Source organism: Balaenoptera physalus, assembly GCF_965194825.1.
Source record: "Balaenoptera physalus genome assembly, chromosome: 4".
NCBI lineage: Eukaryota > Metazoa > Chordata > Mammalia > Artiodactyla > Balaenopteridae > Balaenoptera > Balaenoptera physalus.
In genome coordinates, this window is record NC_138891.1 from 5,619,327 (window position 1) to 5,763,505 (window position 144,179).

Here is a 144,179-nt window from a genome sequence, read left to right on the forward strand (position 1 = left end):
ATATTTTGAAAGGAGTCTTTTTTTCCAAGCAGTAGGTCTCAAGAGTGGGCTTAAAGTAATCAGTAACCGTGTTGTAACCAGACGTGTTATCATCCAGGCTTTGTTTCATTTATAGAGCACTATAAATGCAGCATAATTCTTAGGGGTCCTAGGATTTTAGGAATGGTAAGTGAGCACTGGCTTCAACTTAAAGTCTCCAGCTGCATTAGCCCCTAACGAGAGTCAGCCTGTCCTTTGAAAATTTGAAGCCAGGCATTGACTTGTCTCTAGCTATGAAAGTCCTAGATGGCATCTTCTTCCAATAGAAGCTTGTGTTGTCTCCATTGAAGATCTCTTGTTTAGTGTAGTCACATTTGTTAATTATCTTAGCTAGATCTGGAAAACTTGCTGCAGATTCTATATCAGCACCTGCTTCTTCACCTTGAACTTTTATGTTATGGAGATGGCTTCTTTCCTTAAACATCATGAACCAACCTCTGCTAGCTTCAAACTTTTCTTCTGCAGCTTCTTAATCTCTCTCAGCCTTCATAGAATTAAAGAGAGCTAGGGCCTTGCTCTGAATTAGGCTTTGGCTTAAGGAAATGTTGTGGCTGGTTTGATCTTCTAAACAGACCACTAAAACTTTCTCTGTATCAGCAATAAGGCTGTTTTGCTTTCTTATCATTATTGTGTTCACTGGAGTCACACTTTTAATTTCCTTCAAGAACTTTTTCTTTTCATTCACAACTTGGCTAACCGTTTGGTGCATGAAGTCTAGCTTTCAGGCAACCTGTGCTGTTGACATGCCTTCATCACTAAGCTTAACCATTTCTAGATTTGATGGAAAGTGAGAGATGTACTACTCTTCCTGTCACTTGAACACTTAGAGGCCACTGTAGGGTTATTAATCGGTCTAATTTTAATATTGTTGTGTCTCAGGGAATAGGGAGGTCAAGGAAAGGGAGAGAGATGGCGGAATGGCCATCAGTGGAACAGTCAGAACACACGCAACGTTTGATTAAGTTTTCTGTCTTACGTGGGCACAGTTCATGGCGCCCCAAAACAATTAGAATAGTAACATCGAAGATCACTGGTCACAGATCACCGTAACAAATATAGTAATCATGAAAAAGTTTGAAATATTGTGAGAATTACCAGAATGTGATACAGAGACACGAAGTGAGCAAATGCTTTTGGAAAAATAGTGCCAATAGACTTGCTTGATGCAGCATTGCCAGAAACCTTCAATTGTAAAAAACACAATATCTATGCAGCACCATAAAGCAAAGCTCAATTAAAGGAGGCATGCTTGTATATGAGAGCATAGAGCTAGAATAATTCAGCTGCTTAAGCATACTCTTTTGAGAGATAGCCATTTGTATACATTTTAGTTTGCCTTGGAAATTAATTTCATTGTCAGAAAAATAAAACAACTTAAACAAATTTCAATTTAAACTTTTTCTTGGCAAAGCAGTTAGGGAATCTACCCAATACAGGCATACCCAGGAAAGCTGGTGGTGTAGTTCAGATGCTTGAGAGCTAACAAGATGATGGTGTAGATTCTAATCTGAGTTTGAAGACCTGAGAATTGGCAGCGACAAGGGCAGATTAATTTCCTAGCTCCTGCAGACAGACAGAGAATGAACAAAACTTTTCTTTGTCTTTTAGTTCTACTCAGGTTCTCAAATGATTGGATGATGCCCACCCACATTGAGTATGGGACCTCTGCTTTACTCACTCCACCGATTCAAATGCTAATCTCTTCTGGAAACACCCTTGTAGACACACCCAGAAATAATGTTTAACAAGCTATCTGGGCATGCTGTAGCCCAGTCAAATTGACATATAAAATCAATCAACACAATGGTTGTTGTGGATTTTTGCTTGTTTGTTTCACACTTTAAATAACAACATTTATAAAAATACTATCTTGGTTTTGTACAATCATATGTAACTCTCCCTCTCCCAGAAATTAATATCAAGACAGACTTGCATATAATTTTACCTCTTCATTTTATCCTCTCAACCACCATCTAACATAGAAATCCCAGTCTATTTCTGGGTGAACTGAGACTCAGAAGATTTGTGACTTGCCCAAAGTCTCATATTAGGACAGAGAAGGAAGAAAGTAAGTGAGATTTTGCTATTGGGCTACTGTTCACATTGATGGTTTCTTTGGAAGTCCCAGCATGTGTTTACCAAGTGGCTGCACATTTAAAGACAGCACGTCCTTTCAAGCTGGTAGTGGGGGTAAAGCAAAATTTTCCACACTACTACACATTTATGCCAGCTGATAACTTACATTCTTTTTTTTTATTGAAACAATTATTCACTAAGGGTGGCGTAGGGGCTGGTGTGATCATGGCCAGGATAGGGAATGGAGGTGCTGGCCTTCCTGGCATCAATGAGAACTTACAGATCTTACACAGTAGGTGTGCAAATTTTGCCCAGACAGTTTATGGAGGAATTAAAATATCAGGGCCCTCATGTTCCACTGCAGGCAAAAACATAGTCAATAGGATGTGGACCTAAATTTGAGAATTAAAAAGAAACAAATAGTTAAAGATTTCTAAAGGTCTTGCAGTACATGGATATTAGGGTCAATTTACATGGTGTGCTATATACCAGTAAATATGTATTAAGGATATTACTGTGCAAATGCAGTGAGCTGTGAACTGTGAATCCTACTCTCTAAATCGATAAACAAATTTTTCATTTGGTGAATTTTTATTTTTAAAAAAGTGCCAAACTTACAATTTTCCACACCAATTTCTATTCTTGAGAATTTCCACTGACCCCATAGAAATGTCATGACACTGACACTTAAAACTAACAAATAGGAAATAACTTAATCCACGTCATGCCCAAACCTTCATATTATTTTGTATTGGAAAATAATACTTATTATATCCAGAGACACTTTGAATTTGGACCGAAAGCAGGAGCAGGAACTTTTGTCAGCATTTCTATGGAAAAATAGTTGAAGCACATCACCTGTGCTTTCACAGGTACAACAGCCTTGGCTAAGGGGATTATAAAGGCTCCCTGCTTCCCTTATCTTATGTCACTTGGTGACTTAAAACCAACACCATTTTGTTTTTGTCGTTCACCCTTCTGAGAGTCAGGTATTGAGACAGGGCAAAAGGTGGATTGTGTCTTCCCACAGTGTTTAGGGCTTCAGCTTGTCGAGCCCAAACAGTCAAGACCTGCCCGTGACTGCTCCATTGGAGTCATGTGTCTAGGGCCTCAGTTCTGTCTCTGGGCTAATTTCCTTCATTCTTTTCCACTTGCCCCGCCCACATGTGGTAAATTGAGCTTTCTCATAGTATGAGCATCTCAGGAGGGAAGGTTCTAGATGGGAAGACACAGTGTGAACATGCTTATCAAGCCTTTGCTTATATCACATTTATTAATGTCCCATTGACCAAAGCAAGTCACTTGGCCAAGTCCTGAGTCTGTGTGGAAGGGGGCTATACGAGGGGTGAGTGTGAGAGGCACGGTTCATTGAAGACTACCAATGGAACAGTCTATTTCAGTTTCATAACCTATGGTCTGGATGCCATATGTTGAATCTTAATGCCCAATGTGGTGTTATTAGGAGGTGAGGCCTTTGATAGGTGCTTCAGTCATAAGAGTGGAGCCCTCACGAATGGGATTAATGCTGTTATAAAAGAGACCCCACAGAGCTTCCTAAGTCCTTCTGCCATGTGAGAGCGCAGCAAGAAGTCAGCAGTCTGCAACCTGAAAGAGGGCCTTCACCAGAACCTGACAGTGCTGGCACCATGATCTTGGACTTCCAGCCTCCCAAACTGCTAGAAATAAATTTATGTTATTGATAAGCCCCCTCCCCCAATCTGTGGTATTTTGTTATAGCAGCCCAAACAGACTAAGACAGAAGAAGAAGTTAACTCTAATTTTTGGTTAGGATAGTGTCTTTTGGTCTATAAAAGCCATAGAATTGTTTTTTGAAAGTTAGTCTACTTGTTAGCCCAAATATATAAATTTGGACATTGCAGAACTGCTGTTATGGATGAAGAGAAGCAGGAATTGAGGGGGTCTATAGGTATGTCCCATGCTCTTCCTAAGGTACCTTGATAAATATGTTACCCTGATGTACCTTGATGAAACCCCCAGGGCTGGGGAGCAGGGCCAGATGATTTCTATTTTGTGCAATGTCAATTATTTAAACACACCTCAACATATTAATTATTTACCCCTGACTTATGCTCACTATCTTCTCCTTAAAGGGCTCCACATTTCTCTCCATACCCGAACTTTTATACTTTGCCTTTTACCTTATAATATTGGAATTCGTTAGAATACCCAGAAGATGTACTCCATTAAAAAAATGTTTTTTTCTACCTTTGGCTTTGGGCATTGTCTCCCATTTTTGCAGAATCTGCTCTCCTCCTTCCTGGTCAAAGAAACTCCCACCTTAAAAAAACCCCAAAAAACCAGAAACTCCCACCTTGTTGGACCTGATAGGACTATAAGCCAAGCAGGAGTTTAGAAAATGTGCATCCAATTTTATGCCATTTTAATATAAAAATCCAAGGAATCATTAATGATTGTTTAAGGGTAAATTTTGAGTCTTCCAGTTTTCACAGTATTGATTCTCAGCCATTTATATCAATAGCAGTGCCTTTAGAATTGAATGAGAAACCTCTCCACATCCAGTGTCCAGGACCTGAAGATTTCATATAATCTAGTTAAATAGTAGCACAGACTATGAGCCCCACTCCCTTCTTTTGACAACATGTACTTTGTATCCTGAAATGACAATCATATTTACTGAACTATCTATACACATTAAAAATTAATATAATTCTCAAATTCTAATATAAACTTAATATAAAAGGAATGTAAATTATAAATGAAATAATAGGGGTTTTGATATACAAATCCTGTGGCACTGCTAGTACTGTGGTACTAGAAAATAAATTAAGTAGCCAGCTGTTTCGACCTAATTGTAGAATTCCTGGAATGTGGCAGCTACAAATACTGATTAATACCAGAGTGTGTGCTGAAGTCCCAAATATCATGAAAAGCATTGCTGTTTGCCTGTAGTTTTCTGAAGTAACAAACTAACAACTCTACCTAAAATTCCTTACAAAACAAAGAAAGATTTTCACTCTATACACACAGTGGTTACATTTTTGGAACATTCAGCATACATTAAAACAGTGTCAGGGAATTCCCTGGCGGTCCAGTGGTTAGGACTCCATGCTTTCACTACTGAGGGCAGGGGTTCAATCCCTGGTTGGGGAACTAAGATCCCACAAGCCCCATGGCTTTGCCAAGAAAAAAAACAAAAACAAATAAAATAAAACTGTTAAAATACTATAAATTTTATGAAAACTTGCTGTTTTGGGGCTCAGATAAATACAAACAGTAGGCTTTTCACCTACTTGACTGTCTAGCGAGTAATTCTTTGAAAGTTGTGTATAATAAAGAACATTTCTTTTTGTGCCAGATGGTCTTAAGAATTGCAAGATGCCTTACAGATGGCCAGTAGGAACATGAAAAAATGCTCAACAGCACTAATTATTAGAGAAATGCAAATCAAAACTACAATGAGGTGTCACCTCACACCAGTCAGAATGGCCATCATTGAAAAGTCTACAAATAACAAAGGCTGGAGAGGGTGTGGAGAAAAGGGAACCCTCTTACACTGTTGGTGGGAATGTAAGTTGGTGTAGCCACTATAGAAAACAGTATGCAGGTTTTTCAGTAAACTAAAAATAGAATTACCATATAATCCAGCAATCCCACTCCTGGGCATGTACTTAGACAAAACTATAATTCAAAATTATATCCAATCTCCTGGGATAAACCATAATAGAAAATAATATTTAAAAAAAGAATGTATATATGTATAACTGAGTCACTTTGCTGTACAGCAGAGATTGGCACAGCATTGTAAATCAACTATACTTCAATTAAAAAAAAAAAGAATTGCAAAATGTCTATCATCCTATGCTTCTTCCCAGTAAATGCCTGTTAGCATGCATCAATCAACACAATTTTAAAGAATGTCCAATTTCCCCATAGAGAACAATACCACTGCACTGAGAGATACTTATCAAGTTAAAGTTTTGTCAGATCCAGGTCATTTTTTTCCAAGGGAGGCTAGGTCCAGCACAGGTAGACAGGACTCATTTTTTTGAACTGATCTCACAGATTGCTTTTGGATAGCCAAATTCCCTTATTATTTGGAATCATGTATATATTTTCTGAGCTTCCCCTTTCAGTGTTTAATCACACTCTGACAAGAATTCTTACTTACGTTTAGCCTAAATCTCCCTCACTTTAGCTAAAGCACAATTCCTCCTGTAGAACTAAAAATGATTGGTGACATCTTAAGAATGCATAACCATATTAGAAAATAGGTTCATCTCTTAGCTCTTAACCTCACCCCAAAAAAAATGTGAGTACATGATAGCAGGCCATCTTAGCAGTTGGCCATCTTTCAAGGTATTGCAAATCAAGATATATGTTACTTGAATTATGTACAAAAGCCATTTGTTATTTTAGTGTCACATGGTCTCTTTAATAGGTTTGTGTTTTCTAGCTCACTTTCTCGCTATTGAGAATGATACAAAGATGAATGGAGCTGAGCATTCCTGGGGCTGTGCCTCTTCTCAAGAATGATACAGGATGGCCAACTTCTTCTGTCACTCTAACCATTCTCACCTCAAAGATTTACGTAAGCATTCAGCTGTGGAGAAGGAGGAATTTGAAGATATAGGCAGAGTCCAGAGTCATTTGTCTACATAGAGGCACAGTGGTTTTCTCTCCTCTTTACAGTGGGGCAGTCTGTAATTCTACATTGGGTATGGCAAGAGGACATGGGTTTTGAATTGGTTCAATGAGTACCTTGGAGTGTAACCATGTCTTGCTGTGACTACGCAGATCATGCCAGCATCAAGGAGTTGTAGGATGTTCCTCCAGTGGAAGAAAGGGGTGCAGGCTTGGCCCAGAAGATGGAAGGAGGGCAGAAAAGATTTACCTAGAGTGATTGGAAGGATCTAGAACCACAGAATGGAAGTGCAAAACAACATGGCTGGCGCCAATTTTGGTGAACGATACTTTTTTTTTCATGATTGCATATCCCGAAGTTCACACCATTTATTTAGTTGGCTGTGCATAGATGGAGACATTGGTTTTCACATTTATAGCAGATTTTTGAGAAAACTCTGAGGGTCTTTACTTCAACAAAAATATTTCTGTTATATACCCTTCTTCACTGAACTATTCAACACGAATCTATTTTTATAGTGACATCCATGTACTATTTATTACAGAATATCATGCTTGTCAATAATTTCTTTGTTGAACAGTGATTCCTAAATAGGCCTAAATCACCTTCCCACGTCTTGTGGAAAGTCTAATACCATCCCTATTTTCCTGTTGAATTTCATGGTAATTTCTGTCTTTGATGTCCTGTGTTCAATAAATATCTGTTTTCTGTATCTCCATCGTACTGTTACTTCTTTATCGTCAACATGACATTGGCCCAAAGGAACCTGGCCTTTTTTTTTTTTTACTTAGAAACACACACACACACACACACAATTCACACTAGGTCATTCTGGATGTAACAGATTTTATTGAAAGTTTTGGGAGTAGAGAAGATTTATATTGCAGAAATACAAGTAATTTAAAACTGTGTATTTAAAACCTGTTTTTGAATATCCTTCAGACCTTCTTCCAAGTCGTTCTGCCATTCTCTCTTATGTCATTGACTCTCCTTTTAAAAAGTCAGAAGAGATCAAAACAGATTCTCATTTTCATACACAGAATGGTTCAGTTCACTCTAGAACTTACCCCTAAAACTCCTTTTTTGTACAGATCCGGTTATTCACACTAGATCTTTTCTTTATCTACTCCCTGTCCCTGCACCACACACACACGTGCACACGCACAAACACACACTATTACCACGCATATTAGCAAAGGGCATGAGGGCAGTGCATTTTATTTCATCATTGAAATATATTAGGCTACCAGCCCATCATCTAAGCAGAAATCAATTTTGGTCTAAACATCGTTTTTTATTATATCATAATTACTACTATTCATTGACTTAAAAGTGGAGAATTTTTGAAAATTGAACTAGACAATGTTCTTTCACTTGCAAATGACAGAAATTCCACTCAAACTACTTTAAACACAATAGAAATGTATTGATATTTTTCTGATGCCCATCATATTTTGACCCTATAAGCCCCCTGCCACATTTTCTTATTTCCAAAAAATTCCTAAAAAATTATTATTGCTCTTCTTGCTTTCCTCATCTACAAAATGAAAGTTTGGAATTTTTTTTTTTTTTTGGCTGCACTGCACAGCACGTGGAATCTTAGTTCCCTGACCAGGGATCGAACCAATGCCCCCTGCAGTGGAAGCATGGAGCCCTTACCACTGGACTGCCAGGGACTTCCCAAAAATGAAAGTTTGGATCCCCAAGATTCTTCCACTTCTTTCTGTGATACTATGATTGATACTCTCTACCTCCTCTTAACTATGGAGTGAAAGGCTGCACACTTTTAAGATTGTGTTTATTCTGTGGTAATGTAGTTAAGGGAAGTATTTGGAAGGGTCATAAGTAATTCTCAGCTTTCCTATAAAGACAGACCACAAAGACATCCAGCTATTCCTTCTCTGGTCTAGAGCAGAATTGGGCAAGTCCCGAGGCAGACCATGTACTTAGAAAGTCTTCATATCTGTCATTATGATGGTGACAATGGATCCCTCTCCTTTCCTTATTTAATTATCACATCATTCAAAACGCCAGGCATTTCCCCTTATTCATCACACTGAGGGCTATAAACGTCATGTAGACTCTGGTTTGTATTAATTATCATTTCCTTTATTTGTGTTAATTAGGTTAAACATCAGGGCTTAAAACAAACACAAACATTATTTTGGAAATGTTCTGTATTCCGTGACTAGGTTGAAATAATAAATCCTTTACACCTAACATCAAAGACAAAACTATTCATTACCCCTTTCCACTCCATTCTTCTATTTATTTGTCGATTCATTTATTTAATAAATACTGTTTAGTGTATACCCACTTATTTCCAAAAAGCATTTGAGGCCATTTAAAAGAGATACACATACTTGAAGAACACTTGAAATGATTAAATAAAAGTAAACTTTAAAAACATGTACAGAACTTGCATTGGGTTTGAAGAAAGCAATGTGGACAATATTTAATTGCTTACAAAGCTTTGGCTTTTTCATATGGGGTCTTCCTACTTTTCAGTTCAGTTAAACTGGGAGAATAGGTCTTTCTTTTCAGTTCTCATGATAGCAGGATGTATACCTATATTTTGTTGATAGTGTTTTACATGGCCTCATCTCCTGTGAATGCCAACATGCCATAAATATGAGATAAATCTTCCTCATTGGTCTTTTCCTCTTCCAGCTACTCTCTCAAATCAAGCAGCTCAAAAAAAGCAAAACCCCTTATGTCTGGCACCAAAAGATTGACCCCTCACTAATATTACTTTCTGACATTTCTAATGAATTTCTCTCCTATTTAAATCCTATTATGATTTCAGCTTTTATGAAGGTTAAAAATTCTCTTACATTAGGAGCTAATTTCTATAACATATAACATATTCTGGCATGGTATTCAAAACCAGATCAGCCCCTGGTAAGACACAGATTCTGACCAATCAAAACAGATCTCACTGTAATCAAGCAGTCAGACTGTATCAGAATGTTCCAGGCCCAGGGAATATCTGCTGTGCAACCACCATCCCGTCCCCTGCCACGTACTGGCTGTTTTATAGACATCAACCTTTTAGCTGAAAATTCTACTGTTGACGGAAAAAAAAAAAAAAGCACAACCTGAGAGTTGTGAGATACGTTTTATTTGGGGCCAAATGAGGACTATAGCCCAGGAGACAGCCTGTCAGATAGCTCTGAGGAACTGCTCCATAGAGGTAAGGGAGGACGTCATTATACATGTGATTTTAGTGAAGGGGCACATGTGAAATGAAGCACACATTTGGCAGAAGGTGGTTGCTAGTCACTCACGAAAAGCAGATGTCTCTGTTAACGATTTTAGTGCTTTTCTAGATATGAGAAGATGCAAGAAATTGGGCTCATCAAATCTTCTCCTGAAAATATCTGAAGACCTGCTCTGCCAGTTTTTCAGAGTACCTCCTTCCTGATCTCCATCCTGAACTCCTTTCAGGGGGTGTTGAAGGTCAGCAGCTGCAGTGGCTCATGACTTAATTCTTGTAGAACCACATGGTGAGCGACAATTTTTAGTTGGCACTACAAAGCTGGTATTATTTTAAAGCTGAAGAGAAGGAGGCTTGGGGAGAATAGGGGACTCACCAAGATTACACAGTTTATCAGTTATTAACTTTTGTTAGTTAACTTAAACATAACAGAAATTAATTTCATTCACAGGTTAAACATATTCAGAAGTAGGCAGTCCATGATTGTATGGAGCCTCCAGTAAGTCTTCATGGCCCTATGCTCTTTCTCTTCCTGCTCTGCCAAACTATGTACTTGACATGCATCCTCAAGTTCACCTCATTACCCAAAATGACTGCTGGAGTTGTGGAAATCACACCTATGTTTCACTGAGGAAGCAGAAGAAACCATGGGGCAGATAGAACAGGTGCATTGCAGCTATGTGTTTCCCTCTTAAGGACTTTTCTTGGAAGCCATCCACACAGAACAACTCTCTCAAGTGCCATTGGTCAATCATAGTAACATAGGAATGAGTACAATGGTGCTGGTGGGAGAGTGGGGGGGAAGAAAATATTTCTGTTTCTGAAGCAAAGTCAAGGGTGGATTTGGGTCAGGCCACTAATAATCTCTACCGAGCCCAGCTAGAAAGTGTCATAGTCAGGATCTTAACCCAGATATCACTCATTTCCCGCTCCTCCATATATGGTATAAGCACCCAGAGTTAAAAAACCAAAATTTACATCTATTTTTGTATATATCACATTTTCAGCATAATATGGGGAGTGAAACGTGTTTGTTAAATGGATGAATGAATGAATCCATGAGTCAAAGAAAAGAGAGAAAGAAGAATGAGTGGAGTTACACCCACTGGTCAGTCAGGTGGTGAATATTCCTATATACTACTGTTTTTATTTTATAAATAATTGAGATTGAGCTTAGGATGGATTGGTGAAATGAAAAAACTAACTCAATTCTCAAATTTGAATTTTGTGTTTGTCTTATTGTTAACAATTAGCACATGTCTAAAATAGTCAAGACATGAAAACAATCTAAATTTGTATCAACAGATGAATGGATAAAGAAGATGTGCCATATATGTGTGTGTGTGTATGTGTGTGTGTGTGTGTATATATACATATATATATATATATATATATATATGTATATATACACACACACACAATGAAATACTTCTCAGCCATAAAAAGGAATGAAATAATGCCATTTGCAGCAACATGGATGGACCTAGAAATTATCCTACTAAGTGAAGTAAGACAGACAGAGAAAGACAATACCATATGATTTTACTTATATGTGGAATCTAAAATGTGACACAAATGAACTTACCTACAAAACAGAAACAGACTCACAGACACAGAGAACAGACTTGTTGTCAAAGGGGAGAGACGGGGTGGGGGAGGGAAGGACTGGGAGTTTGGGATTAGCAGATGCCAACTATTATACAGAGAATGGATAAAAAACAGAGTCCTACTGTATAGCACAGGGAACAATATTCAACATCCTGTGATAAACTATAATGGAAAAAATATAAAAAAGAATGTATATATATATGTATATAACTTTATCATTTTGCTGTACAGCAAAAATTAATACAACCTTGTAAATCAACTATGCTTCAATAAAATAAATTAAAAAATAAAGCACATGTGTAAAAATTTTTGAAACACAGAAGGCACTAAATAGCTACCAGCTTCATCCATTCATATTCATTCTTTTATTTATTCATTTGTTTTTTAAAACATTATCTCACTTAAATGCAGAAACCTAGTTCTCCTTTTAATGACTGCACTTGATAAGTTTTTGATAGTCAAGTCTCATAATCTCTATTTTGAAGTACAAAATGAGATGGATAAGTAAAACAATTATCTGAATATTCCAGGAGCATTTTTGTCTCAATTGCTGCAAAAGCAATTATCGAGATAGTTCCCTTGATTTCCATTTCAAACATTGTGTTTGTCAATGAAATTAAATCAACCATTCAGCTCTTGATTATCCTGTATTCTCTTTTTAAGTTAAACACACACACACAAACACACACACTGCCACATAGTTAACCTACTCTGATTATTTTATGAACTTTTCATTGTCTAGTGAGTTCAGTTACTCTTAATGAAGATGCCAAATTTGGCCTCTTTAGCAAGTAATAATTAGATGTGTGGTGAATCTATTACTTCTTATTTGGGGCAAATTGCTTATGCGTGAGGGTACACCTAAATTCGGCACATAGGGGAGAAAGAAATAGACTATTTCAAACATACTCAGCTCTAAATTGCTTGCACTCGAAGCAAAGATTCCAGAATAAACCCAAACCTTCTTCACTTAGTTAAACCCATCAGAGTCAGGAATGCCATAAGACTGCCCACATGACTTTGATGCAGTAACATTATGCTGTGTCAAATATCGCTTAAAATAGATGAGCTGCTGATTAGGGCTTGGAAAGAATTTTATAACGTGGATTTTTATAAGTTATTAGGCCAGTTTTCAAGGTTCAGGTTGTTTCAAAATAATAACTAAAACTAAATGTGGAAAAACAAAGGTAGAAATGAATTACCAAAAGCAGCGCAATAGTATTTTCATTTCTGATAAAAAAATGTCACATGCTTCATTTTCTATTTGCTAGAAAAAAATGAAATGAAAATGAATAGAATACTTGTAGGTAATTCTGGATAACATGACATTCGCAGAAATCATATAAGTTTTAGGAAATATGTAAGAGAAGTGAGATTCACTTCCAAAATGCAGAGCCATCTCATCTTAAAATGATAACAAGAAGAGAAAGCTAGTTAATGCCTCCATCTCACTGCTCCTCTTATAGTTGTGTTGTTATCTTCTTATTCCTGGGACCACAGTTGTAGGATATTTTCATCCTCTTCTTTCCTTGCTTCATTTAACAACAGCTGGCAGTAGATGCCTATTTCGGTTACCTGGGCCTGTCAGCCTGTATCAGTCACTGGTGCCAGCACTCAAAGACATTCACTTAACCAGACATCACATCAGCCAGTCGTTCAAAATAAGGGGTCTTTCCCATTTAGAAGAAATCAGCTCTCGAGAAAACTGGCTGTTCAAAAAACAACACCTTGTCCCTTACACACACACACACACACACACACACACACACACCCCTCCTTTTCAGCTGCTTCTGTTGCTCTTGGACTCAAGGTTAAATAGCAGTGTTGGAGGAGTGAAAGAAGATAATAAATTCATCAGATGAGAAATGACTCATAAGAAGGCTGCATGTAGTATTAAGGGGTGTAGTTGAAACTGGTAAATGGAGAGCATCTCTGGTGACCATCTTTAGAAAGCTTGGGTCCTAATGACCAGAGCACTGATGGTTGTGGGTTAGATGCTTTGTCACAATCCAAAACCAGCAGCCTGCATAGATACCCATTCTCAGCATTTGAGCACTGTGAAGAGTGCCATGCGCACACCTAGGTCTCTTGTCCTAAAGGCAGACAAATCAGAAATTAGGCTTGAAGGGACTCACTGGGGGTGGACATTTGAAAATAATAATTATTCATTATTTCATCTCACTTGAAGACAGAAAATGTAGCTTAGTCGTCAAAAATTACTATATTGGCTAAAATGAAGAAGTCCATAACTCCCTTAATATGATAAATGTGAAAAACTCATCCTAGCTATGTGTGAAAATCACACTGATACCAGAATTTCCTAAAATATACCATGCTATCAGAGCAAGTTTTGAGATGCCAGTTAAAATAGAGTTGCCCCTTGAACAACAGGGGTCTGAACTGTGTGGGTCCACTTATAGTAGGATGTTTTTTCAGTAAATGTACAGTCAGCCGTCCTATCTGTGGGTTCCACATCAGAGGATTGGCGGTTGGTCGAATCCCTCCAATGCAGAATCAGAGGATGTAGAATTCGCAGGTAGGGAGGACCATGGGACTTGAGCACCTGCAGATTCTGGTATCTGGGGCAGGTCCTGGAACTAATCCCCCTGCTGATACCGAGGGGCAATTGTATTACTTTCCAATTAAAAATCAATACATATTAATTATGAAGTGTTGAAAAACACAGAAAAGCATAAAGGGAAAAAAAATCACAATTTTTCTTTAGTCTAGAAAACCCATTTAAACATCTTGGGCCATTTTTTTTCAGATGTCTTTCTCTATCTTTGCCTCTCTCACATTTCTTCCTAATCAAATGCTATCCCTTGCTTCTTTTTCATGCAACATTATGAACTTTTATGTATATTACCAACCATTCTTTGAAATCATGATAGTAAGTGGTGGTAGTCATTCTATCTTGAAGGATGGAAACCACTTAATTAATTATATCTCACCTTTGGATGATATTGAAGATTAAATTCCCTAGGAAGCCAACCTTGAGGCAGAGATTGGCATTCAGGAAGTTAGTTAGGGAACGCTCTCTGGATACACATTAGTGTGGGAAGGACCTGAGGCAGGTCTGGGCAGAGTAAGAAGTTGGTCCATGATGCAATCATAGAAAAGACCCCAGATAACCCCACAGAGTTCTGTGAAGTTGACATTGTACCTTCATAATTATTCCAAGGTTAGACAAAGGGGCCAGGCCTTTTTATCCCTATTTCATCCGATGCAGACTACCCACCAAGTTGGTGAGACCTTGGGTGAAGCAGCTCTCTTCAGTTAAGGGCGATTAGATAGCATCTGTTATAGCCAACTTTAGGAAACTCATGTTATTATGTCCAGATAGCTAACGTATTTTTATTAGATGTTTTGTGATAGACCGAACCCAGTCTGTCAGCCAGCTGTACTCCTAACAACTGGGGAGATAAGAGGCATCCGAATGACCCATCCCAACTTCTAAGTCCATCTCTTGCTTTGCTCGAATACACTTCTTCGTTCAAATTCTGGAAGCCACTTTTTCAGGATTATGGTGGTCTCGTCTTCTTGCAGTAAATTTATAAGAGAAAGATTAGGGGGATAAATGATAGTTACTGCCATTGAAGCTGGTCTCCCCAAACTGATATTCATTATTTCCCTCCTCTATTAAACGTTCCGGCTTCCTCTTGCCCTTACCTACCCTCTCTGCTGGTTTGATTCAGAGCCTGCCTCCTAAAGTATCTAGGTCTCTTGTCACTGTGCCCATCTCAGTTCTACTGTGTTGCTCTTGTCCATTTACTATCAAATTTGGGCAGGGAGTGCCAAGAGTTGCCTAAGGAGATCGTCTGGATGATGAACATATACAGCCATGCTCCCATTGTGCACGAGCAGCCCTACTTCCTCTTGTCGATTAGGGTCAGTTACTCCTGTTACTTCCTACTGACCCCTTAGCACCTTAAGGAGCCTGAAGTACGAGGTGGCAGCCATACCTTAAATTTCCATAGGACCCTTTCTGTGCCCCCTGGTGGAAGAAGGACCATTTGGGAACTAAGATCTGTAAACTCCAGAGCCTGCATTTGTGGAGATGGGAAGAAAAAAATTTCTGAGGTGGATTACTCAAAGTGATGGTTAGAGAAGCTGCCCCTATTTTCACCCTTTGGTTTATGGACACCGCATTCTACTTTTGGGAGCAAAGCATGATATAATACATATTAACTTAGAGTTTATTCTGAATAAAATATCACCCTGACAAGGTATTGTCTTTAAACTGTTGTCTTAGCCATACCTTCTGCATGGGGTTAGAAAAGGAGACATCTATGGGAAAAAGTAAAGAAGCAAGATTGCACAGGAGGAGGTTATTAGCTGCAGTATCATCACAACAAAGTCTTAACAAAGACATCAGAGGATCCCATAGGGAGGCTGTAAAACTGAGATAGTCTTTCAGTGTTGGTTCAAAGAGGGGCAAAGAGGTTGGGTCTTTATACCCACACATCAACCAGCCAGTGGATGTAGGCTGCCTCAGAGAAGGTCTTGGGCAAGGACTCTCTTCAGATGGGGGCAATTCTTGGAGACAGCTGACAGCTGAGGGCTGACAGCTGGCAGTTCTCTAAGAAACTGGGAGAATAGGTCCTTCTGCCCTACATAGATCATCTGGGTGGTATAGCACAGTGTCTATAACATATAACTAAGCCATGTCCAACTTTGATAAATATTTTGATAGATATTCATAGATAGATAACCTAGTGTTATGACCTTTATATGGCTTTTCTTTGCTAGTTTTCCATTTTCATTAAAGAAAACCTCTATTACCCCTTTATAAATGAAATATTGCCTTCAAAAGACATTCTTATATTTAGACTCTTTCCTTCAATTAGGTGTTTGAATTATCAAACTCCAGATGCGTCCTACCTGCCTCTACTTGGAATGACTATGCATTTTGATTGGCTCCTATCCTTGAAGAAAACAAATTCCTGAATAAGTAAGAATGAATACTGTTTCAAAAAAATTGCTTCTAGTACCTGTGTTTGGTTTGAGACTATGACCCTGGTTCTTGATTTACCAGTTGCTGACCAAAGTGTGTGGTTGGTTATCTGCTTCTATCTTGCATGCCTTTTTCCATTGCCTCATCTTGATGTCAGACATTGGTAGACTTGTTGATTTCATACTTTTAATATTGGTTTTTACTGTATTCTACTCTGACCCGGTAGCACTCAGCGTTCTCCAGAGAAACAGAACCAATAGGAAATATGTGTATGTGCCCTAAAAAGTGATGGAAAGACAACATTCAGTTTCTTCTTTGAGGGTAATTCTCATCTTTCTGCTTTCTCTGCTTTCCCAGATATTAGAATGACTGCCACAGACCTAAATTGTCCTGTAATTCCCAGATGTCCCTTGTCTCTTTGTTCATATGTGCTTTTTATCTCTAAGAAAATGTGTGTACATAAGTTCACTTTTTGCAAATAACCTATGAAACAAAAAGGTGTCTAAATTATATATAAGCTGAAAATGCAACTGAAATAAGTTTAAAAATGAGTACAAAATAAATGTTATCAATACTATATATACATATATATATAGAGAGAGAAAGGATATAGATATAAATAAGAATATATATATAAATATAAGAATAGATAGATAGATAGATACACACACACACACAGATATAGTATAAGGAATTGGCCCATGTGATTATGGAGGCTGTGAAATCCCAAGATCTGATCTGCAGTGGGCAAGCTGGAGACCCAGGAAATTTAATGACATAGTTCCAGTCTGAGTCTGATGTCCTAGCTCAAAACAGTTAGTCAGAGAAAAGTTGCCTCTTGCTCAGTGTTTTGTTCTATTAAGGTCTTAAACTGATGGGATGAGGGCCACCCACATTACAGAGAGGGCAATCTGCTTTACTTAGTCTAGCAATTCAAATGTTAATCTCATCCAAAACACCCTCACAGACATACTCAGAATAACGTTTGATCAAATGTCTGGGCACTCCATGGCCCAGTCAAGCAGACAGATAAAACTATTATAGACCTATATCTTTCAGGTTTTTCTCCAATAAATGTTGTTCTTATCTTAATATGAGCTTAAAATGATCTGAAGAAAAGAACTCTATCATGATGGATTCATTGCTTGTACTCAGGCAAGGTACCCTCTTCCCCCATTTTCAGCATATTTTTAGACTCAGTCAAAAACTGAAGCAAAAACTATTAGAACATGGCAAAAAGAAACTCTTATGTTGTATCTGCCTCATGCTTTCTTCACAATTCAACCAGGGAAACCAAGATCATGAAGAGACCAGAAGAGAAATTAGCTCTTTTATCAATCTCTTTTCATCTAATTTGACTTTTTCTTAATAGTCTGTGGATTCTGAAATTGCTTTTTGTATGATGGACACACATTATTATATATGATATTATATATCATATTATTATAAATGTGTAATCTATTTCTAAATTCCAGAAAGAGCATATATATACATATATATTTACATATTCCATATAATATATAATATATACTTTTTTGCAGTCAAGGCCTACATATGCAACTGTTTACTCAATATCTCATTGGGATATCTTAATGAACCACAAACTCAGTGTATTTCAATCTGAAAGCATCTCCTCCTTCATACTGGCGTTCTCTAAAACTGACCTTAGTGTTTTCATCACTTGGTTCTAATTTTGTTCTCTATTAGTAAATCTCAGTATCTACTGAGTTCTACTAATCTGCAGATTCAGTAATTTTCTTCTACTATATTTCTAATGTTTTCTGTTTTACTTAGTTCTGATCTTCAGGAATTTAACCTTCCTTGGTCTTCTATACCTATCATTTTAATTATAATACAATAAATTTTACATTTGTGAAAAATGGTTCATTACCATTTTGTTTTCTATTATTTTCCCTGATCTGCAACACATCACTGATGATATTTTAATTTGTATTTATTTTGTCATCTTCCATATTGTAACTTGCAGCTCTGTCATGTTTGGATTTTTTCACAATTTTCATATCTTGTGGTCTTGAAATATCTTCTTTAATTATTTCCATCTTTTTCTTGAGCCATTTGTCTAGAAATATTATATTTTCAGAAAATTTTCTGAGAAATGCAGAAAATTTATTTGAATGCATCCTCTTTTCCCTGGCTAAGTCTTCTTGAAGGGTGTAGTTCTTATTTATATCTTGCATATGTTCCTTTCCCTCTTCTTACCCCATTTTTTTCTTCCCCATTTCTGCAGCCAGAAAGTCTGTGTGATTTAAGATTCCATGTAATTCCCATCATGAGATAGAATTTCACCCAATAAATGTTTTACCTATTTCCTTCTTTTTAATTTTTTCATTTTTTATTCTCTTGTCCATACTGAAATAAACTTAAAAATAAATTACTCTGAGACTTTCAGAGATCCAAAAACGACAAAATTTCTATCACTAATGAATACAAATTATCCTCTTAGTTATTTTAGTTACAATGATTAATCCATCTCTTTTGCAGAAATAACCTTGAAGCTGAAATGTATAATGGAAGACTTTCCTTCAAATCATAACTTTAAAATGGTCACATCAGTGCAATCATGATTATAGCAAAAAAACTCATTGTGTCAGTGAAGACCATGATTTCCAGCAGCTGGGCTGTGCTTGCAAAAAGTGATCTCATATCTCTTTGGAACATATGAGGTACTGTGTGCTTTGGTTTGTAATTGCAGGTGTAAATAGCAATCTGGACTTGCAGTTTGGCATCTGAACATGCAATTTGCTATTTAACGATTCTGCTTGTGTTTGTGTGTTCAGGTGCAGTAGTAAATGTGCTGCAAGAGGCAGGCACTCTGAGCCTCACCATGTCTTCTCAGTCCAGTAGATGCAGACTGCAATTCAGGGAATATGGGAAACCAGCAAGGCCAACAAATCTCTATTATCAAATTTACTTCTGTTGATTATTTACAGGTCAAACGTTATGCATCTGTATATTAAAGCTATTTGTAGCTCAGTTTTAGTAACTTATTTTTCAAGGTGTTGTTAAAAGTTAGTAAGGAGTTTCCTCAAGAAACTGAAAAAGGGTTACCATATGATACTGCAATTCCACTTCTGGGCAAGTATCTGGAGAAAAGCATAATTAGAAAAGATACATGCACCTCAATGTTCATAACAGCACTGTTTACAATAGCCAAGACATGGAAACAACCTCAATGTCCATCAACAGATGAATGGATAAAGAAGATGTGGTACATATATACAATGGAATAGTACTCAGCCCTAAAAAACAATAAAATAATGCCATCTGCAGCAACATGGATGGACCTAGAGATTATCATACTAAGTGAAGTAAGCCAGACAAAGACAAATATCATATGATAGTGCTTATATGTAGAATCTAAAAAAAAAAAAAATGATAAAGGTGAACTTATATACAAAACAGAAATAGACACACAGACATAGAAAAAAAACTTATTACCAAAAAAGAAAGTGGGGGAAGAGATAAATTAAGAGTTTGGAATTAACATATACACATACTATATATAAAATAGATAACAAACAAGGACCTACTATATACCACAGGGAACTATACTCAATATTTTGTAATAACCTATAAGGCAGTGGTCCCCAACCCTTTTGGCACCAGGGACCAGTTTCGTGGAAGACAATTTTTCCACGGACTGGTCAGGGGGGGTAGTTTCAGGATGATTCAAGCAAATTACATTTATTGTGCACTTTATTTCTCTTATTATTACATTGCAATATATAATGAAATAATTATACAACTCACGATAATGCTGACAGGAGGCGGAGCTCAGGCAGTAATGTGAGCGATGGGGTGCAGCTGTAAATACAGATGAAGCTTCACTCGCTCGCCTGACGCTCACCTACTGTGCTGTGTGGCCCGGTTCCTAACAGGTCACAGAGTGGTACCGGTCCGTGGCCTGGGGGTTGGGGACCCCTGATATAAAGGAAAAGAATCTGAAAAAGAATATATATGTATAACTGAATCACTTTGCTGTACCTGAAACTAACACAACATTGTAAATCAACTATACTTCAATAAAAAAAAGACTGGTAAATTTAAAAAAAAGTTAATCTGTTGCATTTAAACTGGTTCACTTTAATAAAAAGCAGTTTGAGTTTAATCCACATTTGTCAGAACAAAAATGTAGTTTTCTCAAAAAAAAAGTGAGAAATAATTAAAATAGTGTTCATCTATCTAAAGACACGTCAGAGAGCAAAGCAAACTGGGAAATAATTATTTTACAGATAAAGGGATCTGTAAGATTTATATTGTTGTGAATAAACTAAATTATATATAATATACACACATATACGGAAACTGATAAAGAGAAAAGTTAGGTGTAAAGGAGTAAGTGGAAAGTAAGCCTTTTTGTACATATAACATTCTAAGAAGGCATAGAGAATTGATACCTTTGAAACATAAGAATCTGACAGATAATAAACACTCTATACAAGTTTTAAAAATCAACTTTCTGTTTTAGAATATGTTTAAATCTATAGAAAAATTACACAGAAAGTACAAAATTGTCATACACCCTACACCAAGTTTCTTCTATTATTAACATCTTATAATAGGATGCTCTATTTGTCACAATTAATGAACCACTGTTGGCATAATAATAACTAAAGTGCATACTTTATTTAGGTTTGCTTAGTTTTTACATATGTCATTTTTGTGTTCCAGGGTCTCATCCAAGATACCACATTATATTTAGTTGTCATGTCTCCTTAGGCTCCTCTTGGCTGTGACAGCTTCTCAGATTTACATTGTTTTTGATGACCTTGAAAGTTTTAAGGAGTGCTGGTCAGGTATTTTGTGGAAGTTTCCTCAATTGGGATTTTTCTGGTGTTTTCTCATGTCTAGACTGAATTGATGGGTTTTTGGAAGGAAGACCACAGAGGTTGTCTATTCTAATCACATCATGCCAAGGTACATGCAATTTACATGACATCACCTCTGATATTAACCTTGGTCCCCTGACTGAGATAGTGTTCACTGGTTTTCTCCACTGTAAATTACTCTTCTTTCTTGTTTTCCACACTGTACTTTCTGGAAGTCACTATGTGCAGCTCACACTCAAAGAGTGAGGAGTTATGTGCCAATACCTTGTGAGTGGAGTATCTACATGAATTACTTGGAATTCTTTTGTGAGGGAGATTAGTCCATTATTCATTATTTACTCCATCAGTTATTTATATAGTATGGTCTCCTAGATATTTACTTTATACTTTGTGTTATAACCCAATACTACTTTATTTCTTTCTTTATTTTTGCTTAAATTGCTCAAACTTTTGCTGTTGGGAACTCCATCAGTTGACTCTTTTGTCCCTTTGACATACCTCAGTATTGTGTATTTTTTTGGTTTTATTTGGCTCTTTCTTTCCTTCACTACCAAATGCTTTAGGCTCATCTTCAGTATTTCCTGCTTAGTCCTAGACTCAGCCACTTCTGTAAGGATCCTTGGTTCCTTTTATTTTAGAATGATATTAGAAACCAAGACCTAGGTACTAGGCATGCACATTTCTAACCAGGTGTCATTACTTCTAGACTCTCTCAGCTGACGGAGAAGGAAACATATGTTTGTATATACTAGCCCATATATATGCCTATAACTATGGATATGTTAAATCTCTAACCAGTTTACCTATATTATGCTAGGCAGGAATTCACACAGGTGTCTTCTTCCCTATGCCATTACCACATAGATCACTGTGGCCTCCTCCCCTTGGTTATCCGTAATCTCACACTCCAACAGTGGGGAACTTGCGTCCTACCATCCACCATCCATTTACTTAATTTTTTAATTCCAGTGTACATGTCAAGTGATTTCAGAATCATTTACCTGTATCCCCATGGGAAACAACTTTATTAACTAGAGTACAGTGACTATGTACATTTTACTTTTGTTTGTAAGACTCCATTTCCAAAGTTACTTAGGTCAACACCTTTCCCCCACTCCCTTTAGTGAGATTATTTCATATATTTGTAATACAGTTATATTCCTTTGACATATTCTGCATTCTATAATGGGATATCTGAACCTCCTAAATTGTTTATTTTTAATTTATATACATTAAGCATCATTCTTTAAAGTTCTGTGAGTTTGACAAATTCAGTGTCACGCATCCACTATTACAGTATCATATAGAATAGTTTCACCTGCTTCAAAAAATCCCTATGCTTAACCTATTCACGCCCTCCTAATCTGAGCTGCTAATCTGTTTACTGCCTCTATAGTCTTGCTCTTTGAAGAATGTCATATAGTTGAAATCATAAATCTGTTGTTTTTTCAGATGGACTTCTTTCATTTAGAAAGATCACTTAACATGCATCCATATCTTTGTGTCACCAGATAGCTCATTCCTTTTTATTGCTGAAGAGTATTCTGTTCTGTGGATGTACTACAGTTTGCTTATCCAGTCATCTACTGAGTAACATCTTGGTTGCTTACCTTTTTGGGAAATTATAGAAAGCTGCTATAAATATTTGCATACAAGTATTTGTGTAGACATAAGTTTTCAAATCAATATTGTAAATACCTATAAGAATGATTGCTATGATAATGTTTGTAAGAAACTGCCAAACTGACCACCAACAATGAATGTGAGTTTGTGTTGCTTCACTTCCTCATCAAAAATTGATATTAGTTTGCATTGACATATCTTCAAGTTCAATGACTCTTTCCTTAGTTGTGTCCAGTCTAGTGATAAACCTATCAGAGGCATTTTTCATTTCTGTTACAGTCCTTTTGGTTTTTATCATTTACCTTTTATTCTTTCTTAGGGTTTCCATCTCCCTATGTTACCCTTACATATCTGTCTACTTTCTAACTTAGAGTCTTTACCATATCAATAATAGTTATTTAAAATTTCCTGTCTAATAATTCTAACATCTGTCACATGAGTCTGGTTCTGACCATTGCTTTGCCATTTCAGACTGTGGTTTGTTTTCCTTTTATCATGACTTGTAATTTTCTCACTGAAAGCCAGACATGTTGTTTGGGGTAATAGGAACTGATCTAATGATGTAAATAAGCCTTTAGCATGAGGATTTATGTTGACCTAGCTAGGATGGGGCTGGGTTTAATGTTTGTGTAGCTATATGTGCTGAGGATTCAAATTCCTCTAGTGTCCTTGTGTTTTTCTCTTCTCATGACTCCAGGCTTCCTTAAGTACTCCTCCTCATGGAGAATAGTGTCTTGCAGCTCTTTTAAGCTGTAATCCACTGCTTTATACTGAAGTCCTGGGATGTGGTGGTAAAGTGCTGGAGCAGGAAGTGTTCTATAATTGTCTAAATAAATCTCAGTGTTTTAGTAGTTCTGTGACTTGGGGCTGTGATCTTCATAAATGTTTCTCCATTGGCAGAACTCTTTCTTCCCCTGCCCCCCTCGACCTCTCTCTGGCTATAGTATTCCTGAATTTGTTCCCTTGAAGCCTGACCCTTGCTGACTATTTTTGCCCTCTTTCAGTGAAATAGAAGGGCTAGAAGGGCTGCAATGGGAGAGATTCCCTTCTGCCAGCTGGGATAAAGTTCTCACAAATTCTACCCCTAGAGACTAAGCCTTTGTTATAGAGAAAGCTCTGGTCATGTTTCACAGTGATTTCTCTACTCCTCCCCTTGGCAGAGACGCAAGGGAATCTTTCTTTGATCTTCATGGTGAGAATCTAGTGAGGTTTCAACAGGTGCACCGTAAAAGTGTGGGAGATCCCCTACGACAGTGACCTCAGGAATTTCTGACTTCACTCTCATGCTAGTTCACACTCCATCTCCAGCAATTCATCAAAATTACCATTTAAACATTCTTACCAGTTTTTTTCTCCAGTAGCTTCTGTTTCAGGTAAGCAGCTCTCAGGTGCTCTATCGCCCTGATGGGCCTATCTTGTAGATTTGGGGGTGATGGTTTGCCCTGAAACTTGAGTTCTCTAGTGGGTCCAAGAATAGTCACTTATTTTCAGCATGCCAAATTTTTCTTGTTGTAAGGATTAAAGTGACAACTTCCAAGTTCTTTACAGGTCAGAGTTAAAACTGGAAGTCACCCATGTGTTAGTTTTTGATGCTGAGTTCTGAAATTTTAAACCTTCCCAGTGAATTCTAGGGAAGATCAAACACTAAGAACTGTGATAACTTATGGTGATTTTAGAGTATATATTAAAATGGGTTTAGCAACAAGGTTAAATTGAATTTAGTAAGTGATATTACTCAAGAATCAGTAAGAAAGAAATCATATTGAACCAAAATGTCTATTAAAACTGATCTGGAGAATTCTCTTGATAACTCATTTAACTTTAGCTCTTGTGAGAAGGGTCTTTGACTTGCTTGTTTTTAGGATAATTTAGTAAAATATATATATTTGTTCTCTTTATTAGCAATTCTACCAGACCTAGCTGTTAGTTCACTTTATTGCCAGTCATCGGTGGTCCATTGGTTCTAATTCTGTATTAAAAAATATAAGCAAAATGCCTAATGAGGAAATAAGCAGTATCATAAAACTTAGTTTATAATCCTGGATATGCAGATTGATAAACACATAGCAGGAACTTTGACTATTTAAATAAGAAAGTTCTGCATTAAACAAAGATTTCACTTAAAGTCACCTTGCCTGAACTGGCTCTATATTTAAATGGATCACATTCATTAGTTGAATTTTTATACCCATTTAATTAGATACAGATCTTAATTTGGGGTCTGAGAGTATATGAACTTATCAAAATTGTATTCAAAATGTTGTGATGATGTGCAATTTTTCTAGAGAGAACTTCTATAGTTTTTATTCATTCTCAAGGAAGTCTGTGGGATAATATTTAAGAATCATTATGTAGAGTTAAGTACTTAACTCTGTGACCCTAATTTCTGAATTACAATCTTAGAAATAACATCAATGACAAAGTACATCTCTCAGAATCCTAACATTCTTATGACAAAACACATCTATCAAAATATTTTCATGCTTTCAGAAGAGGGCTTTAAACATAACCTTTAAAAATCCCAGAATTATTACTTACAAAGGTATTTTTATAACTGAACATATCATCAACCCAGGAGAAAGGACTCTGTTCTATTTCTCTTTTGATATGATATTTCTAATTAATCAAAATTAATTCCTATATAAGGCAGTTACCAAATACCATATTTCAAAATTCTTTACCTGACAGTGGTATTCAGCAATAGGTGATCTCATTTCCACAAACTCAGTAAGTATTTAGATGTGTTTCCTTCTACCACTTTGTTACTGGCTCTGATTTTAAGTAAAGGACAATTTTCATATTTCAATTAGCTACTCCTCAGAAAAGCTAAGGCTCTGAGAGACTTCGTGGTATACCACTCTCCCAGAGAAAGGATATTGTAGTTTGGAATGAGGAAGAAAATGTTTTGATTCTGGTTCCATTGCTTTGTAAATGAGTAGCCTTGAGGAAGTCATTTCATATTATAAAAACTCATTTTCTTCATTTGTAAAATGGGGGTGATTTTCCATTCTGAGTTTTTGAGTTATTGTGAATGTAACAAAAGTACATGTATACTTATGTACATGTGGAATATATATTTATATATAATATGCATTATATATTATCAATTTATCTAAAGGTTACCTTCTGAATAAAAAAGTGCTAGAGTCATTGCAATAAACTCACTTCTATTGATGTAGAAAACTGCTTACATAAATAAATGTTTTTTAAAAAAGGAACAGTACAAGTCAACACTTAAGCTTTATCAAAGTTTCTTCATGTTTTTTCCAAACTTTACTGAGATATAACTGATATGTGATATTGTGTAAGTTTAAGGTGCACAACGTGACAATTTGATATATGTATATATTGTGAAACGTTTTCCGCAACAAAAAGTTAGCACATCCTTCACTTCACATAATTACCTTTTGTTGTTATTGTTGTTATGGTGAGAGCATTTAAGATCCACTCTCTTAGCAACTTTGAAATATACAATACAAATATTGTTAACTGTAGTCACCATGCTGTATTAGATCCCTAGAACTTATTCCTCTTATAACTGGAAGTTTGTACCCCTTAACCTTCGTGGTTTGAATTTTCTTACCTCAGTCAAAATTCTTTGAGAGGTAGATTGCAAGCTAAAGGCTATCTTGTTATCAATATTCAGAACTTACTTAATTTTAGCAATGGAATGAGTCATTAACTATTTCCAGTATTTCCCAGTTGAGCTTTTGTTTCTAACAATAAAAATGTGACTTCAGTGGTGTTTGAAGAAATTAACACCTTGACATAGAAAGACACGCTATGGGTCCTGTTCATACTTTCATGGTCACAGGGGTTTCCTAAAACCCAGACTAATTTGAGCTCAAATGCCTGCATTTACGAAATAGTTGGACATGATAGAGAACCTCATTTTTGAGATTTAGGGTTCTGAATTCTGGTTGCCCATTGGAATCATTTGGGAGGTTTTGAAAGTCCTGATAACCAGGTCAAAAGCTAGAAAATTTAAATCCAAACCTCTGGCAGTGGTACACAGGCATCAGTAGGTTTTGGAGCTCCAACGTGACTCCAATGTGCAGCGAACTTTGAGAACCATTGTACTAAATCAGAGACATAAACCAGTCATTACCTAACCAACTGGAAACACTGCTTCAAGGTCCTTTCTAACCTTGTCCAGCTCTCTGCTTTCATACCCAGCAACCTAACCAACAGCACAGAACGATTAGCTTAAACAAGTACCCAAGGAACGACAATCTTGTAAAACATATCTGACTCTCCTTTTCTTAATTTACCCTTTTAACTTTCCCTTCTGATATTATATTGTTTTCTGGGGGGAATTTGTTTTATTTCTTTTTAAACCTGTGTTGGCAGAATAACTTGAACAAAAAGCTTATCTTGCATGTTTGAATAACTATGTTTGGTATTGAGTACAGAATTTTCTTTAACTTTCTTTACCTTTTTTTTTTCTTAACATCTGCTCTATAGGACACTATAAGCACTGTTAATCAATAATATCTCTTTCTAGCTAATAGTACAATAAACAGCAAAAATCACATACCTTAAGACAGACAGTATTAGTGGTGCCAGAGCCTATGCAATCCTCTTACTATCTTACCATCCCATGATCCATTATAGTCAAGCATTGAGGAATGACAGACTTTGAGAAGTATCTCTTCTTCCTTCAAGCTGGTCTAACTCTCAGAAGCCATTGTAGACAAGCACACAGCAGGAACTGCCTCACACAGGAAGCACGTATGGATGTTGGCAATGGAGTTGAGAGCTCATCATTATCTCATCACTGGGTCAGATGCAGAGATTGACAAGACCAGTAACTTATGTTTGGTTCACTTACCCCACATTGAGAGCAAATGCATGTTCCTCTCCATTAGAAGGGAGAGATGATAAACCACCACCATTTTCTTTTCTTTTTAAATCCAGAGTGGTATAATGGCTATAACAGAATCGGTTGCTTTGAAAGTAATGGGGTGAGGCTGTCCACACCATTACTTTCATCTCTGGTTTCTCACCAGTTCCATCCAAGGGACATTGTAACTGAGTTCAGTGATTCACACACTCTGTATTCGCAAGTTTACAGAGTTTTGGGATTCTTCCCCTTTCAGTCCAAACTCACCAGACACACTCTAGGGAAGTAAGGGCTGGATTTCAGCAGTTTTCAGAGAGAAATTCCTATCAGAGCTTACGTGTGTTCACTCTGATATTACACACTCTTTGTGCCTTTGCTGAAAAATCCCCGTTTCACAAACAACTGTCTATTAGACAGGGTGGGTGAGAGCTGCTTCTTGGGAAATGGCTTTCCTATGGTGCTGGTGGGTCACTCATTATGGCTGAGACTTAATTACCACTTCACGAAAAATGCCATCAATGGAAAGAAAAAAAAAACAACGCTACTAGTTTGATTTAATCAGGAATGGGTCTGAAGAATGCAAATAAGGAGGATAGTGTCTAATTATTTTTCCATTTTTATCTCCATTAAAGCACATTAATTCTAAAAAATTATTTTCAAAGATGAAAGCTGATTTTCAAATTGGGATATGGAATATGCATGGGCTTTTTCTTTTCTCAGGAACATATCTTTAAGGGGGTCATCATATTGTGGGGAGACAGAGGTTCATGTTTTTATCGAACTTAGATGTATACCTAGATCTAATTCTATCTATATTTAAAGACCAAATATAATATGACAAGATAAAATGCTTACAGTCATTTACCCATTTAGAGAAAAATTCTTCCATGGGGCAAACTTTTCACAGATGGAGACGTTGAAGCTGAATCTGGCCTCTGTACCCCAACACCGAATTAAATCTCAGAGACAGAGTTTTGGATAAAGAAGAAAAGAATAGATTTATTGCTTTGCCACACAAAGGGGGCCACAGCAGGCCCTCAAAACTGTGTGTCCTGACCTGGAGGGGGTAGTGAGGGGTTTTATAGTAATGATTCAAAGAGGAAGGCATGGTAAGCTCATGGACATTCTTCTGATAGGTTGGTGGGGAGGTAAGTGGGAGTCAACATCATTAACCTTCTGGTTCCAACCTGTCCGAGGTCTATATGCCTGTGGGCAGCATACAGTTAACTTCTCCCACCTGGTGGGGGTTTCAGTATCTGTGAAACAGCTCAAAGATATTGTGACGTGTATCCCTTGAGGGGGAACCAGGACCCTGCCCCAAGGCTGCACTGTTGTGTCTTGACTGTTCCTCTCTTGTCTCTGCATCCCCTCCCTTCCCTGATTAGCAACTCTTTGAACCTGCCTGTTGGAACTCAGGGAAGGTCATGGAGGCTGAATAAAGCCTATTTCCTGTAATCAAGAAATGGGGGACACAAAAAAGGTATTTGTGCCCAGGAGCCACACAGGGTCCTGCTCAGTTTCAACATTATGAGAGGTGGCAGAGAACCCTGACTCAGGAAGGATATGAGAAGAAGTGTCACTCCCAGTCACTTCTGATTGGCCAGATTTGGAAGGCAAAATTTTGCAGGAGAAAGAGGAGAAAATGTTGACTGCCCCAGAGCTTACTCCAAAGTGACTTGAAAACTTACTTAGGTCTATTCAGTGAAAATCCATAAACAATTACTATAGAATCTTCCTATTTTGACTTATTTTTAATTCATCAATACTTAAAAAAATCTTTTTATTCATGTTTGCACATCCTCAGAATCTAAGAGATAAGCTTTGGGACAATCAGCATTTCCCTTTCTTTTGATTCTAAGACTATCTTAGCAAACATAAACCAATAACAAAAATAAATAAATAAATAAAAACATGAGAGAAGCAAGGGAAAAGCCGTTCTCACAGCGTATCAGATAAAAACAGTTTATTATCACTGTAAGTCTAGAGGATAGAAATAGAGGACCTTGAAACAGTCTTTTCAAAAGGTGCTTAAAAGGTTAGGAGAAAACATTAATACTGTCAACCCACTCAACAGACAAAGCCAGCTGAGTCAGGATTTCTCTCCTTCCTTGGATTTTGAAAAAGATCTCAGAAAACTTCTTCTTCTATAGTCTTCAAACTTTTCATCACCTGGAATTCATATTTTTGAAAGAATTAATTGACCAAATTACATTCAATGATAAGTAATAATAATTCATTGTGATGATTAATTTTATGTGCCAGCTTGGCTAGGTCACAGTAACCAGATAGTTGGTCAAACACTAGTCTGGACAATCCCGACTAATACATTCTTTTTATTATTTTTGTTTGTCAAATGACATAAAGAATTATTATTCATCGGAGATATACATGTTAGGAAGTGGAGAGAATGTATTTCACCAACTTTTACATTCGTTTGAAAAGGAAAAAATAAACGCGTAAGTTATGTAGAGTGAAAAATGAGAACTCAAGGACATAATAAAATTTTGAAAAGTAATAGCTAAATGGTTTTAAATAATACATATTTTGGTCCAGGAGAGAATCAGAGAGAAGGAGAAGAGGAAGAGAGAAGAGAGCTGTCAGGAGATGGTAGAAAGTTTAGCCAAAATATTATCATCATTCATAAACTGTTTGGTATGGAGGATTAAAGGACTAGATGTCAAATCATGTTCAGATGGTGGGAAGCTGATAGAGGTACGGGATTTCCCTCCAGTATGGGGGGCACAGTGGAGATGGGGACCATTTCTTGCAGCTCTCAGTAAGTCAGAGGGATTCAAGCTGATCTTTGCCTTCTAACCAACATAGAATGATCACACTTACCTTTTAGAATAAATGTAAATCCAGCTAGAAAAAGGATGATTAGCTGGATGGGCATTTTTATTTCAGACATAAAGACCATTTCTATTAGGCTTTTGAAACATGGCATAACCCTAGAAACTTAGAGAGAACAGATTGGGAACCATGTGTCCAGTCCTGCATTTCTCATCTTACTGATGAGGAAATGGAGGCTCTAGAGAAGGTTAATGTCTTTGACGAGACTGAATTATGAAGTCCCTGAAAAATACTGAGATTGATTATCAGGTTTCAGTCTGTTTTTTAGATTTTAGGATTTTTTTTCTAATTCATTCAGTCTTTTGATTGATTTTTTCTAATTCATTCAGTCTTTTGATTTAAATCTTTATAGAGATTTAATACTCTTTCCTAAGGGAAGTTTCAGTTTCTGAGAAGTGGATGCAGGTATACAAGTTCCAGATTTTACTTGCTCCCAACTTCCCCATTCACTTTATAATTGCCTGGGATATGTTTAAAATGGAAGATTTTTTTTTTTTTTTTTTTTTGCATCACAGCGGGGCTTTCCAGGGATCTTAGTACCCCAACCAGGGATCGAACCTGTGCCCCCTGCAGTGGAAGTGTGGAGTCCTAACCACTGGACCACCAGGGAAGTCCCTCTATTTTGTTTTAAAGTAAGCCCCTGACAGTACATGAGTCAAATCATGTTTGTGGCTAGTGTAGACTCCACACTACTGCCACCTGCCACATCAGATAGGATGGAGGTTGGCTCTACCTTTGTCTGCCTCTCCTTTCTGGTCCACGTGGGAATCGCTAACCATGAAACAAATTCTTGGTAAGGAAGTCTGAGGGTGGACTACGCATTGAACCTTGTGGCTGAAAGGAGTGTGCGATGTGTCTCTAAGATCAAAAGCGAAAAAGTTAATTATCTCAAAATTCTTTCTCTTCTTCTCTCCTCTTGAAAAACAACACTAAGGCAATGCACACATTTGGGAATTAGAGGCCAGCATGTGACTAAGACAATGGTTTAATCATGCAGGGAAGGATGGCCAGGACATTTATTTTTGTTCAATGAACTGAGATAATTTTACCCCTCTTTCTAGATGTCTCAGAAAAAGTTATTTTAGGGCCATTCAAAAATGGAACGCCTTGAGCAGTCACCTTTTATTTTAAGGACCTACAGGGAATGTTTGAGTCATTCTAATTTCACAGAAATTTTCCTGAAAGGGGAGGAATGCGTCTCTTTGCTGTTCGTGCCCTTGGCCTTAAATGTCCTGAGTGGATGGGGGAATTTGACAGCCTTTGTTCTAAAGTTAGCCCTCATTCTCTATTTCAGACTCAGTAGGAGGAGGACTGAACTTTGTAATTAATACTCAGGAAATTAGCGATCAGCAATGGCAGAGAGACAAAACAGGCACGCGGACACATCACAGCTGCCCCTGACAGGCAAAGGTCAGGGGGGCTCACGACAGCAGAGATCCCGACAGCAGGATCAGTACCTCTTTTTAGCTGGTTTTCATCCTTGTAAACGCACTTATTCAGTGTCCCAGAAGTGTAAAAGCAGGCCTCATTTTTGCCTCTGTGCCTCTGGCTATTTCCCTAGGAATTTTTTTTTTTTTTTTTTTTTAAGGGGCTGGTTGTTTCTGCTGCATGTAGATGTACTTGGATAAACCAAAGGTAGGCTCTTCATCAGAATCCAAGAATATTTTTCCTTCTCCTCTTGCATAGAAATAAGAGTAGTATCTGAGAAACAGCTTTGGTTCCAGCAGGCTTTAAGAGGGCAGGCTGTTTATTTCTGTAATAAGGGGCCATTGAAACATGAGAATTGAACCTTTCTTAAAAGGGCAAGCTGTTTATTTGAAGGGTCCTGAACAAGAGTCGGCAGGTATCCCAGGGACCACTTCTGAAGAACTTACATCTGTTGGGGAGAACAATAAACTCTTGATTGATTCCATTATCTGCAGAAGTGACAAAGAGTGTTCACAGAATTATAAATTCTAAAGGAATTGTTTCTGCATAATCATGGTTATAAAGGCTTTTATTAGTATAAGCACGTATATTTGATTATTTATGTGCGAGTGTGTGCGTATATGTATACTTAGGGCAAACAAGTCAGTGTGCGTCATTTGCTCAGTTTTAGCTACTTCTTGGAGACCCTGGAATCTGACCCAATCCTACCTTTTTTTCAATAAACATTCAGCAAACATTCTTGCCCTCAAGCACGGTGTGAGGCGCAGGAACCATCTTTGGACCAAAGGCAATGTATGACTTCCATGGGATCTTTTATTTCTCTATCATTCTGTTACCTTTTTGTTTTTTAAATTTTTATTTTATATTGGACCGTAGTGGATTAAAAATGTGTTAGTTTCACGTGTACAGCAGAGTGATTCAGTTATACGTATACATGTATCTACTCTTTTTCAAATTTTTTTCCCATTTAGGTTATTACAGAGTATTGAGCAGAGTTCCCTGTGCTATACAGTAGGTCCTTGTTGGTTATCTATTTTAAATATAGCAGTGTGTACATGTCAATCCCAAACTCCCAATCTACCCATCCCCCCAACACACCTTTCCCCATGGTAGCCATAAGTTTGTTCTCTGTGTCTGTGAGTCTGTTTCTGTTTTGTAACCCTTTTATTATAGTGGCCATGGTCTTTGCGTTATTTCCCAGGCCAAGTGTTCTTGGTCTTGAATGAAACCTTATCTGCCTCTGGGTGCTTTGATCATTCAAACTGTTTCCAGTTCATGACCTTTCTCTGTTTTCCTATTTTATCTTACCTTATATCTGGGCTGGCATCCTCATTTCTGTCACCTCCTGGCCCCTGTAAGCATTTGAGTTTGCAATGCTCTTCCCTGGGCTTACTCTTTATTATCTTTAGGAGAGGACAAAGAACCTTGTTCTTAATACAGACATAGACATACTTCATTGTATTGTGCTTTGAAGACATTGTGTTTTTTACAAATTGAAGGTGTGTGGCAACCCTGCATTTTCTGATGATTGTTAGCATTTTTAGCATTAAAGTATTTTTTAATTAAGGTATGTACATTGTCTTTGTAGATGTAATGTTCTTGCACACTTAATAGACTACAGCATAGTGTAAACATAACTTTATATGCACTGGGAAACCAAAAATATATGTGTGACTTACTTTTTTGTGATATTCAATTTATTGCATTATTTGCAATATTCATTTCTTGCTCTGGAACCAAACCCACGATATCTCCGAGGTGTGCCTGTAATTCACCAGTAACACATTCCTTAAGAGAGGCTGAAAGTGGTATCTTTAATTCTGTATTCTTGGGAAAGTCCTTTAACTTCTCTGGTTCTTATTTTCTTTTTCTCTCAAGTGAGAGAGTTGGGCTGGATAAGTGATGCTCAAATTTTAGGCTGCATAAACCCCACCTAAATAATTTGTTAAACATGTGCATTCCTAGGCCTTTCTGAATCTTAAAGTTTTAAATTATATATTTCTCAACATGAACATATGAATCATTATTTGAGCTTGTCCATCAGGTAATTTTTGTTGAGATGGTATAAGGACCATACTTTGAGAAATAATGTTCTAGATTATTTCTATTTTTTAAAGACAGCTCCCACATCTTATTCCATCTGACCTGTTTTTTTATAATGTGGAGTTGCTCCACCTCCCACCGAGAGGTGGGGTTTGTAACCTCCCCTTGAATCTGGGTGAGATGTGACTATGCTGTGTAACTTTCGGTACTAGATTACAAAAGATGATATAGCTTCTACCTGGTACCATTGGGAGAATTGCTTTTGGAATCTAACTGCTGCACAAATGAGGACACCACAACTAGACTATACCAAAAGGCCATTGGAAGATCCTATGCAGGTATTTTAGCCAAAAATCCCAGCTAAACTCTTGGCTGACAGCTGGAACCAATTTGCCAGCCAGGTGAATGAGTCACCTTAGAAGTGGGTCCTTGGAAGAGAGGTGTCATTTTAATCTCCCCCACCTACCTACTTCTTTTAGACAAGAAGCTATTTTGGACTTTGGGGTCTGGCTCCATTTGAGCTGAGAAGATATTACCAAGTTATATGGATCCCAGAAAACAAGGAGTAATGATATAAGGAATCAAGAAACTGTGGAAAGCTTGTATAGGTAAAGAAGTTCAGATAAGAATGAGGACTAAAGGAAAGATTTAAATTGTGAGCAGGAACCCAGCATAACAAGTAGGGGAGGCATATTGAGATTTAGCAATTCTTAGAGCAGTTAGGTGTAAGAGTCAAACTCTTAGCAGAGTCAGGCTTGGTCTGGACTGACTGTATTACTAATGAATTCTTGGCTCAGTCCTGGTCTCAGTGGATCCAATAGTTCCCAGACTCTGATTAGAGTTGGAAGCAGTTGCAACCTCAAGTGAAAGTGTGACCTTTGGAAAATGTGACCCGGGACCTGGGTTCTGATGTTACCATTCTACTAGTGGCACCAATGTTCTCTAACAATTTATTCTGATTACCAACATTCTCATTACACAGAATTTATTTAGTTATTATTTAGGGTCTGTTGACTTCAAACTATTATGAAGAAACAAGTACAATAAAACTGCTATTCCATTAAAATAATGGAACTATTAAAACAAACAAAAAACCCCAAAACAGACAAACAAACAAACAAAAAAAAGAAGTGGGTCCTTGGTCCCAATGGAACCATCCATCTGATGCACTGCTGAACCCCACCCAAACAATAGGCTTTTGAGTTAAATAAGTAATTGTTGTTATTGTAGGTCACTAAGTTTGGAGGTGGTTTGTTACTCAGTAACAGATATTTCAAACAGTTTCTACAATTTATAATCTAGTTTGGCCAAGTGTAACAATCAGATCAGGTGTCTTGAAACTAGACAGACCTGGCTTACACAGTGTCTCCAGAATTAGTTACTGGGTCACTGTGGTCAAGTCCCTAACACTCTCTGAAGCTCAGAGACTTGATTTACAAAATGACAGGAATATATTATCACCTATTACTTGGGGCAGTTTTGAGAATTACATGGCCTTCAGAGCCAGGCAATCCAAGGGTGTCTCCTAGGCTGCAGCTGCCAAAACCGAGGCAACAGACGTATGTCAAAGATGCTCTCCAGGAGATACTGGCACCGTGGGGTGTGGCTATGGGAAAGACAAGGATGGTGCCTCCTGGTTTGGGGGAAAGATGGCACCTGCTGAGGAAAGATGTCTTCCACTGCCTTTTGTGAGTAGTGGTAGTGTGAAATGTTGCCAGCAGTGCCTCTGTCCCTGGAGATCATCCCAACAGGTCCCTGCCTCTCCAACAGATGCTTTTTTTTTTTTTCATGTGCTTTGTTTCTTTTTTATTTTTTTTTACTTTTTATTGGAGTATAGCTGATTTACAATGTTGTGTTAGTTTCAGGTGTAGAGCAAAGTGAATCAGCTATACATATACATATATCCAGTCTTTTTTAGATTCTTTTCCCATATCAGTCATTACAGAGTATTGAGTAGAGTTCCCTGTGCTCTACAGTAGGTCCTTCTTAGTTATCTATTTTATATATAGTAGTCTGTATATGTCAATCCAGCAGATCCTTTAAGATTAGCACCTGCATCTCCTTTACATATAGTCTCAGTGCTTTTCAAACTGCTGTGTCCAGGCTCGGCCCTGGGGCAAGTGAGTCTGCATGCAAACCTTTTGATAGGTGTTTCTCAGTTTGCTACAGCCCTCTGGGCCTTGTGGAAGCAAGGCCCCTTGGTTCTCAAAGACAGATGTTTGGGGGGTTTGTCTCTCAGGTGAAAGTGTTAAAAGTTGGGGTGCCTGGTAGGGGGTATGAACCCTTCCCTCCTCAGAGAGAAGCTCTGGGTTTGTGAGCTCCTTCCTGATTGTGGGTTGCTGTGCCAGTGGTGGGATTTATAGCAAGGCTGTGTCTTAGCCTCTCCTACTGGTCTCAGTGTGACCCTTTTCTCCTTTGCTGAAGTAAAGGAGTTGCTCAGCTAGCTTTCAGGTCCTTTTCAGAGGGGATGGTTCTATATATGGCTGTAAATCCAGTGTGTCCTTGGGAGGAGGTGAGTTCAGGATCTTCCTATGTTGCCATCTTGGACATCTACTCTACTTTGTTTTCTTTTTCCTCCTTTTCCTGCTTTCTTTTGGATTAACTGATTTTTTTTAAAAATGACTTCCGTTAATTCTCTTTTTTGTTGGCCTTTTAGCTAGAATTCTTTATATTGTTGTTTTAATAGTCACTTTAGGATTCATAGTGTGCATTTTCGTTGTAGCCTACTTTCAAGTGATAATATATTACTGCACATCTAGTAAAGCAAACTTACAGTTCATTTTTTTCCTTCTTGACCTATGTGCTAGGATTGTCATAAAATTTTCTTGTGCATATATGATCAACCCCAAAGTACATTGTTACATGCCAACTAAAATACGTGGCAGAAATTTTAGAATTTCAGAATCACAATTATACAACTGTAATGTAATACAGTTGACCCTTGACCAACATGGGTTTGAACTGTATGGCCCACTTATATGCAGATATCTTTCACTAAATACTTACTACAGTACTACAATGCATGTTGAACCTGCTGATGCAGAAATGGAGGTCGGACTGTAAACTTATATCTGGATTTTTGACTCTGCAGTGGGTCAGCACCCCAACCCGCCCTGTTGTTCAAAGGTCAACTCTATTGGTTTTGGGCAAGAGGCATCCAATAAATGCTAAAATCTTTGGGTGAAAGGTATTGAAAAACAATATTCGTCTTTTAGTGCTGTATACCTGTACACTCTTTATTACTTATAAAAGGGAAAAAGTTCATTTATAAGGAAAGATGTGGTATCTAAACTCAGATACAGAACTTAGAATCACCGTTTATGGAGCAAACAGATATTATGTGCTGCCAGTGGAATGCAATGGAGAGTAAATAATCACATCTATGTGACATTCTTGCCAAAAGTGTTTCTCCTGGATCTAATCATGAGGAAATGGTCATACAAACCCTAATTGTGTGTATATGTCAATCTGAAATTCCCAATTTATCCTTCCCCCTTTGGTAACCATAAATGTATTTTCTATGTCTGTGAGTCTGTTTCTGTTTTGTAAATAAGATCATTTGTATCATATACACACTACTATATTTAAAATAGATAATGGAGAAGGTCCTGCTGTAGAGCACAGGGAACTCTGCTCAATATTCTGTAATAACCTAAATGGGAAAAGGATTTGAAAAAGAATAGATATATAGATATATGTACAACTGAATCACTTTGCTGTACACCTGAAACTAATACAACATTGTAAATCAACTATAGTCCAATATAAAATAAAAATTTAAAAAACCCTAATTGTGGGGTATTTTATAAGACAACTGAGAAAGGGAGAGAGAGAGAGAGAAAGAGAGATGAATTGATAGGGAAGTGATAAAGCAAATGTGCCAAAATGTTGACAATTGTTGAATCTAAATGAATGGTATACAAGTGTTTAATGTATGGCTATTCCTTCAACTTCTCTAAGTTTGAAATTCTTTTCAAAATTTAGGGGTTTCTTTTGGAGGGGTAAGAGGCTACTTCTGATTACATCCTTGGAAGAATGTTCTTAACTCTGAATGTTACCTAGCATGATACATCTTGTAGTAGATAAAGGGCTGAGCTTGCTTGTTTAAGGGTATATCATTGTAACGAAGTGGAATCTGCATAAAAACTACATAAAACAATCAACCAACAATTTTATAGGTTTTCAATTTGGGTCTCACTGACTGCACAGAAACCATGTTCAAATATATAGATTTTAATTAGTGACATCCACTGGAAGTCATTATATATTCATTTTGAACTCAATTTTATTATCTGGGTTAATGTCTACTTCACAAGACTTTTGTGACAATTAAATGAAGAAATACGTATAAAGCACCTAGTGAAGTGCCTAACACATAGTAGGCACTTAATCAATAGTAGTTTCCTTTCCCCCTCACATTTTAGGTACAGGTATAGGTTCATGCGGGCACAGCACTCTCCCTGGGCACTGCAGTATTCATTGATCACCCTGAAGCCTGATTCACTCCTTCACCTAACAGGAAGTTCTAATCTAGTTCCCTGACTCCGCTTGGTTCATTATATGGACCATGGACACATATGTCAATAGCACAATAGATTGAAATGTTTTTGAAGTTTATCCATCTCTGTCATCTTCATGGTGCATAGATCAGTGTCTTTTAGTTAGTAAGAGCTCAATAAATATTTTGGACTAAAAGGATTGTGAAATCTGGCAAAGCATCTTAACATCCTACCTTTCCCAACACTAGCAGATCTTTACTTGGAATGCCTGAAACTGCCATGAATTTTTACTCTATACTGAACATCTAAAGAAGCCTGGAAAATCTTCTGACCTCAAGCATAGACCATGAAGGAAATGAAAAGGAAAGCAAAGCAATGAAACGCATTTATCAATACACTTGTCATCTTTTTCTGTGCCTTAATTAAAATTAATACCTGTTTTGGGCTAAATTTAGGCTTATTTTTTCCTGTTTTCTCTTTGATGAAGAAAGATATGCTCATGGATGTTCAAATATAAGTTTTCATTTCTTTTCTCCCAGTCTATTTTGGAGACCATTTTTCATGTTTTGAAACTTTGCCAGAGTAAACAATTACCACCTGTAATTTAGCACTGTGTATATGGAAGTGTTACCAAGTTTAGGCATTACCAGGTTAGGCAAAAATGAATGAACCAAAAAAGAGAGAAGATAAAATGAAAATGGAAAATTACTCTTTAGAGATTTTACAGAGTAAGAATAAGAGCACACAGCACCCTATGGAAGAAGTCTCCAACTTCAGGCTTAAGTTGTTTAAGAAGCTAATATACAAACAAAAACATAAATCCCATGGAAGGGAAGTAAAAATCTTAATATATATTCAGTCCTTTTTTGAGACTGAATTTTTAGCCATGGAAGCACTTCCAAAAATGATTGTAGAACTAGATTGAAGGCACAGCTGTAGTAACTGCATTCCAACCAGCTTTTCTATATATTGTTGCTCTAAGAAGCTGCAATAAACATTATAATACCACATGGAATTCAAACATGGCTTTATCTTTCTGAGCAGAGGGGGAAATCCTGAGCACATTTAGACCTGGTCTTAAGTTCTGAAATGAATGTGGAAATAGCAGCAATGCCTAAGGGACTTTTTTTCTGCCATTACTGGTACAAGATCAAAAGTAATAGTGATGAAAAAAACAACTAATCCTATGATGCCAATGTGGGAATAAGAGTGCCAAGGATGGCCTTCACAGACTGCCAAAGGCAACACTCAACTTGACTTATATTTTCATCCCACCAAGGATTCAGGGCTGTATCAAGTGAGGTTCAATACCGTGATGTATTGACTTAGTGACAACAAACTTGAATAGGAGGAATTTGTACCTAATGAGAGCTCGTAGCAGTGAATTATTATCTCCTTCAGTGGACCTGGGTTATCAGTTCAATCTCACCACTCTTTTTCTGCATTACATTGTCCTGTTCAACAGAGGAATTTAGCTGTACGTGGTGTACACAACCACCTTAGGAGTCCACTTGGCCTGCAGCCTGCTACCTTGTATTTCTCAGACTGCTACTGTTCTATTTTTCTTTTTCTGATTAAAATGCAAATACCCTAGGAAGGAAATAATGGTTTAAGGAAGTTAAGTCATTTATTATTCAGTGTGAAGGTGTTTGAGTTTCTTTTTGATAGAATAGAGAAGATATTGATAGACAAATATATTTGGGAGTTAGGAATTAAGAAAGTAGTATAAGATAAAGAGAGGTGCAAATGCCAAAGTGATGCCGAGATACCACTGAGGAAGTGAGAACACATACAGTTTATGTCACGAGTTTTCCAACATTTGCCTCTTTTTTCTAAAATGCATTCTGATCCTTGGTTCAATATATAACATGGGAACTACCACCAAGGATTTATTCTCGGCCTTCATAAAAATTAGATATTTTTAAAAAAAACCCTTTACTTCCAAAGAATAGGTTTCTAGCTCAACCTGGGTCCATCGACACCTTGTAGGCAAGGATTTTGTCTTAATCATTTTTGCATTCTCAGGGGACGCAGAGTTCAGGAAATCTTGGTAAAATGAATGAATGAACAAACCTCAGTCAACTGTTATTTGTCACCAGGTTTCAGTGCTAGTTCTCGTGATCCATATTTCCAAGAAAGATTTTTCTTTCATTGCATGTCAATTGCCAGAACAGACACTTCTTACCTTGACCTCACTTCACAGTGGCTGCATCCCCACACCCAACCCCCAACATGCTCAGCTCCACGAATAAGGGCATGACCCACAATTCTTTCAGACTGATTTTTTGACAGCTATTCAGAGGCATAATGTCACACAAAAAAATCACAATACAGCCCAGGGAGGGGTCATGCTAGCTATTTCGCACTCCACATTATAAAATTTAGTTAAGTTTAATTTGTGAGTAAATAGCTTTCTGATGCATGTGAACATTTCATGCATAAATCCCTTTTCATGTCTTGCCAAATATTGAGTTTTTGTACTTTAACATGAAGTTTTCCTGAGATCTGCCTTGTGAATGTAAATTTGGAACTGATGTGAGCTGTGAGAAGAAACCAAGGAAAACAAGCTGTCATCTTGCAAACAAAATCCTTCAGTGATTTATGTGTTTGGCTTCGACTTTGGATTATTATTACTAAAATATCTGAGCTACAATGGGATAGCTGAACCATAATGTCTTATCAGAGACCTTTAAGTTATTAACCAGACTTCTAGCTAATTTGCCAAATAACAAAATATTATCTGGGAAAAGTGGGCAAAGGTGGTGGGGGAATCTTTGAATTACTAAGTCATGTTTTAGTAAAGGATGATGATACAAATATATTGATTAAAGAGGTTAATTTTGTAAACTTAACTTGAAATTCAGGAATATAGTTATCCTCTGGTCCCTGTGTATAAGTTTGAATGGTCATCTGGATTTCTGTCAAGTATATTCAAGAGCAAAGATAATCATGTTTTTAAAGTGAGAATTACTTCAAAGATATTATTTTCTATATGTCTCTTGAATGATGTTCTGGTGATATGTGTACTATCATTCCCATTTTACTGTATGTATCATTATGTATACTGTATGTATACATTATATCATTATGTATCTTCCAGTATTTGAACATGGATATTTTAAAATTGGTCCAACTATTTGACTAAGGAAAAGACATTGAATATGAACTGTAATAGTAAAAAAAGAATCCTATGATCAAGAACAACCACACACATTTATGCAGCTGTCACTATTTGCAGGGCAGAATGTTAGCTCTGGAAAACAGACTGTATAATAGGGTCTATTCACCCCCTGTATTGGCTTACACAATTAAAAAAGGTGACTTGGAGATCTTGGGAATACAAATCCTGTAATAAAACTACTAAAAATTCAGAGGACAAATATATGAGCAAGCTCTTCTTAAAGAATATGCATAGCTTGAAAATAGCCAAAGTTGTCATTAATATGTTTTCCCATTCATTTGCTCATCTTATAGAGATATACCAGGGATAGGAAAAACTGTCCTACCCTTCAGTAGTAGAAAAGTAGAGCTTTCTCTTGGGTAGAAAAGACACATACATAAAAGAGATTAATGAAACAAGAAAGCACAGGTACCAAATAAATATTATGAAATGCAACACAAGATTTCATGATGGCTTGGGTAGTAAGAAAGAATGGAAAGAAAGAACAGAAAGAAGTCCTTCAAAGAAGAACTTGAGCTAAGATCTTGGAGAGTGGTTGCTTTTTTTATAGTAGAGAGAACAGAAAAACATTATAATAGGGGTAACTAGTTCAGAGACAGGCGTATGGATGACATCATTTCAAAAAAATCAGCCTAGCTTGAAAAAATGTGCTAAAGGAGAGTTGTGTAATTTACAAATAAAAATTTGAAATAAAGCTTTCTATAAACATGCAGATGAATTTAGACACGAAATAGATCAAATTTACAATTTCCTTACTGATTCTTTGTCTGAATGATTTATCCATTGCTGAGAGTGAAGTACTAAAAGCTCCAACTATTAACGTATTGCTGTTTATTTCTCCTTTTAGCTCTGTTAGGTTTTGCTTTATATATTTAGGTGCTCCAATATTGGGAGCATAAATATTTACCAGTGTTATATCTTCTTGATGGATTGACCCCTTTATCATTATATAAAGACCTTCTTTGTCTCTTTTTACAATTTTTAGTTTAAAGTCTATTTTGTCTAATATAACTATAGCTACCCCTGCTTTTTTGTTGTTACCTAACTTAAAATATCTTTTTCCATCCTTCACTCTCAGTTTATGTATTTCTTTAAGTCTAGAGTGAGTCTCTGTAGGCAACATAGCCTTAGATCCTGTTGTTGTTGTTTAAGCTATTCAGTCATTTTATGCCTTTGATTAGAGAATTTAATCTGTTTATTGTAAAGTAATTGTTGCTAGGTAAAGACTTACTATTGTCATTTTGTTCATTGCTTTCTGTGTTTTGGTAGATTCGTTGTTTCTTATTTCTTACCCTGTTGTCTTTTTTTTTCTTTTAACATCAGTATGCTTTAAGTTCTTCATCATGTTCACTTGTGTGATTGTTACAGTTCCCTTGTGGTTACCATGAGGCTTACATAATCTTAAAATTAGAACATCCTGTTTTAAGCCGATAACAACTTAACTTTAATAGAATTCCTAAACTACACTTTTATTTCTCCTCCCTCTCCCATTTTAGGTTATTGTTGTTACAATTTACATGTTTTTAATATTATGCAACTAATAAGAGATTATTGAATTTACTGTTATTATTACTACATTCATTTTTCTCAACTTTTAAACTATAGTGGTAAGTGAACTATGCACCACCACTACCATATACAGAATCTAACTTCAATTATATATTTACCATTCCCAGTGAGTTTTATGCTACCTTTTTAATGTTTTCATGATGCTAATTAGTGTTCTTTACTTCCACTCAAAGAAATCCCTTTAAAATTTCCCATAAGGTGGGGCTAGAGGTAATGAATTTCCTCAGCCTTTGTTTTTCAGAAAAGTTTTTATTCTTCCTGTATTTCTGAAGGACAGCTTCACCAGGTATAGAATTCTTGATTGACTTTTTTTTTTCTTTCAGTATTTGTATATGTCCTTTTATTCTCTCCTGGCTTGGAAAGTTTCTGTTGAGAAATCAACCAATAATCTTATGTGGATTCCCTTGTATGTAACTTCTCTCCTTTCTCTTACTGTTTTAAAAATTCTTTTTCTTTGACTTTTGATAATGTACTTATAGTATGTCTCAGTTCTAGACCTATTTGAGGTCTTTTGGCATCATGATCTGGAGGTCAATTTCTCTTCCTAGGTTTGAGAAGTTTTCAGCCATTATTGATTTAAATATACTTTTGGTCCCTTGCTCTCTCTCTTCTTCTGGAATTTACATAATGTAAATTTGGTTTCTTTTCATTGTGTCCTAGTAGACTTTTTTCACTATTTTTTTATTCTTTATTCTTTTTGCTCCTCTAACTAGATAATTTCGAATGTCCTATCTTCCAGGTCACTGATACTTTTTACTGCATTGTTGAGTCTGCTTTTGAAAAATCTCTGTTGAATTATTCAGTTCAATTTTTGTATTTTTCAACTCTAGGGTTTATGTTTACTTAAAAAATTGTTTCTATTTCTGTGTGGAACTTCTCATTTTGTTCATGCATTGTTTTCCTAATTTTAATTTGTTGTCTATCTGTATGCTTTTATAGTTCACTAAACTTTCTCAGAATTATTATTTTAAACTCTTTGACAGTTTATACATCTCCATTTCTTTAAGGTTAGTTATTGGAACCTTATTAGTTTCCTTTGGTGGCATAATATTTACCTGATTTTTCATTATCCATGATTCCTTTCATTGGTATCTGTACATTTGAGTAATCAGGCTCCTCTTCCAGACTTTATAGGTTTGCTTTGGCAGAGACAGTTCTTCACCAGATGGCTTGGTTTGGGATTCTTGGTGTGTCGGCTGGCTGGTAATGTCCTTGGGCAGTTAGGACCTGGTATTATCTTCTATTCTGGGGCAAGGCAACTGTTCTAGATCTAAGGTCAGGGATGGGAGCTGTGCCACCAGCTGAGAACAGCTGAATAGGATTACTGGCTTGGTTCCCTACACAAGTGAGGCTGTAGGATTGTCTGCACAGTTGCCTGGATTCTCTGGTCAGGCTTAGTAGATGCTTGGGACTGGGTACTATTTGCAATAGTAGATGGGGCTATGAATTGGCTTCCTTACCCTGGCAGGGCAGCATAATGGGGTCCAGGACCTGTACAGCTTGTTGTTTGACCACTTTCATCAGACAAGAGTGTGCACTGAATTCCCTGGTCAGGTGAGTCTACCAGTTTTGCTGTGCAGCTGGAGAAAACTACAAGCTGTACTCTCTGTTCCACTGCCACTGTAAGCAGGGCTTTTGGATGAGGTATACAGCTCCCTGTGTGCTTTAGTTAGGGTCCCTCGTCAGGTAGGCTGAAGGTTGTGTTCAGCAATTTGTGAATCTAAAATTTAGTGTCCTTGCGCAGGTGCAGTAGAAAATGTAGCTCTAAAGATGATAAAGTTCTTGTGGTCTTAACTCAAGCCAACTTGTGCTCCAATTTCCCTGGTCAAACTGGGCCACTGGCTTTGTACTGTAGACTATCAACTCTGCCTGTTCATCTCTTGGCTTGAGTGTTGTTGGCTTCCAAAGCTTCCAGGTATTCTTACCAGCCCTTCCTGTCAGATAGTACAGGGAGACTCTCTCCAGGGCAGGCAGAGCTGTGTCTCAGTTCCCTTGCCTAGGCAGGATGGAGAGAGGTTACTCCAGGACTCTCCCAGTGTTTCCCAAAGAGGCTTTCTGGTCTGGAGGGGCCACAGCTACTCTCAGCCTAAGCTGTGAATCAATCTCTCTGTCTGGAAATAGCAGGGGAACACACCATGCCTGGTACTTGCTCTATTGCGGGGGTGATCAGCTCTGCTTTCCCACCTCTTGACTCAAGAGTTGCTGGTTATACAGTTTCCAGGTGTTCTTGCCAGCCCTATGGTCTGGTGGAGCCCAGGAGCCACAGTAGGTGGGGCTATGTACTAGCTTACTTGCCTGGGTAGGACAAGGAGGGGCCACTCCACACAACTCCTAAGTTTTTTCCAGCAGACTTTCCAGCTGGGAGGAGCTGGGAGCTACCCACAGCCTTGGTTTGAATATATCCCCCTGCCTGGTTATGGCCAGGGAACCCTCCATGCCCAGTACAGGCTTTGCTCTCGGGGAGTTCAGCTCTGCCTGCCCACCCCTCAGCTCCATTGTTGCTGGGCTATATACAGCTTCCAGGGGCTCCTGCCAGCCCTGCTGGCCAGGCGAGCTGTGAGACACTCTCCCCAGCAGGTGGGGCTATGACTCAGCTCCTTGTCTGGTTGTGGGCACACCAGGCTCTAGAGCTGGCAAAACTCCTCATATAAGGATGTTTGTTATTGAAGAGGGGAAAATTTCTGCCCTTCACCTCTTAGACATTTGGCTGGCCAAATAATTAAAATAACATAAGACATTTTTTTTATAGGAGTATAATTGCTTTACAATGTTGTGTTAGTTTTCACTGTACAATGAAGTGAATCAGCTATGTGTATACTTATATCCCCTCCCTCTTGGACCTCCCTTCCACTACACCCCCCCATCCCACCCATCTAGGTCATCACAGAGCACCGACCTGAGCTCCCTGTGCTATACAGCAGGTTCCCACTAGCTATGTATTTTACACAAGGTAGTGTATTTATATCAATCCTAGGATTGACAAAAGACATATTAACAGGAGAAAAAATTCAAATACATATGTATGAGGAATCTGCATAAACATGGGAATTCTTAAGACAATCATGCAAAATGAGTCATTCAGGACTAAGGAGAAGGGGGCAAGTATGTGACTTCAGAGTGAAGCAAGCAATTCACAGGAAGATGAAAAGTGAGCAGATGTTTGGTAAACAAATATTTGCTGGGCTACACAGAAACAATGGGACACAGAGAGGAATGTTAACTAACAGACTTTGCTAGGTTCCTCCCTGTTCATATTATACTGTAATTCATATTATACAGTAGATATCTCTGGTGATTTTTCTTTTTCCTAGAATTTGTCCTCTATCTAAATTCTTTTAGGCAGTTAAGAGGAAAGTAAAAAGAAAAAAATGTTTTCTGAGTATTCTGTTCCTTCCTCATGCCAAAGAGACACATGGATGGGGGCAGAATTTGCTTCCCTACAACCCAAATCAGGTAGCTCTGCACACCAAGTTCCCTGGTCAGAGCATACCACAAACTCTGTTCTGCAGATAAGCAAAGCGGTCCATTGGGATAACGACTTGAACAGGGATGGTCAAGATGCATGTGCTTGTTGTTACAAGTCCCTCCCGCCTTCTCTCTGACCACAGTCAGATTCCCAGTGGTTGAGTCTTGCAGATTCCTCTGCAACCTCTGGTGGGGGGGTGTACAAAATCAGATTAGAGGCTCCCACAAGGTGACCCACAATGCTGGGGTGGCTGGTTGTCCTTCTTGGGCTCTATTTTCCCACTGGAGGAACATAGGACTCAGGGGACACCTCTCAATGTGGTGCTGTATTGGCCTGGGGGAGGGGCAATGTGGTCAATGTTTAGCCACTTTTCTTACCTACTGACACAGTCTCTCTTGGTCTCTGTGGTGCATGGGGGTGCTTCAGCCTCACCACCATGTTCCAGGATCCTCTCAGTGATGTCTTCTTCATCAGTAGCTATTAGTTGCTCTTCTTGTGAGGGGGAGCAAAGTCAGGAGTGACTTATGTTGCCATCATGGTGACTTCACTCTGGGGGTCTGATCTTAGAAACAGATGTCCAAGAAGAGAAAGGCACCAAGGAATTGCCAGGAGGTTGGACTTGGATTCTTGCTGGGTCAATGTCCTTAGCAGCTTTCTTAAAAGTGATTGTCGGGACTTCCCTGGCGGCCCAGTGGTTAAAACTTCGCCTTCCAATGCAGGGGGTGCGGGTTCGATCCCTGGTCGGGGAGCTAAGAGCCCACATGCCTCACGGCCAAAATAAAAAAAAAACAAAACATAAAACAGAAGGAATATTGTAACAAATTCAATAAAGACTTAAAAAAATGGTCCAAAAAAAAAAAAAAAAAGTGATTGTCTCCCGTCACCTTTACTGAATGATGTGATAAGATGATCTTTCAGTCTCATCTATGCCATGGAAGAAACTTGGCTCCATCTATTTCAGGACCATAGGGGTTAACTATCCAGCCCGAGGGAGAAGGCCAATTAGGCCACAAGACTTCCCTCTGGTACCTTCCATCTATCACATGTGGATATCTTTTCCTAATAATTCAGGAGTTAAAAAAACAAACAAACAAAAGAATGAATATAACAAAACAGATACAGACTCACAGATAAAGAGAACAAACTAGTGGTTACCAGTTGGCAGAGGGATGTGGGGAGGGGCAAGTTAGGGAAAGGGGATTAAGAGGTACAAATTACTATGTAGAAAATAAATATGATTTCCAAGATATATTGTACAACACAGGGCATATAGTTAACATTTTGTCATAACTTCAAATGGAGTATAATCTATGAAAAAATTGAATCACTGTTGGACACTTGAAGCTAATTTAAATCAACTATGCTTTAATAATATATCTATGTCTATATCTATCTGCTCAAAAAGAAAAAATATTTGGATGAAATTCATTAATTCAGCAAATATTTACTGAGGCCCTACTGTTTGCCTAACCCAAAATTACACACTGTAAATACAATGGTGAAGAAAGTGGATACAATCTGAGCCCCAGGAGTTTATAGACAAGTAGAATTTAAAAACTTCTCTATCTTGTAAAATTTCTCTTAATACGTCTCATGTTATTGACTTGTCATTGCCTCGTGCCCCATCACACTTCAGTTTGCCCTAAATAGTGATTGTGGTCTACATTTCATAAAGTATAGGTCTGAGCACCTGTCTTTCCTAATTAAAACTTTCAGTAGCTCCCTGTATCTTGTTGATTGAAGAATAATCCCAGCCAGGTCTCAACGTCATATTCCTAACTTGCCTTTCTAGGCATCTCTCTCTGGATAGTGAATTTCCAGGCATATCATATAGACTGTGGGTCCTATGAGGAAAAGAATGAAATCACATACTCATTTATTTTTGCCATCCTATTTGTTTGGTGACTAACTGCTTCCTATTTTCTCTGTATACTCTGGTTTCTAATCTAATTCCGATTCCTCCAACTGGAATTCTTCTTTCACTGAGTAGTTAAGTTTTGTCTCAAATATCAGCTCCTTTATAAAACATGTGCTAAATCCTATCTCAAACCGAAAGTAGTAGTTCTCTCATCTAAATCCCCATAATAGTTCTGTGTATTGCTATGTACTTCAGCATCAGTTTCAAACGTTTGCCTTTTGAGGATTTATAAAATAATTAGTAACAATGAATAGCACAGTGGGTCAAGGCAAATAATCTAACTGTGTTAGGCAGAGATTGGCAAAAGAAACAAACTCCATAAATGCTTTCATACATGCTTGATAACAATTTTATTTTCCTGACATTTTTAGCTATCTATAGTTGACAAAGAACAAAAATTATTGGTGGTTCTGGTGTAATTTGAGCCTAATTCTGAGGCACATGATCAGATTAAATACCCCATGGGTTTAGTGACAGATTAGCATGAGCTTCAGAATCACTCAACTGAAATGACTGATGAGAAAATATTATGCAGGAACACTCCTTTACAGTAGTCCAGAAAAACACACTGTTCAAATGTAAATATGTTATCTATTATCTACACTGGAGCTTCTACTGGAAAGGACAAAGTAAAACTAATTTTCTCCCTCACTCCCTCCCTTCCTCCCTCCCTTTATTCATCATTAGTAAGTGTTAGTCTTTGTTAAGAAATGCGAGGAAAACATGACCCCCAAGAACAGCACAATCCAGTGAGGAAAATGGAGAACTATAGTATAGAAAACTTCCATACGTCCTCCTGGAAGACTTTTTATTCCTCTCCTCATGGTTCACCCTCCCCAATCTATGTCATCTCTGTGCTCCTCTAGGATAGGAATTGACATAATTTTCAAATGGAATTGTGATGTGCTTTAACGCACATCACCGCAGCTAATACGTGGACATGCTACTTTCTTTTCTGTTCTTTGTCCTTAGTATTTAACACAAAGTTGGTCTTGATAAAGGATAAAATATTTGTTGAATACATAAATGAATTAACAAAAGCATGAAAATATGAGGTTTTAGAAAAAGAGTTACAAACTTCCAGCTATAAAATGAATAAATCGTGGGGATATAACGTACACACAGGGAGTAGAGTCAACAATATCGTAACACCTTTATGTGGTGACGGATGGTAACTGGTCTCATTGCTGTGATCATTTCATAATGTTATGTAAAAATATCAGACAGCTATGTTGTACACCTGAAACTCATACATTATTGTATGTTAATTGTAACTCAGTTAAAAACAAACAAGCAAACAAACAAACAAACCCAAGAAATACTTGGGTTGGTGCAAAAGTCCTGGGGGTGGGGTGCGTAGAAGCATGATCCATGAGAGAGAACTTTGTCTCTTCAGTGCCTAAAAGATGGTTCATTTATAGTTGGCCCTTGAAAAAGGATTGGAACGTTGGGAAGAGTATCAAAGAACATGAATTTTAAATCTAGTCCTACCACCATGTTACTGGACTATCAGATTAAAACCTCTGGTTTGTCTACCTACAAACTCCTCTAGAATTTGTATTTAGTTTATAAAGCTAAATAAGATTATACAGATAAAGATACTTTCTCAGTAAAATTACTACTGGAATGAATACATTCATGAACTGCTACAAGTCACATTGTGTTTATAGAGATTTAGCTGTGGATAAGTTGGAGACTTTGGTAATAGCCTATTGGGCTAAAGAGAGCGATTGGAAGTCTGAGCTGGCTGGGTGAGTTATTTCTTCCCTTGGTTTCTATTATGCACCTGGCTTTGAGTCATAGTTGAATACAGTTTCTCAAATAATTGGAATCCACATGACCCTGAACCAAATCTCCTTCCCAAACTGAAGATATTTTAGAACACATTATAAAGAACAAGAAATCTGTTGTTTTAAAAATGATGAGACAAGACATATTTTAAAAGAGTTCTTACATTCTTGAAGGAGGAAAATATTGCCTTATCATTTAATTAAGAGCTTGGAGATTAGTTATCCGTTGGTGGTTCTTAGCTAAACTCCACCACTTAGCTGAAAAGACATTGCCTGAAAATAACTGTCTCAAACAAAATATGCAAATCCTGATTGCTGTAAAAAATTTTGTAAAGAAGCTTTCTTTCCCTTAACTTTTTATTTTATGAGATTTTTAGAATTGCAGAAGAGTTGCAAAAATAGTACAGAGAGTTCCCTTACCCCTGTCATCCTGGCTCTCTTTTTTTTTTTAATATTTTAATTTTATTGGAGTATAGTTGATTTACCATGTTGTGGTAGTTTCAGGTGTACAGCAAAGTGATTCTGGCTCTCCAAATGTTAACATTTTATATAACTCTACTATAATTATCCCACCTAGGAAGTTATCATTGTCATATTAACTATGTCATTATTAACTAAACCATAGACCTTTTTTTCACATTTCATCCTGTTCCAGGATCTAATCCAGGATCTCACATTGCATTTAATTTTCATGTCTCCTTTTTCTCCTCCAGTGATGATAGTTCCTCAGTTTTTCCTTGTCTTTCATGACCTGGAGGCTTTTGAAGAGTACTGAATGGTTATTCTGTAGAATGTCCATTGTAGGTTTGTCTGATATTTTGTCATGACTATATTGGATTTATGCAGTGATGTGCTTTTCTCAATGTATTGTATCAAGGGTACCTTAGATCAAAATGTTTTGCTGCTGATAATGTTAACCTTTATCCTTAAAGTGGTGTCTTCCAGTTTCTCCACTGTAAAGTTACTATTTTTCCCTTTGCAATTTATAAATAATTTAGAGTAGATGCTTTGAGACTATGAAAATATCCTATTCCCCTTAAACTCTGTACACTAATTTCAACATCTATCAGTGGTTCCTGCCTGCAGGAACCTGCCCAAATTTTACTGGGTATTCTAATGAGAACGTTCTATTTTCATCATTGTTTCTACATTTGTTTATTTATTTGTTTGTTTTATCATTATGGACTCAAGGATATTTATTTTATTCTTAGGATTATATTGCAATATTATCATTTATTTGCTAAAATTGTTCCAGCTAAAGCCACTAGGTGTTTTGATTTTTGTTGTTGTTATTTTAAATAAAATATATTCTTCAGAATAGCTTTAGATTTACAGGAAAACTTTAAAAAATATATGGAGTTCTCACATGACCTCAGTTTTCCCTATTATTAACATCCTACATTAGTATAATGCATTTGTTACAATTAATGAATCAATATTGATAAATTATCCTTAACTAACACCTATAGTTTATTCGGATTTCTTTAGTTTTTACCTAATGTCCTTTTTCTGTTCCCGGATCCCATTCAGGATACCATAGTATATTTATTTGTTGGGTCTTCTTAGGCTCTTTGTGGCTGTGACAGTTTCTTAGACTTTCTTTGGTTTTGATGACCTTGACAATTTTTGAGGAGTAGTTATCAGACATTTTGTATGATGCCCTTCTATTGAAAGTTGCTGTGTTTTTTCATAATTAAAATATAGTTACGAGATTCGGGGAGAGGTAAAGTGCCATTTTTATCACATCACATCAAGAATAAATATCAATACAGCACAATTTTTCAGTGGTGATGTTAACCCTGATTGGCTGGCTGAGGTTGTGTTTGTCAAGTTTCTCCACTGTAAATCTACCCCCATTTTATATTCTACCTTCCCATACTTTATTTTTTGGATGGAAGTCCTATGCTCATGGCACACACTTAAGGAGTGGGGAGTTAGCCCCTTCTTTTGACAGCAGGGTATTTATATAAGTTATTTGGAATTCTGTGTGGGAGATTTATCAAATCTTCCACATTATTTATTCAAGTAGTATTTATATCATTATAGAATCATGTGTATTTATTCTATATTTCATGTTATGTTATAATACTGCCTTATTGTGTTCAAACTGTTTTGGCTTTGGCCATTGGAGCTGGGAAAGAAATGAAACTAAGAGTTGGCTCTTGTGTCCCTTTGATGTATTCTCTCTGGGTAGTTTATCTGTCTTTATTTTGGAACTTCCTGACTTTCTAGCACTATAGGATGCTCTATAGTCAACTTATATATTTCCTGTCTCAGTCCTAGAATCAGTCATTTCTCCAAGAAGCTGTGCTGGTTCCTTTAGAAGAGACCATAATCTGGTTTAGATGTGCTCATTGCTACTGGAATGTCATTGCTTTTAGGCGCTTTCATCTAACAGAGTGAGAACATATATCTCTATAGTAAGCCATGTATATGCACATAAATATTTCCATACGTAGCCATGTGTACCAACTTTAAGCTAAACATAAATGCATGGGAATGTCTTGAACTCTAATCCATTACTACATGGACCATTTTAGCTTCCACCACTTGCGATAACTTCACCCTCCTATAGGGAGAAATATTGTTCCCAACATCCCCCATCCATTTACTTAACTATTCAATTCCAGAATAGGTCAGAGTGGTTAATCCATACCCCCACTGGAAACAACTGTATCAACAAGAGTGCCGTGCTAATGTCCAGTACTTTTTGCCTTTAGTTTTACAGACTTCACTAGTTTCCAAAAGTACTTGGGTACTTTTGCCCCCACACCTTTCAGTAAGGTCGTTTCATACATTTTTTAAATTGAGGTATAATTCACATATAACAATATATTAGTTTCAGGTGTACAACATAATGATTCAGTATTTGTATCTATTGAGAAATTATCACTACAGTAAGTCTAGTTAATATCTGTTACCATTTAGTTAACATATATTTTAGCTACAGTTAAGTTCTCTTGTCACAGCCATCATTTCTCCTGGATCCCCTGAACTCCTAAATGATTGTTTAAAAATTTTGAATACATTAATATTAATTTTTAGGCTAAAATGTTCTGTGGGTTTTGACAAATGCATAATGTCAGGTAGGCACCATTACACACCATACACAATATTTTTTCACTGCCTGAAAAATTCCCTGTAATTCATGCTTCATCCCTTTCCTCTCCCCCTGGTAACCATTGGTCTCCATACCATCTCCATAGTTTTACCTTTCCCAGAATGTCATGTAATTGAAATTATACAGTATGTAGATTTTTAAAGGTTGGCTTCTTTTATTTAGCAATATACATTTAAGTTTCTTCCATATCTTTTTGTGGCTTGACAGTTCATTTCTTTCTATCACTGAATAATACTCTATTGTATTTATGTATCAGCTAGTTATCATTAGTCTATTGAAAGGCATTTTGGTTGCTTCCAGTTTGGGTAATTAGTAGTAAAACTACTATGAACATTCACATACAGGCTTTTGTGTGGACAAAAAGTTTAAAATTGGTTGGTTAAATACAGTAGTGCCCACTTATCTGTGGGGGATATGCTCCAAGACTCCCAGTGGATGCCTGAAACTTCGCATGGTACCGAACCCTATATATACTTATGCTTTTTCCTATACCTACATACATACTTATGATAAAGTTTACTTTATAAATCAGTAAGAGAAGAGCTGAATTGCCAGTATCACTACTCTTGTAATAATGGCTTTGGGGCCATTATTAAGTAAAATAAGTCTCACTCTCAAACACTGTAATACCACGACTGTTGATCTGATAACCGAGAAGGCTGCTAAGTGACTAATGGGTGGGTAGCATATACAGCACTGTTATGCTAGACAAAGGGATAATTCATATACTGGGCAGGATGGAGCAGGACCATGCAAATTTTCATCATGCTACTTAGAACAGGGTGCCATTTAAAACTTACGAATTTTTTACTCCTGGAATCTTCCATTTAATATTTTTGGACCATGGTTGTCTGCAGGTAACTGAAACTGTGGACATGGAAACCATGGATAAGGGGTCGGGGGCTACTGTACTCGGAGTGGGATTGATCTATTGTCCAGCAAGATTATGTTTACTTTGTAAGAAACTGCCAAATTATCTTCCACCATGGCTGAACCATTTTGTACTCCTACAGGCAATGAATATGTATTCCTGTTGCACTGCATTCTCACCAAAATTTGGTATTGTCAGGTTGTTGTTGTTTTTTTTTTTAAAAATTTTAGCCTGTCTAGTAGGTGTGGAGCAGGATCTCATTATTGTTTTAATTTGCAATTCCCTAGTGATAAATGAGGTGGACATCTTTCCACATGTGTATTTTCCATATGTTGATTTTCTGTTCAGATCATTTGCACATTTTTTTATTGGGTTCTGTTTTACTGTCTCATTGTAAGTGTTCTTTGTAGATTTTGGACCAAACGTTTTATCAGATACATATTTTGCAAATATTTTCTCTAAATCTCTGGCTTGTCTTTATTCTCTTACCAGTTTCCTGAGAGGATACAAGCCTTTAATTTTAATGAAGTGCAACATCAATTTTTCTGTTCTGAATTGTGCTTTAGGTGTTGTATCTAAAAACTCATTGTGAAACACAAGGGCACTTAGATTTTCTCTTATGTTTTCTTTTAGAAATTTATAGTTTTATATTTATACATTAATTTTTGTGAAAGATGTAAGATCTGTATCTTAATTCACATTTTTGCTTATGAAGATGCAAATTATTCCAGCACTGTTTGTTGAAAAAAACTATACTTTCTCCATTTAATTGCCTTGCTTCTTTGTAAAAGACTAGTTAACTATATTTGTGTGGGTCTATTTCTGGGCTCTCTATTTTGTTCCATTGATCTATATGTCTGTTATTTCACCAATAATATATTGTCTTGATTACTCTAGCTTAATAGCAAGTCTTGAAGTCAATTAGTGTCAGTCCTCTAACTTTATTCTTCTTCAATATCACATTGATTATTTGGAGTATTTTTCCTGTCCATATAAATTTTAGAATCAGTTTGTTGACATCTACAAAATAGCTTGCTGGGATTTTGATTGGGATTACACAGATCAAGTTGGGAAAAATTGACATCTTAAAAATGTTAAGCCCTCCAATCAATGAACACAGAATATTCTCTATTTATTTAGACATTCTTTTATTTATTTCAACAGAGTTTTGCAGTTTTATACATGATTATCTGGTACATATTTTGTTAGGTTTACACTTATGTTATTTTTGGTACTATTGTAAGTAATACTTTACTTTTAAATTTCAAATTCCAATTGCTAGTTGCTAACGTTTAGGAAAGCAATTGACTTTTGCATCTTAACCTTGTGTCCTGAAACCTTTCTATCATTGCTTATTAGTTCCAGAAATAAGTTTGTTGATTCTTTGGGCTTTTCTACATAGATGATCATGTCAACTGTGAGCAGACAATTTTAATTCTTCTTTCCCAATCTGTATACCTTCTATTTCCTTTTCTTATCTTATTGCACTAGCTAGAACTTCTAGCACAATGCTGAATAGTAGTGGTGTCCCACTACCTTGTTCCCAACCTTAAGGGAAAATGATCTAGTTCTCACCAGTAAGTGTAATGTTAACTCTAAGTTTTTTGTAGATGTTCTTTATGAAGTTGAGGAAGTTCTTCTTTAGAAGCTTATGGGATTTTTTAAAAATTTATTTTAATTTATTTAATAATGGGTAAAATGTTATCCCTGAAAAAAACAACAACAACACAACTATACAGAGTTTCTCGGAAGAACATTAGTAGAAAGTTACTCCATTCTCATGAGAATAAAAGGAAAAGAGTTTTAGTAATCAAGACAATATGGTACTGGCACAAAAACAGAAACAAAAATCAATGGAACAAGATAGAAAGCCCAGAGATAAACCCACGCACCTATGGTCAACTAATCTATGACAAAGGAGGCAAAGATATACAATGGAGAAAAGACAGTCTCTTCAATAAGTGGTGCTGGGAACACTGGACAGCTACATGTAAAAGAATGAAATTAGAATACTCCCTCACACCATACAAAAAAATAAACTCAAAATAGATTAGAGACCTAAATATAAGACTGGACACTATAAAACTCTTAGAGGAAAACATAGGAAGAACACTCTTTGACATAAATCACAGCAAGATCTTTTTTGATCCACCTCCTAGAGTAATGGAAATAAAAACAAAAATAAACAAATGGGACCTAATGAAACTTCAAAGCTTTTGCACAGCAAAGGAAACCATAAACAAGACGAAAAGACAACCCTCAGAATGGGAGAAAATATTTGCAAACGAATCAACGGACAAAGGATTAATCTCCAAAATATATAAACAGCTCATTCAGCTCAATATTAAAGAAACAAACACCCCAATCCAAAAATGGGCAGAAGACCTAAATAGACATTTCTCCAAAGAAGACATACAGGCGGCCACGAAGCACATGAAAAGATGCTCAATATCACTAATTATTAGAGAAATGCAAATCCAAACTACAATGAGGTATCACCTCACACCAGTTAGAATGGGCATCATCAGAAAATCTACAAACAACAAATGCTGGAGAGGGTGTGGAGAAAAGGGAACCCTCTTGCACTGTTGGTGGGAATGTAAATTGATACAGCCACTATGGAGAACAGTATGGAGGCTCCTTAAAAAACTAAAAATAGAATTACCATATGACCCAGCAATCCCACTACGGGGCATATACCCAGAGAAAACCGTAATTCAAAAAGACACATGCACCCGAATGTTCATTGCAGCACTATTTACAATAGCCAGGTCATGGAAGCAACCTAAATGCCCATCAACAGACGAATGGATAAAGAAGATGTGGTACATATATACAATGGAATATTACTCAGCCATAAAAAGGAACGAAATTGAGTCATTTGTTGAGACGTGGATGGATCTAGAGACTGTCATACAGAGTGAAGTAAGTCAGAAAGAGAAAAACAAATATCGTATATTAATGCATGTATGTGGAACCTAGAAAAATGGTACAGATGAGCCGGTTTGCAGGGCAGAAGTTGAGACACAGATGTAGAGAACGGACACATGGACACCAAGGGGGGAAAACTGCGGTGGGGTGGGGATGGTGGTGTGCTGAATTGGGCAATTGGGATTGACATGTATACACTGATGTGTATAAAATTGATGCCTAATAAGAACCTGCAGTATAAAAAAACAAACAAACAAAACAACTAATACTAAACTTTCATTGGGTTATTTGTATGGAAATATGTTAAGATAAATGTTTCAGACATTACATGAAATTTCTAAAAATCTTATACGTTCTGGTATAATGTTATAAGTCATAATCCTAGTTATTACTTTAAAATGTATATCTCAGAAATAACTAATTTTCTTGCCAACTGCATTATTATGAACTTTCATCAAATCTTTAACTGTGGTCATTTTTAAGTCTTTTGTCATTTACAGACAGTTCTGGGTGTACTCTGATGCTTTTGCAAATATGTTCCTATAAAAGGGTTTCATCTTCAAGAAACTCATGGAAAAGACTCTGACAAGTACAGGTTTCTGGTAACTGACTGTACTGCTGAACTGAATGAATAAGCATTTTCAGAACTCTAATGAAAAACTGATGAACTCATAAAAGTGCTAACAAAAGATCAAGATGAAAAAAAAATTAATTACATGGGACTGAGTGAACTGATGAGGATGAGTATAATTTTTGTGACTTTCTGTCTGAAATAAAAAAAAAAAAATCCCACAAGGACTCAGAGGCAAAGAATATACAAATCAATTTTCACTGCAAAGTAAAGGAGCTGTTACAGTGGAGGATTACTGGACTGAATGTCAATATTATGACAGAGTATGAGTGTGTTTCGTGTTTGGTAATTGCAATCATTGCTGCTTTTGTTGTGGTCATCCATGTACAATGCTTGGTGTCAGTCTATTTATCTCTTGTAAAAATAAAATACAGTGTGTGTGAAAAAAAAAATAGGAACATTTTGGGAATATGGTAGAGTAGGAAGTACCTGGAATCTGGCATACCATGGTAGACAACAATTACACTGGCAGAATTTGTCTGATGTAACTATTTTGGAATGCAAGTCTATTGAAGGCTTGCAACTCCCAGGGGAAGCCTTGGGTAATAAATTATGGTCAATTTTCATCAAAAAAAAAAAAAAAAAGGAAAAGAGTTTTAAAAAATGTATCTCTTAAAACCTAGCTCACTGACTTCTTTTTTCATAAACTTCTTTATGAAATGATGGACTGACGTGTTGACAGCTCCTCCAGTTACTGTTAGGTCAGAGCTCAATCACACCTATTACAGGCAAGTTTGGTCTTCACTTTTCTGGTAGCCCCAAAGGAGGCTCTCTTTTACCTTCTTTATTCTCCCTTGCAAAGTCCAAAACCTTTATATAGCATCTTGTAGGCCCAGGCATATTTCAGCACCATGCTTCTTAAATATACCTTCCTTCCCTTCCTTTCTTCTGAGTCCCCAGGATAGTGAAACTTTCTACACAAACCTGGTTTTAAATCTGTAATCACACTTACTATCTATGGGGCTATTTATTTTTCTGATCTTCAGTTTCCTAAGGGATGCTAATTCTCTTTTTGCCTTATTCTCTTTTATGTATTGCTAGCTTTGAATAATAAAGACAAAACTGATATGAAATATCTGATACACAGTAGACTTTCAATAAATGTTAGTTTTCCCCCCTCTATTTTAAATCATTTTAACATGGCTAAACTTAACCAGAAGTGTAATGATGGAAATTTTAGATTCTGTGGCAACTTTGTGGAGAAATTATTTTTAAGATATTTCATTTCTCATCATTCATTGACAAATTCACTCAAGTAGATATGAGTATCTTTTGTATAAAAGTACGATATTTATTCTTAAAATAAGGTCATATTGGGGTTTCCCTGGTGGCACAGTGGTTGAGAATCTGTCCGCCAATGCAGGGGACATGGGTTCGAGCCCTGGTCTGGGAAGATCCCACATGCCGCAGAGCAACTAGGCCCGTGAGCCACAACTGCTGAGCCTGCGCGTCTGGAGCCTGTGCCCTGCAACAAGAGAGGCCGCGACAGTGAAAGGCCCGCGCACCGCGATGAAGAGTGGTCCCCGCTTGCCATAACTGGAGAAAAGCCTTCGCACAGAAAAACAAAGACCCAACACAGCCAAAAATAAATAAATAAATAAATAAATAATAATAATTAAAAAAAAGGTCATATTATTGCTCTGAAAACATATACAGAAATAACTGTAATACAGCTTTACAAATGAATACGAAAACAATGAGGGCAGTGTATGGGACAGAAAATTTTTCACAGAGAGATTGAACCACAGGAAAACAAAACTGTCCTTTTGAACTTGAATATAAACACATTATGTATTGATGTATAGGTCTTTCAAATCGCCTTAAAGAGATTGGCTCCCAGGTCAGTGGCACTAAAAGCAATACTAATGAATGTGTATGCAAGGCTGAAAAGAGAATGTCTTATCAGCTATGGAAATGAGGGGCATGAAAATTCAGAGAGGTTATTGGCAGAGACCCTGAAATCTCTGCCCAAAGAGAGCTATTGAAAACATGGATTTCTCCTGTGACTTCCTACTGTGGAGAAGGATGAATCTGGCTGAGTTGTCATGGTGACATTCATGAGTCGACATTGAACTCATGCCTGTGTTAACACCCGGTTCTGGTTCTAATCTCACACCGGGTAGATCACCTTCTGATTGTAAGCTGGCTCCCCAGGTATCCTGCCTACAGGGATAACATGTGCTGAACTGGAGAGTTGAATAAGAAGTTTCCTTCAAGGGAAAAAAAGGAGATTTTGGCGTTCAAAGTTTATTCATTAGTATTATGAGTTGTCTAATCTGCATCTGTTCTTTTAAGAGGGAAAGATGGTCTTGAAATGCCAAGAAATGAGACTTTTAATCTCTCAAAGTCGAGGAATTGTTTATCAAAATTCACTGAAGTAAAGCTATTCTTTGAGGTCTTATGGATGATTTTCTTGAAGAACTGGACCAGGAGGCAATGTTTTTCAGACAGAAGGAGTTGATGAACACTGTGAAACATTTTCAGGGTGTTTGGCATAACTGGGGAAAGAGTGTGAGAGTTTAATTGTACTGAGGTGGGGTAGGGAAGGAGGAGTCGGGAAGTGGAACACTGAAACAAAAGAGCTTGGAAAGGTAGATTAGGGCCAGAGAATAATTGTACTTGCCTGTCAGGCAAAGACCTATGGGCAATAAGGAGATTTTCTAAGGCATCTTATGCTGAGGAATGATACAAGCAATGTTTCAGCTATCTATTGCTAGAAAATAACAGCATTAAAGTATATTGGCTTTAACTGTTCACAGTAGCCAAGACATAGAAACAACCTAAATATCCATCAACATATGAATGGATAAAGAAGATGTGGTACATATATACAATGGAATGTTAGTCAGCCATAAAAATAATGAAATAATGTCATTTGCAGCAACATGGATGGACCTAGAAATTATCATACTGAGAGAAGTAAGTCAGAAAGAGAAAGCAAATACCATATGATATCACTTATATGTGGAATCTAAAATATGACACAAATGAACTTATCTACAAAGCAGAAAGAGACTCATAGACATAGAGAACAGACTTGTGGTTGCCAAGGGGGAGTGAGGCCAGGGGAGCGATGGATTGGGAGTTTGGGATTAGCAGAGGTAAACTATTATATATAGGATGGATAAACAACAAAGTCCTACTGTATAGCACAGGGAACTATGTTCAATATCCTGTGATAAACCATAATGGAAAAGAATAGGAAAAAGAATGCCTATATGTATAACTGAATCACTTTGCTATACAGCAGAAATTAACACGACATTTTAAACCAACTATACTTCAATAAAATAAATTTTTAAAAATGTATTGGCTTTAAACAACAATCATAAATACTGGGAGAAGTGATTCATTGGGGCCATCAAAGTCTACCATATGACCAATCCTCTGGTTTGGAACGAATCTGTTGTCAGAATGGGGAATGTACTCTGAGAATGGGATACAAATTAAGAGACAAGTGGCATAGGCAGGAATCTGCATAAAAATTCTAAGTCTGCACTGACAACTATAGTCCTCAGAGAATCTTACAAGATGAGGAGGGCAATAATAGGAGTATATTTCTTTAGACCCACAGTAACCAAGTCTATCCCTTCTTCTATCCCTTAGAAGAGAATCAGAATTCCAAAGAGAGCTGGATAAAATTGAATAATACATTTTATCATTTTTCCAACATTTTCTTGGTTTTGTTTATGGTTGGTGTGTTACTTTGCTTTACCTTTCCACATTCTTGTTCCTCTTCATAGTCTAACTCACTAAGCTGTCCTCCTCACTGCCATCTAAGCCAAGAGAGTACATATTGATCTCAAGTCTGAGAAAGTCTTTAAAGGTAGACAGGAGGTATGAAGAATGATCACAATGGTATTTTCTTCAACACTTTCACAGCCAGTGTTTTCTGTGAATCTTCCTTAGTAATCAATCACTAGCCTAGGTGAAAAGAAATTTATAGTCCTCTAAAGCTTTATGTAAAGTGTGTCTTATGAAGTGAGCAGAAAGTGCTTGAGATTTAACAAATTCAAACCCAGCTCTGCTTATAAGTAGCTTGGTGATTTGTGGTCAGTTACTGAACCTCTCTGGCTAAGTAGTAGCTCTCTTTATCCACAGAATGAATGCATTGGACTTGATGATATTTTAAATCTCTTCCAGCTCTTGTATTATATCTTTTATAAGCATTGACACTCCTTGGAAACTTAAGTAATATCTTTCCCATATGTTCATTTCATGTATTTTGATTCATTTTACTTCTAAAATAAGGTACTTGTCTTGTTGGTATTAGAATCAACAAAATCCAGATTTCACAGGTGAATCGAGCCAGAAACTAGAAATCAGGAAGAACTGAAAATCTCATAAGATGCTCAGATAAATGTTAAAGATGTTGTGGTTACCCACAATCAGGGAAGCTTTTGGATGAACACCCAAGGGGCCAATACTTACAGGATTTGGAATTTCTGCTATTATCCCCCCCAAATTTTTCCGTAATAATTCTGTTGTATTAAAAAATGGTAACACTGCATTTGATCATCTATGGTACTTACAGAGGTTAGTTGTTTTAGAAGTTTAAAATTTATCTTATTGATATTCACATATTTAGGAAAAACAATAATAAGAGATTTTAATATAAGTGTGGATAGAACCAAGTTTTGATATGCATGAAACATAAGGTGTGACAGGGATTTATGTATTCACACATCCATTCCTTTATTCATCACAATTCTTTGAATGTTTACTATGTGCCAGGTAATATGGTAATTGCAATGAATAGAAAGATAAGTCTTTGCCTTCACAGTATTAACGTTTTAGGAGATGGTATAGCAATTACAAAATAATATGATAAGTATAACAGGTATTATGGGACAAATAGAGAGCACCTAACTGGGAAATCATATGTTAGGAGAGCTTCCCGGAGAAGCTACATACTAGTTGAAGCAAATAGTGGGTAATAGAGTGGATATCATACAAAATAGAGGGGAAATCACACAAAAGTTCAAAGACCAGGGAGATGATGCTAGGGAATTGGACAGATTTCAACCTAAGCTGAATATAGAGTATAGTGTGGCAAGTGATGGAGAATTAGGCTGGAGGTCTCAGCAAGAGAAACCCTGAATGATACGGTTAGCCATGAGAAGGGCATCTAATTTTATTCTAAAGGCAATGAAAAGCAGTTAGACTATCTAGATGGTCATTGAAATGCTTTAGAACATTTACTTTGGCTGACGTATAGAGTGTAGAATGGAAATGGGACATTACTTGAAAGAGTCACAGGCAACATACTTAGAAAGGATGGGATATAGTAAGTTGGTGTGGTTGGATATAGGGTTGTGACAAGGGGCGTTCAAGACAAGTGAAAGAATGTGAATCATAAAAGCCACCAGGACTTGGTGATGGATTTAAGGTGGAGAGAAATAGAAAGTTATCAGGTTTGACGCCCAATTTCCCATCTTGATTACCCAGGTTGGTGGTAGCTGGGTGAGCTATGAATCCCAGAAAAAGGAGCAAACTGGGACTGAGAGATGAGAAGAGGAATCAGTTTTAGAAGCACCATCTCTTTGGAGTCCCTGTGATCTCTGAGTAGAAATGTCAAGGAGGCAGTTGGATGGGGTAGTTTTAGGACTCAGGAGAGGCATTCAAGCTGAAGGAACAAAGCAATGGGTCACCAATGAAAACACAATAATGATAAGGAAGTGAATGCTTATTCAGAACTTTCTATGTTTTAATGACCTTAATTATTTAAAGTACTTTATTCATCTTAATTCTATGAATACTCAAAATAACCCATTGATGTAGATACTATTGGTATTCCCATTTTATAGATGAGAGAGAAAAGGCATGGAGAATGACAGATCCAGTATTGAATCCCAAAAACCTGACCCAAGAGTCCGTGCCCTTAACCACCAAGGTAATTGAAGTCACAGTAGGATGGATATATGACCCAAGGAAAATATGTAGAGTGACAATAGAAGCAGCCTCAGAGAGGATCTGGGGCTCTCCAATATCACCAATATTTCAGAGAGTGGATGAAAAGAAAAATATGCAAAAGAGACTTAAAAAGAAGAAGGTGAAGAGAGAGGGTAAGATAGTATTATCATAATGCAAAGGGAAAAGCATATTCTGAGTCATAAGGAATAATGAGTGCTACCAAATTCTGCTGAGAAGTCTGTGAAGATTAGCCTTAAAATGTGCTCCTTGGGCTTGAAACATCATGAGCCCAAGTGGAAAAGTCTCATATGTCATGCTGAAGTGTTTGGCTCTTGTTCTGTGGTCTAGTGATCGTCTGCCTGGGTTTTGTGCATCAGAATTCCCCTGGATCCTTTTTAGGTATGCAGATGCCTGTGTCTCCAACTCAGACCCAAAGATCTAGAAAATTTTGAGGTTGAAAGGAGCATACGCACACTCTGAAAGCTCTGCAGGAGGTTTTGATGCCCATCCAAAGTTCATAGTCAGCGCTCTTAGTCACTGGGGAGTCACATGGGGGCAGTGATATTGATACATCCATGTTTTAGAAAGATTTCTTTGATGGTTGGGCACCAGCGTGGGTTGGGGGTGGGGGAAATAGGGGCCAAACAGCTAAGAGATCTAGACAGTCCAATATTTTGGATAAACTCCTAAACCTGGACTGAGAGTTGTAGCTACTCTTTGAATTTCTCATACTTCTTACTTTCTTGAGGCAGAGTCTACCACAGATACCTGGTCCCTGAAACACTGTGGTATTTGCAACACGAGAGGGCTTTTCATGGTGAGTTTTCAATGCCTTAGTTTGGCAGATATGAAGTTCAATAAGAAACCAGCAAGTCTGGGACATAGTTGGAATCAAAGGGCTTCCCTACACTATGTTGTTCAGTTTGAAATACGCAATTTTTTTTCTATTGCTTAGAAAAAATGCTTTAATACATTTATAATTCTAAAAACATAGGGGGAGGGGTTCCAATGGAAAGCGTGGTGTTTACTTATTTATTTCAAAGAATTACAAAGAAGAGAGGGAAAAAGGCATTGTTTTCCTTCCTGTCTGCTGCTTTTTAAAAAGCCTTAACTGAGTACAGCTGTGATATGGCACAGACAAACAGGAAATGAGTGTTTCAATAATTCTACATTTCCAAAGCACTCTTAAATGCCGTGGCGAAAATACCAACAACAATGCCTTTTGAGATGAATTGTGAAGGCATTGGATTTAACTCACCCCACTATTTCAGAAGACCCCACTTTCAAAAAGATTCTGAAAAATCACTTTTCTCTAAGCTGTCAGGATACAATGAGCATAAAAATAAAAAGTGAAAAAAAAAAAAAAAAAAGGAGAAAAGTGAGTGTACAGAATAGAACAAAAGGCTGTTGTTCCAAGCAAAATTTTTCTACCCTGTGTTGTGACTGCCAAGTACAATTTCACATTTTTTGATTTAGGAGCAATCTTCTCTAGATCATTTCTTCAGCAGGAATGTGACCAGTGATGAAGTGCTTAGGCTTTTGGACCAGGTTCTTAAGCACTTTGCAATGATGCAGTTCGAGAAAAGATTTTTTTTAAGACTTTCAATGTCAACAAATTTTAAAGTTAATAGCAGCCCTATGTTACACACACCCTTTCCCACCACCTCCCCTAATTCCTCCCATGATTTATTTGGATTCCTGACAGATAACTCTGACCCAGTGGCCTTGTTGCTGGCAGCATAAGAAAATACTTGCTTTAGATCATTTGACTACAGTGTTCTTGGTCATAGATTCTTGGGTTTGGGTGAGTTGCAAAGTGCGCTCAAAATAGCAATGATTGTGTGTCCTATTTTGAAAAACAGGCTTCCTTGAGAAAACAAAATTATGACCATTTTCATCTTGTTAAGAATGAGGAAATTCATCAGTCATTTAGTTCAGTTTGAAAAGCATTTATTGAGTACATAGAGAGTCTTAAGCACTATGCTCTATGTTGGTAACACAAAGATCTACCCCAAGTAGTCAACGGTTCAACGCAAGAGTCTGCAAACTTTTCTATATATGGTCAAGGTATCAATATTTTAGGTTTTGTGGGCCACATACAGTCTCTGACACACATTCTTCTTTCTTATCGTTTTACAACCATATAAATGTAAAATCCATGCTAAGATAACGGATCATGCAAAAGTAGATCCCTGATTTAATGGATAAATAAATAATACAAAAAAGGTGGTCTCACACATGCAAAAACAATAGTTTGGGCCATAAGAAATGGCTAATCGTTGACCATTTTTTGATGGCAATTTCATATGATCCAACCTATGTGTTAAGTCCGACCTACCACATAATTAAATTCTGGACAATTGTATACATTCTATAATGGTAAATATAAATGTATAGATGAAACAATGAATCAATGCTACCTGGGAGTATCTCATCAAAAAGATGAATTTTGATTTACATTTTTTAAAATAAATTTATTTACTGTTTATTTTTGGCTGCATTGCATCTTTGTTGCTGTGCCGGCTTTCTCGAGTTGTGGCGAGTGGGGGTTCCTCTTTGATGCAGTGCGTGGGCTTCTCAATGCGGTGGCTTCCCTTGTTGCGGAGCATGGGCTCCAGTAGTTGTGGCACACGGGCTCAGTAATTGTGGCTTGCGGGCTCTAGAGCACAGGCTCAGCAGTTGTGGCACACGGGCTTAGTTGCTCCGTGGCATATGGGATCTTCCCGGACCAGGGCTCAAACCCGTGTCCCCTGCATTGGCAGGCAGATTCTTAACCACTGCACCACCAGGGAAGTCCTTGATTTACATTTTGATAAGCAGATAAAGAAGAGATGGGAGGAGATGGAGAGAATCCAAATAGATAAAACAGACAAAGTTCAGACACCAAACCTTCACAGTGGGGCTGATGCACAAAGTGAATATGAAAGATATACTTGGATACAGTTGGGCCAGAGTGTTCAGAGCTTTATACAACTTGCTACGGAGTTTAGGCTGTCCTACAAGTGGCAGGAATTGAAGACTTAACCAGAGAAACTGCAATTCAATCTATGTTCTAGAGAGTTAACTTTTTTCAGTGCCAACTATTTCATGTGGCACCTGTGTACAAGCTGTAAAAGACATTCCTTTCTTAAATCACTTTCCTTCCATACATTGGAAACATTATCAATTATATTGATTCTGTTACAACAGAGCACTTTATCATCTGCTGGAAATTGCCATAATAAAATGTAAAAATCTTTGGGATTGACATATATACACTACTATATATAAAATAGATAAATAATGAGAATGTATTGTATAGCACAGGGAACTCTACTCAATGCTCTGCTGTGACCTAAATGGGAAGGAAATCCACAAAAAGAGGGGATATACGTGTATGTATAGCTGCACAGCAGAAACTAACACAACATTGTAAAGCAACTATACTCCAATAAAAATTAATTAAAAAAAAAGAAAAAGACAAACAACAACCAAAAGATGTCAAAATCTATGATGTCTGCTATGTAAATGGTGCTTGTAATGGGTGGCGGTTTTTTTTGTATGAATTATACATAAAGCAGCCATGTCTCTGGAAGCAGCATAAAGTTAATAGTTGGGAGGAGAAGAGTAACACTGAAGTAAATTAGAAAACTTTTTTAATAATCCAGATCCAGGCAAGAGGTGATAAAGCCTGGGAAGAGGAGGTGATGGATGTTACAAACATAGAAGCTCTATGAGGCATTGTGGGTAAAGATTAGGAAAGAGAAAAGGAATTTATACACAACTCTAAGAATTGTTTAAACAACTGGCCAAAGAACTTTGCCAAAGAACTTTGCCTTTAACTGTGGAAGGAAATGCATGAGCAGTGGCAGGTTTACAGAGAATTTGGGGAGTTAGATTTTGGAGACGGTAAGTGTGAAGTAAGTGTGAAACAAACAGGCAATTTCCAGTGTAAGTCTGGATCTCAAGAGAGGGGCTAACAGCATGCATGTGACTCCTTAGAGTGTAAAAATAGGAGAAAATCTGAAAGTAAAGAGAGGAATCTAGATAAGGAAACAAAATCAGCAGAGAAGAAAATATACAAAGTTTGAAGCAAAATTTCAAAGGAAAGTCAAATGCAAGTGTTATCATAGTTTCAAAAAGGAGGAGAAACATTTTCGAAGGTGTGAACATCAAAATGACACCCAGCCTTCCATAGGTAAGTCTGATGGCTAAGGAGTTAGAAAGTCAGCGGTTACCTTTGTAAGAGCAGTTTGAATGGTGTGGCGAAGAAAGAATTCAGATTTCTGGATGCTGAGGAGAGATGAAAAGTGAAGATTATCAGACAGTGAGTAAGTATCAAATATTCTGTCATTACCACTTCAGAAAGTCTGACTGTAGACTCAAGGAGAGATCAATGAAGGTCAATGTGGAAAGCTCTTTTTGGGGGGATCAGGATAGGAGGGAAATAACAATAAGAGAAGATTGCATATTCAATAATTACATGCATGAATAATATATGAAAGACAAGTGAGAAAGAAAAAAGATAGCAAATGAACTTCCAAGTTTAAAGATCAACAGAAGAATGTGTAAAGGTACATAAGGGTACATGACTGATTGCCTGATGGCAGCCTGAATGAGAGGTGTTATGTATTTAGGTATTATTAGCACTTGACTCAGTTTCTCCATCTGAGTGTCTTTTAATGTTTTACCAGGAGGTAGGGATTTGGGGATAAGAGAAAAGAAGGATCAGATAACATTTTCTATAGGACTTGAAGATACTCGGAGGAGACTGAACAAATGGAAGCCCTGCTGCAATTTGACCTTTCTAAGCTACCTCCATAAGAGAAGAAAATAATAGCTCTGCTTCTTTTCAACTACCTTATCTTGGGTGTGAGGATGAAAGGCAAAGCTAGAAATAAAACCACTCATTCTAAATGTAAAAGCTCTTTCTCCACACATGAATTCTGGAACTCAATGTATTAAAGTTTAACATCTTTTTAAAATTTATTGTTGGTTTTCCTCTCCTTCCCTGTTCCTCCACATCCCCCCACTAACATTGTAGCCATAGGGAGGACCAATTTGGTATGTTTATTTATTTTTTAAAAATTTTATTGGAGTATAGTTGATTTACAATGTTGTATTAGTTTCAGGTGTATAATATAGTGATTCAGTTATACATATACATATATTCATTCTTTTTCAGATTCTTTTCCCATTTATACTATTACAGAATATTGAGTAGAGCTCCCTGTGCTATACAGCAGGTCCTTGTTGGTTATCTATTTTATATATAGTAGTATGTGTATGTTCATACCAAGCTCCTAATTTATCCCTCTCCCACCCCAATTTTGGTATGTTTAGATTTTCCAAGGCAGTGGATTTGTTATGAGGACAGGTGTGTGAGCACATTTCACTTCCATGATTAAATGGAACCAGTGTTTCTTCTGACCCCCAAGAACACAAGCTTTCTTTCTCTGAGATAGATCGATAAGAATAATCTTCTGTATTGAGTGGCACACCTGGCTACTCATCATCTGTGCACAGACAACAATCTCCCTCTGAATCTCAAAGTAGATGACCCCATACATTATTCCCAGCAAAGAGAGAGAGAGCTGAATCCCTTAGAGTTCACCTGGGCTCTGATTAGACACAGTGATACATTCAGGAGGAAGACACCAGAAACCAGATAGCATAGATCATCACAGACCTGTTGAGCACATCTTTAGAACTAAATGATGTAGTCTCTCAATCTTCCCAGACCATTGAAATGCTCTTTGCCCTTCTCTGTTGCTCAAAGAGCCTGGCAGGAACATAGAAAAGTCAAGGTATCCAGGGTGGAAATTTCTAAAATTTATCCTGAGAGGCAGGGTTGGAGAAGTGTTTCATTTGGGTGAAGAGATATGAAGGGTTGAAACTGCAGCTTGAAATTTCCAAAATCTATCTGCCTGACTGACGGTTGGAGCTGAGGTTCCCTGGGCTTTGGATTATCTGGTTTGAAGGTCATGAACAAGGAAACTGCGAAATTTATTAATGTGTAACTATGGCATGACCTCAAAAAAATATTGAACCTAAAAATTGAGTAGTGTTAGGAATTAAGCTTCAACATGGTCAAGATGTTTAAGGGGCATATGGTGATGGACTTGTTGATTTCAGCCGACACATTTTTTTTACCTTCGAAATTCTTAAATTTCTCATGAAGGTAAATACTTTCCAAATTTCCTACAAGTTGGGTGTATATGATATTGGAAAAAGTACCTTCATGGTTGTCTGCTTAGAAGGAATTGAGGCTGTTGCTTTGAGAGTCTGGAAGTGTCGTTCATGCTGTTGAGAGACGGTTTGTAAAATCTAAACTGGGATAACATTCTTGCTCTTATTTTTTTTTAACCTATTGCCAGGTTAACAACAAAATTTTTGCGATTTACAATAGGTCCAGAGGGTCCAAAATACGAATAAGCCTTCCTACTACATCTGATCCCTCCTTTACCTATGACTCTTCAAACCCTGGGTGTGTCTGTGGATGTGCTCAAGGCCTAATGATCTTCTTGCTTTGACATTTGCAGATTTTTAGAGAGCAACTCTTTTCTATAGGACTTCCCCAGGCTCCTCAAGCCCTTCCTCCTATCTGTCTTGGCTTCAATTAAACTGATTGCTCAATTGCAGTCCTACAAGAAGTCCAAAAGAAGGAGAAAGGTACAAATGAACAGATTTACAGAACAGAAACAGACTCTTGGACATAGAAGACAAACTTATGGCTTCCAAAGGGGAAAGGTGGGAGGAGGGATAAATTAGTAGGATTTTGGGATTAGCAGATACAAACTACTATATATAAAATAGATAAACAAGGTCCTACTGTATAGCACAGGGAACTGTATTCAATATCTTGTAATAAATTATAACAGAAAAGAATACAAAAAAGAATATATATATGTATTGTATATACATATAACTAAGTCACTTTGCTGTACACCTGAAACTACACAACATTGTAAATCGACTATACCTAAATTAAAAAAAAAGGAGAAAGGAAACAAAACTCTGTCAGATCTGGAACAAGGTTTGGTAAGGGTAGAATTTGACAAGGGTCCGTTAAATTGAGCACCAGAGCTTATATTTGGACTTCCTTTCTTATCATGTGAAATGAACAGATTGGCTGTCCAATTGAGCTACAAGGGGCAGATCTGAACAAGGATTTTTGTGGACACAGATGAATGGGTAAGTGGCCTTACATTATGGCTAGCGATGTATCCATTAAGACCTCAACTCAAAAACTGTGCCATCCAGCTGCTAGTAGGATGGCAGGGAAACCAGGAAGAAGAAAACTAATGTGTCAAGAATCATAAGTTTTGACCTGCTAGACTTCACTGATGGGATTTGAGGGGCAGCAACACATAGAAAGGCAACACTTTATGTTAGAAAGTGGCTTCGATGCTTGCGGGGGCTGTTCTCTGAAAAGAGGTTCTAAAATATTGTCATTGGGAAAAATCATCAAAATGAGAGAAGACATTTGAAATGATGGAACCTCAGCAAAGATGCAGTCTTGGCAATGAGCGCTGATGTTCCCCACTGACTTAAGTGTGCTTGTGCCCAAATGAGTCATGCCCGTGAACTTATGTAAATTATTTATTGAAACTCTCTCGCCCTCCCCCTTCAGTCACCCCTTGTCAGAGAAGGATGGATCTTCATAGAACTCTACCCTGAGCTTTCTGTCAGGGACATTTTAAATTACTCACACAAGGACGCCTATGCTTCTCCTAGTAGGAGCAACCAGAGCCTCAAGATGCCCCATGTAGATGAATGCCATGCGAACATCTGTTCCTCTGATAGGCACTGCCTCTGACCCACTCGTGGCCTTGACTGGACATTTGCTCAAGGAGACAGGAAGGCAGGCAGGGTTGCATCTGGGGCAGAAGCTACATGTTTCTGACTGTTTAGAGTGCAGCTCAGTTTCCTTTTCACTCTCATTCTCTCTGGTTCTAGCTCTCCCTCAGCTTAGAGTTTCAACCTGACACCATGTAAGAGATGGACACCACGACCAACTGATTTTCTCAGTGTATCTCTATCATGGATGTTTTAGGCAAACTGTGAAGATTTTTCTAATTTTTTTATTCCTTATGATCAGCATCAACTATATGATGCCCCTGTTTGGTGTAACACAGAGGAGTTTCTACACTGACAGCTCAAAGAAAGCAAATTAAAGAAAACCAACACATACACTTTGAAATTACTTACCGGTATTTTAAATATAAATTTTCATATTTTAAATGATAAAAATAATCTGTGAAACTTTACATTAAAAAGATCTGTATTACGAATTCCAAACAGAGCACAAAACAAAAAGGAACGACCACAAAATTCCAAATGTAATTAATATTAGAGTGCTATTTCTATGGGTTCAGCAAATCCTACTCTAGTTGCTAGTAAACGCTGTCTTCTTCAAAGCACTGGTCTCATTGATTGGTTTGTTCTTGGATCTTAAATTGTCAGTCTCAGCTTTGATGGCCATATTAAAATATTTTTGCTAGAAGAAACATCACACTTGCTTTCGCACATTTACTTGGTTCGGGTGTTGTCTTGTGTAAGGTCACTAGCTTATGTGCCTCCCAATAAAAAAACTCAATACATCCTGAAACAAGCTTAACCTTGAGGTTACTCTTCCTCTTATAATGGAAGTGGGTGATTGCACTGTATCTGTTCCAAATGTTTCTCCTTGCTTCCTGTTGACTTTCTATGAATCAAAGACTCAGCTTGACTAAGCAACTTGGCTTTTCAAACAGCCAAGTTTAACTATGAAACATTTCTTTATACTCAGTATTTTACATTATAAGCACAGGTTCCTTGTTTGAGGAGGTGAGAGCCACGTGGAATAAATATACTAAGAGATTCTCTTTCTCTCTCTCTCTCTCTCTCTCATTTTTCCTTCCACTTCTATCAATGTTAGAAATAATGAGTACAGAACAAAGTAGATGTTAGCAAATAACATGAATAATATTATTTACTTCATTTTTATTAGAGGTTAAAGAGTGAGGATAACAACAAATTAAATATACTGGAGGTGTTAAAGGCATTGCTGTGTTGTATACATATTATACAACTATGTATACTTGGAGTTGGAGAAACATCTTCTGTATAGTAAAAAAAAATTGGACAGAACTTTGAGGCAGATAGCAAATGTTAGATTTTCAATTCTAGTGTTAAGTAGTTTCACAGCCTTGGAAGACACTTTGCTCTTTTGAGTTTCAGTGTGTTTATATCTAAAAAAGAGATTAAAAATAACCTCCAAGTTGTCAGAAGCATTATATGAGAGAAACATGAACAGTGCCTGGCACATCATAAATTCTCAATGAACATTACACAACTAAAATTTCAGAAATATACTGTTGAAACATTTTCTGAAAAATCCCTTCAAATGCTGAAATGAATTTAAAAATACTAGCTAGCATGATAAATTTTATCAATTAGTCATCGTTCCCTGGGACCTCCAGTTTCTTCTCAGTATCAATAATGAACAGGAGAGAGGACTTAAAGAAGAAATAATTTGGATTGATGAATCGGACACATTTTTTAAAAAATTAACATTTATCTAGTGATGCTGTATCATTATTTCAAGTAATGTTTTAAAAAAGTTGCTGGAGTGGGCATGGAGAAAAGGGGGGCCTTCCCACACTGTTGGTAGGAATGTAAATTGGTGCAGCCACTATGGAGAACAGTATGGAGGTTCCTCAAAAAACTAAACATAGAGCTACCATACGATCCAGCAAACCCACTCCTGGGCATATATCCAGACAAAGTTATAATTTGAAAAGATACATGCACCCCTATGTTCATAGCAGCACTAGTCACAATAGCAAAGATATGGAAAAAACCTAAATGCCCCTTGAGAGATGAATGGTTAAAGAAGTGGTATATATAATATACGCAGTGGAATATTACTCAGCCATAACAAAGAATGAAATAATGCCATTTGTAGCAACATGGCTGAACCTAGAGATCACCATACTAAATGAAGTGAGTCAGATAGGAGAAAGACAAATATTATATGATACCACTTATATATGGAATCTAAAATACAATGCAAATGAACATACCTATGAAACAGAAACAGACTCACAGACATACAAACATACTGGTCATTGCCAAGGGGGAGGGGGACTGGGGGAGAGATAGATTGGGAGTTTGGGGTTAGCAGATGCAAACTATTATATATAGAACGGATAAACAACAAGGTCCTACTATATAGCACAGGGAACTATATTCAATATCCTGTGATAAACCATAGTGGAAAAGAATATGAAAAAGGATGTACATATATGTATAACTGAGTCACTTTGCAATGCAGCAGGAATTAAACACAACATTGTAAGTCAAGTATACTTCCATAAAAGTAAAAAAACGAATTTCCAAAAAAACCTCTATTTATTACTTCATTTAATTTTTATATCAATTCCAAAAGTGTGTGTGATTACTCCTTCTTTATAAACGAAGAAACAGAAGCTCCAAGACAACTCAGTTTTAAGAAAAATTTTGTTTCCCTTCAAGATCTTGTATGCTTCTTGTTTATTTATGATAATGAAAAAAATTGAACTGACTGGAATTTATTTTTCCTCTTAAGATTATCTTAAGAAATATACAGAGTGAGCACCTAAAGATGGACAAGACCTGGCTGACTGGATACAGGTGAAAACTGACACTATTGATAGATGCCCTTCAAACCTGTCCCTATCTTTTGCTGTGACCTGAAGATGTAATCAACTCCCTATGATGATCCTGGGCAGATAGTAAGGCTGGACATTCATGTCTAGAGATTTTATCTTTGCAGCAATAAGTTGCAGAAGAGTTTCATGTCTTCTTGACATCCTAATTATATAAGGTTAAATATTTACCCAAAGGTGTATATCACATTTAAAAAATTATTATTCTCTGTGAGATAAGCTGTTTTTTAATATATGGATAAGCTTCAAATTCCTGTCTAAATAATGACAAATGTGTAAGTCAATTCCCTCAATCCACTGAAAGCAGAACTGGATTGAGGCATGCCAAGTAAAACTTGTCAAAATGGTCCCTTATCTCTCACCATCTCTAGAGTTGTGTTAGTGAATTTAAATCCTGGAAATCTCCAGTTCTCTGTTTTGTTATCACTCTACATGGAAGGTTCCTCTTTCCAGGTTGGAGGAGTCATTAAATCCTCCCTGATCACTTCATGCTGCTGTCTCTTTCTTCTCGAAGAAGCCGGATGGCCAGCTCTTAGATTGTGAGAGACCACCAAGAAGACTGGTCACAGGTGTAGTAGGACCCCATCTGCTGTCTTGTGCAGGAAAAGGCAATTGCTTCTAAAGATTCCTGAATGTAATGCAGAGGAAGAGAGGGAGGAAGGGAAGTAGGTTGATTTTTAAATTAATATTAATAGATATAAACCTGAACAGCTGCTGTGACACTGCTACACTTCAGCCTTGTCTCCAAGGAAAGGAGTGGAAAGGGGCAACATCTAATGTTCCCTGGGAAGACATTTAAAAACAGTTTATACATAGAGAACAGACTTGTGGTTGCCAAGGGGAAGGGGGTGGGGGAAGGATGGAGTGGGAGTTTGGGGTGCAGATGCAAACTATTATATATAGAATGGATAAACAACAAGGTCCTTCTGTAGAGCACAGGGAACTATATTCAATACCCTGTGATAAACCATAATGGAAAAGAACCTGAAAAAATGAATGTATATATATGTATAACTGAATCACTTTGCTGTATGGCAGGAATTAACACAACATTGTAAACCAACTATACTTCAATAAAATAAATTAGAAAACAAACAAACAAACAAACAAAAAATTCTATGGTCCTTAAAGGGATGCTATCTCATCTGATTTGAAAAAAGAATGGATTAACATAATACCTCTTTGTCCAGTGCTTTTTGCTGGACTGTGGTTTCTTAATTATAATAATTGACACTTAAGCAAATTTACATAATTGTGAGGTACAACATTTTAAAAAGGGACAGAAAGATGTTCTATGGAATACCAACAGAGAAAAAGAATAATAATAATGATCAAGCCAGATAAAGGACAGTTGCAGCATTGCAGAATGGGGGAAGATCCCAGGAAACTAGGCTTGATTCCAACCTTGCCACTGCCTAACTGTGAGCACTTGAGCAAATCATTTAAGTTGTTTAACCTTCTAGACCAGTGCTGGCCAATCAATTAAAAGTCAGGCAACAAATACAAACCACATATGTATTCTTGAATGTTCTAGTAGCCACATTAAAAAATTTTTAAAAAGAATATGTGAAGTTAATTTTAAACCTACTTTACTTAACCAAATATACAAAATATTATCATGTAGACATGCAATTTCCAGATTATTAATGAGATATTTTACATTTTTTTTTCATTCTAAATCTGCAAATTTCAGTACGTATTTTACACTTCCAACACATTTCCATTCAGATCAACCCCATTTCAAGTGCTCATTAGTCACGTGTGTCTCATAGCTGCTGGACAATGCAATTTTAGACTCTCAGTGTCCTCATCTGTAAAATAAAGGAGATGAATAGGTCATCTTATCCATGCCTAAGAACATTTAATTCTGTGGTGCTGCCTTTTGCATAAAATGGCCTTATCTGCAATAACTTTGAGCATGGACTAGATGCTTCTTTCTTTCTAAAATCAAACATGTTACTTAAAATGCTGAGAATAAGTTTTGCCATGAAAACTGGAAAAATTTAATACCTCCCTCAAAACTTTTCTGTAGGACTTAAATAAATTGTGTATATCAAAGAACCTAACACGATAAATGCTCTCTCTCTATATATATATTTACATTTAGAATTAAAATATACTAAGTATGAAAGGCAAGAGAATGGAGAAGTCTTTGTCATGGAGCAAATCTGCAACCATGGAACATGGTATGTATTACACTTGCCAGTTCATGAAAATTGATATCTATTATTGGTTGTCCCACCCTCTTTTTCTGGAGTTTTCTTTCAGGACAGTTAATGGTCCAACTCTCAGTCTAGGTACAGTACCTGACTTTCCCTGAACAGGGAATGCTATGGGATGCAAACCAGCCCAGTCTGACCACCTACACCTTGAGTTTGAATTTGGGGAACAAATCTCCAGGAAGGAACATGGTGGAGGAGTGTCATCCCAATGGGACAGTCCAGAAGGGACTGTCCATTTTCTCCTCCTGCCCATTTCTCTGGACCATCACTGGATGCTGTCCTTCTTAGGTCTGGTTACTCAGCTTTCCTTTGATTCTATAAGAGTCCCTATAGCTTTCATATAAACTCCTCCTCTTTGATGAATACAGATATTTTCTGCCAAACACCCTGATTAAGCTAGGTCAAAAAATTATACTTTTAAGCTCCACAACCCCTTCTCATTTGGACACACCTCCAGTCCTAATATCAATTTCAACCCTTTGGACAGCTTCTTTCAATCTAACTGTGAGATAAACAGTCACTCACACTTGCTAAATTTCTGCTGGCAAGTTTCTGGTCTTCCAGGCTACAGTGTCCAAGATAGTAGCCACTCACTAGCCACATGTGGTTATTTAAATTTAAGTTAATTAAAATTTAATTAAAATTAAAGTTCAGGTTCTCATTTGCACCAGCCAAACTTCGAATGCTCAATAGCTACATATGACTAGTGGCTACTATATTGGGCAGCACAGAAATAGAAAGTTTTGATAATGTCAGACAGTTCTACTGGACAGCATGGGTCTAAGAACTTCCAGAACATTTGTTCAAAAAAATTCATTAACTGTTGAGATACTTCCGACTGAAGGCTATTAAGGAAAAACAAAATGAAGTGTATAGTAGGAAAAAAGAATCATTTTTAAAAATGGAGACTAAATGCATCTTGCACAAGAATAAAACAGAGTTCAACAAATGTGGAGCGGCATAGCACAAGGAGATCAGCTCGGTGCTTTGTGACCACCTACAGGGGTGAGAAAGGGAGGGTGGGAGGGAGACACAAGAGGGAGAGGATATGGGGATATATGTATACATATAGCTGATTCACTTTGTTATACTGCAGAAACTAACACAACATTGTAAAGCAATTATACTCCAATAAAGATGTTAAAAAAACAAACAAACAAACAAAAAATGTGGAGGAATAGTTTTAAGGCTTTGAGAAAGAGTGCCCGTGGAGATGAACAGATAATCCATATCTTAATTTTTCCTCTGGGGTTTAGGAGATCCTTTTCAAAGTCCTGCTCTTTTTAGGACATTGAATTATTACATTATAGAGTATTCATTTCCCAAGTATCACTAGTGACTCGCAAGTCATTCTCACTCATTTTCGAGCTAAGAGAGTTGTCCAGAGAGCATATGTCTCTTTCTGGGTCACACAGCTCATTTACCTCCAGAAACAATGCACGTCTCCTCAAGTCCCAATCTAAACAGCTGTTATCTGTTGGACAAGGTATATTCAGGACAACTACCTAAGAATCATTTCTGGAGCATTATTTTAACTAAAGATAGTCAAATCAGAGCCTTCCTGAACTCAGACTTCTTGGCCTCCTATGAAGCAGGAGGTGGTGCCATGGCCATATTACAGGTCAACATTATAGCCAGATATATCTGGGTTTCTCTAAGGACCAGGAAAAAGGAAGTCAGCTCTCTGGAGTCATATAACCAAACCTGACCCTGAACTGTCTAAATTTTATCCCCTGAAATTTGCAAGTCTCCATCTACTTTCTCAAGCAACTTGGGAAATTAAGTCATCGTTTGCAGGTGCATTTTGTTTGGATAAGGGTCTTCGTAGCTAAAATAATGTGTTGAATAAGAAGGAAAAAACGGTTTGTAGAATTTTTTGTGAAGTATATTGCAAGCCAGAACCAGAGAGAGCATTTCCTATTATTAAATGAAAGGTTTTATGTGAGGAAGAGAAAACTGTCAAGCATATAAACCTGCATTAAATTAGGTCAGTTTCCAAAGAGACATATTCATGCATATGTAAGTGAAAAATACACTTTTGTCCTTGGGGCCTAAATCTACCAGCTCTTGAGTTCTGGGACTTATTCTGGACGTTCTTAAGTTTTACATTTCCTTAAGTGGTTTAGTGTTGGCTTGGCCAAAGTCTCCCTTCCTGCCTGCCAAGTCTTCCTGTCTGTTACACATCTGATGGCTTCCTTCTGGGGTGCTAACTGTTGCTGTCTGACAAATGAATTAACAAATAGGACATCATCAGAGTGGTTCCTAGATAATTAATGTACATTTGACATTTCAGTGATTTTATGCATTGAAAGACATTTGCTTTTAATGGATACTCTTATTCTCAACTTTGTTTGGATTTTTTTCAGCTACTCTTTACAACCTTTTTGGAATAATAATCATGTTTCCTCTCCCAGGCTAAATCAAATTCCATGTATTTTGCTTAACTTCTTTCATGACTTTTTGTCTCCTTTCCCGATGTTCTCATTGATTCTAAACTGGATCACTTTAAGGTCCACTGGCCCATTCAGTTTAATACATCTTTTTACTTTCCCCCGAGTAGATTAAGCTGGCACTCTGCACTGAGAATGGTCAGTAATGCCACACAGTGGGGGTCACCCCTTCGAGAAGGCTGGAGATCTGAACTCTAAGAGAAAAATCATATTAGAGGGATAATTTACTTTCTGAGGAATGGTAGAACCAAACTTAAAACTATTTTTTATTGAGGTCTTCTGATTCTGTTCACCACTTCTTTGGAGCAAAAGCCAAGTAAAAACATCCTTAAAGTCAACCTAACACAAACAAAACCAAAAACTTATGTATTTCCATATCCACTCCCCTTTAACTCACCGATAAACATGTTCTGTTAGTTTCAGGTGCACAGCAAAGGGATTCAGTTATACATATACATGCATTCATTCTTTTTCAGATTCTTTTCTCATATAGGTTATCAGAGAATATTGAGTAGAGTTCCCTGTGCTATACAGTAGGTCCTTATTGGTTATCTATCTTATATATAGTAGTGTGTGTATGTTAAACCCAAGCTCCTGATTTATCTCTCCCCCATACAGATGAACTTATTTACAAAACAGAAATAGATTGCTTGGATTCTAATCCCAGCTGTTACTAACCTCTCTACTTTAGTTTCCTCATCTGTAAAATAGGAATAATAATAGTACATACCTTACAGGATGGTATTAGGATTGAAAAAGAAAATATAAAGAAAGAGCTTAGAAACATTAATTAAATATTTTATCATTATGAAACTTATTACAGTAGTAGTTTATTATGGTATGTGGGAAATCTATCCCTGGTAGCCTTGTCCTGCAGCCTAAAGTAATTGATGCAAGTTTTTTTTATCTTCCAAGGCTCAAAGAGGCTAGAAGGAAGCAGATTCCTGCTAGTATTGGGTCTGGGAAGCCTAGCGAACTGGAATTCCATTTGCAACTATTATTTCCCTGGTTAAAGACAAGAAGGTGAATCAGGTGTTACTACAAGTTCAAACTCATGAGTGCATGCAAACCTATTTTTATTCCTTAGGATACTAGCTAAGCAGCCAAATCAAAGGCCCAGATAAAAGTGGTTTAAAAAGGTAAATTCATTTCTCTCTCTTGTAACACTCTGATCATCAGTCATCCAGGTCTGATATGGTCATGTTATTCAGCTCTCATTATCACAAGCACGTTCTGGCTGCAAAAAGAAGAGAAAAGGACAAAGGAAGACATAGCCATTTTCCTTGAGGGCATAAACAGAAAGTCAAACTCATTATTTCTATTTATAAACTTTTGGTCAGAATTTACATGGCCCCACCTATCTGCAAAGGGGTTTGGGAAATGTCTTTAGGTGGGAGGTGATGCTAAACCCACATCCCATTTAAGTTGAGGGTTCTGTTACTAAAGGTAGAAGAATGAGAGAATGGAAAGAAGAATAGATATGGATGGAGAACTAGTACCATCTTCCACAGCCCATCCTTCTATGCACTGAAGCTTCTTCAGGAATAGAATCCCTTGATCTTCCCCAAAGGAGTCAAAGGCCCATCGAGTTATTCCTTTCGACACAAGGTTTAAGATCTTGGGTTGTATGAAGTACTTTTTTTTCAATTCTTAGTGTGTCCTTTCATTGCCCTGCAACCTAAAAACTGAACTGTAAATATTTTACTTCAATCTTAAACCTTACTATGCCCAATTTAAAAGGATGGAGAATATCTATAATAAAAACTTTTCTTTGCAGAAGGTGTGGAGTGGGGAACACATCACAGTTGCTCTTCAGAAAAATTATATCTTGCTGGGCAATGACCGTGAACATTCTCAGTCCTGCCCATAGATTAAGTTCCTGGTCTAGCACATTTAGTAGTTGTTTGTTTGGAGATAATTTTCTTCTACAATTTGGGGTTTTTCCTCTGGGGAGTTTTTCTTGTATTTTGAACTCCACGGCCACCTCTGAAATGGGCATTGGAGAGAGCCCATTTAAAACCCTAAGGTTTCTTTAGGTATCAAACAGCCACAAGCTTTGAAGGTCAGGCTTGTAGTTTCTTAAATAGCAAAATACCTTCAATAACCTAGTAGGCTTCTAGTCTACTTGCCTTTGGTCAATCCTATGTGCCAGAAACATGACCAAAGACATAATGTAAGTATATATATTTGTTAAACTTGATAATTTTGCTCCTTTATTCCCTAGCCTCAATGGTCTGACCATCTCCATCATTTTCAGCTTAATAAGGGATCAGTGAATTGCTACTGAAATAATGGATGACATTTTTCATTGGATTCCCAAGAAGTAGAGCCTCAGACAAGTGTTCATGTGACAGTGATTGATTAGTAAGTGTGATCCAGGAAAAGCAATAAAGGAGTAGGAAGGTGGACTGGGATGTGAAGGATGGCAGGTAACGCCACTGGAGAGTGACATTGCCTCAACTACCCACGTAAGCTCTGGAGATGTTACAGTGGTAGAAATCACACCTTTAAAGTTGTTCTAATCGGGTAACAAGGGAGCTGGAGTATTTATTCTTCTGCACCCATTGGTCATGATTTTGGGGCTGCCCCAGGTTAAATAAAGGAACTCCTGGCTCTCACAGTTTGAGCCAAAGTAGTTCCAGCAGCACAAGGGCAGCCTGCCGAAAAAAGAGATGCTGGTTCCAGGGAGAGGAAGTAGTCTTGGAGCTGGTGTGTACTCAGATGGTACACCGTGATCACCTTGAACACTGGCAGAGTTCTAGCATGGTCTGCTTGGAATAGGGAGGCAACTTCCTTAATCTGATAATTAATTCAACGGGAAATAATGGGTAGACGCACAGTCTCACACGCTACCTGCACTACCTCTGGGGAGGCACCTCTTATAAATAGTATGCTGCGGATGGGATCCTGGAAAACTGGCAGAAGCCAGCAAAGAGTGAGAATTCTTACCAAAGTCAGCTCTCCTGGATTAGACGGGCAGAGGGAAGATGTGTAGAGATAACCCTGCAAAGATGCTTACCGAAGTATTGTGTATAATAGCATCTAATTGGTAATAACCGTGGGCTTCATTTCATTAGATAAATCTATCACCATATTATGCAAACATTAAGTTTTTTCAGAGAGTTATTTTTAATTTACATAATAAATATTTATATTTATATAGTCCCTCAAGTATAAAAATATAATATAGTTAAAAGCCTCCCACTTACCCTCATCCTCTATTAGCCCAAATCCCAAGTGCCCGACCCACAAAACACCAGCGATATACTTGTTTATCTTCCAGCGTTTTTAAAATGCCCATTCAATCATAAAAGCAGAGATTTCTATTTTTCTTCTTTTCGTACGCAATATGTGGCAGGCCATTTTCATCATCTTACACTGTGCTTTCATCACTTAATGATATGTCTTTAAGTTCTTTCCGGATAAATCCATGGAAGGATTCCTCATTTTTTTATTAATTTACAGATCAGAATTCTATTGTGTATTTAACCAGACTCCAGTTAATAAACCTTTGGGTTATTTTTATCTTTTGCTGTTACATAAAATGCTTCATAATCAACTTGTGTATACATTACATATATAGTTTTGCACCTGGGAAATAGATCTGTAGAATAATTCCCTAGGAATGTGATTGTTGGGTTGAGGGGAAGAAGCTTTTGAAGTGTCAGTAGATGCTGCCAGATTGCCTTCTACAAGGGATTGGATCAATTTAATTTCCCGCCAACCGTGTATGAGAATTTACTTTTCCCCATAGCTTACTACCAAAGTGAATTGTGAAACTTTTGTATTTCTCCCAATTCCGTAAGTGAAAATGGTATCTTGGTGTATGAATTATCTATTTCTATGTGACAAGTGCCCCTCCCCCCCAAAAAATATCTGACTTAAAATAACCATGATAGATTATGGCACATCATTCTGTGGGTTGGCTGGGCTGTTCTGCTGGTTTTTCCTAGGTTTATTCATTTGACTACATTCAGTTGGAGGTCTCCTGGGACCGGGCCTGCTGAGACAGCTCTGAAAGCTGGTCGTGTCTCTCCATGTGGTCTTTCATTCCCACGAAGGCCACGCTGGGCATTTTCACAGGGTGAAAGCAACATTCCAGGAGGTAATCCCAAACAGGCATCGCATTTTCTGATGTCCTCCTGGCAAGGCCATTCACATGACCCAGGCCAGGGTCCCTGTGGAGGGAACTTCACAAGAACATTAGCATCTGGAGGCATGATTCATTGAGGGGGCAGCTGTGGTAAGTCTACCACATTTAATGTGGTTTAAATTCGCATTTCTCTTATTGTAAATGAATTTGGGGAAATGGAACATCTTTTCACATGTTTAGCAGCAGTTTTTTCCCTTTTCTATTAAATGTCTAATATATCTTTAGCCAATCTTACTTCTCCATAGTTTTATTGGTCTTTTTCTTCTAGATTTTCAGGAATTTCCTATATAGTAGGGAGATTGGTCACTTTTCTATGGCGTGAGCTAGAGATATTTTACCTTTTTCAAAAACACAATGGCTTAAAAAAAATGGTCTATGGTGACATTGTACTGGTGGATCTTCATTTTATGTAGGCATTACACATTTTTTTACATTTTTGAGGAATTTTGTGTGATGCTACATCAGTACCTTTTATATTACCAATTATTGCATTAATTGGATTTTTCCAAACTAATTTTTTTAGACTTCCCTGTGGTATTTGGTTTTGATTTTTAATTGATCCATTATGATGTTTTTCTGGTTAATAGTCTTTATGTTAACATGGTTGTCTTTTCTACATTTTTATAAAGCATCTTTCTGCTATGCCAACTTTATTTTAATTGCTAGTTGTTAAATTAGGTTGATTTTCAGGTAGTTAGCTATTTGTTGGCATTTCCTGGAGTGTGGGGAGATGGCAGGGAGGCTGACAGAAGAGCCATCCTGACAATATCACTGATTCAGACTGTTTCCCGCATGTATGGTTTTTCTACGTGATTCATTGCATCCTTTTGGCAAATAAAAAAATACGACATGTGTATTTCAAAACAATCTTTCTCCAAAAGGAAATGTATTTTTTGGTACTTTCTGAGATCTATTGTTGCTTGGTCCTTTTACCACTACTTGGTTTTGTCTCTTCACCTATTCGTGTGTAACTGGCTTCTTTCTCAGCTGCCTTTTTTAGGCTTCACACACAGCATCTATGCTCCAAGTTTCACTGAAATGAAGTTTATGGGGATTTTTCTTTCATTTCCCCTTTTACATGTATTAAGTTTTGGCATGATGTTTCTTGCCATAAGGAAATTTATAATAGAAGTTTTAGTCTTACAGAAAATAATTTTGGAAAAACTCTTATTATATAAGTAAGCAACAACTACATTTCTGCAAAATTAAATAGGGAAGACTCCTGAAGATAGTTCTGAAAGAGCATGAACTGAGAAACTTCTGGAAAGAAAAGTGTTTTGGAATTCAACAGGCTTGGGTTCATATGGACCCTCATCTAATTACTAGCTGATTTCTATCAGAGGCAACTTACTATAAAATTCTAAGCTTCAGTTTCCTCATTTGTAACATGATACTAATAATGTTTCTTCAGCGTGTTCTTAGGAGGATTGAATGCGATATATTTTTAAGTGATATAGCCATAGATTATTCTTAACAGGTGTTAGTTCTCTTTTCTATCACATATTAAAAATAATTATTTGATATAGGCAGAGTAATAGAACAATGGCTGGGAATAAACAGCTTTAAAATCACCAAATATGTAGAAAAATTTGACATATTGTAGCCGGTTCTCAAAAGTTTCAGAGAAGAAGACTTTTACCTAAATAGTTGGAAAATGCTCATTATTGCTGAAAAACCTTACCTCCCACTTAAGAGCAAAATATGTTATGTGTTGATGGTTTATTTTATGTGTCAACTTGGCTAGGCTAGGTGAACAGTTAATTGGTCCCACACCTGTCTAGATGTTGCTGTGAAGGTATTTTTAGGTGTGATTAACATTTTGTTTTCTTCCCCCCCCAAGTTTAATTGAGAAATAATTGACATGTATCACTGTGAATTTAAGGTGTGCAGAATGATGGTTTGATTTAATATATTGTGAAATGATGATCACAGTAGGTTTCGTTAACATTTATCATCTCATATAGACACAATAAAGAAAAGAAAAAAAAATTCTCCTTGTGAGACACTTAGGATCTACTCACTTATCAACTTTCCAGTGTATCACACAGCAGTGTTAACTATCGTCACCGTGCTGTACATGACATCCCTGGTACTTTTTTATCTTATAACTGGAAGTTTGTAGCTTTTGACCAACTTTCTCCAATTTTCCCACCTCCTCTCCCCTGTCTCTGGGAACCACAAATCTGATCTCTTTTTCGATAAGTTTGGTGTTCTTTGTTTTTGTTTTTTAAGTCCATATAAGTAAGATCATACAGTATTTGTCTTTCTCTCTCTGACTTTTTTCACTTAACATAATGCCCTCAAAGTCCATCCATGTTGTCACAAATGGTATAACTTCCTCATTTTTTACGGCTGAACAGTATTCCATTGCGTGTGTGCGTGTGTGTGTATGTATGTGTATATATATCTCACAACTTCTTTATTCATTCATCCATCCATAGACACTTAGGTGGCTTTCCTGTCTTGGCTATATAAATAATGCTGCTATGAACATGGGGGTGCAGATATCTTTTCAAGTTAGTGTTTTCATTTCCCTTGGATATATTCCCAGAAGTGGAATTGCTGGATCTTAAGATAGTTCTATTTTTAATTTTTTGAGGAGCCTTCATATCGTTTTCCATAGTGGATACACCAATTTACATTCCCATGTGCTCTGCAAATGGAGAAAGCTGTGGGCTGTGCTCTCTTTTCGATTGTCACTCTAAGCAGAGCTGTTGGACAGGCTAGCAGCTTTCCACGTGCTTTGGTTAGGTCCTGTATTTGAGTAGGTTGAAGGCTGCATTCATCAATGAGCGGGAATGTAAATTAATTTTCCTTTCCAGGCACAGCAGGAGAAGCAGCTCGTAAGCCAGTAAAGCCCTTTGTTGTCTGAACTTAAGCTGCCTGTACCCCAAGTTCCCTGCCCAAATAGGGCTACTGGCTTTGCTCTGTAGACTATCAGTCTTGGCTTGAGCATTTTCATCTTATACAGCTTCCTGGTCAGATGCTGCCAGGAGACACTCTCCACAGCAGGTGGCGCTATTTCTCGGTTTCCTCACCTGGATGGTGTGGACGAGGAAAGTCCACTCTAGGCCTCACCCAATATTAAAAATAGGCCTTTCAGTGGGAGGGGTCAGGAGCTACCCCCTTCCTCAGCTATGAATTGATCCCCCTGCCTGAGTGTAACAGTGGAACCCTCCATGCCTGGTACTGAGTTTGCCCTGGGGGCGATCAACCCCGCCCACCTAGTTCTAGCCTTGCCAGAGAAACAGAACAGAATATATGTGTATATATATATTATATATATTATGTATATATATAATATATATATATTATATTATATATATATGGAGAGAGAGAGAGATTTTAAGGACTTGGCTCTTGGCTCATGTTACTGTGGGTAAATCTGAAACCCTCAGTACGTTAGGCAGGCTGGAAATTTTGGCAAGAGTCAATATTGAAAGGGTGCAGAATATACCACCTCAAAATATGCTTCTTTGGCACAATAATTATTTTGAACTGGTTATTTTTAAGAAACAGGCACAGGAAAAGCTCTGAGAACCAAGCAGAAGTTACCCTTCTGTAAGAGACATTAACATTTATAAGGGAAATCTTCTTTTTAAGGGCATCTATCTCTCTGTACCATGAAGAAGAGGATGACCAAATTTCTAGAAACTCTTATCAATCAAAAGGCAGGGACTTGAATCTGCATAACAACCACAGCCTTATTTACTGTGATTTGCCTGATAAATTCTCATAACTGGCCTTCTCCCCCACTCCAACACTTTCTTTGTCTTTAGCTGAAGATGATGTTTAAGGTGATGGAATGGGTCATTTGGGGGAGTTACTCAGTTTCCTAGATATCTCCCATGTATAAAGGATGCACACATGTGATTAAACTTTGTTTGTTTTTCTCCTGTGACTCTATCTGCCTCTTATTATGGGGAGGATCTCAGCTAAGAAACTAGAATGATAGAAGGAAAATTATTTTTCCTCCCCTACAATTTGGCGACCCATTATGGGACTTGCTAAGACACCATATTCACTCAGAGCCTGCAGGCGGGATCCTGGGAAACTGGCAGAAGCTGGCATAAGATAAGAATTCTTACCAAAGTCAGCTCTCCTGGATCTCCCTCTGTAGTGCTCAGTTGAGAGAGGAAGGTAAAAATTTAATCTTGTCTTTTCCTTTCCAAATGCAGATTGGAAGAAGAAAATATTTGTGTCAGCTAGTTCTGTGGGCATAGCTACACTGGTAAGGATTTGTCATGACTATTCTTGTTTTCTATTGATCTTTTTTCCTCCCAAAGATGGTCATTTTTTTTCTCCCTGTCTTTTGTGCTGTTCATTGTAAGGAGGAGAACTGCAGGCCAGATGAGGTTTTTCTTTTCCCTTATTCCATGCCTTGAGAGCTTGGCTTTGTGACCAGTGAGAATATTCTCTCTGGTCTCTGCCAGCCAGAAGATGCATGTGTTGGCGTGCATCTGGTAGACAGCCAAGTAGACTGTGGATTTGGGAAGCAGCATTCTCTTTGCCCCACCATGCCAGCTCTCAGGACAGTTTGTTGTAAGGGGTTTCAATCCATAGGGGGTTTTATTGTCTTGTTAGTGCTGGAAAAGTTCCATTCCACTAGCACCTGCCTGGTGCCACAGATTAGTGGTACCATAACTAGAGGTGCCTTGTGTTCTTGTGGGAAACCAGAAACACTGTTTTCTCATGTTCTCATGGAACTGGGGACACTATTTCCATGACACCATTCTTACTGCCTGTGACAATGAAAGTCTTTGCTCTTACAGGCTAACTTTGTGAGTGTACTTTCTGGATCTTGTGTAGGCTGCATCTTTTGGGATACCTCTTGCATCCATGGTTAAGCCATAAAAAGGCTTAGTGGTTTGAATCAATACTGAGATTAATATAAGATCCTACTCATCAATGGCCAGATGTTGGAACCTTTGAATTGGAAATACATCTATATTTGAAAAAAAATTTAGAGAATTCTCATCCTAAACAACTGTCTTACTTGTACCTATGGAAAGATTAAATTGAAAAGAAGACACAAAGGAGCATGGTAGCTAACCTTAGAGATTCTCTTAACAAGATGAAATTAGAAAGCCCTTTTTGTCTCCACTATAGTCTCTAAATGTAGAGAAGAGCTACTAAATCAGTGGCCGTTCACAACTCACAGGGACCCCCACTTACAGGGACCTTGACTGCTTCTAAAGAATGTTCTTTCTGCCCATGTTTGTACTATAGTTATCAGACAAGCCAGACAGTTCACTGGGGACCTCCCTCAAAGCGGAAACAGATGACTATAATTTCTCCCAGGCCTTCCTACAAATGATCAGAAAATGAATCACCTGAAAACCAATGTTCAGGACTGACTGAAGGAATAGTAGAGACTTTTCCCCTAAGGTGAATTGGTCTGAGGTTGAATTGTACAGTCAGAAAGAGGAGAGCATTCAAAGGTCTCTGCTGAATGCTTTATACAGATGTTATAAAGCCACACCTCATTAAACCCTGAAGCTCTAGAACATAGAAATCTTTTGATTTCCACTTTAGTTGAAAGTCTTCTCCTTGATATAAGTTGAAGATAATGTAGTTGGATGGGCAAGTCAGTCCCTTGATATCATTCAGGCTGCAATCCAATTACTTGAGGAATTAAAAGCAACTGTATTTTCTTACAAATCTTTACAAAATCGGAAATGTAGCTGTAGAAGTAAAGCCCACCTATCCTTATACCAATCCCAAACCCTTTCCTGTTCCTCTCAATACTCATAAAGTATCAGGACGTTGTAAACACAACTGCCTTGCACTTAAGAAAGGGAAGGAAACATTTAAATAGTAATTACTCTAGACCTCTGATTATTTGCAAATATACCCTAAAAACTCCGAGGAGAAAACTTGGATAATATTTTTGTGCCTTTTTGATATAGATTTTCTATTCCATTTTCTCTGGGACCTAAGAGTCACTTCTTTCAAATGTAAACTTTAGGGAAATGATTCTCACGAGAAAAATAAAAGAGCTTTTTGGGAATTGGGCTAATGAAAAATCTTGCGTCTTCTCAACAGTCATTAAGAAAAAAGCTTTGGCCATCTGTGTGGGTAAAATGCCAGAAACACAATTTGGACCCAACTGTTACATATATAAACTAGTGAGTTTTGTATTATTGTACCTGATTCATGGTTAAAACTTTGGAATGATACTTATAAGGTCTCTATTTGCATCTATCTGAATGACTGTCTGTGTCTATATTTGTATGTTATCTACATATGATATTTTTCTACTTTTGGATGGTATTGCCAAAATTAATTTGCAAAAAACTCTATGTAATTGGCTTAAAAACAAGCACTTATTAAATTAAGTATTTCTAAGCTCAGAAATATAGAAACTAACCCAAATATTTTTCAAGTTAATGTCATCTGAGATGATCTTTGATAAATAAAGCTTAAGTTTGTTGGTTTAATTTAAATAGACATTTCATAGTTACTAGCATTAAATATAATGCAGACACACAACTTTTATTCTATCTGGGTTTACTAGTCAGATAAATTCATGTTATTGAAGCTGAATCCAGTCTCTGTGCTCCGACACTGAATTAATTCTCAGAGACAGAGTTTTGGGTGAAGTGGAAAAGAATAGCTTTATTGCTTTGCCAGGCAAACGGGGCCACAGTGGGCTAATGCCCTCAAAACTTTGTGTCCTGACCTGGAGGGGATAGTGAGGAGTTTTATAGTAATGGGTCAAAGCGGGCGTGATAAGCTCGTGGACATTCTTCTGACTGGTCAGTGGTGAGGTAATTGGGAGTCAGCATCATCATCCTGGTTCCAACTGGTCTGGAGTCTACATGCTTGTGGGCAGCATACAGTTAACTTCTCCCACCTGGTAGGGGTTTCAGTGTCTGCAAAAGAGCTCAAAGATATTGTTATGTGTATCCCTTGAGGGGGAACCAGGACCCTGCCCCAAGGCTGCACTGTTGTTTCTTGACTGCTCCACCCTTGTCTCTGCATCCCCTCCCTTCCCTGATTAGCAACTGTTTGAACCTGCCCTTTGGAACTCAGGGAAGGTCCTGGAGGCTGAATGAAGCCTATTTCCTGTAACCAAGAAATGGGGGACACAGAAAGGCTTTTGTGCTTGGGAGCCCACAGGGTCCTGCTTGGTATCATTATCTCTGTTACAAAATTTGTCAGAGAGAAAGATAGCTTGGGATGATGGCTGACCTTGTCTAATATCTGATAAAGTTTTCATGAGTATTCTAAGCATAATTGTTGGAAGCAAGTGATTTAGACAGATATAAGTGGAATAAGGTTTTGTATGTAAACTTTTCAACAAATGATTATGTTTTATGGTATGTCTACTTAAAAAGTTTTCCAAATCTCTTCGATAACTTGAAACTTTAGAGTTTTGCTAAGTTAAGTTAAATTAAATGATGGAGATTCATTGGATATCTAGGTCATTACCAGCTAAGATAAAATAATGAAACATTATTGAACATAGGTTTATCTACTTTTGGCTTTTTATTATAGAGGAACTAAGGACATGTGGGTTTGTTAGTAAACATGTCCTGTGCCACACTGAAAGGTTGTACTATGATGAAGCATAGGTTTCTAGAAATTATGAAATATATCTACAAATTTCTAAGATAAAGAATGTTGGTGTAACAGTTCACAATTGCTTCTTAGTTTCCACTAGAAATTAAAGGTTTTAGGGATTAATAATTCTTTTTTATATTATTCAGGTATAGTTACTTACAATATTATATTAGTAAAGGTGTATAACATAGTGGTTTGATATTTTTATAGATTACATACCATAAAAATTATTGTATTATTATTGACTATATTCCCTTTGCTGTACATTACATACCTGTTATTTATTTTATAACTGGTAGTTTGTACCTCTTAATTCCCTTCATCTATTTTGCTTAAGGGTTAGTAATTCTAATTAGTATATGTAATTAAAACTACTAGAAATGATAAGTGAAGCAACTCTGCATGCAAGGAAAGCAGAATATGTTTGGGGGTAAGAAAAGGTATGAGACATGGAAATGTATTTTTGTTAAGTGAAATGAAAGTAATTTTGTCCTACAGTAAAACTAGTTATTTCAGAATCGAAAAGAGGAGAATAAAAGACAAACTAAATATGCTGGGGTCGGGGGGAGAGAGAAAGAAAGAGAGAGAGAGAGAGAGGGAGAGAGAATCTTTCCTGTGTGATCAAGTTGACAAAAAATGAATGAATTTATTATAAGTTTTTTAAATAAGCTTTAATATCAATAGTGTACTTATGTAAAACTAAAACTTGATTTTTAAAATATGCTACAATAACAAAGTTTTATTGGATCATTGCTCTGCTCTTGAAAAAGGATTATAAAAGGTTTTTCTTTACCTTTGAAGTAATCTGTCTAAAAAGCAAAATCTTTTTTTTTTATCTTTGTGTTGTATTTATTATCAGATCTTTGACAATTTAAGAAAACTGAGTCAATATTAAGAGCTAAATTTTTCTCACAACTATGTAACCTTTTGTATTTTCCTTTGAAAACTTATTGTCATTAAATATTGTTTTATAATGATGTGTGATCCTTTTTAGTGACGTGCCCAAAACTGTTGATATTTTTGACAAACTTCCAAAATCAAATTTTAAATAAATTCTGGTTGATACTGAATTAATTTGGGATTTTCCATAGGGCCCCTAGGACATCTCAAAAGATTTGTCCTCTCTTCTTATTAAAAAAAAATAAAGAGAGAGAGAGAGAGATTAACTAATTAGGCTTATTTGCTGTATTAAACTATATGGAAATCATTGTCAAATAAGAAGTAATACTAAGCTTTCTTTACATTGTATTTTTATTGGTATATATTATGTGTTCCAGAAATTGGATGGAATACCTAAAATTCATATACATCCTGGTATAATGTTATCAGTCATAATTCTATTTATTATCTTGAAATGTGTGTCACAGAAATAAGCAAATTTCTTTGTCAATTGCCTTGTAATAAACTCTAATCAGATTTTAACCATGGGCATTTTAAAGTGTTTTTGTTATTTACAGATGTTTTGTTTTATTCAGATGTTTTTGCAAAAGTGATTCATGTTCAGAGAGATTCATGGAAAGGACTGTGACAAGTACCCTAGAATACAGGTTTCTGAAAATTTTACGATCATAAAATTGGACTGGGCAAGAAACTTATAGCACGCTAAGGGAAAAACTGGATTCATAAAATTTCTAACAGAAGATCAAGATCAACAAGAATTAATTACATGGGATTGAATAAACTGATGAGCATGACTCTAATACATATGAGTTTTAATTTAAACCATTGCTGGTTCTTTCATGTTTTGTTTTTCCAGATTTAAGGAAACTTTCTCTTAAGCTATAACTGACAGCAATTTGGTAAAGTTTATCTTTGTGAACTAAGATAAAACATTTAATTTTTCTCCCTGCCTGATCCCTCCAGAATGTGGAAACGCTTAGTATTCTTATTTTGATGGCAATATAGTTATTTGCATAAGTCCAATAAGAATTTGTCCTCTTGTAACAGGACACATTTGGAAACACAGGTTATATTTCCAAGGCTTTGACTGGAATGTTGTATTTGAGAATGATGTGCATAGACTTAGATATGACCAGACAGTTTTAAGGAACTCAGGTTGACTTTCTGGATCCAATAAAGCCTCTTAGGAAAACAGCCTGATATCTTGCTTACAGGGTTCATGGCAGCCTTACTAGTTGAGTAAAGAAGGTCACTTCTTGGCAGGCCCAGGAAACTTGGGACATTTTGTGGACCTAAATAAGAGAGGAATTCACCCAAATCCATAAGTATTGTAGGCAAAATCAGATGGTAAGCCTTGGCTTGGCTTAGCTTCCTAGCTTTGAGCACTTTAAAAAATTCAGTCTGAGATTCCTTGTAAAAAGTTCCAGCAAAGCAGATTTGAAAGAGCCCATATGGGTCAATCCCAATCTTCCAATTTATCCCTCCCCCCGACCCACCCAACCCCACTCCGCCCACCCTGGTAACCATAACTTTATTTTCTACATCTGTAACTCTATTTCGGTTTTATAGATAAGTTCATGTGTAGCATTTCTAGATTCCACATTTATGTAATATCATATGATATTTGTCTTTCTCTGTCTGACTTACTTCACTTAGTATGACAATCTCTAGGTCCATCGAGGTTGCTGCAAATGGCACAGTTTCATTCCTTCTTATGGCTGAGTAATATTCCATTGTATATCTATACCACATCTTCTTTATCCATTCATCTGTTGATGGACATTTAGGTTGCTTCCATGTCTTGGCTATTGTAAATAGTGCTGCTATGAACACTGGGGTGCATGTATCTTTTCGAATTATGGTTTTCTCCAGATATATGCCCAGGAGTGGGATTGCTGAATCATATGGTAGCTCTATTTTTAGTTTTTTAGGGAACCTCTATACCATTTTCCATAGTGGCTCTACCAGTTTTCATTCCCACCAACAGTGTAGGAGTGTTCCCTTTTCTCCACACCCTCTCCAGCATTTACTGTTTGTAGATTTTTTGATGATGGCCATTCTGACTGGTGTGAGGTGATACCTCATTGTAGTTTTGATTTGCATTGCTCTAATAATTAGTGATGTTGAGCATCTTTTCATGTGCTTTTTAACCATCTGTATGTCTTCTTTGGAGAAATGTCTATTTAGATCTTCTACCCATTTTTTGGATTGGGTTTTTTTTTTCTTTTTTTTGATATTGAGCTGCATGAGCTGTTTGCGTATTTTGGAGGGTAATCCTTTGTCGACTGCTTCATCTGCAAATATTTTCTCCCATTCTGAGGGTTTTATTTTCATTTTATTTATGGTTTCCTACTACTATATATAAAATAGATAACTAATAAGGACTTACTCTATAGCACAGGGAACTCTACTCAATACTATGTAATGGCCTGTATGGGAAAAGAATCTAAAAAAGAGTGGATATATGTATTTGTATGACAGATTCACTTTGTTGTACACCTGAAACTAATACAACATTGTAAATCAATTATACCCCAATAAAAATTTTTTAAAAACAGCCTATATGGTTGATAGCTATTCTTGCTGTGCTTATGTAAATAACCAGGTCAAGTTTATTGAAACTAGACATAATTTGCAAACAAATTAGTTTATGTAAATAACCAGGTCAAGTTTATTGAAACTAGATATAATTTGCAAACAAATTTGGTAGAAATGGGGGTCATTGTAGAGAGAAAAATTGTGTTTACCCCTTTGTAGATATTAGATTCTCATGCTGTCTTTGAAGTTTTGTTTTCTACCTGTAAACTGGACTGGATACTGAATTCTAGTTTCCTTAAACATCTGGCTATGAATCTCCAAACTAACATTTCCTATTTTCTCCCATCCTTTTGTCTTGGAATCACTAAGAACAAAAACTGCCCTTTTCCCTGAAACCTTGCAAATTGAATGGGAGTGGCTTGATATAAACTTCAGAGATATCATCACATTAGCTCATTTTTAGACAATCCTCATGCCTGTTGCTATGTGGGCCACTCAGAAAGTTTACCTGAACACATGATAACGTCATCAGAGACATCAAAAGATGGTCTGATCCTAACATCTAGAAATATTTTGGACTGGCTGTCCTCAGGGCTCAGATTAGATGTATAGCCTGTCCCAACAATTAACTTTTCTCTTTCTTTTGTTTCCATGGAAATGCCTCTTATTAAATTCCTCATTGCTCACATCATAGAGGCCTAAATTGGAAAGCTCACCTGCAAGACTACCTCCTGAAATGAGAGACACACTGCTTAACTGGAATGACCTACTCTCAGGACTGAGAGGCTGGTTCAATGAGATATGGAGCATCTATCAACTTGGTTCTGGATTGTGAAAGTCTTTATTGAAAATTTCAAAGGTGGGAACTGAAAAGGAGCTAAATATACCACCCTAGAATATGTCTTTTTGGCATAAGGCTTATTTTGAGCTGGTTATTTTTAAGAAACAGCAAGCATAGGAAAAGCTCTGAAAATTGAGAAGTTACTCTTCTGTAAGAGACATTTACATATATAATGGGAATCTCCCTTTTTAAGGGTGTCTCCCTCTCTGTACCAGGAAGAGGAGGATGACCAAATCACTAGAATTTTATCAATAGAGAAGGTACTGTGTTAAGTTTGCATAAAAACTATACCCTCATTTGCTGTGCTTTGCTGGATATCCTCCTATAAGTGGCTAACCCGTCCCCAACATCTTTTGTCTTTAGCTGAAGATGGTATTTAAGGTGGTGGCTTGGGCCGTTTTAGAGAGCTATTCGGTTTTCTTAGGTATCTCTCATGTATGCAAGAGGAATACATGTTATTAAACTCCTGTTTGTTTTTCTCCTGTTAATCTGTCTTTTATTACTAGGGGCTCTCAGCCAAGAACCTAGAATGGTACAGGGAAAATTATTTTTCCTTCCCTACAATATTGCAGTTTTGAGTCTGAAAGCTGGAAAATTAGGCAGAATTTCTAGGTTACAGTCTGGAAGCAGAATGCCTTGTTTTTGGGGATCTAAGGCTTTGCTCTTAGGGCCTGATTGGATGAAGTCTGTGAACATCCTGGAGGATAATCTGCTTTACACAAAGTCTACAGATTTAAATGTTATTAGGGGGATGAAGTCACCAAGACAGCAACATAGATTGTTCGTGATTCACTTCCCTTCACAAGAAGAACAACTAACAACTATTCCTGAACGGCTGAGAGAATCCTAGAATACAAAGGCGAGGATGAAGCAAACCCTTGCACCACAGAGACAAAACAGATTGCGTTAAAAGAGTAAGAGAAGTGACTACACACTGACCACATTGCCCCACTCCAGGCCATGCAATCCATGCTGAGCGGTCTCCCATGAGGCTCTGGTTCTTCCAGTGGGCAAAGAGAGCCCAGGGAGACCACCAGCACCTCCAGCATTGTGTCACTCCAGGGAGCCCCTACTCTGGTCTTGCTTAACAGTAATGACAGGGGAATCTGTGGGCTCAACTACTGGAATCAGACTCTGATGCAGATGGGGAAGGGACTTGTAACAACCAGCACACGAATCTTGGCAAATCGAATTCATACCAGCAGTGCTCAAGTAGTAATAACAACCAGCAACTTTGTTCATCTAGAGAATCAAGTTGGTGGCACATTCTAACAAGGGAACTCACTGAGGTGCAGATCTGCCTGGCACTGGTCCTCAAACAGTTTTGCTGGCCCTAGAGCCTGGCTTCCCCATGCCATAGCCCCACTCACTGTGGAGAGAGTATCTACTTCCCCATGTGGCTAGAGGGGCTGGCCAGAGCACCAGGAAGCTGTATAGCCCAGCAACACTCAAGCTGAGAGCCTGGCAGGTGAAACTGATCACTCAGAAAGCAAAGCCAGTATTGGGTGTGGAGGGTTCCCCTACTGTGCTCAGGCAATGAGAAAGCCTGATTGAAGACAATTGACCTCTCCCTATCTTGCCCAAGCACATGAACTGAAACATAACTCCACCCACTTTGGCCAGGGGGACGCCACTACCAAAAGGGTTGGTAAGAGTGTCTGGAAGCTGTGTAACCAGCAATACTCCAACTGAGAGGTGGGTAGGCAGAGTTTGTCACCTCCAGAGCAAAACCAGTACTGGGTGTAGAGGGTTCCCTTGCTATGTCCAGGCAGGGGGACTGAGTCATAGCTCAAGCTGAGGGTAGCTGCAGCTCCTCCAACCAGAAGCCTGTTTGGGAAAAATCGGGAGAGACTTGGAGTGGCCCTTCCCCATCCAGCCAAGGCAAGGGAACTAAGACACAGCCCAACCTGTTGTGGAGAGTGTCTCTCAGCCCCATCTGACAGGAAGGAATGGAAAGAACACTGGAAGCTGTATTAATCAGCAACACTCAAGTGAAGAGGTGAGCAGGCAGGGTTGATGGTCTGAAGAGCAAAGCCAGTGGTCCTGCTCAGCCAAGAAACATGGGGTGCAAGGTGGCTTGAGTTATGACAACATCAAAAAGACTTTTATTAGCTTAGAGTTGCTTCCATCACTGCACACACACAGGGAAACTAATTTGTACCCCTGCTCATTGCTGAATGCAGCCTTCAGCCTGCTCGACCAGGATACTTAAACAAACCATGTAGGAAGTGGTGTAGCCTATCCAACAGCCCTGCTTACAGTGACACTTGAAAAGAGAGCACAGCCCATGGCTTTCCCCATTTGCAGAGTAAAACCAGTGACTTCGCCTGACCAGGAAATTCAGTGCACACTCTTGCTCGATATAGTTGGTCAAACACGAGCCATACAGGCCCAAGATCCCATTCTTCTGCCCTGCCAGGGCAGGGAAAATAATTCATAGTCCAATCTACTACTGAATAGAGTACTCAGCCCCAACCGTCTGAGACAGTGACCAGAGAGTCAAGGTAATCACAGAGCCCATCCTACAGCATCACTTGTGTAGGGAACCAAGCCAGCAGTCTCACTCAGCTGTTCTCAGCCGGTACACACCCCCCATCCCAGACCTCAGAGCTCAAATAGTTGCCTCACCCCAAAAGAGACCATAATAGGAGTCTCTACCTGCCTAGAACCCAAACTGAACTGAACCTGAAAGTCTGGGAGAAGAGACCATTTACTCAGCTGTGCAGATACCATCATAAGGAATCAGGATCACAAAAAATCAGATAAATATGACACTACCAAAGAACACCAGTAAAGAGCCAATAACCAACTCTAAAGTTAAAAAGATCTATGACCTGTCAGACAAAGAATTCAGAATAACCCTTTTAAGAAAGTTTAGACATAGACAACTAAATGAAATTAGGAAAATAATGCATGAACAAAATAAGTTCAACAAAGAAATGAACACCATCAAAATAACCCAAAGAGCAATTCTAAAGTTAAAAAACATAATAACTGAAATGAAGAATTCATTACACATTTTCAAAAGTAGACTCGACCATGCAGAAGGAACAGTGACCTGGAGGATAGGACGTTGCAAATTATGCAGTCAGAGGAGCAAAAATAAATTAAAAAGTGAAGAAAGCCTACAGGACTTATAGGGCACAATGAAAAGAAACAATATTAGTATTATGGGAATTCCAAAAGAAGAGAAACAGAAAGAGACAGAAAGTATGTTTAAAGCAATAATGGTTGAAAACTTCCTGAACCTGGGGAGAGAAATGAACATCCAGATCCATGAGGCCCAAAGGACAGCACATAGGTTGAATCTGAATAGGTCTACACTAAGACACATCATAATCAAATTGTCAAAAGTCTAGGACAAAGTAAGAAATGTCTTTTTCCATCCCTTCACTCTAAGTCTATGTGTGCCTTTAAGCCTAAAGTGAGTCTCCTGTAGCATATCATTGAATCCTTTTTGTTTTATCCATTCAGCCATCTGTGTCTTTTGATTGGAAAATTTTGTCCGTTTATGTTTAAAGTAATTATTTATAAGTAAGAACTTACTATTGTCATTCACCTATATGTGGAATCTAAAATAGAAGCAAACAAAAACCCCACATCAAATTCACAGCAAAAGAGATCAGATTTGAGGAAAGCTTTGGGGGAAGAGGCATTTGAAGGAAACTGGTTAAAAGGTACAAACTTTCAGTTATAAGATCAATAAGTACTAGGGTTATAATGTACAACATTGCATACAGTTAACGCTGCTGTATGATTTATAGGAAAAACGTTAATATTGTATCTATATGAGATGATGAATGTTACCTAAACCTATTGTGGTAATCATTTTACAATATATGTAAATCGAATGTTTATATCTTACACCTTAAACTATACAATAATGTAAGGCAATTATTTCTTAATAAAACTGCAAAAAATATGTTAAAAACATTAACCAAATGACATTTCCATCTGTGTATGCAACAGTCTGCCAACTGCAGTGTTTCTGGTGGAAGATGTTCCCTTTTAACTATGATCTAGGATGGAGTTCTGCTGTTTGTTGGCAAAGGGAGGACCATTCATCTAGGTCTAGCAGTTTTACTAAGAGTATTTGTTGTAAACAATGGTTCTTTCAAGAGGTGTGTGGCTGGATTACTGGCACTCCCAAGAAAATAATAGAGGACTAACTTTCTCATCTGCTCTAGAACCTGCCAAGTATGCATACAGCAACAGAAAAGCATTTCCTTTTCCATGGCTCTACCCTTGAGTAGGTGACCCCTCCAGTTAAAGTCTCATCATCTCAGATTGTCGATGAAAAACTTGGATGAGCATTAGAAATATGTGCGCAATAGTTTTGAAACTGTAGGTTATTGATAACCTCCCTGAGAAATTCTTATTCACAAAATCTATAGTGGAGGTTGACAACACACACACATTCTAAGAAAAGTATTCCCCCAATGAATCTGATCATCAGACAGATTTTAATAGCAATAATGTAGGAGCTGCAAGAAGCAAGTGATAGGACAAATAATAACAGATACCTAAATTCGTAAGGCTCTCAGCCTTGAAAACAGTCGTCTCTACCCAAGAGCCCCTCTGTTGGCAGATCTCTCCTTGTGCTGCCACCGAATTTCCAGATTGTCAAACTTGACAGGGAGAGATTCATGTCTAATTAGTCCTTGACTGTCTTCCAAAGCAGAAGATGACTACAACCCCAGCTCTAAACAGCAGACTATGTGTTCATTTCATTCATCCAGTATGTGACTAAGACAAGCGTTTCCATGGGGGCCCGGTGGGGAAGAAAAAAGCTTGGCTGCAAACTATAAAATTAATTCTCTTTGAGCCATGCAGCTCCCTGTCTGGGATATTTCACCCTTTGTCAGCCAGCTGAAATGATTTTGATATTCCCTTTTTGGCAATGATAATCCAGAAGGAAAGGAAGTTTTTTCTTTCCCTTTTTCATGATACTCTCCTTTGCGTGATTTTGTTCTCCCAGACAAGGGTAGACTGTCTTGACCATGCACAGAAACTCCCAACATCCTGCCAGCTGCTTGTAATTTTAGGACCTCTTAATCTCTAAAAATGTAATGTTTACAAATTCTATTGGCAGAGACAGTACTCTGGAATGTTCAGGGTGTATGTGTGTACCCTCTGCAGCTGGGTGTGAACCAGATGTAAAAAAGAATGTATTATCCCCTTTTGGTACAGGATGCAGACTCGGCCTGAGGTCAAACATGCAACTAGGAATAAATTTCTTTAGGTGTCACTTCTCTACTGTCCAAATACCCTGGGTTGATCCTGTAAGACCATATCCACCAATCCTGTAATCCCTTCCTGGCTAATCGCATTTTGGCAGGAGACCTTTATCAACTATTCATAAATCACACCTACAGACTTCAAGTCCTATTCTCTGAAGCCAATGCTCAACTGTGCACCTCTGTGATGGATGCGGTCCGGGGGAAAAACTAGGTGTTCAGCATTGTTAGTTGTCTGTGGGTTTGTGCTTTAGCCCCTCTGGCATAGTGCAAGGTTCAGAGAAGCAGTCAATAAATGTTCACTGAATGGAGGAACATGTTTGCATTCAGACCAAAGTCCTCTGGAAACAGTGCTTTAATCACGGAGAATAACTGGTTATTCTCGAGGTTTTCATCTGGCTCTAATTCTTTTTTTTTAATGTTTTAAATTTATTTATTTATTTATTTATTTTTTGGACTGCGTTGGGTCTTCATTGCTGCGTGCAGGCTTTCTCTAGTTGCGGCGAGCGGGGGCTACTCTTCGTTGTGTTGCGGTGGCTTCTCTTGTTGCAGAGCACAAGCTCTAGGCACATGGGCTTCAGTAGTTGCAGCCCGTGGGCTCAGTAGTTGTGGCACATGGGCCCTAGAGTGCATGGGCTTCAGTAGTTGTGACACGCAGGCTCAGTAGTTGTGGCTCATGGGCTCTAGAGCACAGGCTCAGTAGTTGTGGCGCACGGGCTTAGCTGCTCCATGGCATGTGGGATCTTCCCGGACCAGGGATTGAACCCGTGTCCCCTGCATTGGCAGGTGGATTCTTAACCACTGCGCCACCAGGGAAGTCACCATCTGGCTCTAATTAAAATATGACTTCTCATCCTGCTTATGCTTTACGTATCCTCAGTAACTGGAGCTCGAATAGAAACAGTGAATTTTCAGTAAAGTGGCAGAATAGAGCCAAATTTTATCTGCATGGGCTACAGACTCCTTGAGAGGAAACCACCCCTGGAATGAAAGTAGGGGTTGAAAAAGGTAGAGAAAGGAGAGCAGAATAAGTCCAAGAAGATCAGAATTTGGGCAACTTTTCAATACAGCTTTGGAGAACTCTCCACACATTTCAACCTCAAGAAGGCACTGAGAGGACCCAAGAGAAAAATATGTTCTAATGGGTTAAAAACAATTTCAAAGAAATTCTAGAGTTATTCTTCCCAAAATAATAGTGTTTGAGCCTCAGTTACATAACTCATTTTTGTCTCCCTGTGAACAGGCCCACATTACGTACCCAACTCTCTCTCCACGACTTACTAACAAAGCAATATTCTCTGCAGATGATTCTTCTCTACCCTACTAGGCCCATTTATTTGGCAAAACTCACCTTCATCGCTGAATCTCTCCCTCCCTTCCTTCACTTATTGAGACTTCATTCATTCTTCAAGATCTCAGCCCTAGTCTGATTTTAAATCAAGTCCTTCTAACAGCTCTGGCCCTTTCTTTACTATTTTTTTCACCTCCTGTCTTTGTGTACTTTCTGTTTTCACCACTTATGACTATTTCCTATTGTTTTGTAACTATTTTAAATGCATTTTAAATTATCAAGTAACTTGAGAAATTTTTGAGGGCAAGATTCCTGTCTTAAATATTATCATAGATAGCAAAAGAACATAATCAGTGCTTCATAAAGACTTCTTGAATTGGACAGTATCAAATTGATCATTTCAGCTCCTAAATCTCATAGCCAATCAAAATCATTACAAAACTCATGCATTAACATCATTTAGGGAGCAGGGCAGAGGACCATCTTTGTTTTACATGTCTCTGACTTTGGGCCTGTGTGAGCAGGTCTTTTTCTGAGATTCCACAGGCCCCAGGGGACAATCATGCACCCAAAAAGAAAAAAAAAAAAGAAAAGTAGGATAGGTTTCCAGTTACAAGTCTGTGTAGTCTACAGCTAAGGTGACTGCTAAGCCAAAGCTGATTTATCCAGGTTTTGATTGGTGAGGGGAGATTTATATATTTTGACATTCAGAAATCCCCTGAGAGGTCTTGTGTGAACAAATAAAAGTGTGTCTAATTATTCAATCCATGTGGCCAAATATTACATACTGGCCTCTTTTTCCTAGAAGATGTGATCTCTTTTTGAGAGAGAGATCACACATCAACACACATCATTCTTACTATTATCTTCTATAATTACCCATTCTAATGTTGGCTAATAAAACTTACCTGATCTATAAACTATTTCTTTTTATCAGAAAATGAGGAGTGTTTGAGGTCTATCTTACACAAAGGTACTAACGTCTCTGCCAAGGATAAGCCCCACTACTTGTCCTTAGTGGGATTTGCCTAAGTTTACTGTTTTCTGGAAACAGGGGTGACCATTGATGACCTCCAAAGCTTTTCTGAAAAAGGGAGAGTGCTTTGAATCTTCTTCCAATCCATCATAATTAGAGTGGGGGAATTAAAAACATGGATTCGAGCTCCGTGTGGTTGCAGGCGTGGAAACGCTCAGGGCAGCTGCCTTGCTGCGTTGACCCCATCAGCTGCACTTCATTACGGGAAGCATTCACCTTCTAGGGGAGTTCAGGCTGCCTGGCTCTGCCAAAGAAGACTGGCTTCCTACACAACATCCTTTAACCCTTCCCTGGAACTGAGATGTCCCTCCCAGGTGCCAGCATCTTCTCTCAGAAAGCTGGTTGAACGCAGGGACCTCAAAGGAAATTTTCAGCTTGAGCTTTGCCTTTGGCACCAGTGTGCAGTGTGCGGCAGCACCAGGGTGGGCAGGGAATAAGGTGGGCGTTTTCATGCGAATGGTTTGAATGGCAGTAAATGGAGATGCTAATAAGCGCATTTGACCTTGACCTCACTGCACATCTGTGGCTGCCCAACTGACAGTTTAGCAGGGGAACCTCCCCAGAGTCCACTACAGATACCACACGCGAGTCCTTACAGAAAAATTGGATAGAAATAAAAATTAATAGCTGGAATACACATAACCGCTTCATTGGGCATTGCTTTGCACTTACACCTCCCTCAAATTTACTATCCTAGGTTACCTTTTTCACATTGTTTCACATTTTCTTCCAAAGCAACTGCCTGGTTTCAAGGTTCCCATGAATTCTGCTCCCCCCCACCCACTTGTTTTCCCTTCAGCAGGCACACAAGGAAAAGGCTAAATAGAATTATCTTGAAATGTGTCACTATATTTAGGGGTTCTAAGGATAAGGAGACAAAGTAGCTCTAGCAGTTTGTTTTACACACTATTTTTAGTTTACCCTTTTTTCACTTCAATCTCACAGCTAAAAGTTATGTTCATCATCTACCTGGTGTATGCCAATATTATCGTGGCAGAAATTTAGGTTAAAGTCTGTCTTTGTCTGAATAATTACATTTGTTGAAAAGAGACCCAAATGCTACAATGCTTAGTTACTTCCAAATACAGGGTAAGTTATCAGTGTAGGGTAGTTAGTGCTCTTATTTTATTCATGGAAACTTAAGTTGGAGTCCCAGTAGAGTCACAAGAACTGTGTTACTTTGGGAAGGTTACCTGGCTTTTCTGGGCACCGATCTGCTTATCTATAAAGTCATGAAGTTGGAGGGTGGATTGAACAAGAGAATTTTCAAGGCCCCTTCTCAATTTCACATTTTATACTTTCATGGGAAGAGAGACATCTTAAGAAATGCCTATTGTGTCATAATTTTTTAAATTTTAAATCAAGATTTAACAAATGGAAGAAATATTAGAAATAGAACTCTTATAGAGAGGATATTTTCCTTGTTAATTTAATTGTTTGGTTTAAGCATCCAAGATGCAAGAAGCAAATCGTTTGCAGGGTTCATCAACTTTTGCAAAGAGTCATTGATTTTTCAGGGCAATTGCATAAGCCCAGCATTCTTGCACTTTCACAGAGCAATTGCAACAACTTCCAAACCGAATGATCTGCTTTCTCAGGTTGAAATTGATCTTCTTTCCTTTAAGAAAGTGATTCTTGAGTGAAATTCACAGTATTATTTCTTAGAGCACAAATTTTCATTCCTTAGGCATTAGCTTATTTTATTCACCAAACAGCTGTGGGACACCAACTAAGTCCCCGGGCACTGGGAGAACTGCAAAAGTGAATAAAATCTCCTTCTAATCATCTGTAACATTAAGCCAAGAGCCACACGTTGGGAGACATAATCATCCAGAAAGTTATAAATCCCCCATTGGCCTTTTATACTCTGTATTGATTACTCAGAAGAAGAATACTGAGAATAACTTGAATTGAACATGCCTTTTTACAATTCATGTGTTATACCCAAGAAGATAGGATGGACTAAAATATAATGAGCAATCTGTGCTGAAGCAATATATCAAAGTGAAAAGAGCAAAGACATTAAAGGATGTTAGGGAAGTCATCCATGTCTCTAGCCACATGTCTCCATTCAACTGTTTATCCATTTATTTATTCAAAAATATTTATTGAACACCTATTATCTGCCAAATATTGTGCTAAGGAAGAAACTGACAAGAGCTTACATGTTAGAGTAAGGTAATGAGAGCAGGTACTAAGCTAGAGAATGCTTTCTCTTATGATAGCCTGAGATGTGTGAGTACCAGGAGTCAAGGATGTCGTCTTGGATGAAGGACCATATCTTTTGAGATCTGGAGTATGAGTAGAAGTATTCAGGTAAGGATCAGAGTGAGTAGTGAAGCAAAAGAGAAGAGGAGGATTGTGCCACTTGAAAGAAACAGCAAGCACCAAGGTCAAGAGAAAAGAGAAAGCAGGAAATGGAATTAATTTGGTTTTATCAAAGTGGTGACTTCCAAAGAGGGAAGGAAATGTTAGGAAATGGGGCTGTAAATGTAAGCAGAGAAAAGCTTACAGGGTCCAGTAGGGGTAGTAGGAAGAAAAAATGATGTGATTGGATCTGCATATTAAGGCAATCACTCAAGCTATAGCGTAGAAAAGATATTGAACCCAATGAGACAAACTAGCAGACTGATGTTAGAACCCAAACAAGAGATGATGAAAACTTGCACTAGGAAAACATCCTTACTCTAGGGATGGTTAAAGTTTGCTGGAGTTACTACCTATACTAACAAGCCTCCTGTTCTTGGTCCCTTAGCCCGTCAGACACTCAAACTCCTAAACATAGCCTACAAGCCTCTGCATCATTTCTCTGAATATTTTTCTAGCTTCACCTTGTGCCATTCTAGTCCCCCTTTCAAAATTAATACTCCAAGCAGATTTGAGGTTATTTTAATTCTTCCATTTTTGCAATGGTTACCTTGTACCCTCCATTTGAAACACCTGGCGTGGTTCTTGTGTTTCTGGTTGGATCTTTGATTCAGAGCTACTTCTGAAGGGAGGGGACTGGTATTGTATGTGACAACAAGGAATTTGTTGGGGACTTTGGCAAGAATCATTTCAGTGTAAAAGTGGGGCAGAAGTCAGACTGCTAGGGTTGAAGATATTGAACAGTGATTCAGTCCAGAATGCAAGGATAGTTATTTTCTAGAAGTTTGGCCAAGAAAGAGAGGGGAGAGAGGGCAGGTAGAACAAGGAGTTCTAGCTTTGTGTTGTCAAATACAGTAGCCAATAGTCATGTGTAGTTACTGGCCACTTGAATTGTAGTTAGTTTGAATTGAGATGTGCTGTAAGTATGAAACAAACTTAATGGATTTCAGATACTTAGTATTAACAAAGGAAATATCTCATTAATATTTTTGTGTTGATTGTATGTTGAAATAGAAATATAATAGGTTCAATAAAAGTATTATTAAAATTAATTTAATCTATTTCTTTTAAAATTTGTTTAATGTAGTTACTAGGACATTTAAAATGACATATGTGGCTTGGACAGTGCTATACTAGACTAAGATTGAAATAGCCAATAGTATCATAAGCCCTCTTTATGTGTTACAGCTTACATGGTACCTGGTTTAAAGAGTTAGACAAGACTTAAAAAATGCAATATGTACATGCATCAAAAGAAGCATGGGTTAGTCAGAAAAATGCTGATTATTCTGGTACTTATTAAAAAAGTATATAATACCCTATGCTCAGAAGACTCTTAAGAACAAATGGGATTTGTAGGAGATATGATCAGGTTTGCACTAAGAAAATAACGATTGTGGCAGCATTCAAGCTAAAACGGAGAAAGAAGAGAGTGAAAGCAAGATCAATTCAAGGACTTTAGCAAGAGTCCTGGAGAGAGGTGATGGAGGTCTGAATTAGGGCAGTGTTCGTGGGATCGAGAGGAGAGGAGGCTGTAATGGACATTATGAAAATAGAGTTGCCAGGATTTGAAGGCTGGTTAAATGTAGGGGTTTAGGGAGAAGTCATACCACCTATCAGATGGGAAGTACGATGTGGAGTTAGACTGAGCACTCAGGTTTTGAAGAGGTAACATTATCTCCTTTCAAAAAATGTTTGCTTATATTGCTGGTTTGCCAAGGACCAGAGACAACCCTGAGTGCTCTGATGGGGTAGCCAAATCTCCTTATACCAGACATTCTCCTGAAATCCACAAATGCCAGTGCCGGTGGTGACCAAGTCAGATGCAGCTATCCCAGCTTTCACCCACAATCATGCGTTTAATCTGAATATCAGCCAGATTCTAATACGATATCACTCTCTAACGATGCTGAACAGCTACAGGCAGTGGAAACTACCCTGAAGGCAGAGGCAGCATATAAGAGTTCAACGCCTGGCTCCATCAAAACCAACTATGAAAGTGACATTACCTAGTGGAACCTCAATTCCTGCACCCATAAAATAAAGATGGAAATATCTGTCACCTGATTGCTTTAAAATTACACAAGGTCATATAAGTGAATGTACTTTATAAAAATGGAACCTTTACATAAATACATATATAGTGCATTTTTCAAGGCTTCTGTTTCAGATTTACACACAGGTTTTATTTGGTGGAAATATGAATACTTCCAGAAGTGAACTTTAAATGATTAACCCTCTGTGCTGTGGAAAAAAGAGACTCTGAGTTAAAGGGTCTATTAGTAGGATTCCAACACTCACTTCATCCCCATAGTAAATATGTGCTGCTATGTGTGCGCTTGTGTGGCGGGGTTAGTGTGTGTGTGTTTCAAAGTGGAGGTGTAGACAGAAAGCATCACAGCTTGAAAAAGATACCCTTGACTGTTTTGCGAAAACAGTTTCTATAATTAACCCGGCTGATCTGTTTATAAACCCCAAAAAGTATAAACACACAGTTGCTTTCATTAATTTTTGATAAGCAGTAAGACTTACAAATATTTTACTTCCAAGCATATGTTGTCTACATTTGGCTTCAGTGGCAGGCATATGCTTTGACATATGATATTCCATCTTGCACCAAATGCACATGACTCACATCTAAAACAATAGCTGAACTACAAGTGGGCATCTCACTGGCTGAGTATTGGGCTCATTTGTATTTGGGGTTCTTCGAATAAGACTTTAAGCAGGGGAAACACACAAATACCTAAATCTGGGACAAGAATTTTATGAATGTTTTTTATCTTATCCATTCTTAAAACAGTAATGGAAATAGTGGGTTGGATGTCTACCTAGTATAATTTGTTTGTGAATTTCTTTCCCCTGCAACATAATTTGTCCTCAAATTATGCCACAGAAATCTGATATACTGGGCCCTTTCCTGGAAACATAATTGATAAAGTCATTCTTTTGTTTTAAGCAACCCAACCAAGGTGAACACCGTCTATGCATTTAGCACAATGTTTTTTAAAGGGAGCAAAAGATCCAAATAGCAACCTGGCAGTTGGAGAGTCAAGATTTACACAGAAAACAATGAACAAGCCAGTATTGTCCCTGTATACAAAGTTCTATGTTATTCGATGAAAACTAGTAGATTTACGGCCAATCACTGTCAGACTATGAATCCTGGAATACTTGAGGAGTTAAAGGAGATGATAAGAGAGGATCCAATGAGGAGATGGTAACTGAACTGAGTGTAAACCACAGGCAAGCTAAGAACTGCCAAAGAGTGGTAAGGCATTCTGGTTGTAAATCACATCACGAACCAACATGCAAAGGCTGGAATCAGTGTTTGGGTCAATTGCAGGGGGAAGCTGGTATTACCAGGGCAGAAGCCTTTGGGGAGGAATTTGTCTGAGTTAAAGTCATCTAGAGACTGGCTCCTAAGGAGTATCAGTGATAAGTAGAAGTGATAAAAACTGATGGGTAAACATTGGAGAGCTGTGCTGGTTCTTCATCAGGGAGTGGTGGGAATAGGACCAGATTAACCTGGGGCAGTGCTCAGTGAAGACTGGAGGCGGAGAATGATATCATCAAGATGGCACCAGAAGTTATTCCCAAGGTTATCATAACAGAGGTTATTCCCGAGGTTATCATAACAGAGGTTATTCTTCGCACCCCCTTTACAAGGAGAACAACTAACAACTATTCATGGATAATTCTAGAGAACTGTCTATGGATAAGACATAAGAGAATTCTAGAACACGGATGTGAGGCTGAAGCACCCCCTGCACCACAGAGACCAAGACAGACTGCATTGGAAAATAAGAGGAATGGTTACTTGTTGACTGCATTGCCCCTCCCCCAGGCTGCCCCAGCATCATACTTAGAGGTCTTTCCCAAGCCTCCAGCTCCTCCAGTGGGAAATGAGAACTGAGGAGTGACATCCAGTTCCCCCAGCATTGTGGGATGCTTTGTGGGAGCCCCTACTCTGGTTTGCTTGCATGGGGATAGCAGAGGACTCTGGGGTCTGAATCACTAGGAAACTGACTGTGACAGAGACGAGGGGAGGGGCTTCCAACAACAGCACTTGGATCTTGGCAGACGGAGTTCCTACCTGCAGAGCCCAAGTAGGAATCTCAACCAGCAGCTGTGCTCATCTGTAGAACCAACTCAGTGGCATAGTCTGACCAGGGAACTCAGTGGGGTGTAGGTCTTCCTAATTTGGATCCCCAAATAAGGAGTTTTGCCCACACTGGAGCCTGGTCTTTGCACACTTAGGCAGAGGAGCTGAGTCAAACCCCACCTGCTATAGATTGTAGTTCCCAGTCTCTCCAGACCAGAAATTCTGTTCAGAAAAATTGGGGAGTTGCCTCAAGGAGACCCTCTTAGTCCTGCCCAGGCAGGAGCCTGAGTCATAGCCCCACCTGCTGTGGAGCGTGACCCCCAGTCCCATCTGACAGGAAAGGCTGGCAAGAACATCTGGAAGCTGCATAACCCAGCAACTCTAGGTCCAAGAGGTAGGCAGGCCGAGCTGATCACTATCAGAGCAAAGCCGGTGGCCCTGTTCAGCCGGGAACTTGGGCCACAGGTTGACTTGAGTCAAGATCACAAACAGGGCATTAGTGGCCTTGGAGCTGCTTCTCCTTCTGCACCTAGATGGGAAACTAATTTGTAACCCACTTATTGATGAATACAGCCTTCAGCCCATCCAGTGAACCTCAATAGAGAACACAGGAAGCTGCACAGTCTATCTAACGGCCCTGCTTGTAGTGGCACTTACACAGAGAACACAGCTTGTGGCTTTCCCCATCTCGAAACTGAGCAGGATCCTGTGGGGTTTCTGGGCACAGAAGCCTTTCAAGCAGTTGTTAATCAGGGAAGGGAGGGGATGCAGAGACAAGGGAGGAGCAGCCAGCAAACAATAGTGCAGCCTTGGGGCAGGGCCCTGGTTCCCCCTCAAGGGATACACGTAACAATATCTTTGGGCTCTTCTGCAGAACTAAATCCCCAACAAATGGAAGATGTTAACATTCTTCATTCCAGAGAAGGTCACAATTTGGTAACCTTGAGAAGGAGAGAAGCTCATCAGGAGACCACCCAAAGCCAGATTAAAGGAATGTAGGCCCTGCACACACCCTGATCCTTATCACAACTCCACCCTTGAACCATGGCTATAAAACCCCTCACCAAATCCTCCCCGGCTGGGACACACAACTTTGAGAGGCACAAGCCTACTGTGTCCCCCTTTGCCTGGCAAAGCAATAATGCTATTCTTTTCTACTTCACCTAAAACTCTGTCTCTGAGATTTGATTTGGTACCAGGGCACAGAGGCCGAGTTTTTGGCGTCAATCGGCAGAGCAAAACTGGTGGCCTCACATGGCTAGTATATTCAGTGCATGCTCTTGCCAGATTTTGGTCCCCAAGCAATGAGCTCTGCAGGCCCTGGGTCCTCTCCTGCTGCCCTGCCAGGACAGGGAAGCCAATTCATAGCCCCATCTACTGCTCAGTATATACCCAGTAGATACTTTTCTTACTTCACTCTAATAATTGAGCACTCAGCATATAACAGGCACTGTGTTAAACCCTTTACAAGTATTACCTCTTTATTTACATATCAATTTAGGAAGTTATTTTTATGCCTGCTGTTTAGATGAGTAAAATGAAGCTTAGAGAGAAGGGCTTAGCCCAAGCCCCCAGGGAGGAAGCAAGATTCCAACCAAGGTCTGCTTGGCACTAAAGCCCAAATGTATAACTAATAAATCATCATCAGATCCAACACCCTCTATTAAGATGGGGTGTGCACTCACTCTTTGATTCTTTTGATATTCAGTGTTCCTTTATTTTTGAATCTTTTTGTAAATTTTAAAGTAAAATATACTCATTAAAAAAAAAAATCAAGTACGAAGGAAGTAAACCCAGCACAAGGCAAGCATTCTATCTAGTGCTCTGTTCCTCTCACAATTTCTATTCCCTCCCTAGAGGCAACTGATAATAGTAGATTCAAGTGTAGCTTTCCATATCTTTTTTCAAGATTGCTGAGAGCAATCTTTGATCCCTTAAGGATTCACCCTGCTTTGAATTTGTCTTGATACATAAGTCAGATCCTGTCTTCTCATTTTCTCGTTCCCTTTGGTATGGGTCGAGGAGTTGGGGGAGAGAGCAGGATACTCAAAAAATGATGGCCTATGTAGTAGCTTAAATCTTTCAATAAAGTTTTCTTTTTCTTCTCACCTAGTTTTACAAATATAAGCAAACAAATTCACCCTGTACATGAACTTAACTTCAATAAATACCTATTGGGAGGCTATAACTCAAGGGCTGTTGTTATAAACACCTATAAAATGATCCGAATTGTCAAGATGTTCATAGTCTAGTAAGGGAGACAAACATACAAAGAAATAAATACAATAAATGGAGTATACACAAACAAGAATAAAGACCCTTTGAAATCAGGTAAATAGTATTACAGTTACTTATTGCAACATAACAAACTACCTCAAAACTCAGTGGCTTTAAACAATTCACCATTGTCTCTCTCATAGTTTTGTGGTTTGAGTTTCAGTGGGGGAGTTCTTGCTTGGAGTCTAAAATTTGGTTGCAGTCATATAATGGGTACCTCTGAGGTCACCTGATGACTCAACTAGACCGGATATCTAAGCTGACTTTTTCACTCAATGTCTGGCACCTCAGTGCCCTTCTTGGCTGCATCTCTGTCTACCAGCATAGCCTGGACTTTACCTGGTGGTTCAAGGCTGTGAGAGGGAGGAAGTTGAACTGTCAGGCCACTTAGGGTTGTACCCATAGGAAATGTGCATCATTTCTGTTGTGTGCTATTAGTCAAAGTCACAGGGCCAGACCAGGTTCAAGGGAGTGGAGAAGTGGATCCCACCTTCTGATGGGGGAATAACAATGGCAATGTCCAAACACAAAATTGCATATGGTGGTAGACATTGTTGCAGTCACCTTTGGAAACTGCAATCTGCCACAAGCAGTACAAGGAGTGGAATAATTAGTGTTTTGAGAAGAGACAGCATCATGAAAAAGGCAGAAACCAAGCTAAGTTTTAAAGAATAAATCAAAGTTTTAAAGGTAGAAAAGATGAGAAGCAGGTTAGGTGAAGCATATTCCAGATAGAGTATAGATGTTGTCCAAATACATAAAGGGCAGTACTCAGCAGCAAAATTTCATGTTGAGTTTTGTAGAGATTATAAAGACATATATTTGCTTGCACAGGATTACAATACACAAGGCCAGAGCTTTGGCGAATGCTAGTGGATAGTTAGACATGGATGGAAGAGTGAAGAATCTTGTCAACAATACTCAAGAGATGGAGAGTGTGTGGATGGTTCCAAGCAAATGACCAATGGGGTCATGTTTTCTTTCAAGAAAGCTCAGGCCAATAGTAGGTTGAATTAAAACAAACAAACAAAAAACTACAATGAGGGCAAGAGTAGAGGCAAGTAAACTAGCAGGGTGCTACTTGACCAAGAGGCAAAATGCCTTCACTGAATTTGAAGTCAGTTTGCATAGGTTTGAACCCTGGCACTCACATATTTACTGTGTGAGCTTGTGCCGTTTACTTGGCCTCTCTGTGCTTCTTTTTCTTCATTTGAAAAATAGGCTAATATACACAGGGTTGTTAGAATGATGACATGAGTTAATCTCTACGAAGCATTTAGAATAGTGCCGGGCATATGGAAAGGTAAAGTTTTCTGGATTTATTTTAAACTCATAAATCACCAGGCTTCTGTAATGGCAGCTTACCACATACTTGCCACAGGAGCTCATTTAATTCCTTTAACAACCTAGCGAGGTAAGTACATTATCAGCCCCTTTGACAAATGAGGACAGTGAGACGTAGAGAACCATGTAACGTTCCCAAGGTCAACCATATGCAATGGGGACCACATTTGGCAGAGAGAGAATGACATCAAAAAAATGTAGGAGTGGAACCAGTTTTCTATTCTAGACTCTGTATTTTCAAAACAGAGAATCCATCTATTTCTACTTAGAGAACCAAAACATTTCTTTGTAGTGATGATGATTGTTCTTTTTTAAAACATTATCTCTCAACCAAATTATTTTAATTTTTCTCTGAGTATAAGGCTCACAAGTTGCTAAAAATTAAATTTATTCAGAACCATGAATGACCATTTGCTTAGACAGAGAGACCAATTAGACTTTTTTGTCCGATGGAAAATAGCTGACGGATCAACTTTGCAGGAAGCATCAGAGCTTGAGTTTGCCTTTTCTTTGTTAGTGGCCCTGAAAAATACTTCTGTGATTTGGGCTAGTAGTTTCTCCTATTCAACTCTCTCTAATGGTCAGGCAACTAACATATCCCTCCCAGAAGACGCGGCCTGGAATAAAAGAATCAGAGTTTGCAGACCTGAGTATGGAAGTGATAGGTGACTTGAGAGTGTGACTTCCTTCAAGGCAATGTGTTATTAGTTTTCATTTCCCTCTTTCTTCAGCTGTTATTTTGTATCCTGCCATGATGCAGAAGCCACTTGAGTGAGAGCAGGAATAAAGCTTCAGAAGACACCTCTACTGAAAGGAAAGAAAGAAGGAAAGTAGGAGGGAAGGAAGGAAAAGAAAAATAGGAAGGAAGGAAGGAAGGAAAGAAAGAAAGAAAGAAGGAAAGAAAGAAAGAAAGAAAGAAAGAAAGAAAGAAAGAAAGAAAGAAAGGAAGGAAGGAAGAAAGAAAGAAAGAAAGAAAGAAAGAAAAAGAAAAGAAAGAAAAAAAGGAAGAAAAACATTAAAAGAGAAAAGAAACAGATCTGTGCTGACAACAAGCCTTTGTGAAGAAAACACTCCTCTTTTTCTCTCTTTGAGACAAGTTTTGTGGAACACATTGAAATGACATGATCAGAAACCTTTCAGGCTCACAGGGGCGGCTGTGAAGTTGGGGCAGGACAGGCACGGCGAGTGTCCCCTTAACCGCCGTGCTGCTCAAGGCTCTCACGCCCGTTATCCACTGGGGAAGGAATCTGTGGGAAACTCGTCGCCTTCCTTTCACTCGGCCTCCAACCAACTGCTCCCTAGCTCTTTTATTTGATCAATATTGCACCCTAAAGACTTAGCTGGAAGGTCGGCTTTCATTCAAAACAGCTTGGAAACCATGGGAATCAAATTGGCTCAAAATTCTTCCCTCGACTGAAAGGAAAAAACAAGAAACAAAAAAACCCCACAAACCTTCCTTTTTCATTCTTTCCCTTTTCCTTTGGTTTTATTCTAACCAGATGGATTCAGTGACCAGAACCCAAAAAAACTATAAAGTAAAATTGCACCTTTCTTTAGGATGGGAAGTTTATTGCCAGAGCCACGGAGGAAGAGGAATTCCTCTGCTCTAATATTTAGGGCTCCAACTTGCCCCTGGGGAGAAAGCATCCTTGTTCCCAACAGCAGCTACCTCTTGCACCATGCAGAGGGCAAGGTGCAGGATGAAATACCAAAGGCTTTTTCTGGCCACATTCTCTTTCTTTAAAAAGCTTGGTTTTGATAAATGACTCATATAGGCCAAATAAAGGAAATAAAATCCTCCTCTTTCCCTGAAGTCAGGAAAATTGAATTACTTTAGGATAACTCAGAATTATTATCACCACTTCTGGGGCTACTCAAACCAGGAAGCTGGGTTCTTGGCAATGGAATCGAATTCCCAGTTTTACTCTTTTTTACACTGTGTCCCAAGCCACGGAAAATGTTGGGATCTGTATCTTAGAGGTTGGGGCAGGGCAGATGGAGGGGACAGGAGCCAAAAGAGCCACAGAAGAGATGACATAACTAACTTGAGTGCAATTCAGGGAAATGGCTTTAGCAATGCTGAGTATATTGGTTATGGTGTTTCTCACAGGTTGAGTGTCAAGGCTTAATGAGAGAGGTAATTTTCTGTATTGATGCAGGAGACACCAAAGCACGGTCTAGGGCAGGAAAAAGGAACTGGCAGGAAAAAAAAAAAAAAAGGCAGGGGAGAGGAGATCTCGCGTGACCGTGCTTGAGCTCAGATACGGTCCTGATGGGAGGTTGGAGAGGTCGTTGGAAACCAGAGGAGGAACTGGCTTACCCACACCAAGTGATGTTTAAGTAAGGAGGCTGGGCACCTGTTGTCTAACTTACACTCAGGGCCAGGTTCATTCACTTGACACACACTGAACACACTCACAGACTTCCAAAATTCTAGTCCAGGGTAGGAAAATTCCACCAGAATTATCCCTGGGCCTAAAGTGGCTGAACATGTCAATAGCCAGTGCAGGCAAGAAGAGACAGACAGAGACATCTACATTCATTTTTCCACAATTTTATAATGAAACCTCTGGCAAAGTACTAGATTAAGGGACTGTGATTAATCCCTAGTTTTAACCTCGTTAGATACTTTTGGAGAACGAGACCTGTTTCAGAGCCAAAAGCATATCTGTATTTGCTCTTCTGACAAATCCCAGTTTTACATTCTGTTGAGCAGAAATCGAAGGAGAAACATGTTAATCCTTCTGCCTAGGTTTTTTTGGTCAGTCCAGCACTGTCAATTTTTATAACTGGTTTTAAGAGGCCCACTCTCAAAACAAACTTTGACAACTTCGTTGGAGACCCTCACAGGGGATTCCAGAAAGTTAAGAGAAAGAAGGAGGAAACATGCTTCTGATGAATGGTGCTCTGTATGCAAAGAGCATCCTTTTCAGGAGAGCTGTCTGCTTGAGTCAGAGGAGCTGAAAGCATCACAAGGCCAGCTAGACACCTCACCAGGCCTGGCGGTCGCTGGAGAGGCACGCAGGCGCTCAGCCAGCTAATCTCACAGCCTTGGAGGTGACTAAGATTTCTTTCTGTGGCTGATGAGCCTTGGAGACTAGGCCTCCTGTGCCTCGTGTGTGTGGGTGGGTAGAGGAGCAGAGTGCCAGAGACACTTCATAAGAGAGATCTGGAAGGAAGACGCCACAGGCTCAAGGAGCAGAGGAAATGCTTTTTTCTTCAGTGGGAAGCCTGCAGTTGGGACTTTAGAAACAGCAGCTTCATTCTGAAGAGCCTGGGGTGCAACTCCTGGAAATGGGTAAGTTCTTTGGAAGCAGGGGCTTCAAAAAAGAAGGTGAAGAGCCACGCCACAGATGTGATCAGTCATGACAAATGGCCTCTGTCATGAGGGACTAAAAGACTTGGCAACTGTCCACACATATCTCTGAGGTGACATGAAGCTTACATAGCTCATTCCTGAACACACTTATTCAAAAGGTCTTTATTGGGCACTTATCATGAGCCTGGTTAAAGTAAGGAAGGAAAATTATGAACGATACAGCATAGTCAAGGTCAGACACAAAAATCCTTTTCCTAATGTTTGATAGAGAATCCCGGCCTACACCTTAAATTTACTCTTTAAAGTGGATTGGGAATAAAATTTAAACTTGGCTAGAACAAATTTTAGGCTTTGAATTATGTCTTTTTGCAGAAAAAGTCCTCATTACTTCAATTTCTCTAAGGAATGTTCAGACATCCTCCCCAAAGTTAGTTACAATCTGGACAATTTAAGTACTATGTGGATTATTTTTTCAATAAAAAAGAAAAATTTCCTGAATTTCTCTGACCCTGGACATAATTTTTCAGAAAAATTTTTGAGTACCCTATATATGCCGGTTAAAATAGTAAAGAGTATGTAAAATACAGAGTCATCTAAACTCTATGCCAGAGAGAAGACATTCTATTTTCAAGGACTTAATTCCTTCTCCTTTATATTTATAAAGAATTCCACAGCTTAAGAAATGCTTTAATGCACCATTATCATCATATTATCATTTACGAGGACTTAGTATGTACCAGACCATGCCTTAATTCATTTATGTGCATTACCTCCCTAAAGCCACACAACCACTCCTTGAGTGGTTACTACTATATCCCCAATTTCCAGATGAAAATAAAAATCTGAGATCCAGAAAAGGCTTAAAAGAGAATGAGATATAAAGATAGGGGAACACAGCCAGTGCCCTTTTCCACATATTACAGTTTCCAGAACATGACTGATGTACTTAGTCAGTAAAGATAAATCATGAAATTGGTAGTTACTCACTTGGGAACATTTCCAGCCCGAAAGGGCTAAAGGAAATCCCATCTGGCTAAGAGTAATCTTCTAGCAACATAAAAACAGGTATTGAACTAGAAAACCACTGCTTAACTATTCTGGTTGCCTACCATCAGTTTCCTGAACTCCCCCAGGACATACTATTTCAATCACCCATCTAATACTTAGCAGAGGATTACTCATTTATTTATACAGATAGCCCATATAATCACATACATTTAAGCCATAATCTTCATGAGGTTGGAGACTATGTCAGCTTCTAGTCACACAAACAGCGGGGGCTCAAGTCATCCATTCATGTCTATATATATTCACAACAGCCACCAGAATCTGCCCATTCCTTTAATAAATATTGATTTCTTGTTCTGCACCAGGAAATCTCCTATATGTTAGGGATTTCTAGTAAAACAGACAAAATTCTTATTCAAGAAGAAGAGAAATCCAAGCAAGGGAAACAGCAAAGCCAGAACCCCCGAGGTTGGAGATAAGCTATGTGTGGAACAAAACCGAACAGAAAGGAAGTGAATGTGGAAGCAGGGAAATAAAGTAGGAGGTTGTTACAGTTATCACAGAGAGACATTTGCTGTCTTTCCCTATGGCAAGAGAGAGGGCGAGATTTGGGCATAATTTTCAGATCTAAATCAAGGTAACTAGCTGATAGTGTGAGTGTGAAGGGAGCTTCTAAGGTTTTTAAGCAGCTAGCCAGAAGCTGTTGTCATTTGCTAAAAGGAGGATCAGGTTTCCTGTGGAGTGGAGGAGACCAAGGGTTCTCTGTGGACCACGGTAAGCACGAGATGCTTATTGTATTAGCAATGGCATACAGGCCATTGGATGTATATGTCTGGTACCCAACACTGAAGTCACAAAGATGAATAAGCATAGTCTCTGATCCCAATGACCTCACAATCTAATGTACTTTGCTGGAAATAATTTTGGCTGCTGGAAACAGAGCTCTTGTTTCTTGACTAGTCAGTTATCTTCATGAGGGCAGGGATATTATTTTATCCATCTCTGCAATTCAATTCTTTAACACGTAGTGGATGCCCATTATATTTTTGTTAAGTTGGGCTGAACATAATCAGTTCAAGCAGAGAACCACTGGGCCAGCACATCAATAAATGCATAGACAGAGCAAAGATGATACAAGGTATACCTTCTGCTTTCCAGGGACATAAACCTTAGATGAGGCACGTAGTACATTCTTGAAAACTATAACTTGAGAAAGCATACGCTATGCTTTGCATAGATGAGAGACTTGTAGGGCATGAGATATTCCTCAGGTATCTGAGGGTTGGGGGGGTCAGGGAAGGTGTCAAGGAAGCATAAATCCAGATCTGAGCATTGCCAGGTAAGTAGAATTCAGAGGATCAATGATAAGTTGCATGATAGCATGTACCATATCACATTTTTATAAACTTAGCCAGTATAGGATATCACTTTGAACAAAAAGATGGAAACTTTTCAAGCAAGGCTTTAAATATGGGATAAATACCTGGAACTTATCATGTACACAGACCACCAAAGTGGGGACTTTCTCCAGGGTTTATGCTACTAAAACTTAGAGTCTCTCAACTTTTGTAGAACAAAAATTCTAATGATGCACTAGTGGAGTGGATGCTATGCTAACATGTAGGATTTAAGAGGCTGTGGGGAAATCCCCCTCTCATTCAAAGAGTTCATCTATCATTTCTATCGTCTGCCTCATTACAAAAACTGCCACCATTAAAGGATCATTCCTTTAAGTCCAGACAGCTCATTTGTCTTCCATTTGGAGTCTATATTCTCATGCATTGGATCTAATGCTTTAAGGGACATAGGTGGGTGGTTTTAAAAACATCAAATGAATAAGCGGGACCCCCAAAGTTGAGAGGGATGATGAAAGAGGTGGCAAAAGAAATTACCAGCCCTTCTTTACCCTGGGATGAATTTTTTGTTCTTTCCTTTTTTATTTTAAGAAAACATTTTTAATCTCACACTAACTTGATAAGTACAGTGGTACAGTACAACAGCTGGCATACAGGGGCACGGTCGTATCTTTGAAAGTTCACAACTTGAAGGTTTGTATGTAGGGGACTAACTGTATTAGGAAAACATTAACATTAACAAAAATGTTAACATAACATTTTTTTTTTTACTTTATTTATTTTTAATTAGTTTTTATTGGAGTGTAGTTGCTTTACAATGTTGTGTTAGTTTCTACTGTACAGCAAAATGAATCAGCTATACATATACATATATCCCCTCTTTTTTGGATTTCCTTTCCATTTAGGTCACCACAGTGCATTAAGTAGATAGAGTTCCCTGTGCTCTTGTTCTTTCTTGAGTTTTAGAAACACATTTTCTCACGATCAGAGAAGAAATCACTTTTTAAACACCATATGACTATCCAAATAATGTCCACATGAGATTTTAGGAAAAATATATTTCTACCATTTCATTTGTTTTTAAAGCATTTGGGAAAGACTGAGAAACAAAGAATAGATTCCTTCCTGCACTAGACAAAAGCCTAAGTGTCCCCAGACAGTGGATCTCCATATAAGATTGCTGGGCTCTTCCCTTTCCCCTGCCTGAGACTTATCTATTTTCTTGTCACTACCTGCTTTTTTCTTCTACATCTCCTCCCTCGAGTCTGCTGGCATAATTTTTTAAATATTCGCTATGGGAACTTGCTGACTCTGCTCTTCACATCTGAAATGTCAGAATGGAAGCAAGAGTGCTTTTGAATATGAAACTGGAGGTGCATGACAAATCGTGTGCAAGCCACCTCTTATCGCCTAAAGCCATCCATTGTAAATGTCCCAAGGTTGCCACACTATTGATCAAGCTCTCCTAGTTCTGTCCTGATGTCAAAGCATCTAGCTAGATAATGGAGAGCTCCACTCAAAAAGGATGAAAATTTGGGGAATTGAGCAGCTAAATAGAGAACTCGCTCTAATGAGGATATTGGAAGAAGTATTAATTTTTTGCTGGTTGCTTTTCTTGAGGGTTGGCACATTCGTGGAATATTCGAGCTACACCAGGTTACTTTATATGACTGCTGACCACCTTTGGAAAATTAATACGAGTACCTCTGTCATTCTGCTCATCAAAGATTTCAAGCATTTATTATGTGAGCTCACCTTATCTGGGATTGTCGTGTAAGCACCCGACAGTTGGGTTTTTCAATTGTAGTGCAAGTGCCTGACTTGAGCTTTTGATTGCCAAGGCATGCACTTCAAGGATGATTATCTCAAATAAACACATCACCAGCTACAGAACTAGATAAAGAGCCGGGCCATGTTCCCACCGCCAAGTTTTCTTTGTTTCAGAGGTCTCTTTGTTGAGTTAGATAACTGACCATTTGACTTCTTGTTTTTCCCTTCCCATGTTTTAATTCCTGTTCTTATGTTTTAAATTCACCAACAAAGAGGGAAACCATGAGACTCTAGGTTCCCACTGCTGATCCCAATAAAAGCAGAACCTCAGACCTGCATTCTCTCTACCTGCAACCTTGCTGTGTAGCCCCAGGTGTACTGTGTATCCTCCAGGACTTGTGAGCAATAAATCTTTTTTCAAAGTTTCCCAATGGTTATTGCTGAGGGTGTCTTGCGATTACAATAAGAGCCACAAAGGCCAGCCCAACCACGATGCTGGTTCTGAAAGGGGAGATGTCTGAGGTGGGCTAGCCACAGACCCAGGTGAGTGGCCTCAGGCATTTCTAGCCAATAGCATCAGTACCAAAAAGCTGAGACCAGCACAAAACAGGAACACAAGTCCCTTGTCTTATCCTAGTACTCTGAAATTAACCCTATTTGGTTATTTATCATACCGGATTTTGGGTGTCTGTTTATATGTTTGTATCCTTCACTAGACTAGAGACTCCATGAGAACAGAGGCTGGGCTTTGCTTGCTTACCATTTATACCTAGCAACAAATTTAGTAGCTAACATTCATTCAATGAGAGTATTTATTACTAGACGTATAAAAGGGTGAATGCCACCAATACCACAAAGGTGAATAAGGCACTATACCTGTTCCAAAAGAGCATATAGCCTAGAGGAACAGACAGCCATTCAAAAGACATCCTGACATTTTAATATAGGCATTTGCCCTCTTTCCATTTTGGGCACTTTGAATTTAACTAAGAGATCCTTGTGCAACTATATGTATCTCCTTAGACAGCAGCACTTCTTGGTTTTTCATTTCTGTTCTAGCTTAAAATTTACCTGCTTTTGAGTGACATCAGCAAGATGGATGAATAGACCCTCATTTCCCCAAAGAAGCATCAAGTTAACCACAAAATACAGACCCTGTTCCAAGAAGAGTGGCATTAAAACAGGCAGGAAAATTCATCGCATTTTTCCCACCCTAGCCTCTTCCCTTCCCTGGCACAGTGTGGTGTGAATAGATAAAGCTCCTAACTTCCAGCCTCTCCCTTGGAAGGGAAGGAAAAGCATGGACTATGCATCTAACATTCTGGCTTTTCAAGGAGCTGCCTAGGGACTGGTTTCTATCTTGCTTAGTCTGGAACACTGAAGGGAATGATGGTATACTCTGGATGCCAGGTTGTGGACCTCTGAGAACAAATGCAGACACTGTGGCTTTTTAGAGCACCAGAGAACCCTTGTGCACTGTTGGTTAGAATGTGAAATGGTGCAGCCATCATGGAAAACAGTATGGAGGTCACCCAAAAATTAAACAAATTATTACCATATAAATCTGGCAATCCTACTGCTAGATATATATTCAAAATAATTGAAAGTAGGATCTTGAAAAGACATTTAGACACTCATGTTCACTGCAGCGTTATTTACAATAGTCAAGAGGTGGAAACAACCTAAATGTCCATCTATGGGTGAATGGATAAAGATAATGTAGCATATAAATTCAGTGGAGTATGATTGAGCCTCAAAAAAGAATAAAATCCTGTCACATGCTACAGCATGGGTGAAACTTGATGACATTTTGCTAAGTGAAATAAGTCAATAACAAAAGACAGACAATCTATGTGTATACTTTCATGGTTTATCTAAGTAAAACCCCAAGAAATAGAAATTTAGAAGGGTTATCAGGGCCTGGGGTAGGGGTAGGGGGAGTGGGAGGGTGAAATAGAGAGATTTTTTAAAGTAGGCATAGAGTTTTAGTTGCACAAGAAAAGTTCTAGAGATCTGTTGCACAACATGTGAGTACAGATAACACTAATGAACTGAACAGTAACAAATAGTTAAGACAGTAAATCTTATGTGTTTTTTACCGTAATTAAAAATAACAAAATTCCCTGGTGGTCCAGTGGTTAAGACTCCATGCTTTCATTGTCGTGGGCATGGGGTCGATTCCTGGTTAGGGAACTAAGGTCCCACAAGCTGCATGGTGTGTCCCCCCAAAAATTAAATAATAATAAAAAAATAACAAACAAACATTGCCTGCTATAAAGTCCTGCTAAGATGGAGTAGCCCCATTCCTCCCTGATCTGCCCTCTTACAACTAAAATTATGGGGCATAACACAACAAACAAGCATAAGAAGATTCTGAAAGTTAGAAAGAAACAGGTAGACAGACTACAGTTGCTGGGACTTGAGGACCAACATGATACTGAGGTGTGAGGTTTCCTTCCCTCACAAATATCTTGAACAGGGTTCTGCAGAAGCTTCCAGGTCAAAACTGGCACAGATAAAAAAAGTCTCCAAAGAAAGCCTCTTCTTTCTTATCAATACTTGCCCAATTCCAGCCAAAACATGGATGGAAAAGACTCACCACTAGCCTGGCCCCTGAAGTTTCAGCAGACCAAGCTGAGATTTGAGTCTTTCACTCTTCCACCTCTACATAGCACGGAAGCAGGTGGCATGCTCTGATTCTCCCACCTGGTGGTGTCAGCAGGCCTATGTGGCAGTTGCTTTTCCATTCCCTGCCAGACAGAACTAGGAGGTGCTGATTGCCCCACCTGGGTACCATTGACGGTGAACTGGTTTTTCATTTCCTGCCTAGCTAAAACAGGTTGTATTCCAATTCCCCCACCCGGATAGCATCAGTGGGGTCCAGCAGCTGGCCGAGGCTTCACCCCGATTCAGCAGAATTAACAAGGTGGGGTAAGGCAGGGCTAATCACCAGGAGGTTTCACTGAGCACCCAGCATCAGTGGGGCCCAGTGGCAAGCTGAGCTTACGTTCCCATCTAGCACCGAGACTGAACATGGTGATGAAATTCAGGACTAGTAATCACTCCACTCTCTCACCACCCCTGGTAACAGCAAGGCCCAGTGGGTTGCTGAATCTCCACACCCACTCCGGAGCATGGAGATTAGGGAAGCACTATTAAAAAGGGCTAGCCAGCACTTCTGTTCCCTTCTCGTGGTGTCTCTGGGCCCTGATGGGGAGCTGAGACACAACTCCCTCCAGTATCAATGAGGCAGAACAAGATAATATGAGATGCCCACTTTAACTGGGGAGGTATCAGTGGGGGCAATGAGAGAGGTGAAGTTGCTCTCCACCCTTCTTCAATGAGACAGTAAGAGTATAGGCTCCACTTTTGCTGCAGTAGTATTAGCAGGGCCCAGTAGAAAGCCAAACGTGCACATCCACTCAGCTCTTGCACTGCATACAATAGGGTGGCCGCCTACCAAAAAAGAAGACTCAATAGGCTCCAAGGCTCATATAAAAAGTGATATATTCAAAAATATAGATAATCTGAACAATGTAATCAGAGAGTAGAATCTAATTGACATTGACATATATAGAATAATTCCTCCATCAACAGCAGAAGATATAGGTGTGGATATAGATATATTTAGTGACTATGGACTATTCAACAAGATAAACTATATTCTGAGGCATAAAGTTGTCCTTAAATTTAAATTAATTGAAGTCATAGAGAGTGTGTTCTCTGATTATAAGTTTAATAAAACTAGAAATCAGTAAGAGAAAAACTAGAGGAAGATTTGTAACCACATGGAAATTAAAACAAAAACAAAAAAGTACATTTCCAAATAATTTATGGGGGAAGAAGGAAATCTCAAACCCTCATCTCAAGATTAAATTATGTCTAGTCCTTGGCATATAAACTTAGACACAGGGCAAGTGGCTTAATAGAAGGCCCTCACTTGTATAGATGGGGAGAGGGAATCTTCTCCTGGGGATGTGCCAGCTGAGTTACACGCTCCTGAAGGGGAAAGGATAAACTCAGAGCCATGGTTTATCCAAAGGTCTGCTGTGACAGGCACAACACTAGATGGCTTCCATACAGCATCTCATTTTCTCCTCACTACAGGTTAGCTAAGTCCTAATTTGCCTTATTTCATAGATCTGGGAGACTATATATTCTCTGATTAGTAACAAAGGTTTTATTGTAAAGACATTTAGGCAAGTAGCCAACAAATAGGACATTCCATGTCATCCCAAATGAGACTTTACAAAGTGGGGAGCGAGATAAATTAGGAGCCTGGGATTAACATATAACCACCACTATATATAAAATAGATAACCAGCAAGGACCTACTGTATAGCACAGGGAACTATACTCAATATTCTTTAATAATCTATATGGGTAAAGAATCTGAAAAAACAATATATACATGTATATGTATAACTGAATCACTCTGCTGTACACCTGAAACTAACACAACATTGTAAAGCAACTATACTCTAATATAAAATAAAAATTAAATTAAAGTTTTTAAAAATGAGACTTTAGATCAGAACACATTTTAATGAATTCCCAGCTAAGTAAATTTTTCTCAGACCTAAGTACTAGAGGAAACTTAAAGAGAGAAGTTCTCAAGGATCTTTAAAATTATATCCTAAAGGATCTGCCAACCACAGCTTGAGAAGCTTTTAACTTGAACAGAGAAAACCTAATTCTATGAAAGTATCTTTCAACTGCAAATCATGACTGCAAAGAAAGTGTATCTTTACAACTGGCAAGATGTTTCTAAAGAGCAGGATACTCCTAATAAGTTAAAATAATTTTATATTTTAATTAAGTTAAAATATAAAATTTAAAGATTCTAGTAGATCTCGCAAACATCCAAGTACTTTCCAGACCCTGGTTCTACATACTTCCAGTTTAAAAAACAGTTTACTAGAAAACATTGTCAGACTCCCAAATAGCACCTACATTGTTTTTTGAGGGATTATCATAGAGGATCAGAGAATCTACTCCTAAAAAGCCTACACAGAGAAAAGACGAGAGCACTTTAAGGCAACTGACTATCTTTCCCCTTTTGCCAGAACTGATGTTGGTACCCACTCCACTCTTTCTTTACACAGGTGAATCTGAAGTGTTTTGATTGCTTTCAGGTTATGAGGGATAGTTGCCAAATTCTAGAACAGCTACTTATTTTCCTAATTAGTTCCTAATTGGGGATGCTATTATGTTTCTCCTTAAAATGCAAAGAAGCCTGCTGCAGCTCTATAGGTCTATGTTCACCATTCAAAACCTATCTGGCCTGAAAGGACGATGAACTCTTTAGTGCTTTCCCTGAACAGGGTGATTGGTTTTCTGTTTGTTGTCTGTTGTGCTGTTGGTAAATCCTAGGTTTTTCTCTTATGCACATAAGTCAAAGAAGGAGGAATTTGCTTCTCGTTCAATCAGTATTTCTCCTGGAAGGTAGCAGGGGGCCCTGGAGAACTGTTAATCCAGTCCGCTGGGTTAGTATATGGCACAAGTGGAGAGGCAGGCTACTGAAGCAATAGCCACGAACAGTGGGACTCGATGATATACAGACTTCACCTGCTCTGGAACCAAAGCCTATAATAAAGTTTACAGTTTATAAAACACAGTCTTAAAATATTTATGTGGCTCTGTAGGTGAATTGGATCTGCTTTTCAACTCTCTATGCAATCATGCTGTACAAAAGGCACTGACATTTATAAAGGAAAATATAAAGCTTCCCTTAAACTGTTAGGTGAATTTAATGTTCTACTTGAACGGGAATTTTGTGTTTTGGGGAGAGGTAAGGGAAAGTAGGGGAATGGTAAAAAAAAAAAGAGGTTGGATCCCTTAATGTAGAGAGAGTAATGCACCTTTTGCATTTCCTTCAAATGTTGACTATCCTCTAAAGTAGCACTGTCTGATGGAAAATATTTTCATCATTACAGGAAGTTTTATCTGTATTGTCCAATATGGTAACCACATGTGGCTACTGAGCACCTGAAATGTGATTAGTGTAACTAAGAAACTGAATTTTAAATTAAATTAAACTTAATTTAAATTTAAGTAGTTCCATGTGGCCAGTGGCGAACATATTGAATAGCACAGTTTCAAGCATTAATTTTAATGTTTGAGGTTACAGAATTCTTTATAAATGTGTTGAAAACTACAGACTTCTTCTACCTAGAAAAATGTTTAATACAAACACATTTCCAAGTGTTCACAGGTCATCTAAGACACATCTATGGATCTGAAGATGTCTGTGTACTCTGAGGACTTACATTCTGGAGTGAGACACAGAGGGTTTGAATTATGGTCACAACAAGTTGTGTGAATCAAATTAGATAATGTTCTTAGAATGTGTTCCTTCAACTGTAAAATGAGCCTATTAATAAAACCTACTCCATAGACTTGTTGTGAGGATTAAATGAAAACATTTATCATCACTCTTAGGTTAATGGTTGAGTCTGTGAAAGAAATTATAGAACCATTTCACATCCTAACTAGAAAGGACTTTATGAATTTTGGTCTGTATCCATCCGGACTCTGTTAGAAGAATGGGGCCACTTATAAGTATTATGGTGACAGGGTACATATGACAGGAATTAGATCTTACATACATGTGGGAGGGGATGAAGAAAGGAAGGTCTAGAAGGGGGGAATTGGGAAGATCTGAAAGATAACTACTAACCATTTCGTTCTTGATGCCAGAAATTCGGCCTCTGCACACAAGTGCCGAGTTGAATCTCAGAGACAGAGTTTTGGGTGAAGTAGAAAAGAAGAGCTTCATTGTTTTGCCAGGCAAATGGGGACACAGTGGGCTTGTGCCTCAAAAACTGTGTGTCCCCACCTGGGGGGATTTGGTGAGGGGTTTTATAGCCATGGTTCAAGGGTGGAGTTGTGATAAGGATCAGGGCGTGTGCAGGGCCTGTATTCCTTTAATCTGGCTTTGGGTGGTCTCCTGATGAGCTTCTCTCCTTCTCAAGGTTATCAAACTGTGACCTTCTCTCTGGAATGAAGAATGCTTCATCAAGTAGTTAACACCTTCATTTGTTGGGGGTTTAGTTCTGTAGAAGAGCTCAAAGATATTGTTATGTGTATCCCTTGAGGGGGAACCAGGGCCCTACCCCAAGGCTGCACTGTTGTTTCTTGACTGCTCCTCCCTTGTCTCTTCATCCCCTCCCTTCCCTGATCAGCAACTGTTTGAACCTGCCCTTTGGAACTCAGGGAAGGTCCTGGAGGCTGAAGCCTATTTCCTACAAACAAGAAATGGGGGACACAGAAAGGCTTCTGGGCCCAGAAGCCCCACAGGGTTCTGCTCGGTTTCAGTCTGAAACACTGGAGCACATGGACAAGTCAGAGCTTGTAGGAAAATTCTAGAAGCAAAGACCCTCTAGACATCTAACTGGGCCATGAAGGGACAACTGGTTGAAGACCTGTAGTAACTGCCTCTTCTGAGGAAGCTGGTGTCTCCCTGGGCTTGTGCCTGGTGGTGGGCATGGGGTCACTGTGGGTTGACAGGACCAGCAATTAGGAAGACCAGATGGCCTCAGATTTTGAGGAGAAGGAAGACAACTGGAGTTCATGGACACTTCTGGTTTGCTGTCCCAATGACTGAATGCCAAGTTCCTTCAAAGAGTGATGGCCCTGGCTTCATTTCTACCGTCCAATCTTGTACAAGTTTCTTTCTTGGCCAACTCAATTCTGAAACCACACAGGGAAGGGTATTCTGGTGTGGACAAAAAAATATTGCCTGCCACGTTAGTAAACAAAGAATGTTGCCTGCCATCAAGACATCAGCCACTGTAGGCACTACTCCCACCCTAACTGAGGGGAATTCAGGATGGAGAAAAATAGAATACTGGTCCTAGATAATTAAGATGCTTATCAAAGGGATAACTTCATTGAGCCTAGACTCTTGCATCTTCCCATACATAGAAAAGCATTAAGATCATTAACTTGAGATGTCAGTTTTTTTGTGATTAGCAGTAATCTTTTGGTCTTTGACCGCATGTTTTTGTTTGTTTGTTTTTCAGCAAAAACTCCTACAGTGTTAGCCTAGTTGATAAAACACATTCAAGCACACGGTCCATCACCTGATTTTAGAAATGATTTTGATTTTATTATTTATAAATGATAATGATTTTAAAATCATTTATACATGATTTTATAAATAGACATATCCAACCTATCCTCCTTCTTTTGTAAATGACTTTTAGAATGCTCTGTCAGTGATTGGCACAAGAATGTCAAATGGGGGTTGTGATTAGAACACAGGTTTCCTGATCCTCTTGGAGGGCTCTTTCTGTCTGTACACAGACTGGAAAGCATGCCCCAAAGCAGTTCTACTGCTCTTACTCTTATGCTGATGAGAGAGGATAAAGGGCTGAATAACATCTAAGGACAGTCCACATTTCCATTCAAAGACAGTGACTCCAGTGAACTAGCCAAATGATCACTGGAATACACAGAAAAAGCTCAAAGCTAAATTACTGTTAGGGCTTTCTATGTCTCTGTGCATTATTAGCCTTTGGCTGAATTCAGGTATATCTTTAAAAAATAATAGATTAGTATTACCTTCCCAGCAAAAAAGACTGAAGCAATGTATTGTGCTCACACTTACCCATTGTGCCACCTAAGAAGATAAATCAATCTTCATTCTTTTTGTGACAAACTTGTAGAAATAATGGTGTATAAGCAAATGAAATGCAAGGGAATTATTTATGTATTGGAGACATTTTTCTCATAAATTGTCAAATTATAAATAGCTGCCGACCTGTTGGACTTTCCTAAGGCTGTGCTCTTTGCTTTTATCAACTTTATATATGATTTATGAAGGCAGATGCATCAGATTGAAAACTGGTAAAGAAAATGTGACTTGCCTGAAAATGGAATCCAGAGATAAGCTTGTGAGCTTTAAAACATTGAATCAGAATACAAAATTTCATTGTAATGATGATACAAAATTTATCCATTTTCACCAAAAAAAATTGTCATGCAAAATACTGTATACTTAAATTGATCACCAAAACTTTGTGAGGCTGATATTACAGTGCCCATTTTGCACAAGAAATACTTGAGACTCAAAGGAAATTCAGCAACTTGTTCACATTGTTGTCCAAGCTAGCGGGGATGATGGATGTGTCTACCAAGAAATGCAGAAAGCTGCAAATAAGAAGAAGAGTTTAATTGGGATCTTAAGAGTTGCAATTCAGGAAGCACTGACTCAAGTAACAACTCAAATGTGCTCCAAGAGAAATAGAAAATGGCGGGTGGACATAAAGGCAATAGACAAAGCCATTCCAGAGAAGTTATATAGGTTATCTTTATAGAACTATGATTGGTACCAGCAGGTATTCAGTCACTGGTCAGCAGCAGATTGGTTGTTTAGCTGTGGTCTCTAGGGAGTAAAGAAAACAAGTTCCAGGTGGTTTTCGGATGGCTGGGTCAAAAGTTTATGTTACACTTGGGGATGAACATATGAAGTAAATTCATGGTCCACATTTCCCCCCTTTGATGACACTCTGCTTGGAAAGCATTGATGATAAATCATCTTGTGTACTAGTCATCATTTGTTAATATCATTAAACAAAAGTCCCTTGGAACCAAGAAGGTTCATTCCTTGTATGTCATACTGCATGGAGGAGGAAAAGGGACTAAGAGTCATGATCTTAAGAGGATAGTCACATTCATGCAACAAGGAGATTTTCAGGAAGTACACCTAAGGCATCGTCGACACCTGAGATAATGACATACTTAGTTCACTTTTTATCTGCGGTATAAATTGTGGGACACTTCTAGTTGAGTAATTCAAGACTTTGAGCAACAATAATCTTAATATCCTGAGTAGCTGAGCAACCTTAAGAAATACAGAGCATCATTAATTTAACAAGGACAAAGAGAGAACAGATGAGATATCTGAATGACATACAAGACCCTTTAACATCTGATGAAATTTACTTTTATTGACTATTTCATCCCAACTGAGAATCAGAACCATCTATACCCACAGAGCCTACTGTCTGTATTAACATGACTTTAAAAGTTGCAAATAAATATCTTTCATTCCAGGAACTTCCTGAAAGATCCATCAACTCTTCAATTGAAAGTGTCAAATGGTAGTTTGTACTCTAAGACTCTTTGAAGCTCTTGCTTCAAAATACTTGCCCTGCTGCTGTGTACAAATCCTAAATTATATTGTAATTACAACTCTCACATTTAAAGACCTTAGACTTGATTTTAAAAGCTCAATAAATATTCTAAATTTGCCCTTCCCTCATCCATCACTACTAGTGTGGAAGTAGATCTCTTACTCAGGTAAGCAATAAACTCAACTTTGTCTTATTGGCCTGTTGTTTTGCTTCTGCTCTGGTGACTCTGCCTTTGGCTTAACGCAGCCAATATTAGAGAATTCACAGCTCACTGAATGTCCCATTCTCAGTCACACCCTGTTTTTTCCACATATCTATTTCTTTCCACAAAACAGACATGCTGATTCATACTACACCCTTTTTCTTCATCTGACAAACTTCAAAGTAAAATTTAACATAAATTGGATCTGTTCTGTGAAGTCTCCTTCAGCAATTACAGTTGTAGATAATTATTTCTAACTTGGTGCTACCAAAGAAATTTGCCTACAACACAATTATTATAATTCCACACTATATTATAAGTATACACATGCTTGCCATGCTCCGTCTGTAGTCTGTGAGCTCCCTGAAAGCAAACAGTGCTATGTTTCTTTTACCTCTGTCTCCTAAACAACCAGTCTAATGACTGACACATTATAGCAATGCACTTGTTCTTTTTTGAGGAAATGAATGAATATATGTATAGTCAATTTGTCCCTTTTTGATATTAGGTACTCAAAATTTAAGTTATATTTTTGTTTTAAGACACTGAATAACTCAAATCAATAATTCAGCAAGGTAGTGATGAAAGAAAATACAGAAAATGGTACTCTACTGTTTTTATCCTACAAATACACTTATGATAAAGTTTGATTTATAAATTGGGCACAGTCAGAGATTAACAAGAGATAAGAATAAGATGGAACAATTATAATAATATGCTGTAATAAAAGTTATGGGCATGTGGTCTCTTTTCCTCTCAAAATATCTTATTTTATTATATTCACCCTTTGTCTTCTTGTGATGATGTGCCTACTTGGTGAGGTGAAGTGAAATGAATGATGCAGGTATTGTGACATTATTAGGTTATTATTGACCTACTGACAATATGTCAGAAGGAGGATCATCTGCTTTGGGTGATCCTGGATCATCGAGCCATGACAAAGTCGATGGTTGGATGTCAGGAGTGGATGATGTTGATGGTTGGGGATCCCACGTGGACAGAGCAGGATGGCGTGAGATTTCATCACACTACTCAGAACTGCATGCAATTTAAAACTTATTGTTTATTTCTGGAATTTTCCATTTAACATTTCTGGACCTAGGTTGACCTTGAGTAACTGAACAAGGGAAAGTGAAACTGTGGATAAGGGTGGTCTAAGCCTCATGGTCTTTGGCAAAGGTTCTTTCCCTCCCTCTCAATTTGTAGAACTACACTCTGCTTATTTTCTAATGCATTGCTAGTTCACCATGTTTTGTTTTTTTGTTTTTTTTTTTTAAGTTAAGTTAAGTCAGGTATTTCAGAGTTGATTCAGTAAATATACACTGTGGCAAAATGGGAATGGATTCTAAATAAAACAGGAGTTGAACAACTTTTTTCACTACAGTAGGTATATTCTTCTACATTCCCTATTCATTATAGTTTTTAGCTCTTATTTCTCTTCCATTCAGTAAGGAAAGTTTGTCTGTAAGTGAAATACAGAATTTTCTCAGATGAGAAAGAATAAGATTTAAAGGCAGAAGACCTATATTTCAGCACACCATACCGTTTTCTAAATATGAGTTCTGAATAATTTACTTCTGCTAACCTAAGATTTAAAATGGAGATAAAATTAATACCCAATTCAAAGCATTATGTAGAGAGTTTAATGTGGTAATGTAAACAGCAAGTGTTCTATAAATGATTAGGATCAGGGCAAACAATGGCCATTACTATTCCCTTCTGAATTTGTTGAAAAGGGGATTATTCTCTCTAAGCTAATATGCATGTGGTATCATGATGACTTCTGCTACGATAACCTGAGACATGGTCCATCTGCAGAAGCTTCACTAGATACAGAGTAGACATAATATTCACCAAACAACTGTGTATAGTTTCACACTTGCCCATTGATTACTTCAAGGTCCCACAGTCCTTTCATGCATGATCTCAAACACAGTCGTCTCTTTTGGAACTGATCTTCACTACAAGTATCAGTTTAATCACAAACAAGGAATCAGATGGCAAGTTGGCAAGCAGGACTAACTCTCAGCCAATTTGTGAAAATTGGGACTATTTGTTCCATATTTCTTCCTGGTCTTCTCCATCTTTTCAAAGACCAAGCTCTAGAATGTATCAAAGTGCCCATCTCGGACCTAGACACAAGGGAAAGAGTGAATTTGCAACCATGAAATTTTTCCAAAATGCCAAGCAATGGGAAAGGAGTGAAATTCAATAGAAATCAGAAAAGGACATTTGGATAGAGATAGAAGGATACATCTTCAGAGAGAATGGTCTCTTCTTCTAGTTCAAAATTGTATAATCCCAAGTGGAGTTGAAGGGTAATTGTTGTACTGAGCAGGACCCTGTGGGCTCCTGGGCACAAAAGCCTTTCTGCGTCCCCCATTTCTTTGATTGTAGGAAATAGGCTTCATTCAGCCTCCATGACCTTTCTTGAGTTCCAACGGGCAAGTTCAAACAGTTGCTGATCAGGGAAGGGAGGGGATGCAGAGACAAGGGAGGAGTAGTCAAGAAACAACAGTGCAGCCTTGGGGCAGGGTCCTGGTTCCCCCTCAAGGGATACATGTAACAATATCTTTGAGCTGTTTTGCAGATACTGAAACCCCCATTAGGTGGAAGAAGTTAACAGTATGCTGCCCACAAAAGCATAGACCCCAGACCGGTTAGAACCAGAAGGTTGATGATGCTGACTCCCAATTACCTCACCACCGACCAATCAGAAGAATGTCCATGAGCTGACCACACCCTCTTTGAACCATTCCTATAAAACTCCTCACTACCTCCTCCAGGTTGGGACACACAGTCTTGAGGGCATTTGTCCACTGTGTCCCCCTTCGCCTGGAAAAGCAATAGAGCTATACTTTTCTACTTCACCCAAAACTCTGTCTCTGAGATTTAATTCTGTGTCAGGGTACAGAGGCCGGATTCGGCTTCAATTGCGTATGAGGGGAACAGTGAAATGATAAGATGAATAAAGAAGCAGAGGTTTTATAACTCAGAGTGTTGTATGGGGTTTGGGATGAGGACAGTAAGAGTGTTGGCTCAGGTAGTCCTTTTGAACTTCTGGGGCTTTTGGCTGTCCTTTCAGCAATGTGCTCTCCTCTGCATAGATTTCCCCTGTTTTGTGTCTGTGGGTCTTTCAGGAACCTGCTGGGAACACTAAATGGGTTTCAAGAAAGTAAGAAACCCCAGCAAGGTTTGTCCCAACGCTGCTCTCATCATTGCTACCCTCCCGTGTGCTGGAAAGCTGCTCCTGAAGGCTTCCTGACTTTCCCATCATTTAAGTTCCTGGGGTTTCTTCCTGAGAAAAGCGTGAGGGATTAATAAGAGCCCTGGGTCTTTCTGGATCTGAACCACGACACTTGCTTTTACTAGTTTCATGACAGTAGGAGAAGTCATCACATTTGAGATTTGGAACAATTCAGGAATAAATTTGTTTTCCTGGTTTGTTGGAAAGAACACAATGATGAGGTATAAGAAGTTTTAATCTGTAAACTGATATATAGTCTTTAAAAAATGAACACTTTCCCTTACCAATGTCTCAATAAATTCTTGACATTCCTAATATAGGTCGGTGTTTATTTATAGAAGCTGCAAATGCATACATATATAAATATACCCTATTATACACACACAGACACACGTTTGCTGCTGGTCAGAATTTGCAGGCTGTAGGGAAAAGCACACTTGTCCTGGGTTTTATCTCTACTTACACACTCACAGTAGTTCTGAAACTAGATGTGTGGGTTTCTCAAACATCAAGCAGTTCTCTGTACCAGCTGAGTATCCTACGATTTAACTCAATTCTGACACTATCGACCCAGAGACAGCATCAGACCCCACAAATTAAGGGCTCAGTCCCACGAGACCACCCCTGCACCACTTCAGGTGTTGATCACAAGTCCAAGGTTGCTACTCATACTTTTGATTGACCAGCTCTAAATTGGGGTTCCCATGACTTCCTCTTTGGGTTTGATAATTTATTAGAATAGCTTACAGAACTCAGGAAAACACGTTTACCAGTTTATTACATAAAAAGATGTAATAAAGGATACAGATGAATAGTCAGATATAGGATGAAGTTCAGAAAGGTCCCCAGTGCAGGAGTTTCTGTACCAGGGATGTGGGATACGTCACAATCCTGGTGCATGTAGATGTGTACACCAACCCAGAAATCTTACACTTTGGGGATTTTTGTGGAGGTTTCAATGTGCAGGCATGATTGATCATTAAGTCAGTTAATGACTCATGACAATACTAGACCCTTTCCTCTCTCTGGAGAATGGGGCCTGGGGCTGAAAATCAAAGCTTCTAATCATGGCTTGGTTTTTCTGGTGACCACATCCCATCCAGGAACCCACCAAGAGTCACCTCATTAGAACAAAAGACACTGCTATCGCCCAGGAAATTCCAAGGGATTTAGGAACTCTGTCAGAAATCAAGGTCAAAGAATAAATATTAGCACAAAAGATACTTCCTGTGCTTTTAACACTTAGGAAATTCCAAGGGCTTTAGGAGCTTTGTTTCAGGAACTAGGGCCAGATTTACACACTACACACACATACACACACACACATACACACATATTACAAAGAGAGAGAGAAAAATGATAAATATATTTTCATTTCACACAGGCAAACAAAGACAACACAGGAGCCCCAGTTTTAGGACTAGGATATACACTCACAGTGGGTCTAGCAGCAAATTAAATTAATAAACCCCAAGAGTCAGTTTGATCTAGTAGCACAGACACACTTAGATACTTGCTATTCAGCTTATAAGGAGAAAAAAAATGTACTAGGGCTATCTTTTGAGATCCTTTGGCTTTTCTACTTATCTGGCATGTTATGGATTCATTAGGTCACCAAAATATTTATTAGATATTATTCTATCTCCCCTAATCATTTCAATTTATTTTTGAGTCCATGTTTCTTTTGAGCTGATTAACTTTTTTTTTTTTTCCCCCTTGGTCTTTTTCCTACCAAAGTGGCTCAATCTAAGTCCCAGAAATAGTCTTCTTTTCCTGGGACTGTCACTTGTATTTCTAGTGCCTTTTAATTCTTAAACAATTAGGCCAGTTAACATATAGAAAACAGATGGCAACACACATCTAGGTATATCCAAAGCCAAGTTACCACTGATGTTTATTTTGTGTGTGTGTGTGTTCAGATTGCAAAGAAAGTACTAGACTCAACAATGATATTAGCAGCTGATTTTGACAACTTCATCATGCAGAAATAATTTATAATATGGCTGAAAAAAAGAGTATTCAGCCCTCATAGTTATAAACATGTTTCAAGATCACCATTTACACTAATGTGTATAATGTATGTACATTTTTGTAAATATCAATTGTTTAAAAAAAATGTCAGTTTGCAGTTTGAATTATAAGTGTGTCCAATTCAACAAGCAAGTCCACTTATTTACTCAGTGGTTGCTATGATGCCAAAGAATGTATCAGTTACTCAGGGTAAGAAAGATGCAGGGAACTTAACTTTATCTGATTCCTGCTCTGAGCCAGGTACTCTGCATTTGCTATCTCATTTAATCCATGAAATTATCTCTTGCACCATAGGTTTTCTCATCCCTCTGTTATAGAGAAGGAACCTGAGGCTTCAATATATTAAGTACCTTGCCTAAAGTCTGGAATTCAGAACCAGGACTAGTTGACTTCAAGACTTCTTTTCTTTCCACTTTTATCAAAGTAGGCTCTGCTCAAAGGGTCCCGGTAGGCTAATGACTAAAGGAGAATAAATACACATGAGACAATCAATGAAAAAGTATACACAGTAAGGTTCATTTGTGTGACACCAACAATATACACAAGAAAACTGCTAAGGGAAAAACAAAAAAATCCATGAATATCAAAAAAAGGGTTGGTACGCACAGACCTGGCAAAAATGTGGGTGTACTTATTTAAATGAAAAAGTCAGCCTAATTCAGAGCTGTTTCCCTGGAAATCTGACTGCAGTGCTGCATTAGTTTTCTCTGGCTGCTGTAACAAGTTACCGCAAATTGGGTGGCTTTCAGCAATAGAAATTTATTCTCTCATGGTTTTGGAGGCCAGAATCAGGCCAGAATTACTAAAAGATAATTAATAAAAATGTAAATTTGAAGCATAAATATATATTACAAAAACTCAACAGATACTGAAACAATTATCTAAATTTAGAACTCAGATTAACCAAAGGCTTTTGGGGTGAGAACTGCAAGTGTAGACAGATAATGACACAGATCTTTAGTTGAATTTCGTATTGCTTTTAAAATTATTTTCAGACGATGCATCCCCTTATTGCCTGTACCCAGGGCAGAACAATTCTTCCACCCAAGAGTTTTGCATGAATCGATGACTGATTCCGTTCAATGAAACATAAATTCTAATGGTTTTTAATTAAAACGCTATGGAAAATTCTCTGATCTCTGAGAAAATGGAGTAAAACAAAAAAAAAAAAATTTTTTTTAACTGCAGGATTTCTCAGACCATTAACATGCAAAAATGCATTATGTCTTTAATGATAATGTCAACCTTAACCAGAGCAAAGAGCAATTTTACTTAAGAAATGAGTTTGGGAAAAGCAGAGGAATTTCAGTTTGGGACAAGCAAGTATGGTGAACCACAGGCAAATCATGAGAAAAAATGATAACATCGTTCTTTTACAGAGGAAAGGAGGAAGTTGGGAGGAAATGTTTTGAACAGAAGTTCATTGGAGGAAAGTGAGAGTTTGAAGTGGTCGTGGCTTCCATTGGCTGCACACGTGGTTAGTTGTCGGCAGAGAGGAAATCGTCCTTCTTCCTACTGATCTAAGCAAGCTGCCCTGAGCCTATGCGAGTGTGCATGAGACCGCCCACTTCATGGCTTCCCGACTCCAATTTTGGGTTATTTTCTTAACACATTTTTACAAGAGGTTTCACAGACTTTTTTTTTTTTTTTTTAACGTGGAATTCTTTCCTCCCAGAGCATCTAGAGAGACTAAGAGTCAAAGGATAATACTTTGGAACACACAGCTGCAGTGGAATTCCATCCAGTTTTTAAATAATAGTAATAGTGTCATTACTATTTAACACTTTTCTGGCAGTTCTGGTCAAAGCCAGAAGAAAGAGAGAGAGAAGAAAAAGAACAAATAACAAGAATTAAACCTATTGGAAGGAATGAAACAAGAGGATTGCAATGATGTCATCATAACCATTTTTTAAAAAAGTATCTAGAGGATTAACTGGAATAGATTAATTGGAATAATTTAATAACAAAATCCAATAAAGCAACTAAGTAAAAAAACAATAGAATGCCTCTATATTTGTAAAGCCAGTTAGAACATATAATGTACAGAAGTTTTCTTTAATAAAACAATGGAAATAGATAAAATATGTATAAATAATTCTAATAAGAAATGGCTAAAATTCATATAAGCAAAGGTATAACACTTTCTAAGAGCTATGAAATTTTAAATAAATAAAGAAACATAGCATTTCCCTGGATGGAAAGATTGAGTATTGAAAAGATATTATTTATGTTTAAAATACTTCTTACGCTGGTTGAAATCTCATTAAAAATCTCAATGGAAAATTATTTGGAATTTGACAAAATAACTTTAAGTTATTTGGAAACATTTGGAAAAGCTATTTTGAAAAAGAGAAATAAGACACTTCCATCATCAGATATACATAAAATATATCTATTATAAAAGTCCAACTATTAAATGAGTGATTTATTGGTATAACATGGGCTACACAGATCTGTGAGCTAACATAAGTAATTCTGAAATAGACCAAAGAATATGTAAGACTGAAATATATGGTAGGATATATGATATTTGACATGATACAGCAGCATAACCCAGTGTAGGGATAGAGATAGTCCAATAAAGATTAGAATTTTCCTTTCCCTGTAAATTCTGACCAGCAGATAGATGTTTATATACTTGCGTAGCTATATTTATATACTTATGTATGTTTTAACTTCTACATATAAAAGAGGGTCCTCCCATCCAAGTACTAAGCAGGCCTAACTCTGCTCAGCTTCCCAGATCAGATGAGATTGGGTGCATTCAGGGTGGCACTATGCTTAGTGAAATAAGTCATACAGAGAAAGACAAACACTCCATGTTATCACTTATATGTGGAATCTAAAAAAATAAAACAAATAAGTGTATATAACAAAACAGAAATAGACTCACAGATACCGAGAACAAACTAGTGGTTATCAGTGGGGAGAAGAAAGTGGGGAGGGGTAAGATAGGGGTGGAGGAGTAAGAGATACAAACTGCTGTGTATAAAATAAATAAGCTACATGGATATATTGGACAGCACAGGGAATAGAGCCAACATTTTGGAATAACTTTAAATTCAGTATAGTCTATAAAAACATTGAATCACTATGTTGTATACCTGAAACTAATATACTATTAAATAAACCATACTTCAATAAAGAAAACGGCCCAAACCATAAGATATTGTAAATATCTTATTGAGAAGGCTGTAAAAGAAAGTGTTAATTTATTATTTAATTTAGTAAAGCATGTATAATCAGTTTACAGACTAAAAATTCTTTTATAAACTCTCTCTGCCCAACAACTTTGGAAAGTACAACATACACACACACACAACTTGAATGTAGGTCAAATAAAATACATCAAAATAAATTCAGAAATTACAGAATTAACTATAAAAATTTTTAAGAAACTAGAAGAAAATGGAGGTAAACTTTTAAATGATTACATCATGGGTAAAGATTTTTAAGGATGTAGTAAGTTCAAGAATTTGTATTTGTCTACAGAATAATGAAAAGATATATAGACAAAAGTAAAAAAGGAGACTGACAAGAAAAGATGTTGGAATATTTATCTCTGAAAATATACTACTATAAATGAGTGTATTAAAAACGAGATGCGAAGGTTTAGAAAGTCAGTCCCCAAAAGGAAGAATATACATGGCAAATTCGCAAATGAACAAAAATTCATTCCCCTTTGTGTATAGAGAAATGAAAATAACTTGATACACACAATAAGATCCCATTTTTCGCCTCTCAAATTGACACAGGTTAGAAACAGTAACGATAATCAAAGCTGGCCAGGCCAAGATAACAATGGCCACTGAGAGGAGTATGAATTGCTACAGGTGATGGGGAGGGCAATTTAGGTACATGTATCGAGAGCCTTCCAAAAGGTTTGTGTACTTTGGTGTAGACATTTCATTTCTAGGAATCTTTGGTAAGAAAATAACGTGTATATACACATATCTCCTAGAAATAAAAAATATATATTATAAGAAGACTTATCCGAGTGAAGGTTTTCATCGTGTGTGTGTGTGTGTGTGTGTGTGTGTGTTTTAGAATAGCAAAATTTTGGAAACATTGTATATGTTCAGAAAAAAAGAATTATTAAAAAATATATGATATATCTACGTGATGGATCACTGTGCAGCTATTAAAATCATGTGGTCAAAGAATGTTTTTGACATAGGACCATATAATAAAACATTATAGGGCTTCCCTGGTGGCGCAGTGGTTGAGAATCTGCCTGCTAATGCAGGGGACACGGGTTCGAGCCCTGGTCTGGGAAGATCCCACATGCCGCGGAGCGGCTGGGCCCGTGCGCCACAACTACTGAGCCTGCGCGTCTGGAGCCTGTGCTCCACAACAAGAGAGGCCGCGATAGTGAGAGGCCCGCGCACCGCGATGAAGAGTGGCCCCCACTTGCCGCAACTAGAGAAAGCCCTCGCGCGAACTGAAAGACCCAGCACAGCCAAAAATAAATAAATAAAAATAAAAAGTAGCTATAAAGTTAAAAAAAAAAAAAAAAATTAAAAAAAAAAAAAATTATAGGGAAAAGCACACCAAAGTTATCTCTGCCTAGAAGGAAAAAAAAGAAGAAAAAAAAAGGCAAATAACCAGATTTTAAAATATTTTAATATTTTTATAATTTCCTAATATTTAAATTTTATAGATGGATCACATAATAGTTTCATAATCAAGCACAAATATTATTTTTAGAATAAATGTAATTTTGTCTGTAGTCATATAAAGGAATTTGAAAACTCAAATTTTGAAACGATTCTCTGAATGCTACATTATGTTTTTTATTACCAGCTTCACCATCAACAGTGGAATAACAGAAGACAAAAATTACCCTCCCCGCAAAAGGCAACAACAAACAACTAATAACCAACATGAAATCAGAAAATAAACAAAAAACTTTATTATATTAAAGTGTGGTTTGAAAAAATAGATTAATCGATTTATATATGAATCCTTTAAAGAAACAATATTCTGTGATTCAAACATCCCCCTCAGAGATACAGTGTCACATTTGGGGATTATTTTACAAATAGAAGCTTCCAGTTTTGTCAATCTGAATTTAAAATGTCATGTTCGTTAGCGTCACCAAAAAATATGTCATTTATCCCTGCCAAGGTTGGTAATGATATGCTAAATACTGATTGAGAAACATGACTGATGTCTTTTTTGTTGTTTTAATTCAAAACCAGTTCAAGGCAGCTTTAGGTGTATGTATAAGCCTCTTTTCATATTTTAGCAGTTACCTTTTTTTTCTATGTATCTTACAAGAGAAAGATACTTTCTGACTAGAGCATTAGATTATAAGGAAACCAAAAAGGCAAGAACTTGGCAAATTCCACCAGGCGCAAGGTTTCCTTGCTTCAAACAGGTTTCTGATTTATTTGCATTGCAGTAACTAAACCCTTCTTTACCCGTAACCTTAATTACCACTATCATTCATTCTATAATGGCTCTTATTTCCTTGACTTCTTCTCTCCTTCCAGGCTCCAATTTGTAACGTCTCCTCTGTAAGGATGCATTATCTGGCATTCTACACCCTGACAGAGGGAATTTCTCTCCTCAAGTTCCACTCTGCTTGCATTTGTAAGTCTCTGGGCGCTCCTCCCTGAAATACATCAGAAATATATCAGAGTAGCCTTGCCTTTATGAGGCATCCATATGAAAAAAGAACCATTTTCTATGAAGAAGAGTTAAACCAAAGATATTCCTTTTTCTGATGAGATGTAGATTTCCCATTAAAAATGGAATCCTTTATTTCAAATACTTTAATATTTGAAGTAGTAAATATTATTCACGGTCACTCCTAACCATCATATTTGGGGTGCTTCAAGTCTAATATGCATGTTTACTGTACCATAAATTTCATTACTAACTGGATATTTTTGCATTTTTAAAAACTCCACACTTGTTTTCAAACCTGGGAGCCATCTAGACTTGTCCCTTACTAAAGCTAGGAGCAATTCTTGCAGGATGAACTGCCCGAATGATGCCCAAACCTATACTCTCTTTTTGCTATAAAAGTCCTGATACAGGTCCTAAACTTCCAGTAGCCTATTGCAACTTCCCAGTACATGACCTTCCTGCCCACACAATATATCTTCCTTTTCAAAAGTATACATCTGATCATGTCATACCTATGTGAAAAAAAAAAAATCCTCTAATGGCCCCTTGCATTAATTAGGGTAAAACTAACTGCAGTGACAAAATCGAAAATGTCAGTGGCATATCAGAGTAAAAGCTGATTTTTCACTTCTGTATCAGTCCAGTGTTGGTGTTCTTGATTAGAAGGTGGGGCTATGATTCGTCCAGTCATTCAAGAACCTAGGTTGCTGGCGACTGTACCATCTTCTACATGTATCTTCCGAGGGTGCCCTGCATATCATTATTCATCCAAGAGATGAGAGGCAGTGAAGAACACTAATAATCATTTTCTATCACCTCGACCTGGGAGTGACACATTCAATTAGTGTACACTAGTCACCATCTAGATTCACCAGAGACTGGAACATGTAGCTCTTGTTTGGGAAGCCATTTTTTTTAGCAGTAATTCTGCCTCGCAGGAGGGGCTCCCAAATCTTTGGTGGTCAGTTTGCTTTCTCTGACATAATTACCATCTCAGGCTTCTGAGTAAGAAATGCAACGTGATGAGCCGATCTAGCCCTTTGCTAATGTGCCAGCCTCTTTGTCCATGTTTCCCCTTTGCAGACATACATGTCATTGCCTCCTAATTGTGCTGTTCCAGAATCTCACCATTAAGCCTCCAGGTCTCTGCACAAGCTGTTTCCTTGCCTGGATTTCTCTTTCTCTTGTTGATCATCTCCTGAATTCCAAAAGTATAATAGGGGAGTTCTCAAACTCATTTTTGTATAGCAACTAATACGTGTAACACATTCGAGGCATGTCTCCTCCAGAGTGAACTCTTTGACAGCAGGCACCACTTCATGTTACTGAAGGGGTTCAGAACTTGTCAGCCCCAAATATGTTATTTTGGCATATTGATTATTTTGAGCTGAGGGCCCTTGAGAAACAGAAGATGTGGGAAGGTCTCTCTGACCTTCCCTTTTCTACCTAAAAGCAGGTCATAAAATTTCCCAGGAGAAAAGTGACCTCCTTGTACTGAGAAAAACTTTTTATCACCTGATGGGGAGTCAATGCTGAAATAGATCTGTACAAACAAACCTCCTAAAATAACCCTATCTTCCATTAGTTCCCTGCATGTATTTCCTAGTCATGGCCCCACAGTTCACTAGCCCTGGCCCAAGCCAAATTATCTTGTCACAGCCCTACAACTTAACATTCTTTATTTTAAAAAGTATATAAGATTTGGAGCCGTACAGCTTCTTGGGGTCTTTGTTTTCCTTTGGAAGACTCTCGTGTACATGTAAAAAATATTAAATAAAATGTGTGTGCTTTTATTTTGTTAATGTCTTATGTCAGTTCAATTCTTAGGCTCAGCCATAGAGCCTAGGAAGGTAGAAGGAAGATTTTTCTCTCTTTTAGGTTCCTTTAGGGAAAGGAAATGCCTGCTTGGCTAAAAATGTATCCCAAATTTCTAACACATATCGAGGCTCATAATAGATGTTCAAAAATATGTGTTGAATAAGTGAATGCACACACCTTTGTATTATGAGTTATCTATTAGTGTTGATGAAGACATGTAAAGAAGAAAGTAGAAAGTAGGAAAGAAAGAAGGAGGAGGGGAGGGAAACTTGCTGGATTCTGCAGCCTAGCAACCCTTATTTCAAAGCTCATCTTCAATAAGTTTAGGTTTGAAGTCATAATTAATACTATCACTGAAGTAAGGTAAGTGAATAAGCAAATAAGTTCACATCTTGGTGGGAGACTTCTCCATGAACAGAGAGGGCAATAACTCTCTTTAATGCAGGTTATTAAAGAGACTTCTAATTTACCTACAACCCTAGTGAATCTCCAATTTCTAAATCTCAGTAAATACTATCTGGCAGGAGGGGGATCAGGAAATTCTACGATTTAGTGGCACCAGGAAGATATGACAAAGAAAAGTTGAAACATAGAAACGTTCTGAATCTCAGACT